Source organism: Ambystoma mexicanum, chromosome 11 (genome assembly GCF_040938575.1).
Source record: "Ambystoma mexicanum isolate Mex_15411 chromosome 11, UKY_AmexF1_1, whole genome shotgun sequence".
NCBI classification, from domain to species: domain Eukaryota; kingdom Metazoa; phylum Chordata; class Amphibia; order Caudata; family Ambystomatidae; genus Ambystoma; species Ambystoma mexicanum.
In genome coordinates this window covers 525,337,525-525,481,703 of record NC_090934.1, presented here as the reverse complement: position 1 = coordinate 525,481,703, position 144,179 = coordinate 525,337,525, and positions in this window count along the sequence as shown.

Sequence of the window (144,179 nt, the reverse complement as noted above, 5' to 3'; positions counted from 1 at the left end):
TCCCCCAGGCCCAACATCGCTAGTCCTGCCGGTAGCATTTTGGAGTGGGAGTGGTTGTGGGAGGGGTTTGGGTCTGCTATATATGTGCTGTCGGCCTGTATGGCCTCCACCTGTGCTGATTGAATGATTCTGTGGCAGATGCTATCCCTTCTGGCCGAGCACGTCCCGCACGTAAGGCTGCATTTGGCCGCATGGCATCTTGGGATTGGAATCATGTATCAAATCCCGATGGCAGTGTGATGTACTTTGACTGATTTTCATGGTATGCTCCCATTGTTACACATGCTATGATTGCAGCCGCTTACATACCTGTGAAGAGTCAGTGGTATGTAGGGCTCGATCGATGGCCGACCCTCATGCAGCACAGTAACGTACTTCACCGACGGGCGTGGCGTCCCATTTGTGATTGCAGCCAGTTAGCATCATGACACACAGCCGCACTACATTGATGTAATTGTGAATGCAAGCGTTCACAGAAGCCTTTTCGACGTAATGTTGCAAGTGAGGAATTCGAAGGCCAGCATTTTTGGTTTTGAAGTAGCGGCGAGGATACGCCCACAGGTCTGGCTGGAAATGTAACGTTCTATTGTAGAATGTCCTTGGGACATGGCCCATAACGAGCAGGCAATGAATGATATGAATTGAATGGGATGCGCAATAGCGTAGTGGACGATAAGGCAGGACGTTCCCAAATCCATCTTGCTTCACAACACTACAGATCCGGCCAGGGGCACAGTGGTTTTTGCGGACTGCATTACGCACAGACGCGATGGAAGTTTCACATATAATGTGAGTGAATATTCATGCGTTTTCATTGCGGGATGAGGGAATGATGAATGGATGCATGGACTGATGATTCCGTTTAGGGTCTGCCATGTACATGGGTTTTTTGAATCACTCCCCTTCCCCTGCGCTATGTGATGCAAGGCTGCCATAGTGGGACATACGTCTATCTGCCCTTGTCGGATCCTCCCTGTCTCGACGCGCCTTCATACACTTGTGTCTAGGCACGTTACTAATCCCATGTCATGGGTTCTATCTTGACGGACGCATGCACAGTAACCGACGTTGCCAATGGTGTATTTAGCTCGATTGATTTCGTTATGATTCGATACTGATTTAGGGGTGTGTATATTCCTTTGGAGTGGGCTAGCATGCATATGGGTGTGGATTTGGTGTGTTGAATGAAGATTGTAATGCATCATGAGTCCCGTAATGCAATCGGTTAATTTGTGTTTCTTTTGGGTGACAGGTATCTCCTGCCCTATTGCAGATGCCATCTCTACGCCACTCCTCCAGATGGTTTTTACTCTCGACTCCTGCAGCTTCGGGTGAATCAGTGGAGCACCATTTCGATCTTATGGGACGATCGCCAATGGGCCACATGCCCTTACGCTGTACTGGTGGCTAGGTGCAACATTTCGGCCTTTCAGCTCGACTAGTGCCTGCCTCATGGGACGGACCTGCGGTTCTTGCCGCTTCCATGTTGCCTTTTGGAACGTTGATGTAGGCCCTGTGTGCCATGATGGTACAGGGCGTCACACAAGTGGAAGCTGGTCAATTATTGCAGATGCAGCCCTCGGTGATGATGGTTGTTTTGGTGTTATTTTGCAAATTGCTGTGGGGCCTTTGTCATTTGGATGTGCATTTAAATTGTATTCCGATATTTGTCGTGTTGCGTTGTTCTTTGCAGGTGATGTGGCGATTTTCGCTTTGTGGCGGTATGTATTGCGAGATGATCTGCATTGTGTTCCGCCTTCTGAGTTGAGTTGTGTGGTACAGTACTGGCCGCGTTTGCCTACGTAGCACAGTATGGTCACGGATAGGGGCTGCCATTGTGACTGTTTACATGATGTGCTGTTCAGGGGCGGGGGATTGGCTTTTGGCCGACTGGTGCCTGTCAGCCAGGTCGATTGGTGGAATGATGGGATGTTCAGAATGTGGCTGGTCACAGGTGACTGTGTTTGCGTGCGTTTGTTGGAGGGGGACTGGGGTCATGTCCATTGGAATAGCTTCTGTATTGATGCCATCTGTGCCCTGCAGCTCCCATCGGCCCCTCTTGGGATGAGCCTGGCTGCTCAGTCACTCTGCCAACTTGTGTGGTACATGCTTCTGCTGATGGTTGGTTTGTTTACTGGCAAGAGTACAGGGCTGGTGCAATCCCCCTCAGGATGCTGTTTTGGATGTTGCCTTGCGCTGGTGGCAAGCGATGGGGGACTACTGTTGTTTTGTGTCATGTGTTCTTGATTTTCATTTTGATGTATTGTACCTTCACATGCCTGTGCTGCGTCAGTACGGCTATGGTGACATGCCGTACATGGATGCCCACTCACGGGGCGCTTTGAGCCCCTGCATGCTTTTCTACGTTGGCATGCATGGGTGAATTGTAGATTTCACTGGTTGCATAGTGTGAGTACATTGCGCCTGCCAGGAGTTGTGCAATGTGGCCAGGGAGTGGAGTACAGGCACTCAGTGGGCCATTTACGGTTGGTTCACGATGCCGTATTTCTCGCCATGGCGGAATGGTACTTTACGACGTGCTTGATGGCGTTCAGTACATGTCCGCTAGGGTCAGAATTCGCGTACCGTTGCGCCATGGCGGTGATTCCGGTTTTGCAAGGCGCGCGTGCGCGTACTTGGTGCAGTTAGCGTTGCCGTTCACTGCGGTGTCGCTAATGGCATCGTACTTTACGGTGACGGGTCATGATCGCAACGAGCGGTGTTCGATGGCGGTATTGCATTTCCGCCATCATTTTTCCATTTCCGCAAGGGTCGTAATGAGGCCCAATGTAATCACTTTCTTGGACAATTCACCCCCCCTTTTTATGCAATGCAAGGAAATGGAAGGAAGGCACACAATTCTCAGAAATGCAATTAAATGTGATTCAGTTAACCCCAGCATCTTAGACTACAGACGTTGAAAACACAGGCAAAATGCTTTGATATGTGCTGGCAATGGAGTGAAAATATGTTAAAATGCTTTTAATTCCCTCTAGAAGTTCAGGGTGAGTGGTATCTAGTTAATATTAGTCCAGGCTCACACTAGCAATGATTCAGGGATGATTAGCAGGTTAAACGAATTTCTGGCAAATGGAAGGCAAGCAGCAGCAGCTTTTTTTACACGTGGAGAAATTTGCAAATCGCGGTAAAATTCGTGAGTGCGTTTTTCACGATTACGGCAAAACTATAGGGGGTAGGAATGCGGTTCTAGGTTCGTAGGAAAGCCACGATTCTCAGCTTTCAGGGGAAAGTTACTGTAAGTCTCTAGCACAAACGGTCGCGGAGATATGAGCGATTGAATAAAGGTCGTTTTTCAGATTGAAATTTTAAAGTTCAAAAAAACAAGTGCAGCTTGCAACTAGCAAATCACAGGTGACAGCTTTACAAATGACAGGTGACAGTTAGGAGACAGTTCTACTTAGATTAAAATAGGATTGAATTATATTATTTTAACTAAGAGATTGGTTCTGCACAGTTTTCTAGGTACTCACACTATATTTTTGAGTGAAATGGGCCTCGCCATGGATCTGGTCAGGTTTTAGACAGGACTCTGGTCTCTGCACTTCACAGTGATCTGGGTCTGCTCTCTCTCTGGATTCTGAAGATTGAGGGATTTAAAGTCTGGATCTTTCTGCACAGCTTTCTCTGGAGATTGATGGAGGTAAAGTATGGATTTTCCCGGCAGAGCTTCCAGCTGCAAATGGATTTGAAGGTCCCTATCTGTCCTGTCTGTCTGCTTTTATGTGTTTTGAGAGTGGGTGTGTATGCAGCATCACTAGCCCCTACCCCTCTCCACTTGCCATTGGTCAAATTTCCATTTCTCACTTGATTGGGGAAGGAACTGTGAGTCAGAGCGATGTCATTTTATGGCTTGCAGAGAGGACACTCCCCTGTCAGATTGCACACATTCTATATTTGATAACAAATACATATTTGCAGAGGTACATATTGTTTTAAAATCATATGCACCCCTCACATATCACAGGAGGTATCTCCTGTTCAAACTCTGCTCTTCCTGGGAGCTTGCATTCAGAAATGGCAATATTTTGCACTTTTTAACTGGTTTGCAATTCCGGACATTACCCCAAATTTACACACATGTGCGCAAGGAGTATGGACATTAGTTGATGAAGTGTCAGATTTTTCACATGCACACATTTTGAGTAATATCCTCTTTTCCGCTAATACCCCCCTGAACATACCACCGGGTCCTACCATGTCTTAAAACGTGGGCAGAAAAATCACAAGAATTATGGCATCAATTAAATTATTTTGACAAGTCCACATTGTGAGTTATTCATCTTTTTCTAAAACCAGATTCTGGCTACAGAGGTGTGTCTTCCCAGGTCACATGGTGGAAATACTGGTTTTCCCACTCCCCCCAAGCCAGCTTCTGTCTCCAGTTTCTCCCCCTCCCAGTTTCTGCCAAGAGTAAGCCACTTTTACGACCCCTGCAATATAAGATTTGCTTGGGTCCTGAAAGGCCCATTGTTCAAGAGGAAGCCATTTATGATCCTCTCAATAAACCCTCTGCCTGGGTGAAGGGAGTTGCATTGTTCAATCTCCTGCAGAGCACAGGTAATTCAATTATCAGATAGATGGTATATCCTTAGTGTGGCCAGCAAAAGGCAGATAGGCCTGGGAACACAGCTGTGACTCAAGTTTCACTCCTGATGGGGGTAGCTGTCAAGCAAAATCAAATTCCTTAAGCCAGACTTTCAGCTAACTGTCATGTTTTTTGTTGCTTTTTAAATTAACTTGCAATTTTACACATGCAGCTAGAATGCTGATTCTAAGTGCAAAACTATGACATTTCAACAGTTACAAAGGCATGTGACACCAAACATAGGTCACTCATTTAATCTAAACATTTTCAATTTTAGTGTCTTTAAATCCAGTGCAACTTAAACTGCTGACTCCATAGCAGTTTTGTTATGAGCATTGTTTTGGGCTCTTCATTTCCCGGATTTTGTAAGCACACAAAACTCCATTCTGCCAAATGTCTGCTGGTGTTCAGTGAATATTTTGCACATGTTGCAATGTTTGAAAATAGGCATTTTGAGCCTGCCTTCAGAGAAACACAGGGTGGTTCTAAAACGCCGGCTTTTGGATAGTGGTGAGTACTGGTACTGCACCCATTTTTGGGATTTAAGAAATGAATTCCCCACAATTCTAGGTTTGCTTTTGGCAATCAGCATTGCCATTCCCAATGGTTTCAGACTACTGTGCGGGTAGTCCAATGGTGGTTTTAGGCAGTGCCCTTCTGTGCCCATAACATCGGCAAAAATGGGTGGCAGCCTATTCTTCATGCATTTCCCTGGGCATTTTCTGGGAAACTCTGGCCATCATGATGTTTTCCATATCAATACTGCACAGTTTTGAGGTAGGGCTCGAATGCATGGGTAAATACATCCCACAAGCCCCCCTCTTGCGATGGCCATTCAGTTTCACTGATGCGACTCGCAAGATCTGGGATGTAGTTCTCATCTTCTTCCGGTAGATGGCACAGTTCAGCATCTTTTCCTCCATCCGGTCGGATCGATCGGTTCTCCTCGCCGGTCCTGATGGGAGTATTGGGCGGTACTCTGGGCCCATTGGATCTTCGTTCCCGGTCCCCGGATCGCCCTCCTTGGCCCGTCTTCAGGTTTTCTTTCTCCTAGGACGACAAAGGAAGAGCGGCAATACCTACTCATAGACGTTTTTCCACCACTGTTGAGATAGTGGGGCAGCATATGCATTTCATCATAATGAAACATTACATTCTTATTTAAAAAAAAAACAGTACAACTAAGAGACAGTTTCATGCAAATCACAGTATTTTAGAGACTAGATGTGGTATGTTTTATGATTGGAACTGAATTAGTCTGAGACAGTACCCGCTAGGATTCCAGAGGATTCCTCCAGTTGTTGCAGAGCATGCCTGGGATGGCAACATTTCAACTGGTTTATGTGGACCCACTTGTCTTCCCCCTCTGCCGAACCGCCTTTGGGGATGTGGATTTTGTAGGCCACAGGGGAGATCTTGTCGATGATCTCAAAGGGTCCCTTCCATGTAGGCAAAAATTTGCGCTGTTTTGCCTGGTTTCTTTGGAAGTTGTATAGATAGACCCGGTCTCCCACCTGATATTCCTTCCTGGAAGTTTTCAGGTCATAATGGGTCTTCATGCTATCAGCTGATCTTTCTAGATTCCGCTGAGCATAAGCAAAAGCATGTTGAAGGTGTTTCCTTAAATTCTCCACATACTCATGAGTTGTGGAGGCATTTATCAGTGTCTGCTCTTGGGTCCTGTAGAGCAAATGCTGCGGAAGCACCATCTTGCGCCCAGTCATCAACTCAAATGGTGACATTTTGGTGGCAGATGAAGGGGTAGATCTGATGGCCATTAGGACCAGAGGTAATCGGATATCCCAACTTGGCCCAGAATCTGCCACAAACTTCTTTAATATGCTCACAATGGTCCGGTTATATCTCTCTACTGCCCCAGAAGAAGCTGGTCTGTAAGCAATGTGTAGCTTTCTCTTGACCCCCAGTATCTCCCACATCTTTGTCATTACTTCACTGGTGAAGTGGCTACCCCTGTCTGACTCAATCCTTTGAGGTAGACCAAAACGGGAAAAGATGTGGTTAATCATCAAGGCAGCTGCAGTTTCTGCCTTGCAATTTGGGGCTGGGAGACATTCCACCCACTTGGTAAACAAGCAAGTCACAGTCAACATGTACTTATTCCCCCTAGCCGAGCGAATCACAGGGCCTACAAAGTCGATTTGTAAATCTGACCATGGCAGTGTCATTCCCCTCTTTTGGAGAGGCGCACGGTGTGTGAGGGATGATGGCTGAAATTGTGCACACACAAGACAACCCTTCAAGTATTGGTCGTGGTCCTGCCCCATGTGTGGCCAGTATGCAACCTCTCTTAAGATTTCCAATGTTGTGTGAAACCCCCTATGACCGGCGGTGGCCGCATCATGGGCGTGACTTAACATCAGGCTTCGGAATGAGGTAGGAACCACCCACTGATCGTGGCCAGCTTTGGATTTCCTTACCAACAAACCGTCGTGGATCCGGAACATTTTTGGACATTTCATCAACACTCTTAGGTCCTCTTTCCCAATGTAATCGGTATCCGTCAGGGGAAAGTTCTCAGGGTCCTCAAGGTGCTGGTAAAATTTACCAATTATTGGATCCCCCTTCTGAGCGGTAATCAAATCAGCATCAGGGGTCTCCTTACTCCATTGTGCAATTGAAAGGTCGTTGTGAGCATTTGTCTGGGACCTAGTGATAGCAGTGACCTGGATTTCCCCCAACAGGGACTCAATCTCAATTAGATCCCCTTGGATGGCCCCGGTTTTGGCCAGCTGATCAGCTAAGTCATTTCCAGTTTTGTCTGGTCCCTCTACTTTGGAATGACCCTTGATCTTTTTCCAATAGATGGTCATCTCATTCGAGGTGACCAGATCATCAATGTTTTGGATCAACTTCCCATGTTTCAAGGGTTTGTTGTTAGCACATAACATGCCTCTGGTTTTCCCATTAACCAGGTGCTCCACGAACCCGTTCCGTACATAATCCGAATCTGTGATTATGACCAGTTCGTGGAGTTGATGCTGGACAGCAGTGAGGATGGCCTGATGCACAGCCATCAATTCTGCCACCTGACTACTTCGGGGACCATTTTTGTATCCAGCGGAGGGTTCTGGGGACTCATTCACCCATGAATTCCCTACGCCAGCCACCAGTTCTTTCTCCCCGTTGTTGTCAACATGGTAAGAGCATCCATCCACATAGACAGTGGGCATTCCCTCACACTTGTCCTCTTCAAAGACTTTGTGTGGGGAATTAAGGTATGCCTCCGTGTTGTCCTTGATTTTTAGACTTTCGTCCTCGAGACAGTTTTCTCTGGCACAATCATGCAAGTCAGCCAGACCTTGCGCGAGGGGACTCTTCTTGTTTTGGCCATATCGGACCTCCACAGGAAAGCCTTGCATTGACAGAATCCAGGAAGTAATTCGGGAATTACTCACATTTCCGGTCCGGATTCTATCACTTTGGAGATATTGCAGAGGCTGGTGTGGAGTCTCCACTATGATGTGTTCCCCCTGGATAAACGGGCGGTAATTCTTCAATGCCCACACCGTTGCCAGGAGTGCCTTCTCACAATCGTTGAATTTTTCCTCCACAGAGGATAAAGTTTTGCTCGCATAGGAGATTACTTTATTGACCTTGTCATGCTTTTGGTATAATACTGCCGTCAAGCACGTATTAGAGAACCCTGTCTCCAGGAAGAACTCCTTGTTTCTGACAGGGTAAGCTAGGCAAGGCGCTTGTGAGAGGCTTCTTTTGAGTTGTCTTACTGCCTCGGCTTGTTCTGGACCCCATTCCCACTTGACCCCCCCCTTCAGGAGATGAATCAGGGGTCTGGTGATCTCTGCGTAGCCCTCAATGAACTTTCTGCTGTAATTAGTCAGTCCAAGGAGGCTCCTTAGTTCTCGCAGAGTTGTGGGGTCTTTCAGTTTCTGAAGTGCTTCCACTTTCTTTTCCTGGGGACAGAGACCCTGAGGAGTAATCTCATGCCCCAAGAAATTAACACGGGTTCTACACCACTGTGCTTTCTGAAAGGAAAGTTTTGCTCCGGCGGCCCTCAACTGTGTCAGAACATAAGGGATCTCCGCTATGTGTTCCTCCACAGATGAACTTTTGATGAGGACATCATCTACATAAGCCAGGTTACCCCTCGCACCCAGGTCGGGCATGGCCTTATGTAGGAAAATATTGAACTCATTACCGGAGTTGAGGTATCCGAAGGGAGTCCGGGTCCATGTGTATTGCTGGCCCCCAAAGGTAAAAGCCAGTTTGTATTGGTCCTCCCTGCTGACAGGCACGGTCCAGTATCCATTGGTCAGGTCTATTGCAGTGAATACCTGTGACCCCTGGATCTGGGCCAGCCCTTGGTCAATGTAGGGCAGAGGCCATCGGGAAGTATGGACCCGTTTGTTGAGCTCCCTAAGGTCAGCACAGAGTCTCCACTGGCCGTTCGGCTTCAATATTCCCAGCACCGGGTTATTGAAGGTGCTGTGGACTGGACGGATTATTCCCCGGGACTCAAGGTTCTTAATTATTTCAGTAAGGGACTCCATTGATGCGAGAGGCAAGCGATATTGCTTCACAAACACAGGAGTCATGCCAGGGTCCGTGGGGATTGTTGTTGTGTGGATGTCAGTGCGACCACAGTCATATGAGTCTACCGCAAAGAGATCTTGGAAATCCAAGAAAACTTGTTTCAACTTTTGCTTTTGTTCCAGAGTCACACAGGCATCAGCTAGGTTGACTCTCTCTTCCACCATCTGCCTGAAGCCTGGAAAGACTTCTGGTTTGGCTATCTCCGCGGCCTCCTCCAGCTGGGTGGAGAAGTCCCTGGTCAGAGTGCTGATTTGGACTGGAGGCTTCAGGTGGGAAAGGCAGCCCTCATGGACCTGGAAAATCACCTCATCCCTCCTGAAGTCACAAGTCACATCTTCCTTACCATAGGGACAGGAAGTGTACACCAGGAAGTTCCCCCCATGCCGGGTAAAAATCCTGTCTGGTGTTGTGTTGTCATCACTGTCACTGTCAAAGCAGTCCTTGGGGATTGGCCCTAACAGTTCATTTCCAAAGTCTATGGAAAAATGTCGGTCATCAACCGCCATTCCAATAATGGTGCCTGCGGCTAGAGTAATACTCTTTAAGTCGCTGTTATCCACCTCTATTGGAATGGTGTCATGTTCTATGTTGACTAATGGAGTTGGGTTTACCCCTAACCCTTGCTGTTGGAGAGAAGCGTTTAGATGTATGTAAGCATCAGGGTTTTTCAAATGTTGTCCTCTTTTAGTTTTCACTTCCAGGGAGAATTGTCGGGTCCTTTCTGGGATGGTGACTTCCTCTTTAACCTGAATTTCAACCGCATAAGGTAGCAATTGAGCTGACCTAAATGCTTTTTCTGGATCATCAAAGCCCATGGGATTATCCGCTAATCGGGACCAAGCTTTGAAGTTTATTAGGTCCAAACTAATGGCAAAGCGATTGAGAATGTCACTGCCTAAGTAAAAGGCGGCAGTGACGTCTCGCACGACCCAACAATTATGGACTATGCTCTTGTTGCCAATGGAGATTTTGAGCATACACCTGCTTGGCAGGAGATGTTTGGAATCAGGTGCTTCCAGGTCCATTTCCCATTTGCCTATCAGTTTGAAGGTGGGAATGGCTGGATCTTTTGGGAGTTGGCGAAACATGGCTTCGCTGATGAAGCTCTTACCGTTGCTCACACACACTCGAGCGAGAACAGAGTCCTTCCCCTCATTTAACTGAACAGGGATGAACAACTGCTCTCCAATTTGCTGAATATCAGCCAGGCTCTGAGCTGATTTCACATCTTTCTGGACTATAGGAGTGGGAGTTTCTGATTGTGGATTAGTAAAGAATTTCAGAGTGTTTCCTTCCAGCGTGGAATACCACTTTAGACTGGAAGGAAGGTTGATTTTCAGAAATAGAGAGGACCCCCCATCACCAGTCTGTTGTCCTACTGCTATTACTGTCACGTCTGGAATTTGGTTGTTCTGGAAGTGAAATTCTACTTGGTCAGATTTTTGTTCAACCATGTGGCAGGTGCCGTTTAAACTAACATGGTTGACACTCTTTTTTAATTTTATTGGTCGGCTAGTCTGGGTCCAGAGGACCTTGTTTACGCAATCTATTAGGGGTGACAACCTTCTCAGGAGGTCATTCCCTAGTAAACAAGGGGTGCCCTCTGGGGTCACAACTATGACCGGGTGTTTCAACTTATGTCGCCCAATTTTAATGTCCAAATCTGCCGTCCCGTCGACGGGAATTTCCTTCCCGTCAAAGTTCTGCAGTTGTCCAGGAAGAGAGGTGAGAGGAATTTGGTAATTCTCTCCCCTTCCTGCATTCAGTTCATCAAAGGCCCTTCTGGACAGAAGGGTAGCTTGAGATCCAGTGTCCACCAGTGCCAAAATTGTACCCTGTCCCTGTACTTGTACCGGGGCATAATATCTTCCCTCCTTCTCCTCAAGGGGGCACAGATAATGTACATTTTTGGACAACTGGTGGGCTAATTTTCTGGTTTTGGACATCGCTAGCGAAGAGATTTGGGCAGAATTCTGTGGAGAGCCTTGGGAATCTGAAAGAAAAATTTGGCAACTGGAGATCAGAGCCATGGTGGGTTCCCCTGGCTCCGGTTCTGGGCCGCCCCTCCCTTTTTGGAGGCAGTCACCAGGATGGGTTTGAACCAGGGGATTTTCTTGCTGTTGGTTCTGGGATGAGATGGTGGGCGGCGGTAGCTCAGTCTCCACATCTCCCCAGTCTGGATTTGCATCCCTAGGGACCCATTTTTCTTTGGGAGGAGTTCCCCCCTCTCTGAAGGAGAAGATCCTTTTCCCAGGATCCTCTGAGAATCCCTCTCCCTCAAATTGGAAGATCTGCACCTCCTCCTCAAACTGAGTCTGTTTGGGTCTTTTGTTTCTCCTACCCCCCCTCTGCTCCTTAGGAGACAGACTTTCAGGGGCAAGAGATTTTGTTTCCGGTTCCTGGGTTTCCAGGGGCTGTTTACAAGTGAGGAAGGAAGCTTCCTCCAAGGCTTTACACCCCCTTCCCTTTGTGCCTCCTCCCTGGGAACCGGTGAGTTATCGGGGTGCTGCCCCCGTCATTGTTCTGGAGCACCAGGTCCAGAGTTGGGTGCGTTCTGCGCCGGCATGCCGATCTGAGGGTTCTGCTGAGCCCTCAGTATGTGACCCAGATCCCGCGCCATGTTTTGAACCTGGCGCTCTAACTGGGAAACCCGCTCAGGCTGATACGGGGCCCTGTTTTCTCCCCTGGGCTGATCCCGGGAAGGGTAGCTGTCCCTCTTTTGGTAATACCCCGGGTTGGGAAGATTTGGGTACCCCTCCACCCTTGGCCTCCCCTCTCCCGGATTCAGTGGTATGGGCTCAGGGAATTGGGGAAAGAAGGATGGATGGTTTTGGGGCTGAAAGTCGGGTGGATATCTGGGGAAAAAGTTCTGCCCAGGGTTTAGTAAATTTCTGCCCTCCTGTGGGAAGTTTGGAGGGAAGTTCCCTGGGTTCGGTGCTCGGTTGGATCCCCCCCCTTGGGCTGGGGGAGTCCACATATAACCCAGGATTGGACTGTTACCTTTGTAGCGAGGACTTACATAGTCAGGAGAGCGAGGGACCCTGCCTGTGACTGGCCCGAAGACCTTCTGGGCCTAGCATTATTAGGTGCAGGTAGGTTTTTAGGCCCCCCCATCTCCAAATCTAAAACGGGGGTGACCTTTACCTCTGCCACCTTGACAGCAGCAGGGGTGCTTCTGGGGCTTTGGCTTTGGGGTTTTTCTGGGCATTACTTTTGCTATCTACCGGTTTCTGCACCTCATAGATCCGGGTAGCCTGTTCAATGACCCAGTCTAAAGATCTTTTCTCGTGAAAATCCCTCACGAGCTGGGTCATTATGTATTTGGGCAAGGCATGAAAAAAAGTATTAATGAACTCTCTACTATCTGTGCGCACCCTTCTGGTGGTTTGCGCAAAAGCACGTTTCAGTTCTTGCACAAATTCTTGTGGGGCCTGATCCTCCCCACATTGCAAATTGTAGGCTGCCTTGCGAGCCTCTTGAGGATTTCTGTGAACAGAAAAATGTTTCAGGATGGCCGCCTTATAGGTGGACCATCTTAAATGATTTTGGTCCTCCAGCCCCGCAAAGAAACTGGAGTATTCCGGGGAGAAGGTCCACTTTACATATTGAATACAGCTTTGGCTGTCCTTCAAATGGAAAGTCTCCATAATTTGCTCAAACAGCTCTAAGTGCTCCCAAACAGAATACTTAGCGTTCTTATGGTAAGGCGTGATGACGCTCCTGATTGCCTTAATCTGTTTTAAGGGGTCCTTAAGCAAGGCCCTTTTTGCCTTATTGGCCTTTTTGGTTCGGGTAACCCTTGTCCATTCGTCCTCGGACTCAGAGGCACTGCTCCCAGAGGTTCCCGTCTGTTCTTCCAGGTTTTCCCGGATTCTGCGAGCCTGGGAATGGCTGGCAGAATGTGGGGACCTGGTCTCCTGTGTCCTGCGCAGTTCAGAGGAGTCTTCAGATTCCTCCTTGCTGCCAGGATTTGATGGGTACCCCCCCCACTGACCTAACTGGGCAGAGGTTTTCAGAATGCCCTTAATGGGCCTACTCTCCTGGGGCTCCCCATTAAATTGCACTGCGCTTGGGTGCCCATGCCCAGATGCCCGCCCATCCATTCCTGGGAGGTACTGGCCTATGAGCCCCATGCTTCTGGCTGGATAGTAATCTGCCATCCCTGTGGCCCTGTGCTCACGTGCGCCAGGGGACATGGGGGTGGCAGAGTCCAGGGACTGAGAGGTATGAGGGCCTCTGGTACTAGGGCTCCTGAGGTTATGCTCCTGAGTTTCCATTTCCCAGCGAACCTCATCTCTATCCGCCCCTGCTCCCTGTTGCAATGCAAGAGCCTGCATTTGTGCCTTCAGTTCCTCAGTTAAGGCCTTACTAGACTCTATCAGTCTCTCCTGCATCGCTACCTGTTGCTGGAGTCTATCATTTCGCTGGCAGAGAGCCTCATTCTCCCTCTGTGCTTCCTGGTTGGTCCTGGAGAACTGGGCCAGTCTTTGCTGCAGGAGGTTTACCTCCTGAGCTGTGTCCCTATTGGCCTGCTCCTTTCTTGCCAGAGCCTCTTCCACCCTCCTGGTGTGCTCTAACAAGTTCTGGTTTTCTTTTTGGAGGTCACCCAGCCCCTGGAGGGCCAGGTGATTTTCTTCCATTTTCCTTTTTAAATGGCAGACTTCCTGGCCTATGGCGTCTCTTTCCTGACTAAGAGCCTGCATTTGTGCCGCCAGGTCGTCCCTCTGCCTTTGGAAGGCACCAGCATTCTGGCGCTCCTGATCAAACTCTGCCTGGGTATCCAGGTCTTTCAGAATTAGTTTGTTGCTCTCTGCCTTCACTCTATCTAGATGACTTTGCAGGGCGGCTACCTGCTCCGTGCATGCCCTGTTAAAGTCTAATTGTTGCTCCAGCTTTTTCTGGCTCTGCAGTAAGGAGTCCAAACTGTCTTGGTGCTCCTTCTGCAGGGCCAGAAATCTAGTATCCTGGTCAGCCTTTTCCTGTTGCAGTATATCCATATCCTCCTTTATTTTAGTGATGTACCGTCTGCTGTCATTTTTTGACTCCTGGCTCCTCTGCAGCCTCTGCTCAGAAGAGTCCAGATCAGATTGGGCCTTCTGTAATGCCATCTGTTGCCTATCTGCCAGATTTTGGCTTTCAGCACATCTATCCTGCATGTCTCCCATGTATAGGTACAGGTATGCTGCTATCCTGGCAATCTTATTGTGTTCCTCTTTGGCTTTAGGAGCCATATATAGTTCACTCAGGGCCACATGTAAGGGACCCTGATCTCTATATATATCTGACCCTGTTTCAGTGACCTGTTGTGTGATGGCCTGCAACCACGCATCCTGGCCCTGTTCGGTCCATTCACCTCTCACAAATAGCTTATGCAAGAGGTGCTCTCTGGCTATTTTCATGTCTACTAAGGTCGTCATTCTAGAGATTGGTCTCTGTCCTGACTTACAGAAGTTTGTATTTTATTTTTGCAGAACAGAACTTTTCTTGGAGTGTCCCTTTTGAGGAGTGCTTTACAGCGTAACACAGCGTGGTGATCCGACCGGATATGTGTATCTGGTCAGCTGGCACGCTGTATTAATCTGCACAAATGGTAAATCTAACCCAAACGTCCGGCCCGAGCCCCCAATTTGTAAGAGGATTCAATTCAACACTACAGCCAAGTCAACGCCTAGTCTATAATACTGAATGAAAACCCTTATTGATATATCTTTATGTCCAGTTCATGCGTTCTGGATGACTACCCCTATATAACACCCCTCTGTTGGAATCCCCCTGACCCCACTGAGCCAAGAAGTAGTTCTGTTTTGCAAGTTAAAAGGTTTATTTGAGACTTTAAACCATATAGATATATATATCACACTTTATAATAAATTAATAATTGAATATCACACTTAATCTGATATGATAAATATTAACAACGGAGAATCTGGCACTAGCACACTTTTTTATAATCACTAAGGAGTTGACATGAAATGGATAAGATAGCAACAATACTTTTATGGTTTCAAATGAATGCAATGTGGAATGAAATGCAGTACAGAAAATAACTTGATAGGATTTCAGCAAAAGACAATGTAATCACTTTCTTGGACAATTCACCCCCCCTTTTTATGCAATGCAAGGAAATGGAAGGAAGGCACACAATTCTCAGAAATGCAATTAAATGTGATTCAGTTAACCCCAGCATCTTAGACTACAGACGTTGAAAACACAGGCAAAATGCTTTGATATGTGCTGGCAATGGAGTGAAAATATGTTAAAATGCTTTTAATTCCCTCTAGAAGTTCAGGGTGAGTGGTATCTAGTTAATATTAGTCCAGGCTCACACTAGCAATGATTCAGGGATGATTAGCAGGTTAAACGAATTTCTGGCAAATGGAAGGCAAGCAGCAGCAGCTTTTTTTACACGTGGAGAAATTTGCAAATCGCGGTAAAATTCGTGAGTGCGTTTTTCACGATTACGGCAGAACTATAGGGGGAATTCGGTTCTAGGTTCGTAGGAAAGCCACGATTCTCAGCTTTCAGGGGAAAGTTACTGCAAGTCTCTAGCTCAAACGGTCGCGGAGATATGAGCGATTGAATAAAGGTCGTTTTTCAGATTGAAATTTTAAAGTTCAAAAAGACAAGTGCAGCTTGCAAATAGCAAATCACAGGTGACAGCTTTACAAATGACAGGTGACAGTTAGGAGACAGTTCTACTTAGATTAAAATAGGATTGAATTATATTATTTTAACTAAGATATTGGTTCTGCACAGTTTTCTAGGTACTCACACTATATTCTTGAGTGTAATGGGCCTCGCCATGGATCTGGTCAGGTTTTAGACGGGACTCTGGTCTCTGCACTTCACAGTGATCTGGGTCTGCTCTCTCTCTGGATTCTGAAGATTGAGGGATTTAAAGTCTGGATCTTTCTGCACAGCTTTCTCTGGAGATTGATGGAGGTAAAGTATGGATTTTCCCGGCAGAGCTTCCAGCTGCAAATGGATTTGAAGGTCCCTATCTGTCCTGTCTGTCTGCTTTTATGTGTTTTGAGAGTGGGTGTGTATGCAGCATCACTAGCCCCTACCCCTCTCCACTTGCCATTGGTCAAATTTCCATTTCTCACTTGATTGGGGAAGGAACTGTGAGTCAGAGCGATGTCATTTTATGGCTTGGAGAGAGGACACTCCCCTGTCAGATTGCACACATTCTATATTTGATAACAAATACATATTTGCAGAGGTACATATTGTTTTAAAATCATATGCACCCCTCACATATCACAGGAGGTATCTCCTGTTCAAACTCTGCTCTTCCTGGGAGCTTGCATTCAGAAATGGCAATATTTTGCACTTTTTAACTGGTTTGCAATTCCGGACATTACCCCAAATTTACACACATGTGCGCAAGGACTATGGACATTAGTTGATGAAGTGTCAGATTTTTCACATGCACACATTTTGAGTAATATCCTCTTTTCCGCTAATACCCCCCTGAACATACCACCGGGTCCTACCATGTCTTAAAACGTGGGCAGAAAAATCACAAGAATTATGGCATCAATTAAATTATTTTGACAAGTCCACATTGTGAGTTATTCATCTTTTTCTAAAACCAGATTCTGGCTACAGAGGTGTGTCTTCCCAGGTCACATGGTGGAAATACTGGTTTTCCCACTCCCCCCAAGCCAGCTTCTGTCTCCAGTTTCTCCCCCTCCCAGTTTCTGCCAAGAGTAAGCCACTTTTATGACCCCTGCAATATAAGATTTGCTTGGGTCCTGAAAGGCCCATTGTTCAAGAGGAAGCCATTTATGATCCTCTCAATAAACCCTCTGCCTGGGTGAAGGGAGTTGCATTGTTCAATCTCCTGCAGAGCACAGGTAATTCAATTATCAGATAGATGGTATATCCTTAGTGTGGCCAGCAAAAGGCAGATAGGCCTGGGAACACAGCTGTGACTCAAGTTTCACTCCTGATGGGGGTAGCTGTCAAGCAAAATCAAGTTCCTTAAGCCAGACTTTCAGCTAACTGTCATGTTTTTTGTTGCTTTTTAAATTAACTTGCAATTTTACACATGCAGCTAGAATGCTGATTCTAAGTGCAAAACTATGACATTTCAACAGTTACAAAGGCATGTGACACCAAACATAGGTCACTCATTTAATCTAAACATTTTCGATTTTAGTGTCTTTAAATCCAGTGCAACTTAAACTGCTGACTCCATAGCAGTTTTGTTATAAGCATTGTTTTGGGCTCTTCATTTCCCAGATTTTGTAAGCACACAAAACTCCATTCTGCCAAATGTCTGCTGGTGTTCAGTGAATATTTTGCACATGTTGCAATGTTTGAAAATAGGCATTTTGAGCCTTCCTTCAGAGAAACACAGGGTGGTTCTAAAACGCCGGCTTTTGGATAGTGGTGAGTACTGGTACTGCACCCATTTTTGGGATTTAAGAAATGAATTCCCCACAATTCTAGGTTTGCTTTTGGCAATCAGCATTGCCATTCCCAATGGTTTCAGACTACTGTGCGGGTAGTCCAATGGTGGTTTTAGGCAGTGCCCTTCTGTGCCCATAACATCGGCAAAAATGGGTGGCAGCCTATTCTTCATGCATTTCCCTGGGCATTTTCTGGGAAACACTGGCCATCATGATGTTTTCCATATCAATACTGTACAGTTTTGAGGTAGGGCTCGAATGCATGGGTAAATACATCCCACAGCCTTGATGTGCAAGGAAGGTAGAGGCCAGAAAGGGTTTCGGCGGTATCCTTTTATATACGTATAAAGATAGACGCAAATCCTTTCCCCTGGTGTGCCTCCTTATTTCTACAGGCCGCACGGTTGCAACACTACCCTGATTGATCCTCGGCTATTTTTTCCAAAAATGCTGCCTAGTCTCTTATTCATGGGGCCAGGCATTACTATTTTTTACTGTTCAGTTTGATGCCAAATGGAACCTTTTTGCGAGATTTTGTGCTAGCATTTGTACATGCTGCCCTTGCTGTGCAAAATACAGCTGCCATTATTCGTTCTTTTTTAGGCCTTCGCCGTGGTTAAACTTTTGTTTGTTTTCAGGGACTGCTGCCAACACCACAACTAGTGTCATAGGTATTTGCCCAAGACACTGGGATGTGGCTCTTAGCTGCTGGTCACATTCATCCAGTAAAACTGTTAGTGCAAGAGAAAGAGGTCAATGTTTCTAGTGTGCAAGAGCATCCTCTCCTTATGACTGTCTAGCAAAGCCCAACATTATCACCCTGAATATGATACATCTGTATCCCTCAGCACAATAATGGCTGCAGGCTTTACGCATTTTGTCAGAATACAAATAGCACTGCAAAAGTGGATACTTTTTGCCCAGCTAAGATTTTTTTGTGAGATTGTTTCTTGAGTGAAATTCAGTGATGCACCCCAGGATTGGATTGTCAAGCTACAATTGAACCTCTCAGGTGGTCTCAGCATCCCAGCCTGCAGCCTCATGTCCCACTGCACAGTTGAGGGGAGTAACGAAGTAAGAACGCGGACACCGCAGAGGGCTTTACAATGCCCTATTCAAAGCCACACAAAAGACCAGTAAAGATTTGGAGCGAAAAGAATGCTCAAAGCTCATGCACATAACTGAAAAGAATAAAACGCCACACGTGTTCATAGAAAGGCGCCAAATGCATCATATAAGCAATGTGCTGTGTGTCCCCAGAAAAAAGTGCTGCATTACCATAATCAATTAAGGAGGCAAACAAGATGGCATGTCATAAACATCTGGTATGGCAAAACACTAAGATACAAGCAGTTTTGTTTTTCATTAAGTTGTATTCCTTGCCTAGACAAATTACCATCTGTCAAGGGTGTGAAAGCCTTGGCTTTTTTGATGTGTATTACATATTAACATGATGCAGGCAATTCCATCTATGAAAGGGAGGAAATGTGCTGATCAGGTTCCTCTTTAATAAGCTCCATGTGAAAAGCCCAGTGTGTACTTTTTCCTGGCTTCATTAGTATACTGATTTGCAGCAATTGCTCTACCATTGGAATATACCAGAATAGAGCAGTTCAGAGGCCACAGGTGCCCTCTTCACAGCTGCAGTGACACCCAAGTCTCTGCACTGCAGGGGTTGCATTTAAAATATGCACCTCTGTGCCAACAGCACCTGAAGATGTTGTTCTGGGGGCACATACAACTGTAAATATAAGGTGTTCCTGAGTTAGGGTATGGTGGTCAGCATCTCTCAGACTTATACCTGACACATTAAATTGATATTGTACATGTGTCAGTCTGATGGGCCCAGTTCAGCTTTGAAAGGGTTATGTGTATTCCCCCAGACAGGCTGGACCCTTCCCTATTGGCAGGAAGGTAGCCTGGTGGGGTGCCTCTCTTTGTTACTTTGTAATGACAGGTAACACCCTTCTCCTTGGCGCAGTCACTCCACAGGGCACTGGCCAGTGAGCAAAAACCAAGAGGCACACTAATTCACAGAGAACTAGGCCACACACCAGGGTGCTGAATTTCTAAAGTGCATTTGATACTATCAGGGTCAGACTGGGACAAGAAATAGGTCCGGACACCAAAAAGAAAGTGGCCCATCCCTCACCTCAAAAAAGTGCCCCTGAAATCATCAAAGGTGAATCATGTCAATTCACAACTTTACACTTTACAGAACATGCTACTTATGGAGGGTTCATGTGTCTGTTGCATGTTATGTTTTATGTAAACACTTGAGAAAGTGATAACATTCCTTGTGTTCTTTTTTAAAAAAAACAATATCATCACATAACTCAAAAAAGCTTTGGAGGAATGATATGGGACACATTTATTGTAAAATTCGGCCCAACTGTTTCCATTAAATGATTGGGTATCATGTTTGCATTTCATGTGTAATGAGCAATACATATAAAGTTTATAATGTAAGGTCCAAACACAATTATTAGAGAAATGCAGTTGTGTGGCCAAATGATGGTTGAAGGCATGAAATTATTTGAGGCTATTGTTCAGATGTATATGTTATATGAAATTGGTATATTATTTGGGGCGGCATGCCTCAGATAGGTTTCCTTGAAAAATAAATATTGTTTAAATGTGTTCTGTGAGTCCAACAGGTACTCTGAATGCGGGCATTCGGAAGCCAGAACAGAAAATCTGAATAAAGGAATTGGCCGGATTGTAAAATCTGAATTTGTTGATCTTTGCTACATATATATAGGCAGTAACATATTATGCTGTGGCGACTTAAGTTAATTCAAATTGCTTAGTTTCAACTTTGCATGGAAGTGCAGCACATTTGTTGTTGTTACTTCCTGCAAAGTTGAAAGCAACTTAAATCAAATGGAGAACTTGTGTGCAGCGTGTGTGCGGTTATTTCCTCCTTCTGGAAACCTAACTCATAATTTTGCAGATTGTAACAATTGGTAGCAATTCTGTTAAAGCAGGAGGTTCATTTATTGCCAAACTCAAATGGGGGTTTAATGTTTTTACACATTTAAACATCATTCTGTCAAATTATACAACAGTACTTACCAAAAATGAACAAAACATGTAAAAGTTGATGAAATAAATAATGACGATGTTGCCTCCACACGTGTTCTCTTTTACTGGTTGATAATCCGATTCCCGATCGCAACGTTTTCCTGGAAGACAGGACAGCATGATATCCTGCCACGCCACCAGTTGCACACCGTAAGGGTCAACAGACCAAAATAAACGAAATACAGAAATTAAGTTTTCCAACCACTACATTTAAAACTACTATACTACGTGAATGATTGAAATATCACATTTCAGTAACCTTTGGGGCAGGCTCAAACTTTCCCATAGGGCAATGTCCGAAACAAAAACAAAAAAAACAAAATATGAGTGTGCGACAGTTTCTTTCTTTTGGTCAAAGTGGGCCACTTTATTTACTTCACCATGCGGCTTCTAATTTTGACCAGTGTTACTGAATACATATTCTTTAAAATGCACAATTTGCATCACGTTATCAAAAACCTCCCCCTACTACTCAAACAGTCTGTCACAAAAGCAATGAATTGCCATTTGCAACTGTGCGCCACGTTTTCATTGGTGCCCGAATTGTATGCCCCAGTCCGACCCTGGGGTGGCCCACTGCCTGGCCCAGGCCTGAAGGCTGCAGCACAGTCGAACCCACCCCGGCAGCAGCCCAGGACTGGAGGTGTTACAATTAGCAGCATTTGGCCAGTCACACCGTTGCCGGATGGTGGATGCACAGGCCACCCGGCTGCGGGCAGCAGGCAGATCGCGAGCACCACATAGCGGCCGGTGTAACGTCACTTTTTGCTATCTGTCAGAAAATCCTATTGGTAGGAAAATCTGACAGGAATTGTAATGTCATTTTTTGCTACCTGTCAGAAAATCCTACCGATAGGAAAAAGTGACGGGGTAGGAAAATCTGACAGCCTAGCCTGTCATTTTTTCCTCCCCTTCAGAATATCCTACCGAGAGCAAGCATTGGGCAACCCACCCAGGGGTAGGAAAAAGTGACGGGGTATGAAAATCTGACAGCCTGGCCTTGAGAAAAAACTCAACATTTTCACCCTTTTTGCTTATTTTCTCTCACCCCCCTACAGCAAACTAGGATTCCTGGGTGGCGTTACGACCGCCTACATGTGGGAAAAAAAGGAGCCAAATGGCCGAGATATTTCATGTAACAAAAAAGTTACAAGGATTTGAATGGCCACATACCGAAATCACCAAAAAAGGCCTTGGCACTGAGGGTAAAAACCCATGGCAGTTAAAGGGTTAAATAATAATATGACAAGTAAAATAAACGGAAATCAAGAATTATGATAGTGAAAGCACAGGAGCACAGGAGCGATGAAAAAAGGGGGCAGAGCAGATAGGAAAAGGGAGAGTTCCAAAGTATGGGAGAAAGTAACAAAAATGAGCAAAACCGGGATGGAGCCCAGGGGATTTGCGGACAGAAATACAGAGAAGAGGTTCAGAGCGAAGAGAACGTGCAGGAAGGTAGAGAGAGTTAAGAGAGCAAGATAGGAAGGAGCAGGGCCATTAAGACCTTGCAGACCGTGCAGAGAAAGTGAAAGAGAAGTCGGTTGTCAAATGAAAGAAGGAAATTGGAGCATCGCTTACTGCTAATGGAATCACAAGCAGGAAGAGAAAACATGAGACGAATAGAGGAGTTGAAGACTGAGAGGAAGGGATGGCGTCACAGGAGACCAGAAGGGACGGGCACGACAACTGTTATAAAGATGATAGCGGCCGCACAAGCAGAACTTGCTCCAACAGTTGCCAGAACATGTGCAGATTTGAAATCCACCGCTGCAGAAAGGAAAGGGACAGAAAAAAGTATTCTCTGTCTATGCCCCAAGACTAAGGAACCTCCTCCTCGTTAGCATCAGTCTCATCCCCACGCTCCTACAATTCAGAAAGGAACTCAAGACCCACCTCTTCAAGGAGTTGCTCATACTCAGCACCTAAGCCATCACATCGCCCCCTGCACCACCTGACTCACTAGATGGCGCCCGCCCCTCTCCTCAACACCACCCAGGACAGCTGTACCCCTCCTCTGTGCTCCCATGTATCCTACACCCTGATGTATATATGTTCTGTTACCTCTGAAAAGCACTCCGTTATGCATCTATACTTTTGTATACCTCTCTAAAGAGCTCCATTATACATCTGTACTGTTGTATACCTCTCTTAAGAGCTCTGTTATGCATCTGTACTGTTGTATACCTCTCTAAATTGCTCTGTTATGCATTGTATACCTCTCTAAAGAGCTCCGTTATGTATCTGTATTGTTGTATACTTTTGTAAAGTGCTCTGTTGCTTCTCAAAGCTAGGTCCGCCTCAATAGATACCATCATATCAATAATAAAAGCAGTAGTAGAGATATGAATAGTGAAAGAGAGTGAAGACTCAAAGATTACACCAAGATTTCTCACTGTACAATAAAGGGGATTAAAGCAGGTGGGAAGGAAATACCAGAAGGGTAGGCAGAGGGAGGCAGAGTGGAGGAGGAGAATAAATAGAAGCTCGGATTTTGACTGGCTTTAAGGTGAAGAAGTTGGGTTTGGATTCCTTTTTAATAGCTGAGAAGCAAGCAGAGACATTGGCCTCAAGGGAGTCAGAAAAATTAGAAACAGAGGAGAAAAAGTTGGGTGTCATCTGCACAGAAATGAGGCAAAGATTAAAGGAAGATATGAGATGGGAGAGCAGGAGTGTATAAGGGGAGACAAAAAGAGGGACAAGCACATAACCCTGCAGGACACCAAATTGGAGAGGATGAGAGTCAGGTGTAGAGCCAGACCAGGATACCAAAAAGAATGATACGAAAGGTAAGAGGTGAACCAACAAAGGACCGCACGAGAGAGTAAGAGAGGCAAGGGAATACAGGAGAGTGGAGTGATCGGCAGAAGAGGGCAGAGCATGGCATCAGCCAAGCAGTGCCCTCACAGGAACATGGCTTCAGCAGGAGCACAGCTGCAGAGCCACCAACAAATCAATGAAGCCGCAGTCGGCTTTCCTTCCCTGTACCCCTTTCTCTATGTCCTTCCCTGAATTCTCTTCTCATCCATATTAGTGTACCCCATTACTGCAACCTCTTGTACGGCTACATACAAGCTATAAAAAAGTGAGTGCACACCTGCATGCAGATATGTACCCTATGTGTGCGGAGGTCGTGGCATTTTTCCAAATGGAACCAGAAGCACCTGGACCAGGATACAGACCCCACTAACACAACCCTCAATTTTCTGCATACTCAACCCACTCACAAAACCATTTCTATCCCAGCAATCCCCACGCACTTTACCACACCGCATCAACAACACATAGAGCGAACCTACAGCACACAAGGCCTCGCCCGATCCGATACTTGCACCAAAGACCAGCACTCGGTGTATACCGAGCTGAAGCTGCCAACAGCACACCACTTCTCCCACTCTTCTACTCCCCTCCTCCTTGACTAAACCTACCCGCCCTCATCCTGTTTACAGATCCGCTAGAGCGCCTGGGGACCAATTCCGTTGGTAATAGTGCGCTATATAAGTACCTTTAAGATAACATAACATTTCCAATGATATGGACATTTCAATATGTAAAGTACTGTTGTGACATGTTGCCAGAAAAGGTGCAGACAAAGCTCAACCTGTTGGCAAATCTCGAAGTCCTATATTGTTTGAGCTTATAGCCGTCAACAATCATGTCCTTGTATTGTGTCTTCGCAATAATAATGATCAAAATAGTGAAGCAGTGGTGGGGCATATAGAGGTTGTGCAAGCTGCCATCCTTAAAAATGCACTTTCAGGCAGTACGGTGACCCAAAAAGTTTTAATCCACCTGGGTATGTCATCAACCTGAAAAAAGAGGAATTGTTTCCATAACCTCTTACTCCACTTACCCCACTTTCCCGGTAAACAGGCAAATGCCTGCTCTCGGTATTTTTGCGGCAATATTGAGCCATGGACCCTGCGGGGGACACCCCCCGCAACCCCAGCATTATTTTTAAATGTATGAGGGACACCCCCGCAACCCCCGCTCCCACAAATGTTCCCCCCAAAAATATTGCCTATGGCAAGACAAACAACCATATATACGGTAATATTTTTGGTGGGGATAATATGTAGGGATACTGAAAAAATGACAAGTCAGGCTGTCAGATTTTCCTACCCCGTGACTTTTTCCTACCCCTGGGTGGGTTGCCCAATGCTAGCTGTCGGTAGGATTTTCTGAAGGGTAGGAAAAAATGACAGGTCAGGCTGTCAGATTTTCCTACCCTGTCACTTTTTCCTACCCCTGGGTGGGTTGCCCAATGCCTGCTCTCGGTAGGATTTTCTGACGGGTAGGAAAAAATGACAGGTCAGGCTGTCAGATTTTCCTACTCCGTCACTTTTTCCTACCCCGGGGTGGGTTGCCCAATGCTAGCTGTCGGTAGGATTTTCGGACGGGTAGGAAAAAATGACAGGTCAGGCTGTCAGATTTTCCTACCCCGTCACTTTTTCCTACCCCTGGGTGGGTTGCCCAATGCTAGCTGTCGGTCGCTTTTTCTAACAGGTAGGAAAAAATGACAGGTCATGCTGTCAGATTTCTCTACCCCGTCACTTTTTCCTACCCCTGGGTGGGTTGCCTAATGCCTGCCCTCGGTACGATTTTCTGACGGTAGGAAAAAATGACAGGTCAGGCTGTCAGATTTTCCTACCCCATCACTTTTCCCTACCCCTGGGTGGGTTGCCCAATGCCTGCTCTCGGTAGGATTTTCTGACAGGTAGGAAAAAATGACAGGTCAGGCTGTCAGATTTTCCAACTCCGTCACTTTTTCCTCCCCCTGGGTGGGTTGCCCAATGCTAGCTGTCGGTAGGATTTTCTGATGGGTAGGAAAAAATGACAGGTCAGGCTGTCAGATTTTCCTACCCCATCACTTTTTCCTACATCTGGGTGGGTTGCCCAATGCTAGCTGTCGGTAGGATTTTCTGACGGGTAGGAAAAAATGACAGGTCAGGCTGTCAGATTTTCCTACCCGTCACTTTTTCCTACCCCATTTTCTGACGGGTAGGAAAAAATGACAGGCCAGGCTGTCAGATTTTCCTACCCTGTCACTTTTTCCTAACCTTTGGTGGGTTGCCCAATGCCTGCTCTCTGTAGGATTTTCTGACGGGTAGGAAAAAATGACAGGCTGTGGGTGCACCTACCGGGGGCGCAAAAGGAAAAGGGTAACCCACTGGGAACCCCAAGCCTTTCGCCACTGCCCATTTTGTTCATGTGGGCAACCTACACATTTGGGCCTAGGGTGTCGAAGCCAGCAAGGGAAACATGGAACCCCATGCATTTCCCAAAAGAGGACACCCCTGGGAATCCACACATGGCCCAATTGGAGGGGCGGCCCATATCATGTAGCCCTCCCAGGGGCAGATAAGGGGGGGCTGTCTTGCACTCCTCCCTGGGCTCAGGCGTCCGTTCCTAGGAGCAGATATCTGGTCCCAGGGAGGGCTGCATGACATGGCACCCACTCCATTGCGGCTGAGGGCGAGGGGGTCAACGCCCCATCCCATTAGAAAATTCACAGACCCCATGGGGTGCCCCACAGCCCCCCCTAAAAAACATTGCACCATTTTCACTTTTTTCCTTTGGTAACCCAACTCCCCTTGGTGCAGAGAGGCACATTGATGTGCCAATCTGGCCCCGGGGTGCCCAAACCTTACAGCCCCACCCACTGGGGGCCTGTCCCACCATTTTCGGGGGCCCTCTCCCCCCTCAAACCAAATGGGTGGCGGGGGCACCTCATGCAGGCCTCCCTGGGCCTCCTACAAACGGCTGCGTGAGGTACACCCCCCTTCCATTTGGGTTGGGAGGGGAGAGGGCCCCCAAAAATGACAGTACAGGCTCCCCAGTGGGTGGGGCAGTAAGGTGTGGGCACCCTGGTGCCAGATTGGCACACCGATGTACCCCTCTGCGCCAAGGCAGGTATAGCAAACAAAACAAAACATTGAAAAGGTACACTACACTTTAGGGCGGGCTGAGGGGCACCCTAAACCGCCAGGTAATTTTCTAATGTACTGTGGGTTGACCCTCTACCCCCCACACTAAATGCAGGGGGGGCATCTCATTCAGCCCTCCCTGGGGGCAGATAAGAGGGGGGCATCTCATGCAGCCCTCCCTGGAGTCAGGTGCCCCTTCCTAGGAGCATATATCTGCCCCCAGGAAGCGCTACCAGGGGTGCCCCGATTTCTCCTTGGGGTGAGGGGGAGAGGGCCACCCCGCATTTCTGTAAAATATATCCCTGGTGGCTAGTTCCCCCATCCCACCCAAAATTCCCTTTCTCGTAGGCAAAGTGGCATTCATCAACAGGAGGCACTAGTGCATACTCTAGAAAGAGGACAGCAAGAGAGCCTTCTCTGGGAAAGATGACCATAAGCAGAAGACTATCCCTGTCTACGGAATCCAGGTGCCTGTGGTCCAGGACTGAACAAACCCACATTCAGTTCTGATAAGGAAGGCGTGAGCATGTCCACGCTGCTCCAGAACATTCAACAGTTTCTAGTCAATAGTGAAGTCTCATTTATTGTGCGAGGAATTACAGCATCCAATGCATCTATCCAATTTCTTCACATTCCACTGAAGTTAGTCTCAGAATTGTCCTCACGGATTAGTACCCCACAATAATGAACTTTGTATCTGTTATTTGGACTGTCAGATGCCTGGAGAATGAAGCGGTCCACAGAGGTGGAGGGTAAACCCATCCTCAATGACAGGTAGAGGCTATTCTTATATATAAATATTCCCAGTGAAATGCCTTCCATCTCACTGAAGTACCAGGATAAAGTCGTGTTTACAACATCTTCAAATCATCTTGACTGTAAAAGGTGGGATTTTCATCTCCATACTTCTATCTAACATGCTCTGTAATTTGGCATTTGGGGAGGTTCTCTGTCTGTGCAGTACCTTTAAGAGTCTGCAGTGAAGTGTAAACATGCACAGCAATCACCTTACAATTGTACTTTGAGGCTCCTTTGACATCAGAATGCTGGCCTACCTTTATCTTTGCACTGCACCACGCAGTGATGGGTGCATATTTTTGGGGTGTTGGCAGAATGACAGAGATGCAAACAGCTTCAAGCAACTCAAGTTTCATCCTGTGGACCAGAGTCTTACCCGTTCATATACAGTCCAGTTTTGGACACTGCCAGTCCCTCAATTTTTTCTGTAGTCTCCCACATAGTAATTTTCATTTATTTTACTAAAATGATAACATTTGTCCAAAATCATCCTACCTCTCAATATACCTGGAGGTGGCATGGCACAGCTGAACTGCCAACACACAGTTCTGTGCCATTCCAAAACCCATGCTCCGTGTACATGGTGGCAGGGGAGCCGACTTATGAATTTCCTTGGGGGGGGCCCAAATACAGGAAGTGACATCACTGGCAGTTATAGAATCACAAATTTGCATGTAGTCGCCAACTTGGTGCAACGGCGCCCTGGGGGGGGTGGAGTCGGGCACATCGCAGAACAGTGGAAACATTGGCTAGCATATACTGCATATACGAATGTCAAGTAACAAGGAGATTTAAGCCTTCGAGTTGCATTCCAGTAGGCCATCACTGCCCCTACTCCACCCCTCTATAATCATCCAGGTTGTAGTAGCCCTCAAAAGGCAGAGCAACACAACTGGGATGGGGGAACGAAATGCTGTCCCATCCTGTGAGTGTGTCAAACGTCAGAGCAAAGACTGTGCGGGTGCCTCCTACCTTGGAGCACAATCTCACTAATTTGGTGCAAATCTCGCAAGTGGGAGCATGGGAATCCCCTGCGTGTGTATGGGCTGCAGACCCCAGATAACATGCTCACTTCTTCAGTGTGAAACTCTGGCCAAAGCTATTTGGGCAAGCATTCAGGATGGGTCTCACACCTATAAACAGTGTGATGTATTGAGTGGGCACCTCACTCCTTGAAGCATAATATCAACCGTTGCTGGTAATCTCATAAATGAATGTACAGTTTCACTCTTGGTCATCTCAGTGACCCCATGTATATTAATGGAGTCAGTCTCCCGTCTGGGAAGACAATTATATTTCTGTTAAAACACTCTGAATTGTCACTCCAGTGTTCTCGATTATAGATCCATACCATATTCTTTCAGTGTGTGCAGGGGTGGTAACTTGTGTCTGAGAGAGCTAATTCTTTCATTCAGGAGAGATAAAGGGGTAACAACCCCCTGTATATGGGATCAGGATCATTTTGCCCCATGGCCCCTCCAGAAGGAGTAAGCAGGTTTTAAGACACTGCTGATTCTGCTATCCGAAAGGCTCGAGCCTTCTATCCCTTGCCCTATAACGGCTCCCAACATCCTGAGCGGCAGCTTATGGACAGCAGGCACCTCCGGACAAAGCCTGTTGCCAACTGAATGTAGACAGATCTACTGTTTAGACACTGGGAGAGAGCCATTAATCCACATTTGTGGTGAAGAAGCACTCAACATATAGAACACAATGGAATAGTGTTGCAGTCCTGCTGAGAAATGACAATTCCGAGCATGTGAGCAGTAGGCTGGATCAGTGCTGCCCCATAAAAGGTGTAGAAGCCTCTGTGAGAAGTGGCAGTACTGGCCCAACGGTGAGAAGTGTAGTATTTTCACATTAACTATGCTTAAGAACTTTGGGTTATTGAATACTGCTGCTACATTCTGAGTAATTCCATCCCTTGAAATATATGAGCTCTTGTATTACCACGACAGTGTTGAGATATTCTGATGATGACAGACTTGCTCAATAGTTCTGGTTCTGTATCATTAAATGTACTTCAGATCTTTACAGTATCAGAAGGCTAGCTCAGGGGCAACGTGCTTGCCTTGGAAGCAAGACAACACAGAGCAACACAGGTTCGATCCCTCGGTCCGCGCAACACAGGTTCACTCCTTCGGTCCGCACAACACAGGTTCGCTCCCTCGGTCCGCACAACACAGGTTCGTTCCCACAGTCCCCGCTTAGAAACCTCTGGGTAGTACACGCATTATAAATAACCAATTCAAATAAAAAGAAATACATCTGTTGAGAAGTGCTGGGGCCTTGTCAATAAGAGTGTAGCAGCTCAACTGAGAGGTGCTGATGTTGTCCCATCAAAAGTATAGCAGCCCCACTAAGATTAACTAGCATTGCCTCAACAAAAGCATAGTATTATCGCTGAGAAGATTCAACAATTATAGAAGCCCTGTTACAGCAATACTATCCCATCAAGAGTATAGCCAGCTAACTGAGGAGCACCAGCATTCCCCCATTTCAAATATGGCAGCTCTACTAGAAAGTGCTGGCTCATACTCCTCCGCTCCCCGCCCATAGCATTCACCCTCACCACGTGCACACTCAGAGACATGCAAACAGTCTCATTTTCCCTCTCCCTGCACCTGCTCCCTGCCCCCTCCCTTGCTTTGCATCTGTACCTCCATTTCTAAAAAGCCTTCTGGGTTGGGTGTGCCTCTACATCTCTTCACCCCTCTTTCCAAGAGGGGTGCACAGATGTACAAATACACCAAACCCAAAACGATTTTTAGAAATTGAGGGACAGACTTGTTTTGCATCTGTTCCTCCATTTCTAAAAATCCTTCTGGGTTGGGTGTACCTCTACATCTGTGCACCCCGGTGCACAGATGTAGAAGTATACCCAACCCAAAACGATTTTTAGAAATTGAGGGACAGATGCAAAGCAAGAGCCTCTTACTTTGCATCTGTCCCACAATTTCAAAACATTGTTTTTCCTCGGCTTTTACCCGGGCCGCCGAGAGAGACACAGTATGGATGGAACAAAGGGCCATCCATACTGCATCTCTTCTCTCCGGCTGGGCAGGAGGGGGGACTCAGCCCCAACTTCATTCTGCCAGGGGGGTGGAGGGGCATGGGCCCCGCAGCCCCCCACATACTCAGCGCCCCTGCATGGTGGGGTTGTAAAATCCACTGTGTCTTTTCCAGGGCTCTCCAGCCCCCAACAGTCCTGCTGCTCGCAATGGCAATGCAGGAGGACAGTCTGGGTAAGTGGGGGCCAGTCAAGGACGGAGCCCAGCCACCCGCCTTATCTGCAGACAAGCAGGAGGGATGGCTTCATCTGTCCAGGACCTGGCTCTCCTTGTCCCTCCACGGCGAATTTAATCAGTGAATTTCATGACTGTTCTTCAGCCTGGGAGAGCACTTAACTCACTGATCCATGCAGTGTCAACACTTCTCACTGTAACAAGGCTTCATTAAGGGGGTGGGGGGGCAATGTGAACAGATGGCTGAGCGCCCCCCTCCCCTGTCCCCACTGATTTCATCTGTAGAAAGATGCCTCTTCTGATCAGCGGCCCTGCCCCCAGTGCTTAACTACAAATCATGACTGAGCATGCGCAGTCAGCCGGATTCATCATGAATATGTACGTGTATGTGAAATAAGTGCATTATTAACGAGATAGTGATACACGTACATATATATTTGTTATGTATACTTTGATATGTTTTGCACATTTAGTGCTTATTAGAATCCTGGGACTTTATGAAACACAGTGTCCGTTGCGTTTATCTTTTGGAGTCCGGTGGATTCGTAATGCTTATGTCCATTTACGAGTAGCTCTTAACAGGGCTTTGCCATATTCTGTTATTGCAGTGAGCCTGGCTCACATCAAGTTACAGAAACGGCACCCCTGGGACCCCATAAACACAATGCACACCACATCCCTACTGTCAAAAAACCTATCCTTTAAGTACTGACTGAGCATGCACACGCATGCTCAGTCAGCAAGATAGGACTTTCTGACAGATAGGAAAAAGTGACGTTACACCGGCGGCCCTCACTGCCAACCTCCTTTCACATAATTTGGGGGAGCTGTGTTTGGAAGGTTGCTTCCTCTCAGTGCCCCCCTGTTACTCCCAGCTGAGACCTTTTCAAATTCACTTCCAAAGTGCAGAGCCGCTTTCCGCCCACCATAACCAGGACACATCTCTGTATACGCAATAGTAAACTCATGACAATGGACAGATCGGCAGGACATAAAGGAGCCCCTCCCTTCGCATCCCAAAAGGGGGCTTTCCCGGCAGGTCGCTCAGCATTTCAAGGGGACAGGCCAGTTTGGATGAGCTCAGAATACACCCCTCCCCCTCTAACTTGTTCAGAATCGACCACCAGACAGTGCAGAAGCCAACATTATACGCACAGACACCACACACACCACCCATATCAATTAAAGCCATCCTCCCCACTGAAGCAACAGATATGCAGAGGCAACTCGAGAACAGAAGCAGACTCTCCCCACCACTTTGAAATGAAAACCCCTTGAGATTCCTGAACTTTAAAAAAAAATAACTTTGCTCATCTTAAAATATATACCTCGCCAAAGTAGTGCGCTCAGTTTCCCCCTTCCCACAACAAGAAGAGATACCCCTTGCATACGTCTCGAGCTACCATTACACACCAGCTCCTTCAGCTACCCTCCCCCCTCTCTTAAATTGTGCCCTATAGTTGCGGGGGGGGGACTGGAGGGGCAATAGCCCGCGGTCTTATGGTTGTAGCTCCGGATAGACTCAGAGGGTCTACAACCAAAAGGCTAGCTAGTACCTAGTCCCGAACAGTCCTGAAATCGGTTAAGTCCCGGATATTTTCAAGACCTAGCAACAGCAACACCCCTGCCCAGAATGCTGCTTTGAGGCCCTTGAGCTCCACTGAAAACACGAGGCAATGATTTGCAACCCGTTGCCTCTTACCTTCCCCAGCGTTCATTTGCAAGCTTTGGGGCTCCTGGGTCGGCTCACCCAGTTGCAAGACACATCCCGTGCCCTAAGGAGAAGTGCCTCTGCTGCTCAGATGTGCTCTTCGTTGCACCCCTCCAGAGCCCTCCCGAGTCCCTGATCCCCTCAGGCTCCGTGCGGACCATGTACCGTCCTGTGTGTTCACAGCAGATGCTCGTTGCAGACAGCAGGGCTCTGTGGCTGATTTATGGCTCAGCGGCCACTGCCTCAGGCGGAGCAGCCAGTGCCAGGGGACCCCCTCACGTGCACGCTCTGACCTCCTGCTACCCTCTCCCATCATTTCATATCTTTCTCATGAGCAAATGAAATTGACTTAGGATGCACTCTGTGTGCTCCGCTCGGCAGGCTGACCAAAGTAACTTTGAATACAAGTGCTCATCTTTATAATGATCCCCACAGGGGCAATATCCCAGTGTTTAAGGTTTTCTTGTCATCAAGAACAAAGGTCCATGCAGTTTAGAACAATCGCGCGCGGTCCCGAGAATGTTTGCACATCGCAGCGAAAAATTACAAAAATGAGTAAATGCTGTCTTGTGCCATGCTGATCATTTATGCCTCCACTTGCACATCACAAGTGTATTAATGCTTTTCCACAAAAACTATAATTGGCACAATCATCACTCGCCTGGCTTTACTTAATGTTCAGCTAAAGACCTCATCTGTCACAGAGATGCCAAACATGGGCCCCCTCTCTCCTCTATGCATAACAATCATCAAAGCAAGGTGACAACAATGTGTGTGTGTGATACCTTGCTTTAAAGAGTGCTGCCTGCCTGCCTAGGGCCAGCCCAGCCCCCCTGCCAGTTCCAAATCACTGCTGCTGCTGCTGCTGCTGTTGCTCGGGATGCAGCTCACAGGCTGCAGGGACAGTCCAAGACAATGACAAAAAAAAATATTTTAAATGGCCCTTGGGTGGCTGAGTGAAAAACCGGCCCCCCAGGGCATTGCAAATTCAATTAAGCAAACCGGACCAGGCGTAGGCTGGAACCGGCTCCCTGGGCCTCGACCGCCAGAAAATGGTTTCAGCCTGGTCACTGGCCGAATGGACAATGGGCCAATCTGACCCTGGATACTATGAGAAGGAGAAGGTGTGAGGCTAGTAGAGAGAGAGAGATATGTACAATTTTGGGAGTGTTCTGCCATCTTGATTCTCTCTGGCTCTCTTGCCTTTCACCTCCATTTGCTTTGGAGCACTTTGAGTGTGACATCATAAAGGCAAAGTCCACACATTTCAAGAGCATTGATTAAACCCCTAAATCAAGCTGGCATTAACCAATCACCTGATGACTTTTGCTTTAAATGAAGGGGTATCCCACCACTTCTCTGAACCATCTGGACACATCTTAAATCATCCTAAAGATTTCATTGTACCCTGCTGGGAGAACAGTCATCTCTAAAGTCCTCCAGTTGTGAGGTGGAGGCAGGTGTTACAAAGGCAGAAACAAACCCGGTCCCCTACCCACCCTTAGGGTTCATTTGAGGTAAACACTGCTGCTGGACCATACGCTTGCCTCTCTGCCAGCCACCCTGTTCTTAGGACCTCCATGTGCTGCAGGTCCCCTGAAGGTGTCTGCCAGCTCCTCCATGTTTGAGAGCCTGAGAAATAGGGTGACATTGGGTTTCGAGACCCTGGAGTGGAACTCAAAGCACCTGGAAGCAAGAGGAGCCGCAATCGGGTATCCAGTGATTCCCTCGAATATAAAGCATCGACTGCAAGAGCCTGAAAAAAATGCATCGAAAAAATGCATTTGTTTTGTAGGTTAAGTTTTTTAAAAATTAAAATGGGGTTTAAGGGGTAAAAAAACAGGGGTTGGGGACCCCGCATTATTATTTTGTTTTAAATGCATTTTTTCAATGCATTTCTTTTCAAAGCTTTTGCATTCGATGCTTTGGATGTCGAAGCTATCACTAGGAACCCCTCAATCGATGTTATCAATGACAACCTGCTCCAAATCATAATATGAGCGAACCTTGTGGAGCAATCCAGCAGGACCTGTCGTCACTGCCGTTTGGCATACATTTTTATCCAAACTACCATCCGCTGATCAACCTCATTACCTTCTGCACTGTGTGAGCAAAAGTGTATCATTGCCTTGGATCAAAATACAAAGTTCCACTGCCTTGCCTTGTACGAGTCACCGTCCAAAATGCCAGCTCCTTCTCCACCGCTCCTATGAGTTGACCAACCAGACCAGGTGTTCCCTGAACCAGAACCTCCAAGCCTTCACATCAGACTGACTCATCAACAAATCTTGGCACCAGCTTGACTGCTGTCGATCCTCGACTGCTGAACCAGACCTCATAACCACCTGATCCACACAAGTAGACACTTTGAGAGCACAGCTCCCCATCCATTCGACCATGTCTCGACGCCAGCTTGCCGCTGGAAAATCGCAATTGTGACCTGAGTCGACACTGCGGTCGACACTGAGATGCCTTGTTCTTTGCTGTCCATCAACCAAGACATTTGCAGAAGGTATCTGACTGATATATGCCACCCTGGTCCATCTTTGGGCCCTAGAAACTGGCTAGGCCATTTGTTTCCCTTTTTCCAACTTGAAGAAATATTCTTTTGAACAATTATTACAGAGGTGGATCCTTACTGTGTTTTCTCGTTAGTTAGTATTGTTTGTGTTGCGTCTAATTAAAGTATATATTTTTATAGAACCTTGATTGAACGTTTATTTTGGACTGTTATACTTCGCTATTTGGGTTGCTACTGAACCACATTCACACCCGGATTTCACTCGGCCCTCATTACCTCAAATGGCAAAGGAGGTATATCTCTTGACTGTGCCTGCTTTACCTTTATGATTTTGTTGGCTCTTAGTTTGTAGAAGTGTGAGTGCTGAGTGGGAGTTTTAGCCTCCACTCATCCTTGTACTCCTGCAGGGCAGAAGTCGAAACCTCACACCTAGCTATGTATTTATATGGTGTAGTACAATTACGAGTATGTACTGTGGTGATGTCAACATGCTTTGGTAATCCGCCATCCCACTGTTTTATTTATTTGAATGAAGCAAACTGGAGTATATTTGTTCTTTTAGCAGTTGTTAGAATTATATGTATTGTAATACTAACTTATGAGTCCTTGAACTCTGGATTAACAAAAAAGCACACTAAAAATGTTTTTCTGAAAGTTGCAGACAGGAAGGTCTCCTGTTTAGGTTTTTCTAGCATTCAGTCTTTATCAATTATTCTGGGGACCACAAAGCTTCTCAGCATCACTCAGGACTTAGGGATTTCCCCATTTGCCAAGGTTCCCAAAAGTCATGCCTGTATATTGGGCTCTCTTTCACTCTGTTTTTATTCCCTTCTTCCGAAGCAAAGGGAATCTCCCCTCTGTTCTTTTACTCAGGGATATGGTGCCCTGCTTACCCTTCCACAGTCAGGGATGTAGTGTCCTGCTCACTAATCCACACCATGGGATGTAGGTCCTGTTAACTTTCCCTGGGATATAGTGCCCTGCTCACTTGTGCTCTCTTGAATACAGGACGTCCTTCTTCTGGATTCCAGGGGCTCTCCTTTTCTGTTACACACCGATTTCTGGTGGGGGGGGCACTCTGTCTCTACCTACTTGTTAGTTTAGAGGTGTGAAGAATTTACTTTCAAAAGGCGAGCAGCATTAGGGGGTGGGTTTGAGCCTCTACACCAGTGTTCTACGTATGTTGTTTTTCTTGTATATTTTTTCACTTGAGCAATGTTGGGAAGGGTATGGTCCTATCCCACCCACCTAAGCTTCACCAAATAGAATACGTGTCTCCTCAGCCATATGGGAAGAAGCACCCAGCTGTACTGTAAGGATAAGAGCCCCATAACAATAACGAAATAGACTAATAACACCACCCATGCCTCGTCATTAGGACTCCATTTTTGTACCAGGCCTAAACGCCATCTTTCTAATATGGCTGAAATCCACCACTGCGCAAGGCTGCGGCATTCACACCCCCAGCTTCTCTTGCAGAGGGACCAAGCCATTCACACACTACATCAGCTCTGCTCCAGCCTTGTTCTCATGGAAGTCCATCTGCTCACTGTCCTTTCAATGTTACAATTCTCTCAGCGAAGAGCGTGGGAGGGGACAGGCTGCAGCACAAATGCCCATCCATCTCCACTAAACTGCCTGTGCCACCTTACCCACCACCCCACCAGGCCACAGCTCACTCGCCCCAACCTCACTATTCCTGTCATGATAGGCATCCAACCCCTTTTTCTCTGACCATTACAGAACACCTACCCTAGGCCCAATCCCAGGTAGCAATATATTCTTCCAAATAACAACATGTCTGTCCGTATCATGAGGCACCAGAAGGATAGGCAGTCAATCGAACCCCCAGGAGAGATACAGAGTGCTTGAGGTGTGGTATCAATGAAGCCTTATCCCCTCTTCTCAAAGGACCCCTTTGCGTGTATCTTTCAGGTATCTGTCATTCTGTATAAATTACCATTAGCTGTTGTTTAGCTTAGATAGTTAGGAATGTCTCTCTCTCTCTCTCTCTCTCTCTCTCTCTCTCTCTCTCTCTCTCTCTCTATCTCTCGAACTGCCCTTCACCGCGGAGATGAGCCCAGCTGACCCACGAGTTACAAGACGACCAATAGGCGTCTGGTATCCCGTATGGAGAAGGTGCACCTATATGTTCCCCACCAACTAGCAACTCTGCAACTACCACTCTCTAAGATAGTCATTGGTGACGCGATTGTCTTTTATAATGTGCTGTCCATGTAATTTTTGGCAGACTGTTCTCGGGCAGCAGAGTTCTTTGTTGGCACTTCCTATATTATATAAACTTTGCTATACTTGCAAAACTATCTCTTGGGCACATTCCCTGATGGGATGCATGCCTATTTTTTATTATTATAGCAATTATTTGGGACGTGCAAATAAGGGGTGTGTCTTCATCTGGTGACCCCTTAGCATGATTTCCTCGACCCCCGTACCTGCGGCGAGATCGAGGGCCTCTCCGGAAAGGTCATGCTCACCTACAGCTGACCAGTACCAAAAAACGAGTACGCTGAAGAAAGCGGTTCTTGTCGGTTCCCGCTTTGCAAATATCCTGCTGTTTGATGAAGCCGGTTGCGGCCCCAGGGAGAGGCCCAGGAGTTGTGGCTTAACCACAAACTGATGCTCTTCGAAGAACACGGGCATGTGAGTATGAATTGCAAGGATAAACAAATAGAGGTGTTTAGGGAATATAGAGCAATGTGATTGAAGGGAACACACAGTGATTGAATGTGAATGAATGGGAGGAATTTAAGTTAAAGCACTTTTTCTTTTTTACATGGCCATTTATTATGATTTTTTTTATTAAGAAAGTGAAGAGTTAATATAGAGGAGATATGGGAACCTAACACTGAAAGAGGCTGGAGGGTGGCGCCACGGTGCACTGTCTTGAATAGTGCAGAGAATAAATACGGAAATAAAAGTAGGAGCCCCATGTAATTAGAGGGCTTGCGAAGAAGTAGTGGTCAATATTTTAACTTGTTATTTTAGCTTATTATTTTCAGTGTGTTTTATATATTTGGGGGAAGGCCAAGGAAGGGCAAAACATGATGTGAGTGACCAGTGAGAGGGTGAGAAAGCGGATATTCCCCTAAGGGGAAAATAGGGGGGGAATTATTTGTATGTTTTTCTTTTGTTTGTTGATTGTTGGTTTATGTGTCTTTGTTTCAATTGGTTATATACTGTTTTATGATTCTATATGTTTGACTATTTCATACATAACAAGATCAAAACATATATGACAATAACTTATTGACTGTTAACCACAAAAAGATTAAAGTATAGAGGGAATGAAAAGGGAAACAGGGCTCACACGATTTGTGGGGGAACGTTACACCTGAGCCTAAATTAACTAACATTGGGGATGGACACACCTCTGTCCCACATTTGCAAACACCTCCCCTTCTATAGCGAACAAATTAAAAAATACCATGGCCAGTGTGTGACCGAAAGGGGAGGGACTATCCCATGCCTGGCCGGAGGACGAGTCTTTTGATAAATTAACATTAGAACACTTATCCACATATCTAAGAGTGAATACAAATGGATGTTAAACCGTAATCATATAGTGCCTCGTTATTATGAATATTGGCCTAAACCCATTCACGTTGCACGGAAAACTGCATTGCAAAGTTTCGATTTTTGGGTAAACTTCACCGCCATTTTAAGACTCATCCGCCATTTTGATTTTAACTCATGTTCCATGTTCTAAAATGGTGAACTGTGTTTTCGTCTTGCAGTCGAGCTGAACAACGTTTGAGTTATGTTAATGTTTAGGTTGACCGAGAGCCGACTGTTCAAAGAAACCTTGTGCTTCATAATGTGATGCTGGAAATACATCAGAGGGACAGGGCCTCTGAATCCTTGTCCTTTACTGCTTTTTATCGTGTGTTCTGTCGTGTTTTCTGCCCAGGAGTCCATGTGGGACTCCTGGCAGTGCAGCTCTCTTTTGGTTTGGTGAACAGACCCATGGGATACCCTTATGGCACCCATGGGTAGGGGTACAACCCTGTGCCCCTAGTGTATGTTTTTGGGCACCTGTGGGTAGCCCACAGAGCAGGGTATGGGCTGGTGGCAGCTCCATGCTGAAATTGACAGGTGCTCTGGGTGTCCTCCATTTTGGGATACCCAGGCCCTGCCATTGGAATCAGTTGATTCCTGATGGAAAACAAGATGGCCCCTGTGGCCTCTTGCTTTCTATTGCCTCTTACCTTGTTTTCCCAAAGTCCTGGGAAGCCCTGACTCTGTCCCTTCCCCCTGACTGGCTGTTGGGTGGAAGTTCCATATATGGTGTTGTTGTGAAGGCCCAGCTAGACTGACTGGAGCCTTCCCATTCACTGTATGTTGTGGGTACCTCCTGTGGGTGGGACCTGGGTGAATGGAGTGGGTGACCAATATACACTCCTTGTTGTGGTTGTCTGGTTTCTGGCATAAGAGACAAAGACTGAGACAGCCCTGCCCGAAACTGGCCTGAATGCAGGGTGTAGTGTTGAATGGCTGGGTACTTGTCCCAATCCACATTCCTTGTTGTGAGTGTCTGAAAGGGAGGAGTGTGGCCTGAATGCACTGTGTGCCTGATTGGCTGACTGACTGCATGAATGCCCTTCTGTGTGATTGGCTGCTGTGTGTGTGCCAGCAGTGTGGATGAGAGACAGAATAGTATATCTGGGGACCTCTCACCACTGGAAATTGTTCAGAGTTCAGAGTTCAGAGTTCAGAGTTCAGAGTTCAGAAGCGTTCAGATGCTGAGTCTCCACTCAAGAGTAACTGGAACTGCTGACCCTCGACGCCCAGCTGGAAGAAGAAGACTTGCTGCTGCATTTGCTTCGACCGATCCGAAGGCTGCCGTGTTCGTCGAGGACTGATCCGAGAGAGGACCTGGCTAGGCGCCCTCTTCCCGTGCTCCGAGGGACCATCGAGCACCGCTGAATCTTCGCCGAAGCGCCCTGGAAGTCAGACCCTCGAAAGGCTGCCGACCCGAGACGGGACCGCCGAGGAGATCGAAGTGAAGCACCCGGACATCGACGCCGTCGAAGTCCATTGCCGTCGACCAGGGTTCGCAGGTTTGTGTAACCGCTGGAGGCCCGTCGAAGTTGTGTTGCCCAGCCGGGGGAACCACTTGACGCCGTGCCGCCGACGACCGGAGCCGTCTGCTCCTTTGCCTAAGAACATTCGAATCGAAGGACTCCCTCGACCGCATCGTCGACCGCTTATCCTGCCGGAGAAAGTCGAGGACGACCAACGCGCCGAGGAGAAACCTGCCGGTGGGTTTCCCGCCACCCAACGACCTCAAAGACTCGGACGACCCGACGCCCTTGCTGGGCTTCCGTCTCTACAATCTTTGCGGTCCAGAACTATTGTCATCGAGGTGCCCCGCACACCTCCGCCTGGCAGGACGCCGACGCCCCGACGCCGACGAGCACCGCTCGGACGAAGCTGCCGCCTCTTCGACATCGTTCTACCTCGTTTGTCGACGGACGTTCGACACCCCGTGTCTCCCGCTTGAAAGGGAAGGCATTCAAGAAGGGCCGTCGATTCCCCGTCGCCGAACCCCGAGGTCTTCGACGTTTCTCGACGCCTGTCGACGATCCGTGACTCCCGCTTGAAAGGGGGTCGCTCAAGAAGGATCTGTCGACGCCTCTTCGAAGAACTCGACTCCACCAGGTACATTGGGGGGGTAAAAACATTGGAGGAGAGAATAAGACTATTGAGCAATATATGGACTGGGCTTGTGTTATATCTCTTTATTTTACAGGTTGCCCAGGTGGGGGGATCTCCACACAGAACTGTGTCCAGTAGCAAGGGCCAGTCTTCTGCCTATTGTTTCAACCCTCTGGTATCTCTCCTCCCTCTATTGCTGGTTCCCTTCTTATTGATCTGCGTGCCATTTCTACAGTATTGTGAATGCACTGTTATGAGGTCTAATATTAGTGGTACCACTTTAGAATTGTAGATATTTATCATTATTGGTTTTCCTGAGCACAAAGTGCGTTGTTGTGATAAGTGTACATAACCCTTGAATATTAATTATATAAAGACTGTGTTTTCAGTAATACAGTGTGTGGACATTCCTTTGTGGGGGCTTGGGGATACACTGTACTTAAGAACCAGCCTGCATCACCTCCTGAGAAGCTAGGCCTTGATTGCTCGTCCATAGCTACCATAATAGAGAATCTGGGCTGGGGTCCTCTGTGCCTCTCCTCTACCATATAGAGAGCGGAAGTACAGAACCCCCCACCGGTCTTTACAAGCTGGTGGCAGCGGTGGGATGCTTATGGTTTTAAGACTCAGTGTATAACCGTGCCACTTACAAAATATCCGCACTTTATTAGATTAAGGTTTGGGTGTGTTCCAAATAACTGCATTACAAGCAATGGAGCCCATTGCGAATGGTAAATTGACTAGGATGAGCTTAGAGGCTCTCCAGAGTGCTTGTGAAGCCAGGGAGTTAGACTTTGTGGATAAGTCTAGGGCTGAGCTGATAGCTGCCCTGGTGGACTACCAGACTGATGGTGAAACACTTGATGAAGGGGGAGATGCAACCAGTGAGGACTCTGCCCCTGGGGTTGTCGCTGAATCTGTTTCTGGGAATGCCACCATTCCTGCTGCCTCTGTTCCAAACCCCAGCAATTCCATGGAACTTGAGTTATTAAGGATGAAATTGGCCTTTGAATATCGCAAGTTGGAAATAGAAGCTGAGCTTAAGAAAGAGGAGCTGGCACAGCAAGTGGAACTCAAGAATAGGGATCTTGCGCTCAAAGACAAGGACACTGAATGTCAGAGAATCCAGCTAGAGAAAGCTAGAGTGGAGACTTCAGCTAAAACCAGTGAGAGTGTCAGGTCCCCAGCCACCAAGTTTATGAAAGACTTGGTTGGTGTGTTTTTGGAGGGTTCAGATATCCTCCAATGGATTGAAGCGTTTGAAATGGCTTGTGCAATTCATGATGTGGATAAAAGAGATTGGGCTAAGTGTTTGTTAAGCAGAGTGCCTCAAACTGGATATGACTGTATTCTGAAGCTGAGTGTGGAAGAAAGGGGTCAGTATGAGTGTATGAAGTCTGCTTTAATTGCCAAGTTTGGCAAGACACCTACCCAATATCTTAAAAGGTTCAGGGATTTTAAGAAAAGAGAGAATATGTCTTGGGTTGACTGGGTGAGTGCTGCACACATGAACATGATGGGGTGGATTGATGGTTACAAGGTGAAAACTTTTGCTGAATTATCCCACCTGTTGTTTTTCGAGCATTTTTCTGAAGCCTGTTCACCAGAGCTGCGTCAGTATGTGGCTGACCAGAACATTTTGGACCCCTTTAAGCTGGCTAGGTTGGCTGACAAGTGGGTCTCCCACCGGGTGTCCCCTAAGGACTCCAGTGGGAAGGACAAGGACAAAGAAAAGGGGACCTCTCAGAAAGCTGAGGAGTCCCAAAAGCAATCACAGTCGGGTAAACCAAAACCTTCCTCTCCTAAGACCCAAAAACCTAGTGGGGATAAGTCATCTGTGGGTGGGAATAAGAGTAGTGGTCCACCTGCTGCAAAGCAGGCTCCCAGTGGTTCCAGTACCGTACCACGCACTCCTGGCACTTGTTGGGACTGTGGGGCTCTGGATCACAAAAGGGGTGACTCCAAGTGTAAAGGTAAGGCACTTGGAGTACAGGCTGTCAGCCTGAGCTACCCTTACCCCATGCCTGAGGTGGAGGCCACTGTCCTCCCCTCCTCTACAGGAATCACCTTTGGTGCTCCTGTAGAGATTTCCTTAGTGTCCCTTGGGGCCTGGGACCAGTACGCATAAGTACTGGCGACTATCCCGCAGAACACCCGTAGGTTTTTGAGAAGTGTCCTCTTGAATGGCCAGCCTTCTACTGGCTTGAGAGACACTGGGGCAAGCATGACAGTGGTGGACAGGACCCTGCTCAAGCCAGAGGACTATGCAAGTGCTCCTCTGAGAACCACCAGGTTAGCTGGTGGGCCTCCCAAATTATCGCCTGTAGCCTTAGTCACACTCATGATTGGAGACAAGACAGCAAAGCTTCCTGTCCTGGTTCAGGACAATGTCCCTGCTAACATTCTGTTAGGAAATGATCTAGTAGAGTTGGGGTTGATCTCGGATGGTCTTCCCATGACTGCGGCTGCGGTCACTAGGTCACAGGTGACACCGGGTCTGGCTGTGAGTCAGGTACCCGAGCCAAAGGCGAGGCCTAAGGCAAGAAGAAGGCGGAAGATCAAGAAGGCCACCTCTGTGGAGGGAGCACCTTCTCTTCCTGCTGCACCCATTGGGATCCATGCTCCGGACGGGCTGGGTCCAGTGGAAAACCCAAACTCAACTCCTTTGGGAGAAGAGGCAGAAGACTCTCCTGTGGGAGAGGTTCTCAACCCGGAGGATCATCCCGACCTTCAATGCTTGTTAGCTGAAGGGGGACCCTCCCGGGCAGACTTCTGTAAGGGACAGAGAGAGTGCCACTCTCTCGAGGGTCTGAGGAAACAGGCCCTGTCCCAGGCACAAGGTGAAGTGCCTAGGACCTTCAAGATTTATTGGGAGGGTGAGCTCCTTGTTAGTGAGCCCACTAAGCCTGAACCTGGTGCCCTCAAGAGGTTGGTGGTACCCCAGGTTTACAGGCCCTTCCTGCTGCAGTTGGCGCATGAGGTGCCCTTGGCTGGTCATCTTGGTACCAAGAAGACTAAGCAGCGGCTCTCTGCCCACTTCTACTGGCCCCGGATGGGAGTAGAAGTGGAGTCCCACTGCAGGACCTGCCCAACTTGTCAGTTGTCTGGCAAGACTGGAGGCCGGGTCATTGCCCCACTGCAGCCATTGCCAGTGGTTGGCACACCGTTCGAGAGGGTGGGCATCGACATTGTCGGTCCCCTGGACCCTCCCACTTCCGGTGGACATCGGTTCATCCTGGTCTTGGTTGATCATGCCACCAGGTACCCTGAGGCTATACCCCTTCGGACTATTACTGCCAAGGTGGTTGCCAGGGCTCTCCTGGGCATTTTTACCCGTGTTGGATTCCCCAAGGAGGTTGTCTCTGACAGAGGATCCAACTTCATGTCTAGTTACATGAAGACCATTTGGAAAGAGTGCGGGGTAACCTACAGGTTCTCCACCTCTTACCACCCCCAGACCAATGGTCTGGTTGAGAGATTTAACAAAACTCTCAAGGGCATGCTAGGTGCTTTGGAAGAGCCCCTAAGGAGGAAATGGGATCTCCTCCTGCCATGCCTGCTGTTTGCTTACAGAGAGGTACCTCAAGAGGGTGTTGGTTTCAGCCCCTTTGAGTTACTCTTTGGACATCCCGTGAGGGGGCCCCTCGCCTTGATCAGAGAAGGCTTGGAAGCCACCCCTCCCGGTCCCGCCAAGCAAGTGGGGGACTATGTGTTAGGCCTCAGGCGGAGGATGACACAAATGATGGGTCAGGCTACAGCAAATCTCAAGGCCAGCCAGGAATTGAATAAGTACTGGCATGACCTTAAAGCTTCGCAAGTGGATTGGATTCCGGGGCAGGAAATCCTTGTGATGGAGCCTACAAAGCCTAGAGCTTTGGCCGATAAATGGACTGGACCCTTCCGGATAATCTCCAAGATGGGCGAAGTCAATTATCTGGTTGACATGGGTGCCTCTGGGGTAGCCCCTCAGGTATTCCATGTCAACAGGCTCAAGCCTTTCCACAGGCGAGCAGAGGTCTCATGTCTCTTGCTAGCTTCAGGGCAAGAAGAGGATGAGAGTGAGCCCCTTCCTGATTTTCTGCATAGCGACCCTCAGGATGGCTCAGTGGAGGGAGTGCGTCTCTCTCCAGATTTGACAACAGAGCAGCAGAGGGCCTGCAGGGCTTTGCTCCAGCAGTATGCCTCTCTGTTTTCACTGACACCGGGCCTTACACCGTGGTGTAAGCACGAAATCGACACTGGTGACAGTGTGCCTGTCAAAAGCAGGTGCTACCGTATGTCAGATACCGTCAAGAACCACATCCAGGCTGAGGTCGCCAAGATGTTGGATCTGGGTGTTATTGAACCCTCAACCAGTCCCTGGTCCAGTCCAGTGGTCCTTGTCCCCAAGGCAAGTTCCCAGGCGGGTACCAAGGATTGGAGGTTCTGTGTGGACTACCGAGGAGTCAATGCCGTCACCAAAACTGACGCGCACCCATTGCCCAGGGCTGATGAGCTCGTGGACACCATAGGTGCTGCCAAATTTGTGAGCACCTTTGACCTTACCTCAGGCTATTGGCAAATAGCTCTGACGGACCATGCCAAGGAAAAGACGGCTTTCTCAACACCTGAGGGACTCTACCAGTTTAGGGTCATGCCTTTTGGGTTGAAGAATGCCCCTGCCACCTTCCAGAGATTGGTCAACCATGCGCTCAGTGGGCTGGAAGCCTTTTGTGTGGCTTACTTAGACGACATTGCCGTCTACAGTTCCACCTGGGAAGAGCATTTGACACATCTGGATAAGGTGTTGCAGGCCTTGAAAAGGGCTAACCTCACTATCAAGGCCACCAAGTGCCAGATAGCTCAGGGGAAAGTTACCTATCTTGGTCATGAGGTAGGAGGGGGTCAAATCCAACCTCTCTCCAGTAGGGTACAGGACATACAGAACTGGGAGACTTCCACTACTCAAACCCAGGTGAGAGCCTTTTTGGGCCTCACTGGGTACTATCGCAATTTCATGGCAGACTATGGAACCATAGCTGCACCCCTGACAGCTCTAACTTTGCCCAAACAGCCTAGGAAGGTTAACTGGACCGAAGACTGTCAGAGGGCCTTTGAGGGCTTGAAAGAAAGTCTGTGTAGGGCACCTGTGTTGTGTGCGCCTGACTACAGCCGACCCTTTATCGTCCAGACGGATGCCTGCGACACCGGAATTGGAGCTGTCTTGTCCCAGTTAGATGACAAAGGGAGAGAACATCCTATCATATTCATCAGTAGACAACTCAAGGGTAGAGAACTTAAGTGGGCTACTGTTGAAAAGGAGTGTTTTAGCATAGTTTGGAGCCTTAGGCGTTTTAGGCCCTACCTTACGGGGTCCACCTTCAAGGTCCAAACAGATCATAAGCCCCTGAAGTGGCTTATGCAGATGAAGGGTGAGAATCCGAAATTGCTCAGGTGGTCCATTAGCCTGCAAGGGCTAGACTTCACCATAGAGCACAGACCAGGGAAGAGTCACGATAATGCAGATGGCCTTTCCAGAAGGTATGTTGACCGTCTGGATGAGGGTGTCTATCCCGTGGGAGATTAGGCACCCTCCACCTCAGTCTGGGGGGGGCGACTGTGATGCTGGAAATACATCAGAGGGACAGGGCCTCTGAATCCTTGTCCTTTACTGCTTTTTATCGTGTGTTCTGTCGTGTTTTCTGCCCAGGAGTCCATGTGGGACTCCTGGCAGTGCAGCTCTCTTTTGGTTTGGTGAACAGACCCATGGGATACCCTTATGGCACCCATGGGTAGGGGTACAACCCTGTGCCCCTAGTGTATGTTTTTGGGCACCTGTGGGTAGCCCACAGAGCAGGGTATGGGCTGGTGGCAGCTCCATGCTGAAATTGACAGGTGCTCTGGGTGTCCTCCATTTTGGGATACCCAGGCCCTGCCATTGGAATCAGTTGATTCCTGATGGAAAACAAGATGGCCCCTGTGGCCTCTTGCTTTCTATTGCCTCTTACCTTGTTTTCCCAAAGTCCTGGGAAGCCCTGACTCTGTCCCTTCCCCCTGACTGGCTGTTGGGTGGAAGTTCCATATATGGTGTTGTTGTGAAGGCCCAGCTAGACTGACTGGAGCCTTCCCATTCACTGTATGTTGTGGGTACCTCCTGTGGGTGGGACCTGGGTGAATGGAGTGGGTGACCAATATACACTCCTTGTTGTGGTTGTCTGGTTTCTGGCATAAGAGACAAAGACTGAGACAGCCCTGCCCGAAACTGGCCTGAATGCAGGGTGTAGTGTTGAATGGCTGGGTACTTGTCCCAATCCACATTCCTTGTTGTGAGTGTCTGAAAGGGAGGAGTGTGGCCTGAATGCACTGTGTGCCTGATTGGCTGACTGACTGCATGAATGCCCTTCTGTGTGATTGGCTGCTGTGTGTGTGCCAGCAGTGTGGATGAGAGACAGAATAGTATATCTGGGGACCTCTCACCACTGGAAATTGTTCAGAGTTCAGAGTTCAGAGTTCAGAGTTCAGAGTTCAGAAGCGTTCAGATGCTGAGTCTCCACTCAAGAGTAACTGGAACTGCTGACCCTCGACGCCCAGCTGGAAGAAGAAGACTTGCTGCTGCATTTGCTTCGACCGATCCGAAGGCTGCCGTGTTCGTCGAGGACTGATCCGAGAGAGGACCTGGCTAGGCGCCCTCTTCCCGTGCTCCGAGGGACCATCGAGCACCGCTGAATCTTCGCCGAAGCGCCCTGGAAGTCAGACCCTCGAAAGGCTGCCGACCCGAGACGGGACCGCCGAGGAGATCGAAGTGAAGCACCCGGACATCGACGCCGTCGAAGTCCATTGCCGTCGACCAGGGTTCGCAGGTTTGTGTAACCGCTGGAGGCCCGTCGAAGTTGTGTTGCCCAGCCGGGGGAACCACTTGACGCCGTGCCGCCGACGACCGGAGCCGTCTGCTCCTTTGCCTAAGAACATTCGAATCGAAGGACTCCCTCGACCGCATCGTCGACCGCTTATCCTGCCGGAGAAAGTCGAGGACGACCAACGCGCCGAGGAGAAACCTGCCGGTGGGTTTCCCGCCACCCAACGACCTCAAAGACTCGGACGACCCGACGCCCTTGCTGGGCTTCCGTCTCTACAATGTTTGCGGTCCAGAACTATTGTCATCGAGGTGCCCCGCACACCTCCCCCTGGCAGGACGCCGACGCCCCGACGCCGACGAGCACCGCTCGGACGAAGCTGCCGCCTCTTCGACATCGTTCTACCTCGTTTGTCGACGGACGTTCGACGCCCTGTGTCTCCCGCTTGAAAGGGAAGGCATTCAAGAAGGGCCGTCGATTCCCCGTCGCCGAACCCCGAGGTCTTCGACGTTTCTCGACGCCTGTCGACGATCCGTGACTCCCGCTTGAAAGGGGGTCGCTCAAGAAGGATCTGTCGACGCCTCTTCGAAGAACTCGACTCCACCAGGTACATTGGGGGGGTAAAAACATTGGAGGAGAGAATAAGACTATTGAGCAATATATGGACTGGGCTTGTGTTATATCTCTTTATTTTACAGGTTGCCCAGGTGGGGGGATCTCCACACAGAACTGTGTCCAGTAGCAAGGGCCAGTCTTCTGCCTATTGTTTCAACCCTCTGGTATCTCTCCTCCCTCTATTGCTGGTTCCCTTCTTATTGATCTGCGTGCCATTTCTACAGTATTGTGAATGCACTGTTATGAGGTCTAATATTAGTGGTACCACTTTAGAATTGTAGATATTTATCATTATTTTTTTTTTTTTTATTTTTTTTTTTTTTATTGTTTTAACCTATTGGTTTTAACAAGAGAAGCTTCACTTATGCTTTGTGTTTTGCTTTAAGTTTTGTACTTGTACTTGGGACACCACTTTCGATGAATCATGCAAGTCCAAACCGGGCTTTGCCCCGGCTGTAGTTTCTCTTGTACTACTTTCAGTGGCCGCTGCCGTCTGGAGGGTTGATTTTCTTTAACACTACCTCCAAGAATTTGGCTGTCGACCTAGCCCATCTTGGAGAATCTCCTGCGATCAGACGGAACCACAAGGTCTCTTCGTCCATTATTGTTAGATCTGATGTGAGTGGTGCCAAGTACATTTTTCTTTCTCCTGCTAAAGCTGGACAAAACATGAGCAGGTGTCGGATTGTTTCTATTTGGGCATGATCGGCGCAGAGCCAGCAATGCGCATTTGTTCCTGGACTTCTGATAGCCGTAATTTCATTTGTGTTCAATAAGTTCAGCCTGGCTCTCATGAAAATTTTTCTCAGGTTCTTCTCTGGAAATTTCTCGCAATAATTCAGAGGGACTGTTAGACGATTTGTAGTGGGTGGCAGATGTTTTAGTGATTTATAGCGAAGAATTTTTTCAGTGGTGCGTATCCAATCTTGATTTTCCAGTTTTTTCTTTACTTTTCCCGGGTTGCTCAGGAGCGTTTCTGTTGAACAGGCCACTTCTTCTAGACTTTCAAGAATCTTTCTTTCCCAATCACATAAGGGTTTGCAAGACTTTTTTGCAATTTCCGCTTCCATGATGCGAAATATCGGCGGTGAGCTAGGTAACAGGATTTTTCTGTACAGTTGGACGGCACCTTGCAATATCACTGAGGCTAGAGAAGGTAGACCCAAGTCTCTCCGTATGGCAGATATGGGGGCAGAATTTGGTAAGGATAACACTGATCTCCATATGTGACCTTCCAACTTCGCCCAAATTTCAGATGGTAGGTGTAAATTTGACGCCATGCCGTAAGTTAAAGCTGGAACTACTTTTGATTTGTAGTACTGCACTGCCGGTATCCAGGAGAATTTTCCGAATTTCTTGTCTACAGCACGGGTTTGGGCTGTGAGTCTTCGAGTTTTTTCCCATAATGTGTGCTGCAAGGCAATGTCTTTAGTTGAGTTGTCCAGCTGCACACCCAGATATTTAAATTCTTTTACTGCCTCAATTTTTGACTTCTCCAGAAACCAGGAGTGAGATTGCTGAGCTCCCCTTGTATGTTTGCAGAATGAAATAATTTTGGTTTTTGTTGTATTTATCTTTAGATTATTGCTCTCCATGTATGCTGACAGATTGGCTAACTGTCTTTGCAGGCCTATTGCAGTCTGGTCCAACAGAATCAAGTCGTCCGCGTACCATAGCCTTGAAATTTTGACTTCTCCCAACTTAGGCGGGAAGGCTCGCACGTGCTCCTCGGTGGTTTGGAAATCGCCAATAAAGGCTATGAATAGAGCTGGAGCCAACGGGCAGCCTTGTTTCACTCCTCTCTTGGTTTCAATCTTGTCTGAGAGTGTTCCTTGTTGGCATAATCGAATTCTTAGAGAAGTCTTCGTGTGGAGGGACATGATAGGATCCAAGATCTCTTTTGGACAATCCCAGTTTGTTAATTTCGACCAAAGTTTTTGACGATCCACCATGTCAAATGCCTGAGATAGGTCGATCATGGCCATATGAACATTGGGGGCGCCTTCCTTCACCTTTGCTTTGATTGTATTAAGGACCAGAAGATTGATTCCTGTTCCCGCTCCTTTTTGGAAGCCTGTCTGAAAAGTGTCAGTAGCCGGCGAGTTCTTAGCCCAGTTCTTAAAGAGGGTGAGTATCAGTGACGCGAAGATTTTTCCAATAATGTCTAATAGAACTATGGGCCTGTAATTGGATGGTATATTTCTTGGTCCCTTTTTATAGATGGGAACAAGTACAGCCTCTGTCCAGTTAGTCGCTATCTGTTTTTGATGTACACACTGTTCGAACAGTTCTTTAATCACCCTCGCCCATGCTTCAGGATGTTGTTTCAGATCTATGTTAGATAGACCGTCTGGTCCGGGGGCCCTGGATTGTTTCAAGCTTCTAATTGCCTTTAGAATCTCTTCTAGACTGGTGATGTTCGCCCAGCCCACGTTTTCCTCCTTTGTGGGTTGGTTTTGCGTAGTGCGGAGGGTGCCTGAGGTCGGGAGTGCGTATAATTTCGCGAAATGGGTGATCCACTGCTGTTCTGTGACGTCACACAGAATCTGATTTGGTTTCTGTCCATTAACGGTTTTAAGTATAGACCAGAAGTCACGATTGTTCTTGGACACACAGACTTTCAGCATTGCTTCTGCATCATTCTAATAGAGATTTTGTCGTTCTTGCTTAAGCCATGCTTTATACTTTGCTTTACCTTCTTGATGTTTAGCCCAGGCTTCTTTGGTGTTGCTTTTTTTTGCCGCTCTTTTCAATTTTGTAAGATCTTTGCGTTTTGCGACCAATGTTGCATTAAACGTGTGTTTGTGTATGGGTTGAGTTCCATTCTTTCCCCCAAAGCTTACTTTGTGGGGTATCAGTAGAGAGACATATTCAGGTTGAGACGCTTCCCTAGCGCTGTTTATCTCCATGTGGTTTTTGCGAAGCTTATTCTCCAATATGTTTATGTTACCGGAGGTCAGCCGAATTCGATTTTGTTGCGTGTTGACACCAATTACAAAGGGATAAAATGATCGCTCTTTGGTTACACCCCTCCACGACAGAAATAAGAGGTTGTGGTCACTTTCTCTGGTTCTTTCCACTTTGAATTCCACAAAGTATGGAATCAAACCTTCAGTAACAAAGATGTAGTCGAGATTTGCCACAGCCGGCGCTCTCTCCCAGGTTGGCGTCTGCACTTCGAGTTCTTGGAGAGAGGCGACGTTGTGAAATTGTCTCGATTTCATCAGGTCCATCCATGCTTGACCTCTTCTGTCCCTTTTCCTCAGTGCTACTGCCATCGTGTTGCCTATTGATTGTGTTCCACATTTTGCATTGAGATCCCCACAAATGATTATATTGGGGGTGTCGAAGTTTACTCTGATTTCGTCTATTGTTGTTGCAACTTGCTCACAAAATGTTTTCGAAGCTGTTTTTTCGGGATTCCAATAAAGGTTTATTATGACCAGATCAGGGCTCATCTGGACATTTTTCCCTTGAACCTGGGGATTCCACTTTGTTAGGGTTGCCAGCATACTATATTTTTCACAGATTTTGTTCTTAGGTGAGATTCCTGAGCCTAATCGAATTGCTGTTAACAAACCTCCAGAGGGTCTTCCTGATACGGGTCTCTGAGCTGGCGAAACTTCGATACTGTCTCCCTCGAGAGTAGGTTTCTCTGTTAGCCATGTTTCTTGCAGGCAAATTAGGTCGAAGCGGTTCAACTTTACATCGCTAGGCTTAGTTAGGTGGCTGAATCCTCTTGTATTCCACGACGCCATCTGAAGTGAGGTCTTTTCCTTAAATTGGTCTGGGACCGTTACCTGGATCTTGTTATTGACGGCGTCGTGGATTGACTGCTAGGCCTTCTTCTTACGGCCGAACGTATCTGCGATCCATTTCCAAGGTTTGGTTGACGTGGAGGGGGATTGAGCTGGTTTGAGCTCTGTCGCCTGATCCCTCTTTATGTAGGCGTTACGCGAGCTTTCCACTCGTCGCCTTGGCGTGGTAAATGGTATGTGATGATTTCTGTCCCGTTTCCGGGGGTAATCTTCCCCTTTACCTCTTTCTTCTCTGTCTCGACCAGCGTCCAACTCCTCCTTTCTATTTTTTTTTGTCACGTTTTCTGATCTTGTATCATTAGCAAATTTCGAGGGGGCATATCTTTGAGAGCCTGTCGTATCTTCATTTTCCTTTAGTTTTTCTAATTTTAAGCCCAGACACTGTAGCTCTTTTGCCATTTCAAGGGGCCATTCTTGCAGGGCTTTCGACCTTATATGTAGGTATGCTTTAGCTTTATGATCTTTGTGGTAGGGTTCCACCAGAACCAGGTCCCTTGTTGATAGATGCCGCAGTTTGTCAATTTTTGCTGTAATTTTTAAGACTGTCCTTCTATTAAGGACCATGTATCTATCTTTGGATGAAATTTGCTCTAATTTAAATAGCGATGTCCCTTCGAGTTTTAGGAGTTTTTTTTCTGCCGGTTTTGATCGGCCGTAGTCTTTTTTATAGGAATTAATCCTATACTTTCTTTGCTCATGATTAGGGATCCGTTCTTCGCGACGGTCTGTCTCTTTTTTAGGGGCTGGCTTCTCTTCCATTTTCTTTAGGGTTTGGATAGCCTCCAAACCAGTAGTGGGGGTGCTCGAGTGAGATCTACCATGGTCGCTTGGAGCCTCCACAAGTGTAATCCTCCTTGCTCCAGACCGCGTCCTAACGCATGCCGGCGGAGTAGCTATTCTTGATTGCTGCGGGCTTAGAATTTCCTCTTCAGCGCAGGCAGAGTCGTCAGAAGAGTTAGATGAATCGAGGGCGTGGATCAGCGTGGGAGACCTTTACGCGATTTCGGGGCGATCTTGCTGTGAGTGATTTCCCACTATGTTCGCCTGTCGCTTTTCTTTGCTGAGAATGGCTCTGTCGGATCTGTCAACAAGGGGGTCCACCGAGGAGGTAAGAGATGTTTTCACTCGAGTGTCTGGGAGACTCTTTGGAGGAACACACAGGAGGGGGCTCTCCATTGCATGTTTCGTCATGATTTTTGACTTAAAGGCTCGTCTCTGATCCGACACACCTCCTGGTAATTTGACACGGGCTTTCGTGAAAATCGAAGCCACTTCTGTGACTCTGGCCATCTCTTCCGTTTGAGTACTTTGAGAGGTCATTGCACGTGTCTGCCTGGTTAGTCGATCCATCTTGAGCAGCTTGTTTTCAAAATTTGTTAGTTTAGTTTCAAGGCTCCTTTGTATGGTATTTGAGTTCCTTTCCACTGCTGTTAGATATCCTTCTATAAAGGTCAATTTATCCTTAAGTGAGGTGATCATGGACGTGTTGTCCTTTAAGGCCTCATGAATCGCCTCATACAGTTTGCTGAAGGGGTTTAGCGCTATTGAAAAGGCTGACATGATTGATAATAAGTCAGCCTTTTTTTTCTTTTCTGAGGGTGTTTCTTTCTCAAACCCTACCGAGATGTCACTTTGTCTCCTGTTTCTGGTTGGCGTGTAAAGTTCTTTTTCGTTATGGAGCTGATTGAATTTTTCAGAGAATCTTTTGTCCCCACCTGCAATCACGCCTTGTAAGCTGGCTGAAGTTTCCGCCCATGATATGTTACTGTTTGCCTGGATATGCGATCTAGTCCACGCCGCTTTTTCTTCGACGTAGGACTGTCTTTCGCTTGGTTTGAGTCTTGTCTGAGTCTCTTGATTAGCCATGGCTGCTGGTGCTTGACATTCAGGTTGGGCTAAAGTGTCTTTTTTGCTCAATAAGCTGTATGGACCTTCACTGACTACATTTGATGGGTCTAACGTTTGATGGTCTATTGCCGTTTTTATTTTTTTTTAATTATTATTGTCTTTTTGTTTTGGATCTCCTAAGTGTGGTGTCTCCCCACTTGGCTCACTAGTGAATTCATCATTTGTCCTTAGGATGTTTAATTGTTCTACATTTTCCTCTGATGTCATAAGGTCCTTCACGCTAATTTCTACTGGGGGCTTTCCTTTCACGACTTCAATATTGTGAGTTCTGTTTGGTGAAATACGAGCGTGCCATTTGACTCTTGGTAGTGGTTTTTCCTGTGTCTGATCAATTTTCTGGGCTTTACACGGTGAGGGAGGATCTCGGATAGCCGCCAGAATTTCAGCGTCTGACATTTCTTGGTCTGTGACTTGTTTTTGCTTTGTTTGTTTTATAAAGTAATCCCTCAAGGAAGCTGAGAGTAACGCTGTTTCTTGTCTTTTCGGAACTTCACCCGTTTTAGGGCCTACTTTCCGGCCTTTCTTTTTAGGTGGAATATCATTCCCTGCCCTGGCTTTGCCTCCCGCCTTCATGGTTTTTTTGAAGATTTTTTTCCTTGTAGTCGTATCTCTAAGTTGTTTATATTCTTCGTCCTGTGATGTAGACTGATCAGATGACACAGTCATCTCGCAATTTACAGTTTGATCACTGGGCCCTTTGTTCTCTGGATTTCTGGCCCTTGACTCTTGTAAAAGATCTTCTTTTTCTTGTTGTACTTTTTCTAGTTGAATTCTTTGGGCTTTTATTTCTTCTGCTGATGAGTCTTGGCTGGATATATTTCCGCCCTCCGACATTGTCTCTATGAAAACGGAGTCATCTGCGTAGTCCCCCGGCCCTGGCTCCTCTCGTTCTTCATTTTCGTGTGTCTTAAGGGAGGGAAGCCTTTCCGACGGCGAAATGGCCTGCTTTTTTCTGTCTTTGTCCTGCATGTTTCTGTCTTTGGCCACCACAGTTGGGGCCCTTTTTCTGACGCTGTTATGTACAATGGCCATTGCCAGGCCTCTCCCCTCTCGGCTCTGGACTAGGTCATCCTTTTCACCTGTACCTACCATGCCTATCCTCCTGTCTTCAGGCGGCATTGGTGTAAGATGCCGTTGGTGCATGGGTTGCCCCATGTCTCCTTCCACCTGGAGAGACCCTTGCCATGCAGACCCCAGCCGAGGCCGTCCTCCGACAGCTTCAGGCCTGGTGTCACTCGCCGAGGCGGTACGCTGGCGGGGAATTTGTGTGGAATCCGTGGAAGGGGCAGGGGGAGGGCCTTTTGTTCTTTCCAGGTTTAGGTTGCCTTTCTGTTTATTTACGGTCGCTTCTTGAGGGGAGGTCTCGGGTGGCACGTTTAGATCTATTTGGTCTCCAGTTTTCAGCCCCCTTACCGTAGCTGCAGGATTCACTGGGGCCATGATGCTTATGTTTTTTTCTCCTGAGGTCAGTGGAAAAGCATCTGGAGGCTGCCCCTCTTGCGAGGCATTTAACATGCTGCTGTTGTGTTCTAGCATAGCACTGTTGGACTGCTTGCTGGCCACCCTGGAGCCATGTTCTAACTGTGTTTTGTCGCTGCGCATCCACCTCCCGGCCTCCACTTCTATCGGTGAGGGCGGCGCCATTCTCTTTTTGATATTTTTGGATAGCCGTTCGCTTGAGAATGAAGCACGAACGGGGGTTGTGGACGCTCAAGTAAGGCAAGTAAGGCAAAAAGTCTATGAGCGAGACTTGCGTAGGATCGAGGTATTTACGGTGTCTTAGTGTCTTGTTCACAAATGTTCACAAATGTCCCCGGAGCAGAGCGGCGGGGGAGACAGCAAAGGAAAGGTACAGGAAGGGGCTAGAGGTAAGGAAAAGGAAAGAGGGAAGAGGAAAGAGGGCAAAGGGAAATGGAGAAGGGATAGGGGAATAGGAGGAAGAGCGAAAGGGAGGGAAAGGGAGGGAAGAGGGGAAGAGGGGAAAGAAGGGAAGGAAAGGAGGGGAAGGGGAAAGGAAAAAGCTTCAATTGCTGCTCACCGCTCTTTGCTTCTGGCTCCGTTTATCTCTCTCCGTTCTCCGACCTTCGACCATAGGCCACTGGACACTAGACACACTGTGCCGCACACCGCGCCGCGCTCCGCGCGTGCGCAGCAATTTTAAAGAGTCTTGTGGCAATAGTAGACAGACTGTCCCAGGAATCACAGGAATCACAGAGCGAAACGCACAGAGGTCTGTCCTCAGTCCTCACTAGACACACTGTGCCGCACACCGCGCCGCGCTCCGCGCGTGCGCAGCAATTTTAAAGAGTCTTGTGGCAATAGTAGACAGACTGTCCCAGGAATCACAGGAATCACAGAGCGAAACGCACAGAGGTCTGTCCTCAGTCCTCACTAGACACACTGTGCCGCACACCGCGCCGCGCTCCGCGTGTGCGCAGCAATTTTAAAGAGTCTTGTGGCAATAGTAGACAGACTGTCCCAGGAATCACAGGAATCACAGAGCGAAACGCACAGAGGTCTGTCCTCAGTCCTCACTAGACACACTGTGCCGCACACCGCGCCGCGCTCCGCGCGTGCGCAGCAATTTTAAAGAGTCTTGTGGCAATAGTAGACAGACTGTCCCAGGAATCACAGGAATCACAGAGCGAAACGCACAGAGGTCTGTCCTCAGTCCTCACTAGACACACTGTGTATCATTATTGGTTTTCCTGAGCACAAAGTGCGTTGTTGTGATAAGTGTACATAACCCTTGAATATTAATTATATAAAGACTGTGTTTTCAGTAATACAGTGTGTGGACATTCCTTTGTGGGGGCTTGGGGATACACTGTACTTAAGAACCAGCCTGCATCACCTCCTGAGAAGCTAGGCCTTGATTGCTCGTCCATAGCTACCATAATAGAGAATCTGGGCTGGGGTCCTCTGTGCCTCTCCTCTACCATATAGAGAGCGGAAGTACAGAACCCCCCACCGGTCTTTACACATAAGAACTGCCATTCAAGTATGGTCTGCGCTCACAAGCCTCATTCTTGTATAAACACTGAAACAATGAAGAGTAAACGTCGATCATATGCCTTAGCTGAACTGCATTGTAGTGACTCTTAAAATAAGTTTTACCGTGGATCTGAGAACATACAACATCATTGTATTTTCATGTACATGCAAAGCTGTATAATCCTTTGCACAATATTGTAACATCTGTCATGTGAACTAGGCACAAACGCTAGCCTGTGAAATATTAACCTGAAGAGAGGCTGGACAATATAGTAGATCTAGTATAAATATGTCTGTGTTTAGATGTCTAGCACTCTCTCTCCTCACTGTGTCAGCTGGTACACACTGCAAGGTGTTGGGATTCAGATAGCCATCTGTTTTGCTTTGTAAACTGTACAGTAATAAAAGATACTTGTATCTTTTCAGCCCGTGATTGGTGTATTTCATTAGTGGTACTCAGCCTCGATATTTCTTTGTTCTTTCAGAACGCGCCCGAATAGGGACCCTCAAGATTGATGCCACCTCATTGAAGAGAAGACGCGCCTATCGGACCGGGATCGGACAGTGAGAAAAAAAGGGGGCCCCTTTGTATGAGACACAACACCTCGACAGTACTGCATGATCCGATCCCTGGACGGTCCGAGAAGGCATCTTGATGAGGCTCCATATATCAAGGCGGGCAGTTTTGCCGAAATCACCAACCACGAGGGCCCTTTGTCCTTTGTAATCCGATCAGACCTCCTTTGTCCTGTAATCAGGTGAGTCGTGCCCCGATTCCTAAGTATCCTGATATTTGGTTGCAGATTTGTACTTGCGAGCACAAATGACGCCAGGTAAAACCAGTGGTATGATATGCCTCGGAAATTGTCTGCCTGTTTCAGGGGATTATTCCGCAGAGACAGAAAATCTTCGGAATTTGGCCAACCAGTGCCACAGGAGGGGTCCGGGCATGTACTATGTACTGTAAGTACAGCATTGGTAGTATAGTATTCAACGATATTTGGTACAGTCAAACTAGACATGCTTCCGAATTTCAGTGGCCAGTCAATGGTAGTTTTGAGATTGCCCGAAAGAGGATTTAGAATCTATATTGTTAAAGAAAAAAGCTAGACCTGCAGCATTTGATGTAATTCAGAAATGGAAAAAAGAAGTGATGCAGCAACTTAAGACTAAAGAGAAGCATGCACGTCGTCATATGTCGAACTCAGAAAAGGCATTATTGTACAATCAACAAAAACAGTCAGAGTCTGTTAAAAACATGGATAGGGCTTTTCAACTTGGTGTACAGAAAATATATCCGTCTCAAGATTTTCATGTCTCAGATGAACTAATTGATAAACTCTTAAATGAACGTAGGCCTTGTGCCACTGCACCACCTCTGTATGTACCTCTTCCTGCTGTCTTAACACTTCCTGCTGTTGCACCTCCTCCCGTAGCAATGCCTGTTCCTCCTGTTGTTCCTCCACCGCCAGCTGTTGCTCCTCTTCCTATTTACGCTTCTTCTTCTGTATCCCCATCTTTACTGACTGTTACTGTTCCTGTGATTCCATCTTTGTTGCCAACAGTAGTGTCTCCACTACCTGTTGTGCAGGATTTGTCTACTCTCTTTTTCCCAAGCGGTTCTGCTCTGCTTGTAGCAGATGAAGGGGCAAGTGCTGAATCAAAAGTAGTGACTCGTAGTACAGTTTCTAAAGATAAGAAGAGAGATTTGAATGCATGGGCAAAGCAATGTATAAGAGAAAGTTGAAAAATTAGCTGTCTTAGCTACACCTCTTGATCTAGAAAGTATTCCTCAACAGAATGTTTTTTATTGAGGGGATGGGAATACATTTGGCTGTAATGTGGAATAATTTGATGGACATGGATGTCCCACAAGGTTTGAGGGATTTGAATGTTTTAGCCTATTCATGGATACTGCAGAGAAAGTAAATGAACATGTCGAGAGGGTTTTTGAGTTAAGAAGGGAGTTATAACGGTTACAGAATGATGAAGTAGATGGTGATAGATTGGACGCTCTGTATGTGCAGAAACGGTTCCTTACTCCTTGTAAGTCAACGAGTGAAGAAACGCAAATTTGCACCAGAGATGCGCTTAGATGGATTTCAGATGTGTCGATATCTCCCATAAAATTATATGATTCGTTTAGTCAGTATACTCCAGAAATGTAGACAAAAGTGTTACAGGTAATGGTAGAATACCTGCAGGATGAGAGTATGAAGAAAAAGATGTGTTGTCCCGCAGAATTGATGATTATTTATAAGAGAGCCTTTGCACCCGATACTTCTTCCACCACTTTAGCGCTCGATCTGGCTTTATTGTTTAACAAACATTCGGAGTTACCTACTTCATAGTTGCCTATGAGAGAGGTTCCTGCGACATTTGTTCCTAAAGTTGAGATTCCAGCTAATGCCGTAGCAGGTACAGCAGCCACTACTATTGAAGCTCAATATGTATCACAATTTGTTCATGTCCCGTTCTCTAGACAGGAAGTGAACACTATCAGACAGTCGATTCCAGAAATTAGGAAAAATCCAACAGGGTTTTTATAAAGAAATAGAATCTGTCATGCATTTGTCAGTTTTCACTATGGGTGATATAGACAGATTGTTTGGGACAAACGCACTGCTTGTACCCAAGGTAAATCTGAAGGTGCTACCGAATTCTTTAATCGGTTCGAACAAGTATATTTAGATTTTAGCAGGCAGGATTTAAGCACTGAGTGAGGGAAAATGTTGTTGTGGATAAATGTGTTCGTGGATTGTTGCCTGATATCCAGTCACAAATCATGACATCCGAAAGTGCTTGGCAGCTAAATCGCAGTCTGACGTATTGCATATGGCTCAATAATACGGAAATAGGGTCAATAATGAAAAATAGAGGATTGAAAAGAAAAAGGGAGACCTGAAAAACAAAGTATTATTGCAACAGATAGTTAGAGAGACTAGTGGTGGGAATACACAGTTTCAAAGTCAGTTTGTTCACAAAGTAATGCACAGTTGGGTCCTGTACACGTGAACCAATTTGCTTATTGCAGACAAGAATCATTGGCGAGTACAATGCCCAATCCTTCAGTAGAGGTCGAATAACACATATGGTGTCATGGGTGGATGATCCAGAGGCCACCCTGGGTAGGGGGTCCTGGTAGAAGCCAGTTTTCTTAAAATCCACAGTCATTTTCGCAAAAAAATCAGCAACCTAGCATAGATAGCAGAAATATTTTCAATAATCATTCAACTGCCTATCGTTATGAATATCTTGTTTTTGATGACATATTGTTTCGTTAGGACTGCCCGAAGCAGGGTCTGGAACGAATGCCTATTCTCATCAATCAGAAAAGACCCTACATTGAGATGAAGGTGGGGAATAAGAAGTATCTATTTTTGATAGATACAGGAGCACAGAAATGATCCATTGATGATTCACGGGTTGCAGACATCCCACTGTCAGGGCAGAATAATGTCTCTGTATGGTTTTCTGCCATGCCAGTGGTTAGTCGGGTTTCTTTCCCGGTACCGATTACATTGGGGCCATTCATGGATTACTGTCCAGTTCTTCTAATGACGAACTGTGGTGAGCATTTGTTGGGGTTGAATCTGTTGAAGGAATTAAATGCAGTAATTCATTGTTCTTTGGATGGAGTATGTTTGACGATTTCACCCCAGCAATCTTCTGTCTCACAGTTTTTGACTAGACATTTACCGCCTGAATTTAGCGAAGTTACGGCGTGTTTATGGGCGGTTGATGACAATGATGTCGGCATTTTGCAAATTGAGCCTGTTAAAATTGTTTTGAAACCAGGAGCTAAATTGCCACGTATTCCACAATATAAGATTTCAGTCGATGGTGAGCAAGCTCTGAAGAGCATAGTTTCTGATTTTGTCCACCGTGGAGTAATTGAGGAAATTGCAGGAAGTTTGTGCAATAGCCCGATTTTACTGGTGTATAAAAAAGGGGATAATGCAATTCCTTTTCGTTTCATCATTGATCTATGCGCTATCAATAAGATTGTTACTCCACAATTTCCAATTATGCCTGATGTAACCACATTATTAGCAATGATCCCAGCTTCTGCAATCTCATTTCAGTGTGGTGGATCAGTGTGGTGTAGTGGATCAGTGTGGTGGATCTTAAGAATGCCTTCTTTAGTATTCCCATACACGTGTATAGTAGATATTTGTTCATGTTCACTCTAGGGGGACACTCGTTTACATTCACTTGTGCACCACAAGGGTACACTGAGAGCCCCGCATTTATAGTAGGGCTTTGAAAGAACAGCTCAATACACTTGAGTTGCCTTCCACTTGCACATTGTTGCAATAAGTTGAACATCTTCATTAGCTGCAGACTCAGAAGTTGCTTGCAAAGAGGGCACTGTGCTGTTGCTTATTCATCTAGCAGAGCATGGCCATGAAGCTTCATTGAAAAAGTTTCAGTATGTCGAGAGGAGGTCAAAAGAGGGAAGAAGATTGACACCTGAATGGATAAAAAGCATCTCTAGCATGTCTGTCCCAAATGCACATAAAGAGGTCAGAGCCTTGATAGGAATGGCTTCTAACTGTAGACAGTGTATCCCTAATATTTCACTAGTGATAAAACCAATGTTGGCATTGGCAAAAAAGGGCATTTATTTGCCATTACCGTGGAACTTGTAACACCAGAAAGCTTTTGATCTGTTCAAGACTGCACTGTGTTCTACACCAGTTTTGGGCACACCAAATTATGACAAGGCCTTTGTTCTGTGTGTGCATGAATGTGATGGATGTGCTTTGGCTGTGTTAACGCAGGAACATGGGGGGAAGAATAGACCGTTCGGTTATTTTTCCTCCACACTTGATCCTATTGCATGCGCTTTGCCGAGATGTTTGAGAGCTGTCGCTGCTGCTGCTGCATCCATAAAACAATGTGAGGGTATGGTTTTAGGTCAGTCTTTAACTGTGATCGTACCCCACTCCGTAGACGTTCTATTAAACAGAACGCAAACACAACACCTTACTTCCACATGATTAACAAGATACAAACTGATCCTATTTGCACTGTACATTCAAATTAAGAGGTGTTGTGTATTGAATCCGGCAAATTATTGCCTCTTCCGCAAGACATTACTTTTAGTGATGAAATGTCACATGACTGCCTCTATACCACAGAGCAAGAAACCAAAGGCAGGATTGATTTAAATGAAACACCTCTGAATGATCCACAAAGGGGGCTGTTTTGCAATGGCTCCTCCTTCAAACTTCCGGATGGTACATCCACTGCTGCTTATGCCATCACCACATTAAGCATGATTGTGGAAACAAAGAGAACCTTGCATAACTCCTCCGCAGGCCGCGCAGATAATCACACTGACTCGAGCTTGTGAACTTTCCGAAGGGCTCAGAGTAAATATATTTACAGATAGCCAGTATGCCTTTAGGTTGGTTCACAACTTCGGTAGACTATGGGCAGAACGAGGTTTGATGACCTCACACGGAACAAAAATCCAACATGGCACCTTGATAGTTCAGCTACTCTCAGCAGTTGCGCTTCCTACTCAAATAGCAATCATGAAGTGTGCCACTGTCATAAATCACCAATGTATCAATTGAAAAGGATACGGTAACCAAAAAAGGATACAATTAGTAGGGCTCTTCCGGATCCTATTTTCACACAACTTGATTGTAGGTAAGTCAAATTAGACCTTCCAAATGATACAACTCTCTGACTGATGAAACAGGCAGAGAGATGTATCACTGGAAATGGTGTGGGTATTGTATCGTAAGTATGCCTAGGATAGATAAAGTATCATAAGAAACTGTCCCAAACTCAAATTACTATGATAGCACAGTATTAGCATTAATTCAGACACTGACCTTATGGCAAAACTGAAGTAATCAATGAAGTCTCTTGAAGAAAACCAAGAGTTGAACCAAAGGTTCAAAGTAGTTCAGAAAACCACATGCAGGATTGCAGGCGACAGCATACACGCAGCCAGGCCAGCTGCGCTTGGAGACAGCGTTTCTGCATGGAGATTTAGCACGCGAACTGGATACACGCAGACCAGGACAGCCGCGCTTGAAAACAGCGTCCGCGTGTGGAGATTTGGCACGCAAACAGGATACACGCAGCTCAGGACAGCCGCGCTTGCAGACAGCGTCCGCGTGGAGATTTAGCAGGCGAACAGAATACACGCAGCTCAGGGCACAGCCGCTCCGCGTGGAGATTTGGCACACGAACAGGATGCACGCAGCTCAGGACAGCCGCGCTTGCAGACAGCGTCCGCGTGGAGATTTGGCACGCGAACAGGATACACGCAGCTCAGGACAGCCGCGCTTGCAGACAGCGTCCGCGTGGAGATTTGGCACGCGAACAGGATACACGCTGCTCAGGACAGCCGCGCTTGCAGACAGCGTCCGCATGGAGATTTGGCACGCGAACAGGATACACGCAATTCAGGAATTAGCGTGTGGAGGAAAAACATGCTCAAAAGGCCAAAGAAGTTGCTGAGGGGAATGCGAGGATGCAGGTCCGGAGTTCAGCAACAAAACGCCAACAATGAATTAATCAGAAGCAGCGATTGGCATTTCCACGCTGCTTAAGTACGTACTGCCGTGATACACGTGACGGAACTAAGTCACGTGAATTTAACGACGTGAAAAATGCAGACGTTGTTTACCGGGCAATGCATCGAACAACCTCCATTTCGAATAGAATGGTCTAGCGGTTCTATGGGCGTAACTCATTTTGTATGGAGAGGTCGTTCCTGGTCCAGAGATATGTCCAGCAGGCATGACAGTGCCACCCCCCAAAGGAGCAGCCTCTCCCCTTTTCGAGTGGAATCACCTTAATAAAACAGGAGCATGAATGTTAGACAGAGTTTCCCAGGATCTATCCTCGGGACCATAACCTTTCCAATCCACCAGATAATATGGCTTCCCAGACCGTAGCCTCATGTCCAGTATGTCCTGTACTTCATATTCGTCTGACCCTTTCACAGAAATAGCAACAGGCCGTATAGGCAATCTAGTAGCATCAGAGCACGGTTTGATGAGTGACACGTGGAATACAGGATGCACTCGCCACCGTTGTGGCAATGCCAGACGGACAGCAGCCGGATTTATAACGTGGAGCACTTCATATGGCCTATGTATTTAGGCAACAATTTCTTTTTTACGGGTATCCTCAAGTTTTTAGTGGACAGTCATACCTTCATACCTGCTTTGTAGACAGGTGCAGGGATTCTATGAGCATCGGCATAGGTCTTATCTCGTTTTTTAGCTTGCTCCAATTGCTGCTTAGCTTTCGTCTGTAGACTCTTTAGATCTCTAATATTACGTCCTGCTGCAGGAGTATCCAAAGACAAACTGGAATCCAAAGGAATGGATCAGGGGTGTTGCCCATACAGAGCATAGAAAGGAGAAGTACCTATGGCACTATGGTAGGAATTATTGTAGGCGAACTCCGCTGCCGGCAGGACATTGAGCCAATCTGACTGAAACTGCAGGCACAAACATCGCAGATATTGTTCCATAGTGCTATTGACTCTCTCAGTCTGTCCATCCGTTTGAGGGTGATAAGCACTAGCCAACCTGTCATCAATTAGTAATGCCGAATTTAGTGCTCTCCGAAAACGTGACGCAAATTGTGAGCCCCTGTCAGTGATTATCACTGAAGGTAGGCCAAAAAACTGGAATATATGCTGGATGAATAGATCAGCCAGACAAGCAGCTGTTGGTAAACCAATACAGGGGATAAAAAGTGCCAATTTTGTAAAGTAGTCCACCACAACCCATATGGTATCGTAGCCTTTATTTCTTGGGAGTTCTACCACAAAATCCATTGATATCATGACCCATGGTTTTGTAGGAACAGGTAGCGACTGGAGTAAACCCACTGGTTTGCCAGGAGTATTCTTGCATTGACTGCATACAGAACATATTGAAACATAATTTATAACATATTGTGTTATAGACGGCCACCAACACCATCTTTTCAGCAACTCCAGGGTCTTCTTCTGTCCAGGATGGGCTGCAATCAAGGAATCATGACTCCAACTGATGGCCTTGTTGCGAGTGGTACAAGTTGGTAGATAGAGTACTCCTTTTTGAAAGGAAACCAATGTATACATCAATATTCAATTCCTGAATCAATTGTGGATTTAGTTTCACCCACTCCTGTAACTTGTTTTTTAGGGAAGGTTGTGCAGAAAAACTACATATCACGTGATCTGCCAACAACTTATTTTGCACTGATGGTTCTTCCTTCACCTCTTCACCGATGCGAGACAAAGCATCCGACTTGACATGTTGTCTGGCAGGGCGATAAGTAATTCGGAAATCGTATTGAGCAAAAAAGACATGCCATTTAGCCTGTCTAGCTGTAAGACATTTCATAGTTTTGAATGCCTGAAGATTTCTATGATCCGAGTACACCAGCACCTGATGTTTGGCCCCAAGAAGATGATGTCGCCATTCTCGGAAAGCATCCTTGATTGCAAGTAATTCACGCTCAGTGACAGTATAGTTTTGTTCATATGAGGCAAGCTTACGTGAGAAGAAAGCGACTGGATGCTCCTCCTTGGTTTCTGCACAAACTTGCGAAAGTACAGCTCCTGTAGCGACACTGGAAGCATCTGCTTCGACGATAAACTGACAATCCGGATCAGGATGTTGAAGTACAGGTGCAGTGGTAAATACTTCCTTTAACATCTCAAAAGATGCTTGGGCATTCTTGTTCCAACAGAATGGAACTTTGGAACTAGTTAAAGCTGTCAATGGGGCCTCTGCTTTGGAGAAAGAATGAATAAATCTGCGATAAAAATTTGCAAACCCTAGGAATGACTGTAATGACTTGACATTGTGTGGAACGGGCCAATTCAATATGGCCTTCACTTTGGAACGATTCATTCGAACACCTTGATTGGTAATGTCGTAACCCAGAAATTCCACTTCATGTGTATGAAAGACACATTTCTCGGCTTTAACAAAAAGCTTGTTCTCTCTCAGTCTTTGTAAGACAGCTAACACGTGTTTAGCATGTTCTGGAAAAGACGATGAATATATCAAAATGTCATCCGAGTAAATCACCACGAATTGGTCCATCATATCTCTGAAGATATCGTTCATGAAGAACTGAAATGTGGCGGGAGCGTTACAAAGACCAAAAGGCATCACTAAATATTCATAAAGGCCGTACCGCGTCTTAAAAGCGGTCTTTCATTCGTCTCCTTCGCGAATGCAAACCAGATTGTAAGCACCGCGCAAGTCCAATTTAGAGAAGTACTTGGAAGTTCCTAATTGATCTAACAGAACATTTATCAGTGGTAAAGGGTACTGATTCTTTATGGTGATGTCGTTAAGAGCTCTGTAATCAATGCAAGGCCTTAAATCTCCTTCTTTCTTTGGAACAAAGAATAAAGGAGAGGCAGCTGGCAATTGTGATGGCTGTATAAATCCCATATCAAGAGCTTTATCAATGTATTCTTTCAAGACAACATCTTCTTTAGGAGTTAACGAATAGACTCGACCAGTAGGGATTTTAGATCCAGGAATTAGTTCAATTGGACAATCATACTGCCTATGTGGAGGCAGCTGTTCTGTCTGGCCTTTGTCAAACACATCAGCAAAATCTGTATATTCACTTGGTATATGTGTACCGCTCTGATGTACCACACTAATAGTGGAAATTCCCTCCATAAAGGCCAAAATATGTGATTTATTTGACACCACCTGACTGGTAAAGCAATGTTCATTGCAAAAAACGGAAGGATATTGGATCAATCCCGTAACCCAGTCAATGGCGGGATTATGAAGGGTCAACCAAGTAAGTCCAAGTATTATTTTGTACTGAGGAGCCGCAATCACATCGAAGACTATTTCCTCCGAATGACCATTTAATAAAGTCATCTGAATAAGTACAGTCTCCTGAGTTACCATACCGGAAATCAAGACCGATCCATCCACAGTATAAACAGTTTCAGGTTTGTTCTTGTTTACAAGGGGTATAGAACATTTCTTGGCATATGTGATATCGATGTAATTATTAGTGGCTCCAGAATCAACCATAGCTTTGGAAACCAATTCTTGATCATCAAAACGTAAAGTCATCTCAACAGCTATAGGTGCGTGCGCTGGAAATGTAATGGAGTCCGATGTAACACTCAACACAGGGAGAGTAAATGCTCAGATGAACCGCAATACATACATAAATTATTTTTCATCGGTTCTCTCTTTCTGCTCTAGACAACCGGCCTCTCACTGCACCAATTTGCATTGGTCCGGGATCATTTGAAGAAGCTGCCGGTGTATTAGAACGAACCGGTGCATGAAGGAAAGGTTTTCTCTCTCCTTTGCGGGCATTTCTTCGAGCATCAATTTGTAAAATCAAATCAAGAAATTCTGAGAAACCTGTAGGAACCACTGGGACCGTGGACAAGGCATATGTGAGTTCTTCTGAAAGACCCTTGTAGAAAACAGCCATCTTCTTGTCTTCCGGCCATTAGGTTTCGGCTGTTAATTGGTTGAATTGGGCGATATAAGCCAACAGAGGTTGAGTGCCTTGTTGTAGATTCAGCAACTCCAGATCTGTGGCTTGAGTAGTGTAGCGCATATCAAAAACTGTGTTCATAGCAGCCAAAAGATCATCGCAATCGTACAACAAGCGGCTATTTGATTCCAATAAAGGATTAGCCCAAACAGCCGCTGTACCCCCCAAATGGGAAAGTACGAATGCTGCTTTAGTAGTTAGATCGGCAAACAAATTAGGCCGGCAAAGGAAATGAAGTCGGCACTGATTAACAAAAGTTCTATAGGTTTTAGGATCACCTGTGAACCTTTCCGGGGGAGCCAAGGGAAACTGTGTTGGCATAACCACTTTAAGAGTTTCCTGTGATAATGATGATGTCGTAGTCCCAGATCCAGATGCAGTGGCTACTGGAACCTGTGCTCCCTGAGGAGTGGCATGCATGGCATCTTGCATAACATCCATGCAATGCCGTAGCATGTCCTGTGCCGTAATCATTTCATTTCTCAAGTCAGTGATTAACTGAGTCAAAACAGTTAAAGTATCCGTACCCTCCATGGCTTCTGATTCTGTCATAAATCACCAATGTATCAATTGAAAAGGATACAGTAACCAAAAAAGGATACAATTAGTAGGGTTCTTCCGGATCCTATTTTCACACGACTTGATTGTTGGTAGGTCAAATTAGACCTTCCAAATGATACAACTCTCTGACTGATGAAACAGGCAGAGAGATGGATCACTGGAAAGGGCGTGGGTATTGTATCGTAAGTATGCCTAGGATAGATAAAGTATCATAAGAAACTGTCCCAAACTCAAATTACTATGATAGCACAGTGTTAGCATTAATTCAGACACTGACCTTATGGCAAAACTGAAGTAATCAACAAAGTCTCTTGAAGAAAACCAGGAGTTGAACCAACGACAAAGGAGGGGAAGATTGGTAAGGGAGACTTATCCCGAACGGCACGAGGCTCACGCTAGATACCGGGTTGGTGCACCACAGGATAGCGTCCAAAGTACTGTGCACAATCACCTTCCAATAGTTCATGAAATACTTCCTTTCCCACGAAGAACAAAAATTAGAATTTCACCTGTTAACTGTCACAGGTACCAAAGGTTCAAAGTAGTTCAGAAAACCACGTGCAGGATTGCACGCGACAGCATACACGCAGCCAGGCCAGCCGTGCTTGGAGACAGCGTTTCCGCATGGAGATTTAGCATGCGAACTGGATACACGCAGACCAGGACAGCCGCGTTTGCAGACAGCGTCCGCGTGGAGATTTGGCATGCAAACAGGATACACGCAGCTCAGGACAGCCGCGCTTGCAGATAGTGTCCGCGTGGAGATTTGGCACGCGAACAGGATACACGCAGCACAGGACAGCCGTGCTTGCAGACAGAGTCCGCGTGGAGATTTGGCACGCTAACAGGATACACGCAGCTCAGGACAGCCGCGCTTGCAGACAGCGTCCGCGTGGAGATTTGGCACGCGAACAGGATACACGCAATTCAGGAATTAGCGTGTGGAGGAAAAACACGCTCCAAAAGGCCAAAGAAGTTGCTGAGGGGAATGCGAGGACGCAGGTCCGGAGTTCAGCAACAAAACGCCAACAATGAATTAATCAGAAGCAGCGATTGGCGTTTCCATGCTGCTTAAGTACGTACTGCCGTGATACACGTGACAGAACTAAGTCACGTTAATTTAACGATGTGAAAAATGCAGACGTCGTTTACCGGGCAATGCATCGAACAACCTCCATTTCGAATAGAATGGTCTAGCGGTTCTATGGGCGTAACTCATTTTGTATGGAGAGGTTGTTCCTGGTGCAGAGATATGTCCAGCAGGCATGACAGCCACACATCAGAAGGTAACAGATGATGTAGGAAGAGGAAACGCTTTTGCTGACAGGATAGATAAACAGACTGCTACTGATTTATGTTCAGAAATGTATGTAACAAAAGAAACTACGAATATTTGTATAATAGATGAAGGAATCAATTCCATAAAACATATTCAAGATGATGCCACTGCAAAAGAACTTAAACACTCGGCTGAGGGTTTAGCAAGTTTGGATGAGGAAGGTTGTTGGGTGGACAACGATAGAAAAAGATGAATGCTACCCGAATGTGAGCGTCCCCCAAAAACGCACCCCCCTTAGTGAGAGGCAATAAAGGACACACCCCAGGAGGGGAATGAGACCAGGACCAAGGGCAGGTGAGATCAAAAGGGCTTTATATAAATCAATATGGGGCATGTAAAGGACTCTGCAAACTCAGAGAGCGCTCTGTCTGACAATAGCAAAGACAGTCCTACTTATTACAGAACTAACGTCACGCATGACACACGCTATAGGGGGCACATAGTCTTAGGGATTGGGTGGTGAAGGCTAGGTGGTATACATTATATACAGTTGCTGTTCCAGGATTGGCAGAGGTCCGTGCAGTGCCACGCGGGGTAGACAGGTCAGCTGGGCTCTTCGGGGTGGAGCTGCTGGCCGGACATAACTTGTATTGATGATTGGTGGCTGCTCTAACACTTGCCCTTGTGGCCACACATTCACAGTCATTTGTCACATTCTACAATGTCAGGTGTCTGGTAAATCCTGTGATACATTGACCTTAGCCCAAGGAGGAGACAGGGACATGGGTATGTGATAGGGGGTATCCCTATGCATGTGTTGTAGTGACATTTGGGTTCAGGTATGGTAGTCCCACAAGTCCATGTGCTGGGCCAGGGGTACAGAGTGGGGTTATTCGATCACCCTGTCCTGGTGGCTATAATGAAGGACTGTATTACGATCTGTTAGTACAAGGGTGGGCGCCCCCTTCGAGGGCCATTAACTTGGGGTGAACGGGGATACCAATGGGCCATGGGGGGCATGTTACCGGTGCCCGGGAGATGGTGAGATTTAGGACTAGGTAGCTCGTAATTCATAGAGTCATGCTGTGGCGGTATTTTGACAAGGGGGAGGCGAATGCTTGAAGCGGTTCCAGCAAGATTGGGAGGGGAGGCGAGGCTGTGCTGTTCGAACACCAGCTATCCCTGGCGGGCCTGGGAGGGGAGGAGAGGGGAGACGACCTTGCAGCTCTGGGCCTGTTTCCCTGCACAGGGAAGCTCCCCGTACTATTGGCAAGGGTGGGTGGCAACACTTGGAGCTTCTGGTATTATACACATATGTTTACATTAATATGGGAACACAGGCTGGAGAGGGTTTTGCCATTTAACACAGTATTTCACATCAGTAGTTGACATACGAACATGAGGTAGCATTAGGTTGGGTTGTGTGTAAGATAGAGAGCACTGCATATTACATCACAGTACCATCTGGTTCCACTGCCTCGGCTGATCATCGTGCATTACAAATGCACTTTGTTACATCATGTACAGGAGTGATCAGTGATATTACTCTTAAATCACATGACTCCAGAATAGCAGCAAACGTTAGTCAACATGAAATATATTACACAAATGCTTATTTCGTTATGCAAGGTGCCTCAGGGGTTGGTGGGGGTGAGAGGCGCCACACAGTCCAACTTAGAGTGCTTGGTACAGGGTCAGGGCATTGAGGATCCGCAGCCCCCCGCCTCCTGGGCCCTTAGGGCGACGGGGAAACCGACGAGTCATGAGTCTCCACCTGGGTCGGAGATGTATGTGAGGGGGGTCCTAATGACCTATCCTCCCCTACATACCCTATGCATATGTCACCGCTATGGTTACAATGGCTCATGGTCCTACTTACATATGTGCTAGAAAAATCTGTAAATTACTAGAACCTGTCTGGGTAAATGTGAACATTTCAAAGACTGCTGAGCGTTTTGTCCAAAACTGTATGGTATTCTTACAGCATAATGTGGGGAAGGGTACGTCAAAACCAAGGGTATTTTTGGTCCCCCCTCTGTGCCCTTTGAAGTGATCAATTTCGACTTCATCGAAATGGAATGCTGCTGTAACTACAAGTATGTTCTGGTAGTCATTTGTGCCTTTAGCAAGTGGGTTGAAGCCTTCCCTGTGAAAGATGCCACAGAAATGACAACGGCGAAAACCATGCTTAAGGAATATTTTCCTAAATTTGGTTTGCCGAGGGTCATCTGGTCGGATAATGGTCCACATTTTATCCTGCAAGTATGAGCGGGATTGCAGATCGATAAATGGTTCCATTCGGCTAGACACACTCAGAGTGCCAGACTTGTAGAGCGCCATAATGGTATCCTAAAGAAGAAGCTAGCAAAAGTCTGCGCTAGCAGTAACCTGAAATGCCAGATGCCTTACCGGTAGTTTTACTGTCCATGCGGATGACGCCACAGACTAGAACTGGATTCTCCCCGTATGAAATTGTAATGGGAAGACCAGCTAATATTTGGAATTTGCCTAAGCGCAAGAAACTGAAAGACGTGGTGCATTTGCTTCTTGCTGAATACTGTGACCAGTTAACTCAAAACTTGTATTTGATTTATCAACAGATGCGAGAAGCCCTCCCAGTTAAATACGAGGGGCCAGGTCATCGACTTCGACCTGGGGCCTGGGTGCTCACAAAAGCCTTCTAAAGAGCATCCAGCCTCGCACCGCATTGGAGAGGACCATTTCAGATTTTGTTGGCCATACAGACCGCTGTACGAGTAGCTGGAAAATGACAGTGGATACACCCAACACACGTCAAGAAAATACCTTTAACTTTGTCACTCGACGAAGAAGAAAACAAGGGGACCATTTTTTCTGCTTTGCAAGATAAACCTGTCTTGAACAACACCAAGGGTGCTTTGGAGATTCTTCCTGAGCCCGTGGGGCTTGGGGAGATGGCTGCTTTGTCTTTGAATTCTTCTTCGGATCTTTCTGCACCCTTGAGTAATCTTGCCTCTGTTTCACCAAAACCATCAGGAAGCAACGACACTCTGTTCGCAGATCACACCGTACCTGGAGTCTTGAGGTATGATCTGAGTCCACAGCACTACACTTACAGCACAGCACGGCCCTTGCCACTCTCTCACTGAAACATAAGTAAGTGGCCGGGACCGGCAAAGTTACTTTCAATCAAGTTAAACCACGTGGTCAGGAGATCACCAACGAACAAACTTAAGGAGTTTTTCGCAGAGACTTTTCGAAGCGTACTTTGAGGAACAATGCCCATCGCTAACTCTACTTGTTCAAAGCAATCGATTGGTCCTGTGGCTAAAAAAGACATTGAACAGCAAAAATCATGGTCTTTGAGGACTTACTGCTTTCTTGTAATTATGTTAACTGCTCTAACAGTTGTGATTGCGCTTGGGTTTTGGTATATTGAGGAGGTGCGTCCACTTGAGACATTGTTACCTACCAAGAGTGTTCCCACTATGTCTTTTCCTTTTGTGCGTCTGCCACTCTACCTTCTAGGGATTCCCAACACAGATGGAGTTATCACAACAATGCACATTTGTTAATCATGAATGCGACTCATGCAATTCTGAACAGAACACATTGCTGGATATGTTCGCATTTGCCACAGCACAGGGAAAAGGATTTGGCTGGTATATTCATCCTCTAACTTTAACTACTGCATGCTACGCCTCTCTAAGGGCACTATTCTTTGGTCGCTGGAATGATAGCATCTCTAAGAACTTTGATGAGACTAATTTGAATGAGTTTGAAAGATGAATCCTGACACCTCTGGGATGTTCCCTTTTTGCAAATAGGAGCAAACTCAATGTTGCTTCTATTAGGCCTTCCGATAGACTTTCTAGACCTTTCCAATCGCTGATTTCTTTCAAGGTGGCAACCCAACTCTTTTTCCTTCTGCATACAAAGGGATGGTTCTCACTCAATGGGTACTTTTGAGGGTTGTACCAATATTGCAAATCTGACTAGTGAGGACAGACCTTTGTATGTAGGTTATCCCGTTTATTTCATCTTTGGCAATGAAGCTTATCCTTGGCTACATAGAGATTGCAGGGTACTTATTTTTTGGGTATCTTGCTACCAGGGGTATTTGTAGCCAGCACCTCTGAGGTCTGTAGAGCTCGTCCAAGGTGGGACAAAAACGGTGACACTCCTTCGCAGGTCATGGGTGATGTAGCAAAATCCTTTGTGCCATTTTGGGGACAGATCATAAATTCCGAGGATATTAGGAGACTGGCAAGAGTACTGGAGAGAACCATCAACAGAACCAAGGATATACTATACAATATGACGTTAGAACAGAAAGCAATTAGATTAGTCGCTCTACAAAACCGGATGGTGTTAGACGTCATCCTAGCTGAGCGTGGTGGAGTATGTAAATTGGTGGGATCTGCTTGCTGTGTTTTTGTGCCTGACTCCTCCCCTATCATATTCAAGGCAATACAAAATCTGCACATCCTAACATCCTAAGTACAGAAGTACATGTTCCCGAGGGAAATTGGGATCTTAGTGCTTGGTTCTGGGACTTTCTACAGTCTTGGGGATGGAAGCTCTTTTCAGTCTTATTGGTAACCCTTGGTATTCTATTGTTCTGTTGTTGTTGCATACAATGTCTTCCTGCCATATGTTCGATGTTAGGGGGATGTTGTGCGCAAACGGTAGGTACATTGGGACCAAAAATACATGCACCTGAGAAAATCAATAATGTTTTTTTAATGAAGGATATCACTGTCAAGGACCTAATGGCAATTGATATATCTGAAGAATGTGATTTAGGATGCACGGACATTGAAACATGGGGTTTTAAGTGAGGCAAATGTTTTAGTAATGCTCTTGGCTTAGGCCAAACAGAGGGTTTGTTAAACCGTAATCATATAGTGCCTCCTTATTATGAATATTGGCCTAAGCCCATTCGTGCTACACAGAAAACCGCGTTGCAAAGTTCCGATTTTTGGGTTAACTTCGCTGCCATTTTAAGACTCATCCACCATTTTAATTTTAACTCATGTTCCATGTTCTAAAATGGTGAACTGTGTTTTTATCTTGCAGTTGAGCTGAACAACCATTGAGTTCTGTTAATGTTTAGGTTGACCGAGAGCCGACTGTTCAAAGAAACCTTGTGCTTCATACAAACTGCCATTCAAGTGTTGTCTGCGCTCACAAGCCTAATCCTTGCATAAACACCGAAACAATGAAGAGTAAACGTCGATCGTATGCCTTAGCTGAACTCCATTGTAGTGACTCTTGAAATAAGGCTTACCGCGGATCCGAGAACCTACAACATCATTGTATTTTCATGGAAATGTAAACCTGTATAATCCTTTGCATAATATTGTAACATCTGTCATGTGAACTAGGCACAAACTCTAGCACATGTAATATTAACCTGAAGAGAGGCTGGACAATATTGTAGAAAAAGTATAAATATGTCTGTGTTTAGATGTCCAGCATTCTCCTCAATGTGTTGGCTGGTACACACTGTGAGGTGTTGGGAGCCAGATAACTATCTGATTTGCTTTGTAACTGTACAGTAATAAAAGATACTTGTTTCTTTTCAGCCCTTGATTGGTGTATTTCATTTGTGGAGCCTCGATATTTCTTTGTTCTTTCAGGGAGATAACTCCAAAATAGAAGGGAGGTATTAGACCCGGGGCAGATGTTTGAAGAGACTCCAGCCACTGTTAAAAGGGAGAAGGGGTCAGAAACAGCAGCCATGGAGGGAGGAAAGGTGGGTGAAAATACGAAGGAGTAGGACAAGCCCAAGAAAATCTATCCATTGCTCACAAGACCAGTCAAAGGGTACTCAAATCCAACATATGTGTCAGGGGGAAGTACGCCAGCCACCCCAGGCACAGCACCACCCCCAACTTATGATCCCTCGAGCACGACACCCACCCACTCTGGAGTAAATAACCAAGATCTCTAGGTGGCCTTAATTTCCACTCACACAGAATTGACTAGATTCGGAGCTGTATGTGAAGCAGCACAGCGGTCAGAGCCCCAAGTGCCACCCCTCCCCTACCAGAAGATGAATGGAAATCAAGGGATTTTCTCTTCAGGATTGAAAGCGCACCCTTATGGGCAGTGAGAGTGTAGCAGGAAGGGGAAACAAACAATTTGGGGTAAGAGAACGTGGGTTCGGTGAGGGACGAGGAGTATTGGAGTGATTTTGATGAAGCGGAAGAGGGTGCAGCAGGAGGTATACAGCAAGTACAATGGGACACCCCTAGAATGGAGCACACATGGGATGGGAGACTGTGAAACAGGATGTGGAGAATGACCCTAGCCAATAAGAAGGGCACAGGTGTAAAGGCAGGAAAGTAAGAACATAACTACAGATGACCCTCATCCACAAAGGAGCTGAGCGGCCCCATTATGTCCCATGGGCACAGATGGATAAAAACAACCTCCTCAACTCCCTCCCCCCACTCACGGTGGGTGCGGAGAAATGAATGTATGCCTTTGAGAAAAATACCACCCGAGTGCCCCTCACCATAGGGGATATTAAAAGTCTCTTGGTGTTGGCAGTAGGTGACCAGGCCCGGATCAGTGTAGGTAAAAGCAGGTTATCTGGGTGTCACTATAAGTAATGACACCCATGACGGGGCATCATTCAATAGTGTACGAGCACATGTCTGGGATGCACTGCGCAGGACCTTCCCTGATACCCCTGATTTACACTGCATAATGCAATGCACAATGGGGGACGAGGAGGATACTGCTCAATTCATTCTTCGGGTCCAGGAGATATGACGAGCAGTAACGGGCACCGCATGGGATCAATCCACCTCCTTGTTGTATTTTATTATAAAGAGAGGGTTGCCAAAAGAAGTACAGAAATCCCCGGACAAGATGGTGGGAATAGAAGCTAGAGGGTGGCCTGAGATTCAAAGAATCATTGTGCACCCTTGAAGGAGTACCAAAGAGAGAGAAAAATGAACTATTCAGAGGAGGTTAGTTGAGGAAGCAAAACCCATTCAAACAAAGTTAGTAAAGGTTGCAGCAGTAACTGCAGCACCACCAATGGAAAAGAGATTGGAGGAGGGGGTGTTTCTGTGGCCACAAAGGGGAGAATTGCCGCGGTGTGGACAGACAACATGCAAGAGCAGCGGGGAGGCCTACTACAGTGCAACCCTTGACTCAGTAATGCAAGGTCATTTAGATAACGAACAGGCTCTTGCTGCAGCCACCTATGCAATATAAAAAAGCTTGAAAATTGTTATGGGGTGCTCTGTCATCCTGTAGGTAGAACAGTCCCTGTTTGCCATATTAGAAAGATCCAAATCCACATACAATATACATGTGGTAAATTGCCAAGCTGTGAACCCTGCCACATTCCTCATGGATCCATGCACTGTACCACATATGCAAGAACATGAATGTGCAACATATGAGGGAGAAGGGGATGACATTCCCAAAGCAAGTGAAAATGCCCTACAGGAAGGGAATGTGTTCTTCTTGATTGGTCAGCATCCATTGACCAAGAAACTGGTGAAAAACATGCATTGGCCGCAGTGGTGAGGCTGGCGGAAGGAGATTATGAGGTATTAATCAAAAAATGTTTGCCCGTATACTACTATGCCCAAGCAGCAGAACTAATAGTGTTAATCGCAACCCTCCACGCAGCAAAAGGGTAGGTAGTGATAATTTATTCTGACTCAGCATACGTGACCACAACATTACATGCTGGACTATCAATATGGAGAAGGAGGGGATTCACAGAGCAGATAGGTCCCCAGTACAACATGCAGAACTATTATACAAAATAATTGAAAACAATGCAGAACCCTCCATAGCAGCCATAGTGTAATGCCAGGCACACAAACACAATGAGGACAAAATATTTTTAGGAAACACAGCCGCAGGTGCGGCAGCCAAGGCAGCAGCATATCTTTCAATAGCCATGGCCACAGAATGTATCCTGAAGAGCAAGGTAGAAGATCGAGGAAAATACCAGCGTGTCGACCGACTGGTTTGCTAAGTATAGTGGTGAGTCATTGATACCTATAATTGACCATCAGCCATAGCAGCATGTATAAATGCAGCAACAGTTACACAATTGTGCAACAAAACACATGGAAAATGAAAGGAGAGAAAAACAAGATGAAATTGCACATGAAGATCACTCATGACATAGAAATAACCAATTTGACATTTAAAAAGACAACTTAAAAGACGCAAGGCGTCCAGCAGATAATTACAGATAATTGCATAATATTAAACAAAACACATCAAATCAAAATCGCAGTTCATGTCCCTTGGGGCTAAGCAGTCCAGCAGATCAATCCAAAAAATGTCTCTTTGTAATAGGCGTCTATGTACATCCCCGCCCCATGGGCCCACCTGTACTTGTTCTAAAATAATGCATCTCAATTGGGCAACTGTGTGCTTTGCTTCTAAGAAGTGCATTGACACAGGAGATCTCAAACTTTTCGTACAAATGTTTGATTTATGTTCCGTCCATCTCAACTTAGCTTTCCTCATGGTGATACCCACATAGTACCAACCACAGGGGCATTTAAGTGCATATACCACATTTGTTGAATCGCACGTGCATGAATGTTTAAGTGTGATGGTTTTGCCAGTGTGTGGATGAGAGATATTGTTGCCCAGGAGGAGATTACTGCAGTGTTGGCAATTGTAACAGGGTTGTGTACCTTTATGTTGTGTACTTGTTGAGGGGTCTACCCCTAATTCGGCTCAAATTAGGCTGTTCCTGAGAGCCTTACTGTTTCTGTATGCGAAAATAGGAGGCTCTTGAAAGAGGGATTGAGTTTCGGGGTCCATTTGTAACATTGGCCAGTTCTTATGGATGATACTCCTGATCAGTCTGCTTTGATTAGAATGCGTTGTCACATATACCACACTGTCCTCTTTATTCTTGGTTTTGGTCGTGAGCAGTGTGTCCCTCTGAACATTTGTCACCTTGTATTCAATCCTAAAGATCGAGGCCTGTTTATATCCTCTTTCCCTGAATTTGCGACGTACCGCTACAGATTGTCTCGTATACTCTGAATCCTCTGAAATATTCCGACGATAACATAGGAAGTGACTCAGCGGCACACTTTCAATTGTCCTCTGCGAGTGGAAGCTGGTAGCTAACAGGAGGCTGTTTCTGTCAGTTGGTTTAGTGAATATCCTGGTTTCAAGGTTGGCATTTTTCACATAGATCCCAACATCCAGAAAATTAATCTTGATTTTACTGGTCTGGGTGGTGAATTGTATACACGGATGCATGTTATTCATCATTTGGAAGAACTCCGCCAGTTCGTCCTCCAGGCCAGACCAAATACCGAACACATCATCGATATATCTTACAAAGATGGTGAGGCTGCGCAGCCACCTTGCTGAGGTCAGTACATGTTCGTTTTCCAAGTAATACATATGTGTATTAGCGTAAGCGGGGGCCATAGCCGCCCCCATGCTGGTACCTGAGAGTTGTAAAAAATACCTGTCTTCAAATCTGAAGAAGTTATTCATCAACACTAACTTCAGTAGTGTCAGGACAAAGACCTTGTCCCCTTTATAGTTATCCGATCTCAAAAGGAGCCATTCAACTGCCTCAAGTCCCGCCTCATGTACAATGTTGGTATACAATGAGGTAACATCCATCGTAAACAAAGTATCTCTTCCATCTACAAAAATTACTTCCTCAAGTTTTTGAAGGAAGTGTGTAGTGTCCTTTATGTACGTCGGGGTTTCTTGTATAAGGGGTTGCAGAATGTTATCAAGATATTTGGCCAATGGTTCCAGTAAACTGTCTGTGGCTGGCTGCTATAATCGGTCGTCCAGGTGGGTTTGATAGTCTCTTGAGTATCTTGGGAAGAATATATATTACAGGTGTGATGGGATGTGTCTTTTCCAGGAATTTGCGGGTTTTTTCAGAAATAAGCTCCCTGTCTTCTGCCTCATAAAGTACTTCCTTAATCAGCTTCATCAATGCCTCCGTTGAATTGTGGTTAATTTTTTTATAAGTGTCTTGGTCTGCAAGTTGCGCTCCACCTCATTGATGTATTTGATTTTGTCCATTAAGACCAAGGCGCCACCCTTGTCAGCCGGTTTGAAGATGATATCCTTATTATCTAAAAGTCTCTTCAGGGTTTGTCGGTCAGTGGCCGTAAAATGACCTTGGTTCTTTGATTTATATGTGATCTTCTTGAATTGGTCAAGGACCGTTCTTTCAAATACAGTCAGAACATGATTATTCAAGGGTGGATTAAATGTACTCTTTGGTGAGAGTTCCAGGAATTCCGAGGGTATATTCATGTTCTCTTCTTCTTCGATGGAGTTGAAGAACACTTTCAGTTTAAGTTTCCGCATAAGTTTAAAGAAATCAATTTTTTCTTTCAGCAAACTGGTATTGTATTGAGGCACGCCCTTACGTAAGACTTGCAATTCAGTATGTGACAATGTGTAGGATGAGATGTTAACCACTAAATCTTCCTCCCCACTGGTTTCCTCCTTTCCGATTATTTTCTTCCTCTGTCCTCATCGGGTTGGTCTTTTTCTAAAAAATCAGAGGTACTTGCTGTGGCCCTTTCTGCTGATGAGGAGGAAGGCGCTGTTGCTGCTGTACTCGGAGTAGTTTCTAGTTCAGCACTAGAAGCTTCCGAAGTGGTGGTATCTGTATTACCAGGTCCCGGTCTTGGAGGACGTGGTTCAAGTGGTCTTGGCACACGTAAGCCGTAGTACTCTTGCCAGCTGTAAACTATGTCTAATTTGTAGTCCTGTGTGTCATTCCGTGAGCTGCACATAGATTACACCGACATGGGTGAAAGATATAATGGTGCCAGATATCTCATTGTGGTGGTGTGCCCTTTCTCTCGTTGGGTGGGAGCAGGGCCATGCGCCCACCCCGATAGGAAGTGTGCATATACGTTCCTTGTCAGTGAAGAATTCCCCCGGTGGGGGATATGTGAATTAATATGATCAGACAATGGCACTCTTTTTTTTAATGACCTGTTCAAAGAAGAGACATCATTGTTAGGAATAAAACACAAAATGTGCTTGATTTACCATCCACAAGCAAATGGGGTGGTGGAGAAAATCAACAGCCTCCTTAAAAGTAGGTTATCAAAACTTTGCCATTCATTAAAGAAACACTGGATCTACTGTCTGCCCCTAGCACTATTTCAGCTGCACACACAGCCTAGCAAGGACCACCACCTGTCACCCCATGAAATAGTAACTGGTAGATGCATGCAAAGACCACTGTCTCCAGTGAGAAGGGCTTCTAATGCACAGAGAAGAATTCAAGGAGTATCTCATGAAACTCAGACAAGCAGTACGGAGTATAGCAAAACAAATCGCTCCCCCATTCATGGCAGAAAATAAAACAGACACAACAACTGCAGCTCAAGATAGCCCAACACAATCTCTTATGCCAGGAGAATTAGTGTACACGGGAAGTTTTGTCAGAAAGTGGAACTCTCAGAGATTTCACAGTCCATATGAGGTAATCTACTGCACCCTGCTAGCTGTAAAAGTGAAAGAGTTGAGGTATTAAATTCACCTCTCAGATGTCCCAAAATCTCATGATAGCGTAGCACCAAAAATGGAAAATAACATGCAACAAAATGCTGCAGGACCTTAAAAGGTTACTATGGTAATAACGAAGAACCCGACGATACATGACAATAAATAATGTAAATAAATGTGAAACATTTAAAGTAATGCATTTCTCTCTCTCGCTCGTCCTCCTTCTCTCTCTCGCTCTCTATCTCTCCCCCTCTCTCATGTTCTGTCTAAAACTTTAATAACAGCCACACCATTTTATCCTGTCTCTATAGGTGCAACAATGATGGAACTAATTTCCGATTAATGAATGTAGCAAGACAGATAGCACTAGGGATAAGGTCAGAGTAACCTGAACCTATAGGAATCATTGCGGGTTTCACTTTACTGCAATATTATTCACTGTTTTGATGTTCGGTTTGGCAATATATTGGGGAGCATCTTTTAACTGGGGCTCCCATATAAAAGAAGAAGGGAGGGGTAGATTGGATGGGGAACAGCAACGTGTCCTTAGACTTAACTACCCTACATAAGAATGTAACAAAAGTAAACTCATGTGTGTTTGCTTGAACATAATGAAACTGATAGTATATTGAATGCACCAAATTATACGCTGATATCCTCCACTATGTTTATAAATCAGCAAACTACTTCACAGCCTAATATGATCTCTACCTCAATGTCTGCTTAAATGCTTTATTTGTCACTCACCTCAGTGCCCTATGCAGATGCAAGTCCCATTTACCCCACCATGGTGTATCAAGAAGTAGTCATAAATAACAATGTTTCGCAATCAGATAGTGAACAATATAGAATGCCTGCAACCACGAATGCCGTGTGAGACAGCTCCAAATCCACACTGTGTAGCAGCATAATGGTCCAGTTATTGCCGGCTAATATACAATGGTCATTATGTCACAATGACAAAGTATGTAGAAGTGCGGCAGGGAAACCACAATCACTTTTACATAATAATAGAAAGAGGAAGCAAATGTGTCAGTATAAATATTATGCATACCATGGTTTAGGGCTGGATAAAGTGGAGGACCTTCGCCATCCTGGGCAGTCTAACTCCTGGTATTACGATATGAGTGCAACAGGAAGGCGAACAACCAATGGGAGCTGCTACGTGTGTTCCTTGATACTGCACACATCAAGAGCATGAAAGGTCTTAATATCCCAGGAAGTACCTCTAATACAATCACACAGTCTCATCCACCTTGCAGGGAACACAAGAAACATCACATCTCTCTCCTCAACAGAAACCAAGATAAAGGTATGGAAAGAAGTGTGAGGGAAAATACATGGGGTAATGCGACCAAAGTCTGAACCAACAACACTCTTGTCACCTCCACTCCAAACTCCAAAACGCCAATCCACTCACTCCATTCCGAAGAACAAGGAGACATGACACATGTCCCACAAACATAGTCCCTTTAACGACCTGCAAGCGGCCAATCCACTATCCAGTACACTAATAATATGTAGCAGGCCTACCACAGACACTCAGACCAGGGAACCAGGCTTAACTCTCAACACACCAGTATTGCCACACAATACCAAAACAACACCATCATTCATCCTGCTGCCAACAACTAAGGTGTACTTAAACACAGCACACCCTTCATCTTCTAGCATAATACCAGAACAATTAATCAAAGCTCAAAATGCACAGAGCACAGGCACCCAATCCGTGCACAGCGGCGGAGAGGACCACCCCCTATGGTATCGGCATCCAACTCCCCAATGCACAGGCAGGAAACCCCCTCAAGTGTGTTGTCTAATACCCCAATATTTGAGGCACAGGTGTCAGAACACCCCTATAAAACTAGTGCCGGATTACAAACCCCAAACTCTGTGGCATGGTGGCAGAACACCCCAATAAAACTAGTGCTGGTTTACAAACCCCAACATTTCTGCCATGGGTGGCAGAACTCCCCTATAAAACTAGGGCTGGGTTCCAAACTCCCAAAATATGTGGCACCGGTGGCAGAACAGCCCTATAAAACTAGTGTTGTGTTCCAAATCCCAAAACATGTGGCACGGGCGGCAGAACACCCCTATAAAATTTGTTCCAAACCCCAGAAATCGTTACCAAGCAAAACGTCCACCATTCTCCCAATTTACATCACCCTCAACCACACACAAGGCGATAAACTGCAATCCAAATCTTGAAACTCTAAACATTTTGTGAAAATAACACCCTAACTTTAAAATCTATAATGTACATGTTCGTCCTGTGGAAGCAAATGTTAGTGCAAGATAAATCCTGTTAATTAATGCACTGTTTTCACAACCATCAATGATCAGAAAATATTGCAACTCTGCTAAACACAGGCCATGTCAACCACACCCAAAACACGTCCCACACCAAAAACACTTCAAACACAACCAAGCCAAAAGAGAACTGGGCCAAATATAACAAAGCAGGACTCAAGACAAATCAAAGCCCTCACATCACACACAATAACCAAGTTAAACCAGGCTCAAGTTCTTCCAAAACCATGAGATATGTGTTCTCAGGATCCTCAAGGGTAGAACCACACCATCTGCAATATCCCCAAGTCTCCCTCCAATGAGCAGATGTTTCCTCTGATGCCGAACAGCATGCAGGGCACAGAACAAAATGATTGCAACAATGCCTTTTCCTTTGATTACTGTGAGCGCTAACTGTCTCACCATTGTCTGTGCCCACCTCCTGAACTGCATACTTGATAAAACCATGGTGCTGTAAGGTAGCCCCTCTGGTGCCTGATCCTCTAACTACTTAATCTCTCCCAGTATGTATCTGTGCCAATGATCAGGTGTGTTGGTTCAGTGGCCAAAAATCATTTCAAGGTGGCCCGCTGGGAAATGCTGCTACAACAGCTGCAACCATATGTTCACTCCAGTGGCCAGAAACTGTAAGGTGGCCCCTCTGGGAAATGCTACTCCAGTGGCCAAATAACAATAAGGTTGTCCCCGCTGGAAATTCTGCTACACTGGCCAAAATCTGTAAGGTGCCACCTTGCTTTGAACCAGTGACCAATTCTTCACCGGTTCCCCCTCTGGGAACTGCTACAAATCTTTGTACCTCCTTTTCTAGTGGCCAAAATACTTAAAGGTGGCCCCATGGATGCTCACAAATATTTCAGTAGCAAAGATGCTTAAAGTGGCCAGAGACTGTAAGTGGCCCCAATGGTACTCCAACTGCTACTACAGTTAACTCCCACCCCAGCTGCCTCCTTCCTGCCATGCAACTGCTGTTGGGCTATGGGACAGGGGTCAGCTCACCTTTGGGGTGCGAGCGGCCGGTGGATGTCCCCTGCCCTGGTCTCACTGCTTGATTTCTTCCTTCAAGCACTGCTTACTCTGGACAGCTGTAGGTTCCTGGCCCTTCCATCAAGCCAGCTCATCTCCAGTGTTGCGGGGTGAAATGAAAGGTCTGATACTCAGGTAAGGGAGGTGAACTTCTTTACTAAGTTCCAGTGACAAGGTAAATACATCATTCAAGGGTAAGTAAGTAGGAAGCTACACAGGAGACATTCACCGGCCTCCTCTCTCACAGGCAGCTTCACTCCAACTGACCTTCATGGAGCTTACAGGGGCACTCACACCAAAACATTCCATAGGCATGACATTCCATCAGGCATTCTCTCGCAGGACCAAAGCAGGGAACACAAGAGCCAGCATGAACTTCTTTTAAAAGGAAAAAAACAACAACACCAAAAAATGCCAATAACATTAGACTTCATCATTATGTACACATATTAATTGTGTGTTTGTGGCTTGGTTATTTCCCCATTTATGTGCACAATGAGCTGAGGCCAAATCCTAAGGAATGCATCTTAACAATATAGAACAAGGTTAATGTCTAAATATGTAGCACCTTTCAAATTTCAAAATTCTCTCTGTCAGTGAAAAAATCCACGTGGCCTAGATATGTCAGTGAACAAAAACAAGTGGCCCAGATATGTGATGTCATTAGTAATGTCATCAATGACATTTGTGATGTCATCTTTGATGTCCTGTGTCTTAGTCTTAGCAGTGCACGGTGGTGGCGCCAGTTATGACTGCTTAGTTTAACAATTTCTGGGGGATTTGGTTTTACTTGTAACCATAATGTCATAACGTCCCTTTAACGTTTTTTACTGAATCTCAAAGGTTTTTATATATCTATATATCTATATCTATATCTATATCTATATCTACATATATATATATATATATATATATTTTTTCAATGAAAAAACTTTGTTAGAGGGACGTTATGGTTAAATTGCACTAATAAAAACCTATGAAATTCAGTATATATATATATAGGGAGGGTGAGGTGGGAGGAGAGTATATATATATATATATATTCAATGAAAAAACTTTGTTAAAGGGACGTTATGGTTACAAGTAGAACCGAAAAACTCCTGAAATTCACCAGTAATGATAAGCTAAGCAACCATAACTCGCGCCACCACTGTTGTAGTGTCCTAGTACACTGTACATAGCTCGTGCATCCGCACGAGGGGACGCACGTGGAAGAAAGCGAGGTGAAGAAGCCTGGAACGTTGGCTCGGATGTCAGTTGGAAGAGGAGAGAAGGAGAGAAGACGTCCATTTCATGTCCCCTTCTTATTTAATAATAATACTTAATAATACTAGTTGTAACTCCATAATATATATATATATATATACACTCCTACCCTGTCTCCCCATACTTCAACTGTGCACTGCTAAGACTAACACTCAGGACATCAAAGATGACATCACAAATGTCATTGATGACATCACATGTTAAATAAATTTGATGAAAAGTCCCTACAAGGAGTTTTGTCATATATATAACACATCAATTTCCTTTCTCCTCCTGCTGTCCCCTCGCCCTTTCCGTGGCTACCTTGCCTCCCCCTTCTGCTTCCATCTTGGCTACCTTCCCTCTCTGCCCCCTTTTGGGCTCCTTCTACACCTCCGAAGGGCATACCTCTGACCTGTACCCCTCCCCGGAAGTCCTTCAAGGATGGCAACCTTTTCCATATTTCCACTCTAAACTTTCACTTTGCTGTCAAACACTCCTCTGATAACTGCCGCCTTCTGGTAGAACTTGACTTTGATGTCCTCGGTCTCACCGAGACATGATTCGCGGCCAGCTCTGTCACTAGCTTTGACATGCTCCTACCCGATGTCTACAAGATCCTCTCCACGCCCAGGTCCAACCGCTCTGGAGGGGGTGTAGCCCTGATAGCCTCTGTCACTCCTACGCAGTCCTACTCCTCTTTTGAATGCCTCATCTGCAGTCTCTCTCTCTCCCCTAGCGATTCCCTTACTGTGGCACTATCTATCGGCCACCTGGTCAAATCTCCTCCTTCCTCTCTGAGTGGGCAGACCTCTCCTCCTCACTCCTGGCCTCAACCACTCAATTGCTCCTTCTTGGAGACTTCAACATCCACGTGGATGCCTCCTGTCCTCCCTCTGGACTCTTTCGCGACCTCTGTGACTCTCTCTCATTCACTATTCTCCCCTCTGGCCCATCTCACTCTGCAGGGCACACTCTGGATGTTCTGATCTCTTCATACCTTCCCCTCTCTGACACTCTCTCCACTCCTCTCTCCTGGAGTGATCACTTTCTCCTCTCCTCCCACCTCACCCTCCCTACCCCTCTGGCCAAGCCACCTCCATCACTGCCACCCTCCTTCTCGGTCATCCGACCCATGAAGCGTGTGTCAGTTGAGGCTTTCATCGCCACTTTGTCTCCCCCACCTCCCCCTTTGGCTGACTCTCACCCTTGCCCCTGTCATGAGAATCCGCCTGAAGCCCAAAGCCATGTGCAACTCCTGGTATGACTCAGACCTCATCACCCTAAAACGCAAGTGCACGGTGGCCGAGAGGAAATGGCTTGCTTCATGTACACCCTCTGACAAACTGGCCTGCCGCCTGCTCCAAAGGCAATACTGGCTCGCTGTCCTAACCAAGAAACGAGCTCATATCCATTAACAATCTAGTACACAGTACATACTTTAGCAAAACTGCTATTGATCTTAAAATGGCATCAGCTAATGCCATCCCTCCTCCCCAAGAGCCACCACCACTGCTGCAATCAAGGAGCATGAGAAACACTGCCCCTTACCTTAGAAATAACACACGCGCAACATTTTCCCTGTCCACCTACCCCTCCATATTAGTGTTTGGTGCCTCTTCCCTCATTTACTCCCCACATTTCATTCTTAGCTCTCCTGCCAAAAAAGAAAATACACCCATAAACAATAAAAGAAATGTTCCTTTAGGAACCACCTTTCACAGTTAAAAAAAAGAACCAAAAAAAGACGTATGGACTCCATCTACTTTATATTTCTCAGTAAAGTACATAGACTCAATAAGATTTTCCAACATTTCATTTGCATTTTACGTTTTGCTAATGGAAATATTGTTGCATTCAACCTCTGTTCTAGGGACTTGAACGGTGGATACCGGCCTGGCAGCCCAAGTTATCAGCCCAACTGAAGCGAGGGTGGATAACAAGTTCTCTGGACCATTATCCCCCCATTCCAGCCCATGTAATGGGGGATGAAGGCCATTAGCACCCTAAGCTCCCAAAGCGGGAACCCAGGGTGCTGAAAAAAAGGATTGTTCTTCCTACACCGGGACGCCTGTGGTGTAGGAAGAAACTTGGCAGACTCATTCGGGATCAAGTCATGAAATGAATGCAAAATTTCATGCATTTTCATTAAATAGTGCCAAAGTTATAAGCCATCCACAAACTGCCCCCAAACATCTGAAGTGTCCCCGAACGTCACAGGACTGTTTGCGAACTTCGGAACTGTTTGCAGACTTTCACGGCAAAAACCACCCATTTTATTGCTTCTTGCGGCCATATTCCATCCCATCCTCATCGCCCCTCACCTCCCCAGAGATTATTTGATAAGTTTGACAAGTGCAATAGTGCATTTTTTCATATGTTCTTACCGCGATGTCCGCAAACACCGGCCGATGTCTGCGAATCCAAGATGGCATGCGTTTCCAAAAATCTGACGCACCTCACGTTTCACTCCAACCAATCAGCGAACACGTTGCGTGTCCGCCGACAGGACACAAGCCGATTAACCTATTGGTGTCCTGTCTGCAGAGCGAACATGGAAGTGTGTCCGCGGAGCGGACATAGATATCATACATTTGTTGGGCTTACATTTTGCTCATTTAAAAAAAAAAACTACTGGATGGATTTTCAGCAAATTACTAAAAGCACGCTTTCGGGACCAAGCCACTGCTCCTACTGCAAATTTGGTCAAAATCCGTTGAGCGGTTTGGGCTGTAGGCGTGAGCAAAGTTTTTTCCCATTATGTCTATGGGAAAAAAAGAAATGTTGGGACCCCCCTATAACTTTGCCCCCCCTTGACGAAACCTCACCAACCTTTGCAAACAAGTTCAGGGTGGGACATATACTTGTTTTGCAAAGTTTGGTGAGGATTCTTCTGGGGGAGCAAAGTTATAAGTCGCCCAAAAAGTGCTCTTCCTATGGGTTTAGCAACCTAACCATAACTACATGGCCGCTACCACAGGCCATGTAATATATACAACACAACTAGTGTTGGGACCCATGAAACATGTTGTGTTGAGGGAATGGTTATGTTGATGAGTTGTACTCTGTGCCAGTAGGTGTTTGGTACCTACTTTGTACACGTAGGTGTGTGGTACCTATTTCTTTACTGCAGGCACAATTCTCTGTTCCTTGATTCAGCAATCATTTGGCAAGTCCTTTTTTTCTTTGCCCCAGACTCTGAAAACCCATTTGTAGAAGTGACACATTTTGTGTGCTATGGGTCTACTCGATTCAGTCCTTTGTGTTTGCTACAGAATTTAATTTTGGATTTTTTGAGGTCCTCTGTATGTCTGCAATGATATGCGAGATGCACTGATTGAGAAGTATTTTGGACAAAGCAGAGAGGTTTTGGGATCAGATAAATCTCCTTCTTGCACGCAGTAGTTTACCTAGAGTGTGTGTGAGAGATAGTGAAAGAGAGATAAAAAGAAAGAGAGAGAGACAGACAGACAGAGAGAGAGAGAGAGAGAGAGAGAGAGAGAGGGGGAGAGTGAGAGAGAGAGAGAGAGAGAGAGAGAGAGAGAGAGAGGTGGGGAGTGTTTGACTGCTCCAAACTTAATGGCCAGAAGCTACAGAATTTAAAAATTTGCTCAAAGTCTTTTTTGTGGACAAATGCTGTCATCTGAAAAGGTCACACAGCGAAGTCAGTCACATCAAAGACATCATTACTGGACTCTGGAAGCTAAGACTCTTGACTTGAGATGTGCCTTGAAGAAAATAAAATAAGAACTCAAAGCTCTAAGCTCTGTCGAACTTCTTGGAACATGTATCAGCCAGTGTCAGTGACAGCACTAGCTGAATTGTCTTAAGGTCCAAAGTAGGAGATTCTGAGAAGGGTGATCCATTGGAATAATTTGGTACTCACATACCCTGTTTTGGACTGCGGAAGTTGCCTTATCCTAACCACTGATTTTTCCATCTAAGGCACAATGCTATTGAATGTTCATTCACGCTAGGTCAGTGTCTTCAATTTGGACCCAACCATATGAGGTTTTTTAAATTTGAGGATTTGGCATGGCTCTGCTAGGGACTTCTTTGCCCCCGTTATAAAGTGTGTCCCTTTGAATTTCATTGCAGCTATTGAACATAATGGCTTTTAGGGGAACTGGTTAATTTATTATCTTATTGCGTTTTTGTATGTATTTATTTATCGTATCTATTTGTATTGAATGCAAGCAAGCCTAGCGTTGCGATTCAATGGAACACTATACAGTTTTCAGTGCAGTGATATCCCATTGAACTTGTATTCTGGAAATACTGAATGGTTTCTATATGAATACATTACATTGTGTTAACGTTTTCTGTCTGCACATTGCATTTCTGAACTGTGAATAGTATTGCTGTTTGTGTTTGAAAAGGGGAAACCCGCATCCCTCAGCACATTTCACAGATTTAAAGCATACGAGTTTATCATGTGATAGATTGCACGGGTGAGCACCCGTGCATCTGTTTGCAAATTCCTGTACATGACTTTCTGACAGTTTGGGCAGCACCCCTGATCCTCTTGCCACTGCCCCCTCCATATATCACAGTATAATATGTTATGTTATGTTATGTAAATCATTTTTTGTAATATATAACGCTCACTATGTACATGGCCTCTAAGCTCTTACAGATCTCACAGAGGAAAGGGGTTGTTTTGCCAGTGGTGGTAGACGGGTAAGCAACTGTGTTGCATCACTGACATTTGAGTGCAAAACGAATGTTTCAGTCTCAAGGGTGGTGCGACCTTGAGGTCTTCCGCGAAGTGCAGGCATCATTAGTGGTGCTGGTGTGTTAATACAATGAACAGGAGAAAGGAGAGTATTCGTCTTCTGAGCACACAAATGGCCAGCTGGGTCATTTTCATAGGGTACGTATGAAATCTAGGTGGAACTAGGGCACCCATTAATAAGAGTGGGCATTGAATTGTGTCTCCTCTGGGAACAGGGCCCCTGCTGTTCTTCCTGCAAGCACTTGAGGCCTACTAGTGATTTCTTTTGATGGCCATAATGGAGTGGGTGGCTGAATCACTCTTGCTGAGGCCGAGCTTTTCTGGGAATTATTTTAAGAACCCAGCAATTTGAAAGATCTGCAGTCACCTTGGCAAGAGGGCAGCAGGGTGAAACCTGGTCCCACAAGGGTGTCACTTTCACACCATAAGGATACAGGGGGAAGAGAGGCCTAAGTATTTGATGAGCCACCAGAGAGCAAGGGGACAGCCATTTTAACTCCATGTTGTCAGGTAGTTGAGGTAGTTGTGGAGTGAACAAGATCATACTGTTGGGTTGGGAGGCAGTTGCAACTATGTGGGGAGGGTGCAAGACTCGAGACGTGTCATGTGTTAAGGTGAGATCGGCCCAGTGAGAATGGTATGTGAATGGAGGAGAGAAACAGTTAAAAAAAACTTACAATCAAGACACATATACAAACTACCCGTTTCCACAAAACGTACAATTGAAAGCTACTTCTCTGCTGTCATGGTTCAGTGTGCTGGGAGAGGATGGCAAAACCTGGGATCTCTGACCCACTCTAGACATCATATTATACCTTCTTACGGCATTATGGACCTCTGAGTGTAAATACCATAATAGGATTGAGAAAGATCAATTTAGTATGTTTTTTTAATTTGTTTTCGATACACAATAGAAAATAACAATTGATAAAATAGCAATTTAGAGGGGGGAAATAGCGCTTTAGGAAAAAAACGATTAAGCAACAGTGATTTTAAAGGAATGTTAGACAGGTTAGAAAAGGAGTTACAAGAAACAATTAAATACGCCTGAAACGCTATGTTACAGCCACTGAGGGAATGAGTAAACACAACGTGCTTGAAAATAAACGTAAAGGTGGGCCCAGACAATATTGGAAACGCAACGTTAAAAAAATACTTTCAAGGACAAGGAGTCACCTAAGTGCTGATTTTTGAGATGGAAGTCAGATGCCAGAACGGAAGAACTGTTGTTTGTTGTGGATTTAATATCTATGAAGAGAGCCAGAGACTCCAACTGTTGGGCAGCTTCCATCAGTGAGACATAGAAAACATTTGCTGCGAATGCGATACGCACAGACAATAGTGGATAATAAAATGAAGATTGTAGACACATGTCCTGTTCAATATAGCACAAGGACAAAAATAATAACCCCGTCCAGAAAAGTGCCGCCAGAAAGCACTGACTTTCCTAATGGTGTGACTCTTACACGGCGGCTGCGTATATCACCACACCTGAGGATTGCTCTTCGTTTTTAACATTACATTGCCCCCTGCAAGCAATTTCTTTTCTGGTCTGCTGACATCGGTTTAGTTCTCTGCTTTAAGTGCCCTTCTTCGACTATGGTGTCCAAACTGATGAACCCCCTAGCAATCAGCATCAGTGGAGGTGGTGGGTGCGGGCTTGACGTTCACCCAGAATGAGATTGGCTGCTTCTGAAAAAGAGCTGAGAGGTGGAAGAAGGGCTATGTTTTAGTACCTTAAAATCAGGATGTGATGAATGTCCCACAATCACCCCTATTCAACAGCGAGAAGTGATCAAAAGCTCTAACAGGGTGACTGCTGTGTTTATATGTTATTTGCCTCTTCCTATCCTTATTTATTGTAAATTCGATCTCACGTTCTCTTTTTTATTTTCAATTCCATTGTTTCTCTTCTATCATTTCTTTTTCCGATTCATTGTGTGTATCAATTACTTCCTTGCCCTACATGTCTACCCTCTCTCATTTTATTTCCACTCATGATACAGCAGAACATGTTCTCAGTAGATTCATGTTCAGTGAGTATTGTGCTGAACTGCGACACGTTGTCTTATGGCTGCCACAGCGCCCTATTGGGATTGAACACCAATAAAGGAGGAAAGACAGGATTCAGTGACTTAACCCGCCTGCACAGAATCGCCTTGACAGTTCAAGAGTGCAGCAATGATGTCTCGGGCTGAAGTGCGTGGTGTGTACACGCACAGGTCGAGGCAACACGTAGATGGACAAGTTCCCTCTACTCTTTTCAAAAGGGTACTCGGAGCCCCTTATGCTAGATAAGGGGGAGGGGACGTGTGGCCCATTTAAGTGTGAAGCTGTGGTATTGAGCATCCCTGCAGGGTCATGCTCGGCTGCAATTACCTATCCTGTTGCGTTACATTTGTTATCTGTAAAACTGTATCTCACAGTGAAAAACCTGCACTGCTCATAATTGGCTACTCAATATTAACCTGTCTTCAAAGAACCCAAAACCAGGGTCATCTTAACAGTTTTGGGGGCCCGGAGCACAGACATCCCTGGGCCCCCCCACCACCCTCCTAAATCCCATGTTGTCCCCTCAAAACCCATGTCGCCCATCATGTCCTACTCCCACCCCCATCCAAACCAATGTCGCCCCCACGACACCCGTGCCCCCTTCCAAAGTGAAAAATGAAGGGATTACAAATCTCGAGTCCAATTCAACAGATACTCCTCTAAGCTTCAAATGGATTATCTAGTTGTTAATAAAATATTAACATTATACATTTGTGATCTGTTTCCTCAAGAAGATGCTATATTAAGGACGTTTCACAGAGGAGGTGGACGTCGACCAAGAGGAAGGAGAGAGTGGCAGATTGCGGAGGAGAGTTTTGGAGCAGGTGAGGTATTATCTTAAGAGTGTTAGTGGTTATGTAATGTGAGTGTGTGTGTTTGTGAGGCGTGTGTGTAGAAAGGGCAGTGTAAGGTGTGAATGTGAAAAAAATTGCAATGAGTGAAAGGAGAGTCTCTCAATGGTAGAGTGGGTGGAGAAGTAGTGGGAAGAGAGGTGGTAGCAGTGGGAAGTGGTGGAGTGGTAGTAATGCGAGAAGGAGGAGTGGCAATAGTAGAGGGAGGAGGTGCAGTACTAGTATGAGGGGAGTGGTAGAGTGAAATAGGTACTAGTAGTTGGAGGATTGGTAGTAGTAGTGGAAGGATGGAGGTGTAGCAAAGAATGTAGGAGAGCTGTAGAAAGGATAAATGGTTAACATCAAATGGTGGAGGCAGGAGGAAGGAGGAGCGAAACATCAGAGTGACAGGAAGTCAGTGTGGAGAAGACAGGGAAGGAGCAGGCAGAGTAGAATGGAGGGGTAACTGTGGACATGAGTGGTGAACAAGGTGAATCATATCAAGCATGTGTAAGGCACAATCCCTAATTTCCCATCAGAACACTAACAAGTGGTGAGAGTAGGGACAGTTAGGAGGTAACTGACCCACTGCTCACCTGTCTTCATTTACTGATTGCAGCTTCATAAAATGATGCCAAAGCTGTATTCCCTGCTCCCTGCCTTATTTCAACCACTACCTTTTACATTAGGTAAAATATTAGGCCCACGCACTGCAATTTAAATGGCCTTTCCAGTTCCCTGGTGGATGGACCCTCAACGAGAAGAGAAGCACATGGGGCCTTGTGCTCCGGTCCAGTGCTGCTTGTGCAGAGCTTGATTCAATGTTCAAAGCCTGACATGAGACGCCCACCCACACATTCAGTTCAACCATTGGCTAGCTGCTGTCTGCCTGCATGATTATGTATGGCCATAGGCTTTCATTGGTTGATGTGTTGTGTAGGTGGGCTTGGCAGTCACAGAGCCAGAGTGAGAAGCACTAATCCATAAACATTTTTTTTTCGTGTCAAGAGATTCAAGTGTTCTGTTGGTGTTGAAGCCATACAAACCGGCACTCACGTGACTTCACTTGTTGTTGAAATCTGTAAGCCGGACCCGGTGGGGGTGGGACACTCAGCGCAATTATGCTGTTGCTTCTTGGCCTTCAGACTTGAGTTGATAGAACTTTAAATTAAAGTCACGTCGGGGAGGGGGAGCAGTGCGCCCATGCCTCCTGCTGCAGACAGCCTGCAGGCTGAGTCATATGTTATTCTCATCTCACACAATACCTGTTATTCTCATCTCACACTCTGACTGTCTCTAGCCCCGGCCTGGACCCTGCCCTTCCAGGATCTGTGGGGGTCCCCTCGAGGGCTACCAGGATGGGGGCCTGGGGCACGTGTCCCGTTTGCCGCCCTATAGAGACATCCCTGCCCAAAACGACTTAAAATGAATGGTAGGGAATCTATTCCATGTCCATGATGCTTGCTCATTTGTCACATTAATAATTTTTGTGATCTGTTAGACTGCAGATTAATCTCATACATATGTGCACACTGAAAGGAATGGCTAGAAGCAGGGGCCTCCTAACAGGCTTTGTTGAGTGCCTTTTTAGACTAGATGTAGTGGATGAGTTTACAGATATACCAAGCTGTACCTTGTCCAGTGTTACCTGTCCAGCCAGTGCTGGCTGTAAAGCTAACATCATTTTGAACAGGGTACTTGCAGTCCTGTATGAATAAGGGGGAAATTTTACAATTAACAAAATCAGTTACGTTTCTGGACTTGTAGGGCAACATCTGTAGGCTCTAAATATTTATTATAAGCAGGTGAGAGTGATCAAATAGCCATTTTAGGAGATAAACACAAAACGGCTCTACTTTGTCAAGAATGTGCCATTTCCTTTGTCAGCATTACTTTCCGTGCACATTACTGCTGTGTGGCAGAAGAGAACACGTCTACTGCCAATTAAGCCAATGAAACTAAAGGGGCCAGGTGCACCTCAATTTACTAAAAGTGCATGCTGTCACTTTTGTCATGATTTACAAAAAAATGTTTAAATTGGGAAAGTCCCATTGAAAACATGTTTGTAAATCAGGCACTTTGTGTCCGCTGCCATGACATCTTGTGGTGTTGTTCATCCTGTATGGTAATTAGGCCGCACATTTTGTTTAATAAGTTGTTTCCTGGTTGTCTATTTGTTCTATTAGTTCTGGCTACCATACTGTTATGTGCCGCATCCACTGCTTTAAGTGCATAAGCATTCTACAGAAGACATCAACCACTCAGGGAACAATATTTCGGGATGGGGCCCAAGAAGTGTATCACATGCCTTAAGAATCACAAGTAGCTTGGAAATTAAGAGACGTGTGTCCTAACCAATGCAGTCGGAACTGAGTACTTGTCAAGAAAGGAGTATCATCTATTTTGGAAGGTGTGTTAAATATAATGAATCAGCAGTAACAATATACACTAAAAGAAAATACAAAAATCAAAACAAAAGGGGTCAATGCAGAGTCCAATCCCTCAGTTCTTTTGACGGAAATCGAATGATTGCTATGTATTCATTCATTTCAATAAATCATTCCAATTTCAACACTTCATTATAATGACATGTTGTGAAAACCAAACAATGCATTCTCAATATTATAAGTTCCCTTTAAAGTAACACAAAATAAATACTCTAATCCAAATGCCAGAAACTGATGATGTGATCCTAAACATGAGCGGATAGTGACATCTGCCGGGTAGGGACAGCAACTTTTCATTGCCTTTTGGCCCAGGCAACTCAGCTCAGGACCCCCAGTTGAATCCTGCAGAGCCCTAGCCCAAGACCAAGGTTTCTTTTCTGCCGTGACTGAGCCCCACCTGGCGCAGACCCACTTAAGACCCTGACAGCATCAATGGCAAAGCTTTGGAATGGGATGATACAAGGTGGCCCACCCTTGCAGGGATTAGGCAGGTATGGAGCCAGTTGCAGGTCACTGGCCAGCAAGGAGAAGCATTGTCTATTAGTTTAGCACAATGAATGGTCTGCAGGCTAGGGATTAATAAAAGGGGGCTCAATAGTGTGTCTGGATAACCGTGGTCTTTTCCAACTTTCCGCCTTATGATTACAATGTGCATGTTCATGCTCTCTACTTGGACCTTCACTCTATTTATTTATTTATTTACTTTAATTTTTGTAACGCGCCACATGCCCGCAGGCCTCACTCTTGAGTGAACTTCCACATTGGGAGGCTGAAGAGAGACAGTGTGGTGTGTTTATGATTAGAAACACTACATGAATTATAATGTAATTTATAGAGAGCACGTACACCCTGAGGATGCTGAACACACGTACTAGGAAGAGGCTGATTAACGTCTGATGCAATTATTAAACGCATCTATTCAAAAATAGATAAACTAGCTGTGTTACGAGTGGGGTTTAGAAGAGACCAGGAAGTGGTTAGTGTGGTTAGGGTGTAAATGAGATTATCCATCGAATATGGCAACATGAGTGAAATGTTATTTTTTTATCATGGTTGTTGTGTACATTTAATCTTTTAATTCTTGTAAAGACCTCATACAAAGTTGAATCCTTTTAGCCAATCCCTACTCATAAGCATATAGTTAATATACAGAAGTAAAACAAAAGTTTAAACATAGCTTAACAAGAAAAAACTCATACAATAAGTCAAATATCACTTCTGCAAAGCGAACAATATAAAACATACATTTAAAATCATTACCCTTTAAACATTGCATCCACAGTAGTTGCCCATCAACAAGTGTAGCATTATTGCATTATTTCCTGAGGTAGCTCCCCCTAATCTTATCTAAATGTATTCAACCTATTATCAGATGTCTTGTTGATTGCAGCTCAGTCTCGCTGTATATTCAGCACATGTATCTCACCTATACCCATTCGGCCACCTTGCAACTCCATTGAGGTCATAAGTAATCTCCAAATATCTCTTACAATGTTTCTGTATGGGTACGCCTTGAGATATGTCACCGGGGTAATATAAATCTCAAAAAGCTGATGCTAATAGATTTGGTTGGGAGCACTGCATTTGTCGGTTTCTATCCTGGGAGTGCAATACGCTGCGTAGGACAGATTTAAAACTCCCCGCTGACAATAATATTGACTCCCTTTCCCACCCCACTGCAGCAGACTTCATATTTTTCAGCACTCCCTGTTGAAGGGGTACATTAAGTGTGTTATGGGAAGAGCATAGGCGATTTAAAAATTAATTGTTTTACGCTGTAACCACCCTCGTATATAGCAATATTAGCTTCTGTATACACACTACCACACAGCTGGGGAGGTTACATTCCAGAGTTACATATTCAACTGGGAGAGTATGACATATATTGGCTAATTTCCTTAGTGTTTTTACTTCTAATTTATCTAGGCAGGACATAAGTTTACTACCCCATATTTCCACCCCGTAGGCCATGATGGAGCAAATTTGTGCTTTGCAAAGGTGACAATTGTTTCCAGACTATGGCCTCCAAGAACCCCTGAGAAAACCATTTTAGCTGATCATCAACTATTACCCCAAGGAAATGTTTATGTGTATTTGTGGAAAATGTAACTATCATCAAATGTCTCAGACTTTCGAAGAGAGAAAAGAAGCTTTATTCCACCAGAACACAATAGCATCAATTGGGTTCGTTTTACAATTAACAAAAAGCCTGGATGATCCCTGACACTTAACCCGTCTGTCCTTAATATGGGTCAAATATGGTTCAAATATGGATGATGAGATTGGTTCATGTGATAGGAAGGATTCAATTATTTTTGGAGTAAAGGAACAGAATGGTGATTGATTCTTGAGAATGAGATAAGGTCAGTGTTATATCCATCCTTAGGGAGTCAGGAATGTATTTATGAAGATTCCCAGGAACCTTATAAAAAGGAAAACACTACTTCCGGTAAAGAGGAAGAATCCAATTACTTAGGCCCCAGCCAAAAATTGGGAAACCACATTTTACCTTAAAATGTTTCTAGTTCCCAAAACCTCAGGAGAATCTACAATTTTGAATACATGGATGCCAACGATTTGTTTTAAGGGGGAAGAAGCACAAAGGATATTCACTCTTTTGAATATTGGCCTTTTCCTAACAGTGATCCATCATTGTTTTAAAAAACATATAACTGGAAATATTTAAGGTCTGATGTATGTTCATCTTTATCAATAACGTTATGTTAGTTTTACCACCATAAAGGTTGTTTGTCAATTAACCATACAAACAATGCAATGTGAATGAAAGAAATAATAATGTATGGATACTAGCATTTTAGAGTGAAACATTACAACAAGCTATTAGAGCAATTTCACACATGCAGCAGCACCAACCAGTGCCCATCACTGCAATTTTCCCATCAGTTCAGAGCAAGATGAGCAAAGCATTGAGGCAATGCAAACAAACACAAATGCAAGGTTTTAAATACAGTAAATTGTGTGTGTCTTACGGGGAAATCATATTATATACATTCATTATTCAACCCAAGCTAAATAGTTCTCAGGGATGCAGGCAGCTACACACCAGTACCACCCTTATTAGGGATCATCAGTGCATAAAAGATTGACATACTTGTAGTAGGAGCATGTGGTCCAGACAACAGCAAAGTTGTGGGTTCAAAGAGGCTTGAGAAAAGACATTCCACCTGAGATGTGGACATACAGTAAGACATTTGAGTCAAGTCACACATGCCAAAGTGCCACCCAGTAGCAATCAATGGAGGTGCACTACCTGCTCAGAGCCATGTGAAGAGCATTGCTGGTATGCATATCATCCCAAAAACAAGCCTTTATCTTTAGAACATTGCCTTTGTCTAACAAGGGACTTCTATGCCTAGCTTCCTTGATTCAAGACAAGCAGCTCTCAAGGCTACAGACAACTGCATGCCGGTTTCACCCTTATTGGGGATCCTCTGTGCCATATTGTCTGACAGTGTTATGGCTTGAGCTTGTGTGCATGTGTAGCAAACACAAGCAAAGTTATGGTGGGTTTAAAAACCTGAGATTTGAAAGGGAAATAAGCCACCAGAATCATGCGACACATGCCACATACAGCACCACGCAGTCGAGGGAAACATTAAAAACAATAACATGTAAAAGTAGTCTTTATGGCTCTAGCATATTACAGTAATTAAAATATTAAAATAAATTCTAGGAAGGCATGAGACATTTAGTTCTTTTGGCAATTGCTTTCCATGTAAAACCATAGGTGACCATTTACTCTGTGGATCAGAGACTTTAAGCACATAGCACAGAGCTGGACATGATTGTATAAAGTTAAGCCTCCTAAGTAGAGGAATTAGACATATCCTACACTCACCCAAACACAATGGGCAAACAAATGAAAATGCACAAGGTTCTTGACTTGATTCGGACAAAAAGGACATTGATTCAACCCAATCTTATGCCCTTCCAACAAGAAGTGACACAATTCGAACCCCCATAGATACACCTTAATGTAGTTATTATCATACTCTATTTAGCATAAGGTGAATATCCACTAAGGATCAGCTCTATCTTTATAATTAGCTTATTAAATGATGAAGTATATAAATAATCTAAACGTTAATTATTCAGAGTCATTTTGAGTAGGTCTCTCTTTACATGCCTAATGCAGAGTGCACAAAGGGTGCAGTCTCTTTGCTACACGTCCTAATGTATAGTCTCTGTGAGACTGCCTTTTGGGTGAACACATACGTGAGACACACGTCTAGGTGGCAAGCAATATGTTCTGCTTGCAGAGATAAAAACTATCATCTTATTTTGAAAACATATTGGGTTACTTGTAGGGTCACTCCAGGGCTCAAGTAGAGGGTACAAGTGGGTGGATGGAGTCCCCACACTTTTTTAAGAGGGCACCTTAATATGCTGATTTCTGGTGACACCACCTTTAATTACTATGTTAATGATTTCCCCCACTTTTCTTATTAGGACGTGACCCCTGACTGCATATTTCAAAATGCAACAGTAAATTTGATGTGTGAATTCAGAAATGCAGATTCTGGAAACATTAATATCTATTTCATGTCAAAGATCTCTGGGTGCACCCATATCTGCATTATTGGTTCATCAATTCATTCTCCGGTTTTGGCAACAAAGGACACACATTGAGCATTCATGGTTCTCCATCAATTGACGTTTCTTGTGAACCTGGAGAAATTACATCTTGCTCCATCTATGAACCTTTAGACAGTGGATATTTTCTGCAGAGATATGTGACGATAGTTTTCTCCCCAAGGAGTTGGCAACCGGAAGATCTAAGATTGAAATGTATCAAGCTTGATAGGATCCCAAAGAAAGAGATTGACAAATACTGATAAATGATATCATTAAAAAAATTATCTCAGCAACTAGCAAATTCCCAAAGGCATTTGAATTCTTATTTTTCCCCAACTTCACTAATGATGACGATAAAGACCTCGCTGAGCAGTGGGAGGAAAATCTTAACAAAAGTTCCAGGAATATGCTTGAGCTCCTCATAGAGCATGCAACAAGAGAGCACAAGAAAGCTACAGCAGAAATTGAAAAAATTATAAAGGAAATTATAGAAATTAAGTCTCTTGAAATTACAAAGGAAAAGAATTATCTTAAACTACATGAAATTTTTAAATATTAGAAAGATGACATCAAAATCAGGAAACTTCGTAAGTTTTTTCTTGATGAACGTGACTACCGCGAAGACCAGGTTTACACCTTTCAAGAGAAATACAACAAATACACTAAACCCCTGTCCAAAGCCAGCACACCAAACACTTCTTCGGGATCCACAGATGGAGAAGAAAGTCCAAGTGCTACCACTAACTCTGATGGACTTACTACGACAAAGGAAAAGTCAGGTTTCATCAACCAACTTCGAAGGTATAGGAAGGCCAATAGAGTCGCCCCAACAAAGCAAGTCCATTTTCAGCTTCCCACCAACTCAGAGAGTGGACAAAGTTTGACTACAGGAGAAGAGGAAGGAGGGGGCAGGGAAAATGTAAGGAATCCCAGTGCCCAGGATGAATTCAAGAGGCTACCAAGGGCAAACACAAGAGAGGCTTCAAGGAACCGCAAGTGAATAATCTGGTATTTAACATATCTAGTAGAGCTCTATCACCGGAAGAAACTGCATTACAAAACAAAGGGTTGTCTTTCACGCCAACTTGCAGACTTGACAATCTTGAACTACAGATCGATTTGTTGAAATACATTTGCAAACTAAAACTCAAATAATTCTTCACAACACAGGTGAAACGGCCTTTGGAATCCCAACCGAGCAGACAGGCAAGTCATCTGAGTATAGAAGAAATTGAAAACATACATCTTTTAAGAACACTGGATGGACCTGAATCTTTCGAGATAACCCAAACATTACATGAGCTAAATGTGGCTCCAAGATCAATGAGAAAAACAGAACTTAAGTCAAAATCCAAATTCATACCCCAACTAGCACCAGATAATGTAATTGACATATTTTACAAATCAGTTACCAATGACATCCATCGATTATCAGAGAGACATTGAGATTCAAAAGGAATCTCCTGGAACTTAAAAAATGAAGAGAAAATAGCACTTGCAAACCTAAGGAAAGAAAAAAACTATCATAATTAAAGAGGCCGATAAAGGTGGGAACATCGTAATAATGAATTGTCAAGACTACCTGCAAATGGCATAACAAAACATCTCAATGCCTAATTGCTATGAGACACTTTCTGCCAACCCCAGGCAAGAAATAATTTCAGAGCTGGAGACGATGATCACCAACTGGCATACACAAGGACTAATAACAAATGATGAAAAGAAGTTTCTATTCATTAAGTACCCCAGGATGCAAAACATATATTTTTTGCCAAAAGTACATAAGACTTTTCAAGAAATCCCAGAAGATAGAGCCATTGTCAGTTGCAAGGGGTGGGCAACCGAAAATATCTCGGAACACATAGTCTACTCAGACCAGAAGTACTGAAATGAAATTAAAGGTTTATATCAAAGATACGACTCATACCATTAAAATGTTACAGAAAATCTTTAGGCAACCTGAATATGTCCTTGCGACCATAGACGTGCGTGCCTTATACACCTCAATCAAACATGAACAAGCAATTCAGACAATTGACTATGTGTTCAAGGATACCAGCGCATCTCACTACCATCAGGTGTACATGCTCACAGAAATGCTGCAAGCAACTCTTGACTACAACGTCTTCATGTTTGATGACAAATATTATCACCAACAACAAAGGGTGGTGATGGGCACTAAATATGCCCCTACACTCACAAATCTTTTCATGGGGATGTTAGAAGATAAATGGAAAATTAATATACCGAGCACGTAATCCTTTGGGCTCGATATATTGATGATGTGATTATTATCTGGTAAGGCAAAATAGAGGAGTTTGAACAATTCACATACCAATTGAACCAGAACAATGTAGGGATAAAATACACTTCGTATATGAGCAAATCCGAAATAGACTTTTTGGACTTAACTATTTATGTGATGCACAACAGATTTTATACTGAGACTTTTCGGAAACCCACAGAGGTCAATTCGACCCTGTTTGCTACAAGCTGTCACCAACAATCAGTCAAAAATAACATCCTGATCAGAGAATTCAGCTGCACTTGTAGAAATTATAAAGATGAAGCTCAATTTGTGTAAGAATGTAATTTACTTTTCTCTCATTTGAAGGCAAGGGAATATCATAATGAATATATCAAAAAAGCCAGAGAGAGAGCTGTAACTGTGTCACAAACAGAAACATTGAGGGACAAACCAACCAACATTGCTCATGTACCAGAAGAAGTGTGCTTCATCGCAACTTACTGCCACGATAATTTTGAGATTAGAAACATTTTAAAACAAAACTGGCATCTACTGCAACCTGATCCCCATATATCACAGTTTGTCCAGCATGGACCACAAATCATTTTCAAAAAAATATAAAATCGACTCAGTCCTTTACTTCTTCCACAAAAAACAAGTAACCAATCTATAACCTGGCTTAGCCAGGACATTTTTGGGTTCAGAAAGTGTGGCACCTGTTCCATGTGCCAGTCTGCGCACGAGAAAAAAAAACCTTTTTTCGGGATAAATTCGGCAATCAGATCAAAATCAAGCAAAATATTAATTGTAAAACAAGATGTGTGATTTACGCCATAATCTCGCATGCAATGCCATTTACATTGGAAGCACGATCCGGGAACTTCGTATTCGGATCCATGAACATTTATCAGGAATTGGCAGCCAAAATACAATGCTACCTTTGACTAGCCATTGGCAACAAGAACACCAGATTGACCAAAAGGAAGACATTAAGGGGTCGATTCATGGAATTAATGTGCGCCGAAAATTCCCGCGCAGAGGTGCCAAAACGTGCGAATCGCAGTAAAAGTGCGAAAATCGCAGTGCAAGTGCGAAAATCGCAGGGAAACCAGCGCACATCGATTCATGGAAGTCTGTGCGCGAGAAAAACATTGGATGTGCGCTGAAAATGTGCGCCGCGCACGCCGGCGCACAGGTCATCCAACAGCGTGCGCCACGGCTACTGCGAAATCGCACATAGCGCGGCTCACATCACAAAAGTAGGCGGAACACGGGGTGTAACACTCGGAATGGGGACAACGCGTGAAAATATGGGCGTCACGGGGGAAGTACAGGAGGCAAGTGCGCGGAACGCCCACACGCTCGCCTACAACCCGTATTCATGGAATCGAATAGGGCAAACCAGCGCACGGTTAAAGACGCGCACAGGGCCAAACAAGTATGCCACAAGAAAGCAGGCGGTAGCGTCCCTGCGTCTGAAAAAAATGTGCGCCAAAATGTACGATAACAAAAAGCACCCATATACAGCCAGGATGAATGGTCCATACAGTGGCCCTCTAGGACAAATGAGGTGCAAAGGGGTACCGACAAACATGGACACCCGCTGTGTGAAAAATAGCGTGTGCGTGTGTACCTGGGTGCGCGGGAAGTCCCACACGCGATTAGCCTGGGTACGTGTACTACGGGGTGCGCGGGAAGTTCCACACGCGATTAGCCTGGGTACGTGTGTTTCGGGGTGCGTGGGAAGTTCCACATGCGATTGGCCTGGGTACGTGTACTTCTGGGTGCGCGGGAAGTTCCACGCGCGATTGGCCTGGGTACGTGTACTTCGGGGTGCGCGAAGTTCCACACGCGACTGGCCTGGGTACGTGTACTTTGGGATGCGCGGGAAGTTCCACACGAGATTGGCCTGGGTACGTGTACTTCGGGGTGTGCGGGAAGTCCCACACGTGATTGGCCTGGGTACGTGTACTTCGGGGTGCGCGGGGAGTCGCACACGCGATTAGCCTGGGTACGTGTACTACGGTGTGCGCGGGAAGTTCCACACACGATTAGCCTGGGTACGTGTGTTTCGGGGTGCGCGGGAAGTTCCACACGCGATTGGCCTGGGTACGTGTGTTTCAGGGTGCGCGGGAAGTTCCACATGCGATTGGCCTGGGTACGTGTACTTCGGGGTGCGTGGGAAGTGCCAAACCCGATTGGCCTGGGTACGTGTACTTCGGGATGCACGGGAAGTTCCACACGCGATTGGCCTGGGTACGTGTACTTCGGGGTGCGCGGGAAGTCCCACACGCAATTAGCCTGGGTACGTGTACTACGGGGTCCGCGGGAAATTCCACACGCGATTAGCCTGGGTACGTGTGTTTCGGGGTGCGCAGGAAATTCCACACGCGATTGGCCTGGGTACGTGTACTTCGGGATGCACGGGAAGTTCCACACGCGATTGGCCTGGATACGTGTACTTCGGGTGCGTGGGAAGTTCCACACGCGATTGGCCTGGGTACGTGTATTCCGGGGTGCGCGGGAAGATTCACACGCGATTTCAGCAGGGTACATGTATTTAGGTGGTGCCGGGGAATGCTACACGTGATTTGGCCATGTGGGTCCTCCCAGGTGTTCCCTCTACACCCTCCACGCCCCCTGCAGGCAGCCCACACCACAGGGGACTACCCTGCACCCCTGCTCATGTCCCACAGGCAACCCATCCACCATGGCCATGCCCCCCAGCCAACCCACATGTCACCTTGCACTACTGATCACCAACACATGTCTCTCAGCACCCCCAGCATCCAGGGGCACCCTCCACCAGGCCCCCACACATGTCCCCCTGCACCCCCACCCCCCAGCAGTGCAGGGGCAGCCTCCACCAGGCCCCCACACATGTCCCCCTGCACCCCGACCCCACAGCAGTGCAGGGGCAGCCTCCACCAGGCCCCCACTCATGTCTACCACCACCCCCAACCCCCAGCAGTGCAGGGGCAGCCTCCACCAGGCCCCCACTCATGTCCCCTATCACCCCCACCCCCCAGCAGTGCAGGGGCAGCCTCCACCAGGCCCCCACTCATGTCTACCACCACCCCCACCCCCAGCCACCAGGGGCACCCTCCACCAGGCCCCCACTCATGTCCCCCTGCACCCCCACCCCCCAGCAGTGCAGGGGCAGCCTCCACCAGGCCCCCACTCATGTCTACCACCACCCCCACCCCCCAGCCACCAGGGGCACCCTCCACCAGGCCCCCACTCATGTCTACCACAACCCCACCCCCCAGCATCCAGGGGCACCCTCCACCAGGCCCCCACTCATGTCCCCCTGTACCCCCACCACCCAGCAGTGCAGGGGCAGCCTCCACCAGGCCCCCACTCATGTCCCCCTGCACCCCCACCCCCCAACAGTGCAGGGGCAGCCTCCACCAGGCCCCCACTCATATCTACCACCACCCCCACCCCCCAGCCACCAGGGGCAGCCTCCACCAGGCCCCCACTCATATCCCCCTGCACCCCCAACCCCAGCAGTGCAGGGGCAGCCTCCACCAGGCCCCCACACATGTCCCCCTGCACCCCCACCCCCTAGCAGTGCAGGGGCAGCCTCCACCAGGCCCCCACTCATGTCTCCCACCACCCCCACCCCCAGCAGTGCAGGGGCAGCCTCCACCAGGCCCCCACTCATGTCTACCACCACCCACACCCCCCAGCCACCAGGGGCACACTCCACCAGGCCCCCACTCATGTCTCCCACCACCCCCACCCCCCAGCAGTGCGGGGGCAGCCTCCACCAGGCCCCCACTCATGTCTCCCACCATCCCCACCCCCCAGCAGTGCAGGGGCAGCCTCCACCAGGCCCCCACTCATGTCTCCCATCACCCCCACCCCCCAGCAGTGCAGGGGCAGCCTCCACCAGGCCCCCACTCATGTCTCCCACCATCCCCACCCCCCAGCAGTGCAGGGGCAGCCTCCACCAGGCCCCCACTCATGTCTCCCTGCACCCCCACCCCCCAGCCACCAGGGGCACCCTCTACCAGGCCCCCACTCATGTCTACCACCACCCCCACCCCCCAGCCACCAGGGGCACCCTCCACCAGGCCCCCACTCATGTCCCCCTGCACCCCCACCCCCCAGCAGTGCAGGGGAAGCCTCCACCAGGCCCCCACACATGTCCCCCTGCACCCCCACCCCCCAGCAGTGCAGGGGCACCCTCCACCAGGCACCCGCTCATGTCCCCCTGCATCCCCACTCCCCAGCAGTGCAGGGGCACCCTCCACCAGGCCCCCACTCATGTCCCCCAGCCAACATGTCACCACAATCTAGATCCCTGGCCCTTATGGTCAGCCTCCAAATGCCAAACACCCACCCTAGTATTGCATCCACCCACTTAGAAATGGCAAAAACATGATAGAACCCCAATTGCAAGTTTGGAAATGAACACATGTCCCTCACATACACCCAACGGGTGTCAGTGAATGTCAAAACCCATATCATGATATGCATGAAACCAATGAGATGATACTACACATTGAACTTTGAAGAAAAAATATGTATTAAAAGCAACATAAATTGAATCAAAATTAAACAAACAATAATGGAAATTAAAAAAACAAAAAACCAGCAGGTACGTGAAATAATGCAAAACCACAAATCATAATGCAAAGGAAAGGTGTCCAAAGTCACAGTCCACAAAAGTAAATCCAATGGAAAATTAAAATCGAAAACCATTGCTCCATGGGGAAATCATTAAAAAAAATGAAAATCCAAAAGTCAACTATATACAGATAAACAATCCAGGGTCCATGACCCCAACCGAAGAAATGAAACCTATCTAATAACACTACCTAAAAAAATAAACTATATGCAAAAATGTGGCCCATTGTCCAAAAGGTCCAAAAAAAATGCTAAACCAAAGGAAACCTAACACTAACTACAGAACTATTTACAAGGGCAGCGGGCTAGTCCGACGGCTCACTTCGGGATGTTCCGGGCCAGGGCATCATCGAACTCCTGCTCAATGTCCTGGAGGCGGTCCTCCTCCATGGCCCTGAGGGTCTGCAGGGCCGTCCACATGTTCACCCCAAACTCCCTGAGGATTGCCTCAAGGCACTCGGCCCGCCTCATGGCCCTCCGCATGGAGTTCTCTGCCCTGATCATCGTGAGCCGTGCCTCTTCCGCCCGCTGCCGCTCCGCATCTATGGCGTGGCCCAACCGCTGCCACACGGAAGACACTTCCCGTCCTGGGTCCTCCTGCCCTCCGGCCGATGCCTGCCCCTACTATGTCGAAGGCCCCTAGCCATCATGGCTCCCACCACGTTGCTGCTGCTGCTGCGCCTCTGCCCGTGCACTGCCTCCTGCTGCCTGCACATCCTCCGCTGGCTGGGGTGCAGTCGTTGATGTGGCCACCCCTGCTGGACGTCCGACGCCCGACTGTGGCAGGGATGCCTCCTCCACCAGCCTGGCCGCACCGTCAGAGGCAGCTCCACAGGGCACCCAGGTGACTGATGGGTGGGAAGATGGCACGGAGGACGACTGGCGCATAGGGGGTTCAGTTGAGGAGGGGGTCGTAGCAAGCCCCATCAAACGGAGGAATCCGGCCTGGGTGACCTGTCCCAGTAGGCCGACGTGGTCAATGAGCCATTCGAGATGACGTGCAGTCTCCTCATGAAAAGACTGCAGGTCACCTCGCATGGCCCGTTGAAGCAACACCACACCAGTCCGGACAGGCTCAACCCGGACCCGGATAGCCACGTCTGCAGGCAGAGGAAGGCCAGTTGTCGTTAGCTCATCCCCTGCCTGAAAACGGGTCTGGACGTAGGCATCCCTGCTGGTGCAAGATGATGCAGTGACAGGATCAGGGACAGGATTGCACACAGGCAACTCCGCAGCAACCTGTGCTGCCTCCTGTCCCTGGTCCTGCACTGCACCACTAGCACCAGTGGAATCCCCACCTCCAGACCCCGTCTCTGTTGCTTGCACGGCCTCCTCCTCCACCAAACCCTCCACCAACCTGGATGACTCCGTGCCATCTTCCCCCGTTGGGCCCTGTGGGGTCCCAGCTGCCCCTTCTGCTGCCGAGGAGTCCAACTCTGACCTCCGCTTCTTGGACCTCCCCCTGGCAGCTGCGGCCTGGGACGCGGCACCGGACTCCTCACTCCCCGACGAGATCACAACCTGAGAGGGGAGCTGGGCCTTGCGTCTCCGGCTGGTGGTTCGATCCCCGCCGCTGTGCTCCACAGCACCTTCTCTGCCCTCTTCATCAGTTGACGCTGCAGACAGGGAGGAATAAAACACAGGCATCAGGGCACTGTACAATGGACACATACACACATGACAGTTGCACATGAGTGGCATTGGCAAACCTCAGACATGGCATCACAATCGGCAACGCACATGTCATTTCAACTTGCACACATGAGCCATACCACAGCCACATCGCAACTGCCCACACCATCCATACACATACAACAGCATGAGCAGGCAAAGGTGAGCCAGACATCACATGCAACACAGGGAGTGCACTACACATGCACCACAGCACCACACTTGCATGCATGTGTACACCTCAACCAACTGTCGCAGTGTTCCGATGGGCATCCATGTCAGATCTGCCAATCAGGCTTCCACATCCCGCTGTCACATGCATCCATGTTGCATCACTGTTGCACCCTTGTCAAATACACACACATGCACATGTACACAGTGCTGATACATGCAGCTGAAAACAACATACATGCGTGACATCACAAACATGCCCACTTACATACACATTCATCCAAACATGTGTGCCCACACAACTGCATTTGGCATGCAAGCCTACACACACAAGCACCATCCATGTCTCACACATGACAGCCCTCACATGTGTTAGCCTCACGGTCCTGTACACCCCCACCCATACTCGGCCCCATACAAACAGATGTGCAACCGGCACACTACTGGCACATCACCACACGCACAGCTTACAATCATGATGCATGTACACTTACCGCTCGACTCCAGACGGGTCTGCCTCTCAAGGACCTGGACGTGGAGCGCTGGGGATATGCGTTCCAGGACCCTCATCTGATCTTCCGACAAGTGGCCCCTTAGCATCCGCTGACTTCAAGAGGCGCCGGGCCTTGCTCAAGGTCCTGGACCTGAAGTCCTCCCAGCGCTTCTTGACATGTGTTACGGAGAATTCTCTGTTTAGGCTGAATTTCCTAACCTAGTGAGTCCCCCAGGAACTTTGCTGGATTTCTGGAGTTTGTTTTTTTCCATCCTGCCAAGAGTGAGACTCTTTTTCTCCCACTCTTGGACATGAATGTGTGTAATTCCTGTGAATGTCAATGTGTTCTATGGGTTATGGGGTCTTTTACTCCATAGGGTCTCATATGTTTTGCTATGTGTGTTACACCGCAACCTACGTGCCGTAACACTGGGGCGTCCTAGCGGACCTCCATCATAGACTCCATACCCGGGGACTGACTACTGTCTCCCCGGGCATGTAAAGTCACCATTGGCTTTACTAGACCTAAATTTACTAACAGAACTAGTACAAACCATCTTATTGTGGACGTGCTGGTAGGGGTATTTCGATTACTCCTGGATCTGTTATTCGAGGGGGCACTGTCCCGTCCCCCCTCGTCGAGTTTTGGCTGGTGGCAGTGGAAACTACTTGTTATGTTCGACCCCAAACATAACCCGATGGGATTCGTCCCATTGTTAGGGATTGATACTTTTTCTCGTTAATCTCTAAGGTACCACCGGTCTACTTATCTTAAATAAGTTTATCGGATGGTATTTTCTGCCAGAACTCGGTTTGTAAAATGGAGTCTGTGTTCGTCTCTGTGACTCCTAAACCAAAGGTCGAGCCCTTTGTTCCACTTTTGGCGGGCTCTGTACAGAGACCCTCCAAAGTGGTGCCATTCTGTCTGGGTTACCACAGGGGTGTGGGAGGGGGTTTAGGCACCGTGGACCGAGTTGCCTTGCCAACTCCGGTCGCACTCTGGTGTGATTGGCCCAAGTGGTGAGCCTCCCCGCTCACCACTTAGCATGTGTTGATTGACAGCTAGGCTAAATGAATGGGGGTTTTCTGCATAAAAGCAGGGCTTTTGGGACTGGATCTTCAGAAGTCGCCACAGGACCTAAGAATCCGACGAGGGTAAAGCTGAGCCGACCTGCACGACGACACCTCCGGTGGAGCCCTGCTGAACCGACTCACCACTTCCCAACGACAGAGGAGATCTCCCTGCCGGAGAGTCTCTTCCCCTGACTGGTGGGAACAACCAGTCCCTTTTGCTTTTTCTTCGCCTCAGGACGCAGTGGTCGAATTGCCGTGCAGAGCACCTCGGCAACCGGATAGCCACTACCCCTGTACCGCGACCAAAAGGTGGTGCCTTGTGACGGAGCACTCCGCGGCTGGTCTCTTCCCTGGTGGTGCACCGGACTTCACTTTTCTTCGACGACGAGATCATCTCTACTCTTGGCAAAGACCCGACGTGCATCCACCACCAGGAACAACTGCCCCCGCCGGAGCAGTCTCTCCACAAACAAGGTACCGTGTCTGCCTGGCTTCCCTTTTGATTGGTTCGAGTGAGGTGTCTTAATCCTCTCCTTTCCGTTGGGTCGCCTCCAAGCTTTCTCACCTATTGTTCTGAACTAGTTCAATCTGCCGATAACAATTTGCTACAAAGACTCGAATGCATCTCCACTAGAGACTTTTTGGGACATATCGCCTTGCCTCTCTCCGAGTGGGCCTGGCCTCTGAACTTTATGATCTATTGTGGTTCTTGCCTTCTTGCCTTGCATTTTTTTTCCCGTGAAGTATTGAACTGTGTTGATTTCTTAACCTACTGATTTTTCTCTCCCGTCCTAACTAATATCAAAGTGCCATCTAGGTTGAGGCATACACCTCTGTCTGTAAATAAGTGGTGCCGGTAGAACCTAGACTTGTCGAAATATTGTTAGGGGGATTGATTGGTTCTTCTTCGTAGAGTAATTGTATTTGATTTGTTTGCCGTGATAGTGCCATAGTGTTTTTGATAGATGTTTTGTTATAAATAAATACCTTAATATCTTTACACTAAGCCTTGTTGCGTGTTTGCTTGTTTTACTGTGAAGAATTGCCCTATCTTGTATACTCCACATACTGCTTAACTCTTCTTGAGGGAAGTCTGACTGCTCAGCCACAGCTACCAAGTGAATCTGTGTGGTACAGACTGCTACCAAGTGGGTTTACTGCCAAACACCTGTAGTCCTAAATCTTTTGCAGTGGTCCCAGAGGGAACTGCACAGGTTTCCGCCTAACACTGGTGTACAGCGGTGGGATTTGTATCGAGCATACAGTTTAGAGTGCTTTCCGACACTTTAGGATAACTAACCACAAAGCTTAGCACTAAAAAGCAACTTTCAGAAACATGTGTGCGATGGAAACTTACAGTCAAGAGTCCTTGTCAGGTGAAAATACTGAGAGTTTGCGAGCTCTCTGTAGGCAAGAGAATCTTCCTGTAAGAGGCAAGAAATTAGAACTAATAGAGAGATTGCTGGCGAACCAAAGTCTGGGTACTGGTTCAGAGGAACCAATTTCTCCAGCAAATGTAGATAACAGTGATGGTGTTGATCTAAATCGTAATTCTGATGATAGCGATGAAGAGGCTGACGAGGACGGAGAGGCTAACGAAACTGTCTCCCCTGCTCATCTACCTGCCTTACCAGCCGTACCTACGGGGCCCATACCAGGTCCCACGAGTAATCCTGCTTATTTTGAACTCGAAAAAATGAAGCTCGAATTAGAATACAAACGGTTTCTTGGCTCAATCTGAATGAAACCAAGAGCTCGAGTTCAGACGGATGAATGCCCAGGCTGAGCAGAAGCAGGCTGAGTTAAGACTCAGGGAAATAGAACTTAATCACGAGTTAGCGATGAAAAAGTTGTCTATGGAAAATGCTTCTCTCTCCTCTGGTTCCTCTAGGAGCTCCAGTCCCAAAAGACCCCGGATGCCGAAGGAATTAGTGGGTATGTATGAACCGAGATTGGATGTGTTGGATTGGTTGAAACTGTTTGAGTACAATCATGGGCTCCAGGACATCACCGGGAATGATTTACTTCCCTGGTTGTTCTCTAGGCTCCCTCCTGTTGCGACTGATGTGGTAATGGAGTTGGGGGAGGCGGATAAGACGGATTACGAAAGTGTGAAACTAGCTTTGATAGCTAGATTCGGGAAGACCCCTTGCCAGTATCTTAAGAGGTTTAGAACCCTCAAAAAGCATGATGGTACCCCTTGGGCTACCTTGGTGAGTGAAGGGTTGAAAAACTTAGAGGGATGGATTAAGGGTTACAAAGTGAACACTTACGAGGGTATGAGGAATCTTTTTATGTTGGAGTCTATTTATGATGCCTGTTCTCCTGAGCTCAGACAGCACTTGGCTGATTCAAAGGAATTGGATTCCCAGAAGCTAGCTAAGGCTGCTGACTTATGGGTTGCCAACAGGGCTACTCATAAGGATTCTGGGGCAACTCAGAAAAAGGATGAGGGAAAACAGCCTAAAAAAGACTCAAAAGAGAATTCGAATAACTCACATTCCAAAGAGGGCCCCAAACAAAACCAGAAGGGTAAGCCACCGGGAAAACCACAGCAGAATAGTGTGTCTTCTGGTGCCAAACCGGAAGGAGGTCAGAACAAGCCATCATTCCAGAAAGCATTCGGTAAATGCTTTGTTTGTGGCTCAACTGACCACGTGAATGGAGATCCCAGATGTAAGGGTAAATCTTCAGGGGTCCAGCTTGTCTCCTTAGCCTTCGCTCCAGAGGAGGAAGTCCAAATGGCAAGTGGAAACTTTCTACTGCTACCTGACAAACCCATTGGAGTCTCAGCCAATGTTTCTTTAGTATCTCTGGGGTTGTGGGAACAACAGAATTTAGATGTCTATAATTCTATCCCCGATAATACTAAAGAGTATTATAAGGACAGTGTCCAGGTGAATGGTCAGGAGACTCATGCCAATAGGGACACTGGGGCCAGCATAACTGTGGTGGATAAATCGTTTTTTCAGGCTGAGGATGTTGCTAAGGCACCCAAACGCCTCACCATGTTAGCTGGAGGGCCTGTGCAGATGCTTCCCCAATTACCAGTTCTCATCCAGTGTAACGACATGACTGTGAAGATACCAGTCAGCATACAGAGTGAGGTACCAGGACGCGTACTGTTGGGTAACAATTTGAAAACTCTCTGAGTTGTATCGCATACTCCCAGACCTCCTAGTAAACGGTTACAGGAGCTAACCAGACCCGCAAGAGAGAGGACCATGCGCGGTACTCTCCAGGAGATGATGAAGAAAGAAATCACTCCTGCTCCACTGGAATTGTCGGCCGCTGTCTCCAAGAAATCAGAAGCGAAAGGGCAACCTAAGACTTCTATCCCGAAACCAGCAGCCAGCATTACAGTGCAGCCAACACGGACTTCTCCGCGGTTGTCCAAAGTTACACCCGTAACTCCACCTCTAGCCGAGGCTGAGAGGGAGATACAACCCTGTGTGGTAGAATTAGACTCAGAGGAAGAGCTAATGGAAGGCCAGGAACTCATTGGAGATCTGGATCCTGTTGACCATCCTGAGCTGCAGTCTTTACTGGCAGAAGGTGGACCCAGCAGGGCAGACTTCAGTAAGGGACAGAGGGAATGTCCAACTCTGGAAGGTCTTCGCCACCAGGCAGAAGCTCAGGCTGAAGGGCAAGAGCCTGGGAAATACAGGTTGCACTGGGAAGATGGCCTCTTCTACAGTGAACCGACCGAGTCTGCACCTGGAGACTACAAACGACTTGTAGTACCCCAAGAGAACAGACCACATTTCTTGCAGTTAGCCCACGAGATTCCTTTGGCTGGTCACTTGAGTTTCAAGAAGACTAAGGAAAGGCTCTCTCTCTACTTCTATTGGCCGAAGATGGGGTCCGAAGTGGAAAAACACTGCAGGAGCTGCCACACCTGCCAGTCCTCTGGTAAGGTTGGCTCCAAGAATGTGGCACCTTCAGTGCCTCTCCCAGTTGTGGGAGTCCCATTTGAGAGAGTAGGGATTGACATTGTTGGTCCCCTTGATCCTCCAACCTCCTCAGGCAACAGGTTTATACTTGTTGTAGTAGACCATGCTACTAGGTATCCTGAGGCAATTCCTATGAGGACTGTTACAGCTCCGGCTGTGGCTAAGGACCTCCTTGGTATTTTTACTAGGGTCGGGTTTCCTAAGGAAGTAATCTCTGACAGGGGGTCACACTTTATGTCCCACTACATGAAAGCCATGTGGAAAACCTGTGGAGTTACTTACAAGTTCTCAACGGCTTACCACCCACAAACCAATGGGTTGGTAGAACGGTTCAACCGAACCATGAAGAGCATGATAGGTGCTTTAGAAGAACCCTTTAAGCGTAAGTGGGACCTTCTACTGCCATGCCTTCTCTTTGCTTATAGAGAAGTCCCTCAGGAGGGAGTAGGTTTTCTCCCTTCGAACTACTCTATGGTCATCCCGTCAGAGGTCCATTGGCCCTGATTAAGGAGGGGTTGGAGAGTGCTCCTTCCCCCAAGCCAGTCAGAGTGACTGACTACGTGATAGGTCTCCGGAGGAGAATGTCGCACATGATGACGGAAGCAAGCGATAACTTGAAAGCTGGACAAGCCTTGGTCAAGCACTGGCACGATCAAAAGGCTAACATGGTTGAGTTCGCTCAAGACCAGCTCATTCTCGTTATGATCCCAACAAGGCAGAGGGCCTTGCAAGACAAGTGGATGGGGCCCTTCAGAGTCGTGGGTAAACTCGGAGAGGTCAACTATCTGGTGGACTTGGGCAATCCCAAGGAGGCTCCGACAGTCTTTCACACCAACTGACTCAAAGCGTATGTCTCAAGACCCGATGTAGGAGCGTTGCTTCTAGCATCATCCGAGGAAGAAGAAGAGAGTGAAGCTCTTCCGGATCTCCTCAGAGGCTTACCTTTAGATGAAAAAATTGAAGGAGTGAATCTGTCCTCCAATCTGACACCCGAGCAACAAGAAGAGTGCAAATCTATGTTGAAGCAGTTTGCCTCTCTGTTCTCGCTTTCACCAGGCTTGACCCCTTGGGGCCAGCACGACATACTCACTGGTGACTGTCTGCCGGTCAAAAGCAGAGGATACAGAATGTCAGAGAACGTACGAACCCACATCAAAGGTGAGGTCAGCAAGATGCTCGATCTCGGGGTAATAGAGCCCTCTACTAGTCCATGGTCTAGCCCAGTTGTGTTAGTGCCAAAGGCCGGATCTAAAGAACTTAGATTCTGCGTGGATTATAGAGCTCTTAATGCAGTCACCAAGACTGATGCCCACCCTTTGCCAAGAACAGATGAGTTGGTGGATAAACTTGGCGCCGCCAAGTTCCTCAGCACATTCGACTTGACGTCAGGCTATTGGCAAATAGCCCTGACAGACCATGCCAAGGAGAAAACTGCATTTTCTACCCCCGTTGGCTTATACCAGTTTAAGGTAATGCCTTTCAGATTGAAGAATGCACCTACTACGTTTCAATGGATGGTAAACCAGGTTCTGAATGGGATGGAGGACTTCTGCATGGCATACTTGGATGACATTGCAGTGTTCAGCAATTCCTGGGAAGAACATGTAACCCACCTGAGAGATGTTTTGCAGGCTCTTGGATGAGCCAATCTGACCATAAAGGCTAGTGAATGCCAAATTGGACAGAGTACGGTAGTCTATCTTGGACATGAGGTAGGAGGTGGAGAAATAAGGCCTTTGCTCAGTAAGATTGAAGCTGTGCAAAATTGGACAACACCTACTACTCAAACCCAAGTGAGAGCCTTCCTAGGCCTCACTGGGTATTACAGGAATTTCATAGAGAACTATGGGACCATAGCTTCTCCACTGAATGTCATCTCCTCGCCCAAATTTCCAAAAAAGGTTAGATGGAACGAGGAGTGCAATCAGGCTTTTGAAAACCTGAAAAAGGCTCTTTGCCAAGCCTCAGTACTCAGAGCTCCTGATTACCGCCATCACTTCATTGTGCAGACAGATGTTTCAAAAGTAGGAATAGGTGCCGTACTCAGTCAATTGGATGGGAAAGGTAGGGAGCACCCCGTTTGCTTCATCAGCCGCAAGCTGAAGGATCCTGAAACAAGGTGGGCAACAATCGAAAGAGAGTGCTTTGCTATCGTCTGGGCTCTGAAGAAGTTTAGGCCGTCCTTGTATGGTTCTACTTTCGTCATTCAGACTGACCACCAACCCTTGAGATACTTAATGCAAATGAAAGGAGAAAACCCAAAACTATTGAGATGTTCAATCTGCCTGCAAGGGTTTGATTTCACCATTGAGCACAGGTCAGGGTGTCACCACCAAAATGCTGATGGTCTCTCTAAGATGTATGTCATCGACTAGAGGTATGAGATTCATCCAGGAGTGGATTAAATCCTCCTGTCCCTTAGTCTGGGGGTGGCGAGTGTTAGAGAGAATTCTCTGTTTAGGCTTAATTTCCTAACCTAGTGAGTCCCCCAGCAGCTTTGCTGGATTTCTGGAGTTTGTTTTTGTTCCATCCTGCCAAGAGTGAAACTCTTTTTCTCCCACTCTTGGACATGAATGTGTGTAATTCCTGTGAATTTCAATGTGTTCTATGAGCTATGGGGTCTTTTACTCCATAGAGTCTCATATGTTTTGCTATGTGTGTTACACCGCACCCTACGTGCCGTAAAACTGGGGCGTGCTAGCGGACCTCCATCATACACTCCATACCCGGGGACTGACTACTGTCTCCCCGGGCATGTAAAGTCACCATTGGCTTTACTAGACCTAAATTTACTAACAGAACTAGTACAAACCATCTTATTGTGGATGTGCTAGTAGGGGTAATTCGATTACTTCTGGATCTGTTATTCGAGGGGGCACTGTCCCGTCCCCCCTCGTCGAGTTTTGGCTGGTGGCAGTGGAAACTACTTGTTATGTTCGACCCCAAACATAACCCGATGGGATTCGTCCCATTGTTAGGGATTGATACTTTTTCTCGTTAATCTCTAACGTACCACCGGTCTACTTATCTTAAATAAGTTTATCGGATGGTATTTTCTGCCAGAACTCGGTTTGTAAAATGGCGTCTGTGTTTGTCTCTTTGACTCCTAAACCAAAGGTCGAGCCCTTAGTTCCACTTTTGGCGGGCTCTGTACAGAGACCCTCCAAAGTGGTGCCATTCTGTCTGGGTTACCACAGGAGTGTGGGAGGGGTTTTAGGCACCCTGGACCGAGTTTCCTTGCCAACTCCGGTCGCACTCTGGTGTGATTGGCCCAAGTGGTGAGCCTCCCCGCTCACCACTTAGCATGTGTTGATTGACAGCTAGGCTGAATGAATGGGGGTTTTGTGCATACAAGCAGGGCTTTTGGGACTGGAACTTCAGAAGTCGCCACAGGACCTAAGAATCCGACGAGGGTAAAGCTGAGCCGACCTGCACGACGACACCTCCGGTGGAGCCCTGCTGAACCGACTCACCACTTCCCGACAACAGAGGAGATTTCCCTGCCGGAGAGTCTCTTCCCCTGACTGGTAGGAACAACCAGTCCCTTTTGCTTTTTCTTCGCCTCAGGACGCAGTGGTCGAATTGCCCGTGCAGAGCACCTCGGCAACCGGATAGCCACTACCCCTGTACCGCGACCAAAGGTGGTGCCTTGTGACAGAGCACTCCGCGGCTGGTCTCTTCCCTGGTGGTGCACCGGACTTCACTTTTCTTCGACGACAAGATCATCTCTACTCTTGGCAAAGACCCGACATGCATCCACCACCAGGAACAACTGCCCCCGCCGGAGCTGTCTCTCCACAAACAAGGTACTGTGTCCGCCTGGCTTCCCTTTCGATTGGTTCGAGTGAGGTGTCTTAATCCTCTCCTTTCCGTTGGGTCGCCTCCAAGCTTTCTCACGTATTGTTCTGAACTAGTTCAATCTGCCGATAACAATTTGCTACAAAGACTCGAACGCATATCCACTAGAGACTTTTTGGGACATATCGCCTTGCCTCTCTCCGAGTGGGCCTGGCCTCTGAACTTTATGATCTATTGTGGTTCTTGCCTTCTTGCCTTGCATTTTTTTTCCTGTGAAGTATTGAACTGTGTTGATTTCTTAACCTACTGATTTTTCTCTCCCGTCCTAACTAATATCAGAGTGCCATCTAGGTTGAGGCATACACCTCTTTCTGTAAATAAGTGGTGCCGGTAGAACCTAGACTTGTCGAAATATTGTTAGGGGGATTGATCGGTTCTTCTTCGTAGAGTAATTGTATTTGATTTGTTTGCCGTGATAGTGCCATAGTGTTTTTGATAGATGTTTCGTTATACATAAATACCTTAATATCTTTAAACTAAGCCTCGTTGCGTGTTTGCTTGTCTTACTGTGAAGAATTGCCCTATCTTTTATACTCCACATACTGCTTAACTCTTCTTGAGGGAAGTCTGACTGCTCAGCCACAGCTACCAAGTGAATCTGTGTGGTACAGACTGCTACCAAGTGGGTTTACTGCCAAACACCTGTAGTCCTAAATCTTTTTCAGTGGTCCCAGAGGGAACTGCACAGGTTTCCGCCTAACAACATGTTGGAAGTCGCGGACTGCCACCCCCTCCGCGTTGATGGCAGTCACGATGTCCGTCCAGATCCGAGTCTGTCCTTCCTTGTCGGCTTTTACACTTCAGACTTCCCCGCCGGCATCCTTGCAGAATACAACTTCTTTACAGGCTCCTCTATGGTCCAGGTACAAGCTACCATGGCGTCTGTACAAACGTCGACGCACTCCAGGTCACCTGACATGCCTTGTACGTGGAAGACGTGCAGCAAGCCACGCCCCTCTTACGACTATAAAACCACCGTCTTCCAAGGGGCTCGTTGCTGCTAATTAGCGTTACCAGCTACACGCGGTTTCATCCGTTTCCTCTTCGTGTCTCCCTACACGAATCCTTATCTGAACTCCTGGTTTTGACCTGTTGCCTGAAATTTGGATTGCTTCGTCTCCTCCCTTATTCTTGTTGTGATCGTCTGGTTGTTGGACTCGGAACGCTACTGGATATGGCTCTCTTCTGTGTCTTGCAGTTCTTCCCTGGTTGCCGCTCTGCACATAAATTTGCTGTCTACATCCGGATCATCTCAACAACTACTCAACTATACTCGTGTACTCAGGTACATATCTATTGTCTTCCATGGACATTGTCTTCTGTTGGATTCTGGGACATAGAGTGACTTTCCTGTGAGATTGCTCTTTAGTGCATATGAACACTTTCCTGAACTGCACCAACCCGGCACTAGTGCGTCCCTCGTGCCGTTCGGGGTTACTTACCTATACTAACTTCCCTGTTTGTTATTTTCTCCTGTCGTTGTCTTCAGAATCCTGGACTCCTCTTACTCAATTTATCTTTACTCAGGTCAGTTGTTATCAATTCTATAGCTAAGTGGGAACCGATACTGATTTAGATCAATTCCACTCATTCATGTTATTCTTTGTAGATTATCCCGGGGAAACGCAACTCCACTCCAATATCCATATAGGTAGTTGTCCTATCATTTCAACTGTTATAATCACTTGTTTAACATCAACACTGTCTAATATCTTGGTATTCTTTTGCAGCATTGGTATTGGCGGTGTGTGTTCTCCCCGCTCTTTTACTCAATTGACACCTCTGTCTGTTCTAACTGAAACATCAGAGAGGTACATTGTGGAAAAGAGCCCCTCTTTGAGGAAGCCTGAGTCTTGTACTCAGGGGAGCTGGGATGGAAGGCTGAATTCGGAATTCTATACTACCAACACCTCCAAGGTCGTGTTCTCCGCATCTTCGGCCTATTCAGAGTGGTGAGTAACAGAATTAGCAGCCTTAAAAAATGTCCACAGAGGCCAGTGATGCTTTGAATCAAATCGTGCAAATGGTCACAGATCTACGTACCGACTTGACCAAAGCACAAGAAGCACTGCGCCAATGCATGGACGCCATTCAGTCTTTGGTTACCACACCAGTGTCACAGATGGCTGGTGCCAGAGCTACAGCATCCGGTTCAGGGTTTCCACCTCCACAGCAGGAATCAAATCCGATCATGCTTACAAGCCAGTTCCCGCTAGCTCCTCCTGAACGCTTCCTAGGCGACCCTAAACAATACAGAACCTTCATCAATCAATGCAAATTGCATTTTCTGTGTCGCCCCGCCTCATTTCCCACATCTACAACCAAAGCGGCTTTTGTTTTGTCTCATTTGGGAGGCACTGCAAACGTTATACTACTCAAGATACTGATCTGGAACTCTTAAAACATCGACAAGGAAACAATTCTTTATTGGTTTATTTGGCACGATTCAATCAGTTGGCAGCAGAGAGTGACTGGCCTGAAGAAAAGAAGACAGCTGTCTTCTATCAAGGCCTCTCAGATGAACTAAAGGACATCCTCTCCACTGTTCCTGTGGTTCCCGCAGCATTCGGGGAACTACTAGATTTAGGCCTTCAGATTGATGCTCGTAAGTCTGAAAGACGCGGTGAAAAGAAAACAGCATTATTCAGCTCGGTTGCAGCAGAGGCCTCATCTTCGTCATCTCCTGCGCCTGAACCTATGCAGATTGGGGTGGTTAGGGGACCGCTTACCCCTGTTCAACGAGAATATCGTCGATCACACAATCTCTGCATGAATTGTGGGGCCTCTGATCACTTGTTACCTGAGTGTACCAAAAAACCTAAAAGAAAGGCGGGAAACGCCAAATCCCGACAGTAGACAGAGTCCCTATGTCGGGAAACTCACCCTTGGACTCTACAGTACAGAATCCGAGTCATTTAGTTCGCCTACCTGTTACATTTTCTTTAGATCATGGTGCTTCATTCCAGACTACAGCTGTGATCGATTCAGGTGCAACAGGTAATTATGTTGATCAATGTTTTGCCACCATGTCAAAAATACCATTAGTTCGCAAAACTATCCCTGAAACAGTGAATGCAGTGGATGGTTCACTTCTTGTCTCAGGAATGGTAACTCACATATCAATGATATCATTAAAGCACCAGCTTACAAAGTCATTCTGGGCATTCCATGGTTGAAACTTCATAATCCTGCCATCGACTGGTCGACATCTCAGATTCAGTTCCCTTCCAATATGTGCAATACTCGATGTACTACATTACTCGGTATTACCCATGATAGTCCAGTCAGGGCGCTAGTTTCACCTACTATGCATATCGGAGCTGTCTCTAAAAACGTATCCTCTGTGATACCTTCACAATATACAGATTATACAGATGTTTTTGACAAAGGGATGGCGGAGACTCTACCCCCACATAGAGCTTATGATTGTCCAATAGACCTAATTCCGGGAGTAAAAATACCATCCGGCAGAGTGTACTCCCTCACTCTCAAAGAAGACGAAGTTCTTAAAGATTACATAGACAAGGCTTTGTCCATGGGATTTATTCGTTCTTCCAAATCACCTATTCCATCACCACTTTTCTTTGTCCCTAAGAAGGAAGGGGATCTACGTTCTTGTATAGATTATCGTGCTTTGAATGCAGCAACCATTAAAAACCAGTATCCTCTTCCTCTGATTTCTGTCCTTCTTGACCAGTTGGGTTCTTCCAAAATATTCACTAAGCTTGATCTTAGAGGAGCTTACAATCTCGTCCGCATGAGAGAGGGGGACGAATGGAAGACCGCATTTAAAACATGTTATGGTCTATTTGAATATCTTGTCATGCCTTTTGGCTTATGTAATGCCCCGGCCACCTTTCAAGCTTTCATGAACGATCTGTTTTACAACATTCTTGATCAATCTGTTGTTGTCTACCTGGATGACATTTTGATTTACTCTCAAAACCAGGAAGACCACGAAAAACATATCAAGATAGTACTCCAACGTCTGAGAGAACATAGATTGTTCGTTAAAGCCGAAAAGTGCATATTTCATGCCTCAGAGGTGGAATTTCTGGGATATGATCTTACTAACAATGGTGTGCGCATGAGTCAATCCAAAATTAGTGCGATCTTGGAATGGCCTGTGCCCAATTCAGTCAAATCATTACAATTATTCCTGGGATTTGCAAACTTTTATAGACGCTTCATCAATGGGTTTTCTGAAATATCTGCACCACTTACCTCTCTGACAAGTGTCAAAGTACCATTTGCATGGTCTTCAGAAGCTCAGGGAGCCTTTGATCAATTAAAATCAGCCTTCATTTCCGCTCCTGTCCTCAAACATCCTGATCCCGAGCTTCCTTTTATTTTGTTGAAGCTGATGCTTCAGGTTATGCCATTGGGGCGGTATTGTCTCAAACCTGTCCGCATTCGGGAGAGATTCATCCTGTTGCCTATTTCTCTCGTAAATTGACAGCTTATGAAAAGAATTATTCCATCACAGAACGCAAACTTTTAGCCATCAGAGATGCATTCTTGGAATGGGGGCATCATCTTTTGGGGGCCAAACACCCTGTAACTGTATACTCTGATCACCGCAGTCTGTTAGCCTTCAAATCTATGAAATGTCTTACGGCTAGACAGGCGCGGTGGTATTTATTCTTTTCACAATACCAATTTGTTATTACATACCGTGATTGGACCAAAGGCCCTTAGCGAGTAAGCGGGTCTTTGACGTGACGCGCGCGGTTGTTTCCCTCATTAAACGTGATGACAGAGCACACGTGGTAAAACTGCAAGTCTGAGTGTCATCGCGTGTAATCGGAGGGAAGTGAGCGTACACGCGATTGGCATGGGTACGTGTATTTCTGGGGTGTGCAGGAAGTTTCACACGCGATTGCTGGAAATCCACGTGTGCTCTGTCATCACGTGTAATGAGGGAAACACCCGCACGCGTCACGTCACAGACGCGCTTACGCGCTAAGAGCCTTTGGTCGAATGAAATCGCATATGCGTGCTGAGTGCATACGCGCTAAGGGCCTTTCCTCGATTTACACGCAGACGTGCAGGATTTTCACGTGCAAAATCACTCTGTATCAAGCTGGCCACGCGTAAGCACACGGACGACCACGTTCCTGCCCACAAGGCTGAATTACTGCCCCCCAGAGCCCGAGCACGCTCCCACCTGCCATCTGCTGCTGCCTGACTGCCTGCTGCCCACGTGCCCTGCCATTTGCTGCCTCCACATCAGCCAGGGGTACTGTTGCTGTGACCACCCCTGCTGGAACCGAAGACTCCCGACTGGGATTCCATCGCTCCACAGCCCAGCCCCAGGACCCAGTTGCCCACCCACTCCTGCCTCTGGGGTTGTCATGTCGGGCACTGCAACATCTGGCACCACTGACAACCCCCGACCAGAGAGGCAGAGGGGCACCAGCTTCAGTGCCAGGGAAGTTGGTGTCCTGGTGGAGCAAGTCCTGGGGCAGTATGATGCCCTCTACGGAAGGGTGCACGCCGACAAGGAAGGACGGACTCGGATCTGGACGGACATCGTGACTGCCATCAACGCGGAGGGGGTGGCAGTCCGCGACTTCCAACATGTCTAGAAGCGCTGGGAGGACTTCAGGTCCAGGACCCTCAGCAAGGCCCGGCGCCTCTTGAAGGCAGCGGATGCTAAGGGGCGCCGGGGCCACTTGTCGGAAGATCAGATGAGGGTCCTGGAACGCATATCCCCAGCGCTCCACGTCCAGGTCCTTGAGAGGCACACCCGTCTGGAGTCGAGCGGTAAGTGTACATGCATCATGATTATAAGCTGTGCGTGTGGTGATGTGCCAGTAGTGTGCCGGTTGCACATCTGTTTGTATGGGGCCGAGTATGGGTGGGGGTGTACAGGACCGTGAGGCTAACACATGCGAGCGCTGTCATGTGTGAGACATGGATGGTGCTTGTGTGTGTAGGCTTGCATGCCAAATGCAGTTGTGTGGGCACACATGTTTGGATGAATGTGTATGTAAGTAGGCATGTTCGTGACGTCACGCATGTATGTTGTTTTCAGCTGCATGTATCAGCACTGTGTACATGTGCATGTGTGTGTATTTGACAAGGGTGCAACAGTGATGCAACATGGATGCATGTGACAGCGGGATGTGGAAGCCTGATTGGCAGATGTGACATGGATGCCCATCGGAACACTGCAACACTTGGCTGAGGTGTACACATGCATGCAAGTGTGGTGGTGTGCGTGCATGTGTAGTGCACTCCCTGTGTTGCATGTGATGTCTGGCTCACCTTTGCCTGCTCATGCTGTTGTATGTGTATGGATGGTGCTGGCAGTTGCGATGTGGCTGTGGTATGGCTCATGTGTGCATGTAGAAATGACATGTGTGTTGCCGATTGTGAAGCCATGTCTGAGGTTTGCCAATGCCACTCATGTGCAACTGTCATGTGTGTATGTGTCCATTGTACAGTGCCCTGATGCCTGTGTTTTATTTCTCCCTGTCTGCAGCGTCAACTGATGAAGAGGGCGCAGAAGGTGCTGTGGAGCACAGCGGCAGGGATCGCACCGCTAGCCGGAGACGCAAGGCCCGGCTCCCCTCCCAGGTTGTGATCTCGTCGGGGAGTGAGGAGTCCAGTGCCGCGTCCCAGGCCGCAGCCGCCGGGGTGAGGTCCAAAAGGCAGAGGTCGGAGTTGGACTCCTCGGCAGCAGAAGGGGCAGCTGGGACCCCACAGGGCCCAACAGGGGAAGATGGCACGGAGTCATCCAGGTTGGTGGGGGGTTTGGTGGAGGAGGAGGCCGTGCAAGCAACAGAGACGGGGTCTGGAGGTGGGGATTCCACTGGTGCTAGTGGTGCAGTGCAGGACCAGGGACAGGAGGCAGCACAGGTCGCTGCGGAGGCGCCTGTGTGCAATCCTGTTCCTGATCCTGTCACTGCATCATCTTACACCAGCAGGGATGCCTACGTCCTGACCCGTTTTCAGGCAGGGGATGAGCTCACAACAACTGGCCTTCCTCTGCCTGCAGACGTGGCTATCCGGCTCGGGGTTGAGCCTGTCCTGACTGGTGCGGTGTTGCGTCAACGGGCCATGCGATGTGACCTGCAGTCTTTTCATGAGGAGACTTACGTCATTTCGAATGGCTCGTTGACCACGTCGGCCTACTGGGACAGGTCACCCAGGCCGGATTCCTCCGTTTGATGGGGCTTGCTACGACCCCCTCCTCAACTGAACCCCCTATGAACCAGTCGTCCTCCGTGCCATCTTCCCACCCATCAGTCACCTGGGTGCCCTGTGGAGCTGCCTCTGATGGTGCGGCCAGGCTGGTGGAGGAGGTATCCCTGCCACAGTCGGGAGTCGGACGTCCAGCAGGGGTGGCCACATCAACGACTGCACCCCAGCCAGTGGAGGATGTGCAGGCAGCAGGAGGCAGTGCACGGGCAGAGGTGCAGCAGCAACGTGATGGGAGCCATGATGGCTCGGGGCCTTCGACATCGGAGGGGCAGGCATCGGCCAGAGGGCAGGAGGACCCAGGACGGGAAGTGTCTTCCCTGTGGCAGCGGTTGGGCCACGCCATAGATGCGGAGCGGCAGCGGGCGGAAGAGGCACGGCTCACAATGGTCAGGGCGGAGAACTCCATGCGGATGGCCCTGAGGCGGGCCGAGTGCCTCGAGGCAATCCGCAGGGAGTTTGGGGGGAACATGTGGACGGCCCTGCAGACCCTCGGGGCCATGGAGGAGGAGCGTCTCCGGGACATTGAGCAGGAGTTCGATGATGCCCTGGCCCGGAACATCCCGAAGTGAGCCGTAGGACTAGCCCGCTGCCCTTGTAAATAGTTCTGTAGTTAGTGTTAGGTTTCCTTTGGTTTAGCATTTTTTTTGGACCTTTTGGATAATGGGCCGCATTTTTGTATATATTTTTTTTTTTAGGTAGTGTTATTAGATAGGTTTCATTTCTTCGGTTGGGATCATGGACCCTGGATTGTTTATCTGTATATAGTTGACTTTTGGATTTTCATTTTAATTTATGATTTCCCCGTGGAGCAATGGTTTTCGATTTTAATTTTCCATTGGATTTACTTTTGTGGACTGTGACTTTGGACACCTTTGGTTTGCATTATGATTTGTGGTTTTGCATTATTTCACGTACCTGCTGGGTTTTTTTTTAGAAATTTTCATTATTGTTTGTTTATTTTTGATTCAATTTATGTTGCGTTTAATACATATTTTTTCTTCAAAGTTCAATGTGTAGTATCATCTCATTGGTTTCATGCATATCATGATATAGGTTTTGACATTCACTGACACCCATTGGGTGTATGTGAGGGACATGTGTTCATTTCCAAACTTGCAATTGGGGTTATATCATGTTTTTGCCATTTCTAAGTGGGTGGATGCAATACTCAGGTTGGTGTTTGCCATTTGGAGGCTGACCATAATGGCCAGGGGTCTAGATTTTGGTGACATGTTGGCTGGGGGACATGAGTGGGGGCCTGGTGGAGGGTGCCCCTGGTGGCTGGGGGGTGGGGGTGGTGGTAGACATGAGTGGGGGCCTGGTGGAGGCTGCCCCTGGTGGCTGGGGGGTGGGGGTGGTGGTAGACATGAGTGGGGGCCTGGTGGAGGGTGCCCCTGGTGGCTGGGGGGTGGGGGTGCAGGGAGACATGAGTTGGACATGAGTGGGGGCCTGGTGGAGGCTGCCCCTGCACTGCTGGGGGTTGGGGGTGATGGGAGACATGAGTGGGGGGCTGGTGGAGGCTGCCCCTGCACTGCTGGGGGGTGGGGGTGATAGGGGACATGAGTGGGGACCTGGTGGAGGCTGCCCCTGCACTGCTGGGGGGTGGGGGTGATGGTAGACATGACTGGGGGCCTGGTGGAGGGTGCCCCTGCACTGCTGGGTGGTGGGGGTGGTGGGAGACATGAGTGGGGGCCTGGTGGAGGGTGCCCCTGGTGGCTGGGGGGTGGGGGTGGTGGGAGACATGAGTGGGGGCCTGGTGGAGGGTGCCCCTGCACTGCTGGGTGGTGGGGGTGGTGGGAGACATGAGTGGGGGCCTGGTGGAGGGTGCCCCTGGTGGCTGGGGGGTAGGGGTGGTGGGAGACATGAGTGGGGGCCTGGTGGAGGGTGCCCCTGGTGGCTGGGGGGTGGGGTTGGTGGTAGACATGAGTGGGGGCCTGGTGGAGGGTGCCCCTGGTGGCTGGGGGTGGGGGTGCAGGGAGACATGAGTTGGACATGAGTGGGGGCCTGGTGGAGGCTGCCCCTGCACTGCTGGTGGGTGGGGGTGATGGGAGACATGAGTGGGGGCCTGGTGGAGGCTGCCCCTGGTGGCTGGCGGGTGGGGGTGGTGGGAGACATGAGTGGGGGCCTGGTGGAGGGTGCCCTGGTGGCTGGGGGGTGGGGGTGATGGGAGACATGAGTGGGGGCCTGGTGGAGGCTGCCCCTGCACTGCTGGGGTGTGGGGGCGATAGGAGACATGAGTGGGGTCCTGGTGGAGGCTGCCCCTGGTGGCTGGGGGGTGGGAGCGGTGGTAGACATGAGTGGGGGCCTGGTGGAGGGTGCCCCTGGTGGCTGGTGTGTGGGGGTGCAGGGAGACATGAGTTGGACATGAGTGGGGGCGTGGTGGAGGCTGCCCCTGCACTGCTGGGGGGTGGGGGTGATGGGAGACATGAGTGGGGGCCTGGTGGAGGCTGCCCCTGCACTGCTGGGGGGTGGGGGTGATAGGGGACATGAGTGGGGACCTGGTGGAGGCTGCCCCTGCACTGCTGGGGGGTGGGGGTGATGGTAGACATGGGTGGGGGCCTGGTGGAGGGTGCCCCTGCACTGCTGGGTGGTGGGGGTGGTGGGAGACATGAGTGGGGGCCTGGTGGAGGGTGCCCCTGGTGGCTGGGGGGTGGGGGTGGTGGGAGACATGAGTGGGGGCCTGGTGGAGGGTGCCCCTGGTGGCTGGGGGGTGGGGTTGGTGGTAGACATGAGTGTGGGCCTGGAGGAGGGTGCCCCTGGTGGCTGGGGGGTGGGGGTGCAGGAAGACATGAGTTGAACATGAGTGGGGGCCTGGTGGAGACTGCCCCTGCACTGCTGGGGGGTGGGGGTGATGGGAGACATGAGTGGGGGCCTGGTGGAGGCTGCCCCTGGTGGCTGGCGGGTGGGGGTGGTGGGAGACATGAGTGGGGGCCTGGTGGAGGCTGCCCCTGCACTGCTGTGGTGTGGGGGCGATAGGAGACATGAGTGGGGGCCTGGTGGAGGCTGCCCCTGCACTGCTGGGGGGTGGGGGTGATGGGAGACATGAGTGGGGGCCTGGTGGAGGCTGCCCCTGCACTGCTGGGGGGTGGGGGTGATAGGGGACATGAGTGGGGACCTGGTGGAGGCTGCCCCTGCACTGCTGGGGGGTGGGGGTGATGGTAGACATGGGTGGGGGCCTGGTGGAGGCTGCCCCTGCACTGCTGGGGGGTGGGGGTGATGGGAGACATGAGTGGGGGCCTGGTGGAGGCTGCCCCTGGTGGCTGGAGGGTGGGGGTGGTGGTAGACATGAGTGGGGGCCTGGTGGAGGGTACCCCTGGTGGCTGGGGGTGGGGGTGCAGGGAGACATGAGTTGGACATGAGTGGGGGACTGGTGGAGGCTGCCCCTGCACTGCTGGGGTGTGGGGGTGATGGGAGACATGAGTGGGGACCTGGTGGAGGCTGCCCCTGCACTGCTGGGGGGTGGGGTTGATAGGGGACATGAGTGGGGGCCTGGTGGAGGGTGCCGCTTGTGGCTGGGGGGTGGGGGTGGTGGTAGACATGAGTGGGGGCCTGGTGGAGGGTGCCCCTGGTGGCTGGGGGGTGGGGGTGGTGGGAGACATGAGTGGGGGCCTGATGGAGGGTGCCCCTGGTGGCTGGGGGGTGGGGGTGCAGGGAGACATGAGTGGGGGCCTGGTGGAGGCTGCCCCTGCACTGCTGGGGGGTGGGGGCGATAGGGGACATGAGTGGGGGCCTGGTGGAGGCTGCCCCTGCACTGCTGGGGGGTGGGGGAGATGGTAGACATGAGTGGGGGCCTGGTGGAGGGTGCCCCTGCACTGCTGGGTAGTGGGGGTGGTGGGAGACATGAGTGGGGGCCTGGTGGAGGGTGCCCCTTGTGGCTGGGGGGTGGGGGTGGTGGTAGACATGAGTGGGGGCCTGGTGGCTGGGGGGTGGGGGTGCAGGGAGACATGAGTTGGACATGAGTGGGGGCCTGGTGGAGGCTGCCCCTGCACTGCTGGGGGGTGGGAGTGATGGGAGACATGAGTGGGGGCCTGGTGAAGGCTGCCCCTGGTGGCTGGCGGGTGGGGGTGGTGGGAGACATGCGTGGGGGCCTGATGGAGGGTGCCCCTGGTGGCTGGGCGGTGGGGGTGCAGGGAGACATGAGTTGGACATGAGTGGGGGCCTGGTGGAGGCTGCCCCTGCACTGCTGGGGGCTGGGGGTGATGGGAGACATGAGTGGGGGCCTGGTGGAGGCTGCCCCTGCACTGCTGGGGGGTGGAGGTGATGGGTGACATGAGTGGGGGCCTGGTGGAGGCAGCCCCTGCACTGCTGGGGGGTGGGGGTGATGGTAGACATGAGTGGGGGCCTGGTGGAGGCTGCCCCTGGTGGCTGGGGGATGGGGGTGGTGGGAGACATGAGTGGGGGCCTGGTGGAGGCTACCCCTGGTGGCTGGGGGGTGGGGTGATGGGAGACATGAGTGGGGGCCTGGTGGAGGGTGCCCCTGGTGGCTGGGGGTGGGGGTGATGGGAGACATGAGTGGGGGCCTGGTGGAGGGGCCCTGCACTGCTGGAAGGTGGGGGTGATGGGAGACATGAGTGGGGGCCTGGTGGAGGCTGCCCCTGCACTGCTGGGGGTGGGGGTGATGGGAGACATGAGTGGGGGCCTGGTGGAGGCTGCCCCTGGTGGCTGGGGGGTGGGGGTGGTGGGAGACATGAGTGGGGGCCTGGTGGAGGCTGCCCCTGGATGCTGGGGGGTGGGGGTTTAGTTTAGTTTATTATTTGATAAATCGCACCAAACCCGTGGGTAGCCAGGCGCAACAGGTACAAGGTTACTTAAGCTTAGATTACATACATAGGATAAAAATCAAACCAATACAATACATACAAGTCAGTACAAGCAGTTGGAGTGAAGAGCTAGCATATTACAGTATTACAAGAATGTACAAGGTAAGAAGGGAGAAAGCAGCATCAGCATTGTCTTAGACTAGGGTACAAGGGTATCATAGTTGTAGGGTGCCGTGTGAGTTAATTGTCGTTGGAATGAGCCAGTTTTTTACCTTCCATCTGAAGTTAGAGTAGGGTAGGCTAGCTCTCAGTGCAGTGGGCAGTGCGTTCCAGGCCTGGGCAGCTCTGACAGGGAAGCTTGCTCCACCCGCTTTAGATCGTCTAAATCTAGGCGTTTCGAGCAAGAAGTGGTTGGTAGCCCTAGTGTGGTGGCTAAAGGTTTTTCTGGTAAGTCTAGCCGAAATATAAGGGGGTGCTGCGTGGTTGAGCCCTTTGTGGGTGAGCGACAGTGTCTTGAGCAGGATTCTGTCGCTGATTTTAAGCCAGTGGTGGTCTTTTCTGATGTTGGAAATGTGTGCTCTACGGGGTTTGTCGAGGGCTGCTCTGAGAGCGTTATTTTGAAGGATTTGCATTTTATTTATAATGGATTTGTTGGCACCTGCATAGAGGGCGTTGCAATAGTCCAGCTTGGACATTACTAATGCGTTGGCTAGCAAGATTCAGTTGGTTTTAGAGAGGTAAGGTCTACAGGTCCTGATTAAATTACAGGTGTACGCTGTGGAGGATGCCAGGGTGTTAACTTGTTTGTTTAGGGATAGGGTAGAATCGAGGTAGAAGCCTAGAGTTTTTACCTCAGTAGCCACCTTAATTGTGTTACCATCTATGTTGAAATTGCGATAGTTGGGACTCCGTTTTTTTAAGTTGGAGTCGGAGCCCAGGATCAATAACTCAGTTTTGTCGTCATTTAGGCAGAGGCCGTCGGAGGCCATCCATGCCTGAATGAGGAGGTAAATTTTGTTTACTAAAGCTGTGTCTTCGACAAAGTTGCCTGATAGTGGTATGAGGATCTGAGTATCGTCCGCATAATTAGTGTAAGTTACCCCTAATCTGTCAAGTTTGTCGAAGAGAGGCTTAGTAAAGATATTATACATTGTCGGGGAGACACATGAGCCTTGTGGGACACCACAAGTGATCTGGATTGGGTCCGCTGCCGCTACAGGGGAGAATACTCTCATCGCCCGGTTAGCTAGGAAGGATTGTACCCATGCTATAGCTTCACTTGGGAAATGGGCGGCCGACGCTAAGTGCTTGCATAATACTGCATGATCCACCAGGTCAAAGGCCGCTGATAGGTCAAGGAGGAGGAGCATAGCTGTACTACCTTTATCCATCAACTCGTCGATTTGTGTCTTGAGGTCGATAAGGGCCGTTTCAGTACCGTGCAGAGGTCTGAAGCCAGATTGCCGTGAGCCTAATAGTTGGTGTGTCTCCAAATAATTTTGGATTTGGAGGTAGGCTACTCTGTCTATAATTTTAAGGAGAAATGGGACTGTAGTGATGGGGGGTGGGGGTGATGGGAGACATGAGTGGGGGCCTGGTGGAGGCTGCCCCTGCACTACTGGGGGGTGGGGGTGATAGGGGACATGAGTGGGGGCCTGGTGGAGGCTGCCCATGCACTGCTGGGGGGTGGGGGTGATGGTAGACATGAGTGGGGGCCTGGTGGAGGCTGCCCCTGCACTGCCTGGGGGCTGGGGGTGATGGTAGACATAAGTGGGGGCCTGGTGGAGGGTGCCCCTGGTGGCTGGGGGGTGGGGGTGGTGGTAGACATGAGTGGGGGCCTGGTGGAGGCTGCCCCTGCACTGCTGGGGGGTGGGGGTGATGGGAGACATGAGTGGGGGCCTGGTGGAGGCTGCCCCTGGTGGCTGGGGGGTGGGGGTGGTGGGAGACATGAGTGGGGGCCTGGCGGAGGCTGCCCCTGGTGGCTGGGGGGTGGGGGTGATGGGAGACATGAGTGGGGGCCTGGTGGAGGGTGCCCCTGCACTGCTGGGGGGTGGGGGTGATGGGAGACATGAGTGGGGGCCTGGTGGAGGCTGCCCCTGCACTGCTGGGGGGTGGGGGTGATGGGAGACATGTGTGGGGGCATGGTGGAGACTGCCCCTGGTGGCTGGGGGTGGGGGTGGTGGGAGACATAAGTGGGGGCCTGGTGGAGGCTGGCCCTGGTGGCTGGGGGTGCAGGGGGACATGCGTTGGTGGGCAGTAGTGCAAGGTGACATGTGGGTTGGCTGGGGGGCATGGCCATGGTGGATGGGGTGCCTGCGGGACATGTTCAGGGTAGGCCCCTGTGGTGTGGGCCACCTGCAGGGGCCGTGGAGGGTGTAGAGGGAACACCTGGCAGGACCCACACATGCAATTCACGTGTGGTGCTCCCCACGCACCCCTGTAATACACGTATCCTGATGGAATCGCGTGTGATACTTCCTGCGCACCCCTGAAATACACGTACCCTGCTGCTTTTGCGTGTGATACTTCCCGCGCACCCCTGGAATACACGTACCCTGATGAAATCGCGTGTGATACTTCCCGCGCACCCCTGAAATACACGTACCCTGCTGATTTTGCGTGTGATACTTCCCGCGCACCCCTGAAATACACGTACCCTGCTGATTTTGCGTGTGATACTTCCCGCGCACCCCTGGAATACACGTACCCTGCTGTTTTTGCGTGTGATACTTCCCACGCACCCCTGGAATACACGTACCCTGATGGAATCGCGTGTGATACTTCCCGCGCACCCCTGAAATACACGTACCCTGCTGCTTTTGCGTGTGATACTTCCTGCGCACCACTGAAATACACATACCCTGCTGTTTTTGTGTGTGATACTTCCCGCGCACCCCTGGAATACATGTGCCCTGATGGAATCGCGTGTGTTACTTCCCACGCACCCCTGATGTACTCGTACCCAGGACAATCGCGTGTGGAACTTCCCGCGAACCACTGAAATACACGTTCCCCGCTTGGAGTTTGCTGTTTGCCAGCCCTGTGAACTGGTACAGGGTTAGCGCAGCCCTTTGCGATGATTTGGGGATTTTGAAGGCTTTTCCTTGCGCGAGGGCGTTCTTGGGGGCGTAACTGGCGCTGCTGCAGGGTAGCTGCGCCACTCTGCGCCACGGCTGGTTTCGGAGGCTAAAATTCATGAATACGCTGTGCGATGAAAATGATTTTTTCGCACGCGGCTGGCGCAGTGTATCGCACGGGGACACTGTGCACCAGCCGCGTGCGCCATTTTTGTGCGAATTTCTATGAATTACCCTGTAAATGTATTGGTCTTAAAAATATCAGCCTCGGGAGAAGAGGCGGCAACCCCAAAATCATTCTACAACAGGCAGAATCTCATCTAATTTGTCATTTCAGAACTTTGAAACAAGGCTTGAACAAAGACAGTGAAATGTTCTGTTTTTTGTAATTAAGAACCCAGTGTTTTGTGTAATTCATAAATTTAATTTTGATGTAACCCTCAGGTGCCACCGATTGGATAATTTTGAAAAACTACATGTTTGATTGTGTAACATGAGCAACGCCATTGTACCTCACATGTTAATAATGGATGAAATGTATGACACAATTGGTATAAATTGGCTATTGAAATGGTTTGTATATTGATCAACTAGAAGAACACATCTTCTATTGTATAATATAGTAGGTCTCCCAAATTATGGCGGCCATTGAAACATGATGATCGCTACTAACGAGGGACTAACAGGTTTCCTTGAAAACCAACGCACCATATGAATAACAGCAGCAGTAAAATGCCTGCATCTTGTTTGTGTGTTCCTTAGCTGACACGCTATCTGGCTGAAAAGTCACAGGTATGTTTTTACAATATATTGCTTTAACACACGCAGAAGTGTCCAGTGACAAGATAATTCGTAACCACGATCGTTAACATATCGTTTCCGCGGCCTGTAGGGTCTGTTTGTTTGTTGAATCATGGATATCGAGCTGGGTGCACAATTGCATGCTATCGGCAAACGTAAACAAATAGTCTCAAGAAATCTACGCAACTAGAGATTCTTGACTATTCAGTACTTTATTGCAGAATTATTGAGATAATCATTCTGCCCACTAATGATTTAGATATGTACATACTCATATTTACACACAGGCAAACAAGTCATTGTGATCATTAACCAGTGCAGAGCCACATACTGACGTGCATGCACAATGCACACGTCTCAAGATTTCCTTGAAAGTTTTGTATTTTTTCAACAAAGGGGATTTAACCCCGTTATTACTTTTGCAACAAACTTTGGCAGAGCTACCAGTTCAACATAATAAGGTAAACAATTAACATAGTACGTCATCATTGCAATTACCAATTGGGATGAAATAGGATGGGTTTGTGTATGTCTTATCTGGTGCCTCTATATAGTCTGTCCCATATTTACCTAACAATTCGTTTTTAGCTTTGATACCACAACAAATGATGTTGCAATTGGACATCAATGGGTACATACGTGTACGAATGACAGTCATAACTATATTATTGCAATGCAGTCCATAAAACTGTCCACCAACCAGACCATATTACCTTAACATTTTCTTGAAGTGCAGACTTGTAAATATGATTTGAACCTAATGTATATATTGGTGTTTTCATTGTTTGTGTCTTTGTGATTTAATCATTTGTTTTTTAACTCTTTTTACCCCCAAAAAATCCTTCCCCATTCCCCAACCTTCGTCTCTCTGTTTCTAATATTACTACATGTGACATTTTCAATGAGCGCAATATATCTAATTGTTCAAATATGTGGCCAACATTGTGATTGATTATGATTTGTTTTTGAAAAGCCCTGATTTGAAAAGGCAATGGGCCTCATTCGAGTATGGCGGTAAGGGATAGCGGCCACCGGTAACGAGACCGGTGGCGGTGATCCCTTACCGCCATACTCCGAGTTCCCTTTGCGCCCTCGCCCTTAACGCCTGCTTTGAGCAGGTGTTAAAGTCGAGGGCGCAAAGGGGCCTCCAAGCCAATAACGGTGACCGTAATGAACGGTCACCGTTATTTGCATCTTCCCCATTCCCATTGAGCCCTATGGGGGCTCATTTGGGAATGGGGAAGAGCCTTGGTGAATGGGGAATTACGCCCCGCCAACCTTGGAATGGGGCGGTAATTCCGCCATCCACCAAGGCGCTGCCGGTCCGGGTACGGCGTCAACCAAGGCGTTAATAGCGCCATTGGTTAGTGCCATACTCGGAATGAGGCCCAATGATTTTTGCCCAAACACGTGTCATCAAAGGGCAAAATGTGATGTGCACTCAAAACTGTTTGTTCAAATAAACAACTGTCTTCTGAATCACATTCCCTTTAAGTGTGGCATAGAATCATTTGGGAGGGCGTGCTTGTGTTTTTTTGTTCTAGCTCATGCCCACACTCTCCAGAGAACATCCACACTTCATATTTGACCTAACAAACATTCTCCAACCCCCCTCCTCGTTGCTCTATTTTCCTCCTAATTCCTTGTATGCTTTCTAAAGCTGATGAAACACTCAGTCATCCTACACTAAGTAGACATTTGGGACATGAACGCTACAAATACATTCCATGCTGTCTTCATTACTTAAACCTTGCTCATGCCAAACTCCACCCATATTTGTGATTCCCCTATTCCACCCAAATACAAGATCAAACATGTCGACTATTTGGGGAAAACAGGGGGAGGATTGGCCACCTCACAGGATTGGTACCTTCCCAGATAACATTATGGACTTCATTTTTACAACTTCAGTCATCTTATTTTCCTTGGGGACTTCAACCTCCACAGCACCCAACAACAACAACAACAACAACAACAAAATACACCAGAGAAGCATTCCTATTTTTGACAGAATCACTGGAGATAACCCCATCTTGTCAAGCCCTCATACACATTAGGCGGAATACACTAGACCTCATCTTAGCCCTCCCCTCTCCTAAACTGTGTGGAACCCAATGCACCTTGCTGTACAGAACATGCAGCTGTCCCATTCCATCTATTGCATTTGCTGACATCACACAAAGGTCTGCATAAATGCCCATGGTGGCACATCGCTACTTCAAAAACATTCCAGTGGAGGCACTGGAAAACATATTTTCCAAGGTCTCCACCACTGTGAATATCACCTCAGTATCTGACGAGTTGGCAGATACTGTGTCTCCTGAAAAACAGAACTATGATATTAAGGGGATTTGGGAATACTAATCAAGAGCCCCAACACCGTATTCACATACCTTATAAAGCATGACATTAGCTGGAACCACCAGGGAGAAACAATTGGTTAGCCTCCATTATTTTTCACAGAGAAGTACGGATAATGAAGGAAGGAATAGGGATTGGAACGAGGACTTGGATATCTGGTTTTCCTAGAGTGGAATCAAGGCAGAAGGAGGAAGTAGGATCAAAGAAGAAAAGACCATGGAAGAACGAATTACCTAGAGGGCTGTTCTGTCTATCAAAGTCATATTTTCCCTTCACATCAAAATGGCACATTTGAAACATGCAAGAAGAGCTACATCAATTAGCAAATATAAAGTTAATTTCCGAAATATTATTTTAAATCGTAATGTTGATTTACTTTGTGTTAATGAGACGTCGTCGCGTGTGTTTTTACTACTGTAATACTGTGGTCATTTGAGCAGTTTCCTTAACAGCTTTTGTGCACCAAAATGCAAGAGAAAACCCCAAGCCTCACCTGTCCTGCACCCTCTTCCCCGTCCCTTATTGCCTCACCCAAACACCCTCCTCTAGCATTATGCAGTGAAAATACGGGAAAAAGCATGCTAAAACATCTTCAGTGACATTTCTGCAGTAGAAAGCCTGCACACAGGTTGCACGATGATACTGCCCATATACGTAACAACATCTTGTCAAATAACTCTAAAGCATTGTTGCAAAAACGCCACAACTGAAATGGCAGTGGAGTTGCCATCATTTTTGAAGTTATTATTGCTTTGAAAATGGTTCCATCGTTGAAGTATACACATGTTTATTTTCTCCATGTTAACTGTCAAATCTCAAGCCACAGCAGCTTCGATTTAATAATACTTTCTAGATAACCGTAGTGTGATGCTGATAGTACCGACATTCTTTTATAAATGGTGCTTCACTGAAATAACATCCAGCTAAAACATCTGCTGTCTGCTGACATTAGCTTCTGGTTAAAGTAAACATGTGCCTCCAGAACGTTGCTATTCTTAAGCTCACTACAAGGTGTGAGTTTTTCTTAGGGCTGCCCAGACACCCACAAAAGTGACCCAAACGGCCGATTGGCCCTTACATTCCCTGGGTGTGTTTTTGTGGTGCCAGCAGCATACTGACTGACACACCGCCCTACACCATCTTTCCAACACCCTACTCCTAAGTACCACAGCAATATTTTAAACCAATTTCCTTTCAGGGCACATCGGATGAAAACCATGTTGCCATGCCATGAATGTGCATGCCAGGCCCCAGAAGGGCAATTGGTCATGTTATAGTGTGCAGTGGGAATGGCAGTACTTCCCCCTACCTGTAAGTCCCAATATGTGACATCGGGTGAACCCAAACACCCCAGACAAAACATCAAAACGAATGTTCGACTTGTACAACCCTACATCAGGTGTTTTGAGTTTTGACCAAACAGTCTCATTCACTTATAGTCAGGTAGTTGAACTTTCTACTCATGTTTTGGGTATTATTTTGGATGGAATTTTCACATCAGTTTTACTTCTGCCCACTTATTCCGGCAAGATTTTTCTCTGGAGAGATCCTTTTTTCTTTCTTTCATCAAAGCAGACATAATCAACATATGTGCTTGACAATGCCTCCTACCTTGAAGACCCACAGTGGGCTGGTCAGAGGGATTGGTAGCCTCCCAGAGGTAGTGGAATCTGGACCCAGAGGAGGTATGTGGGGGATCCCCAGTCCCGGTTTACTGGATTCCCCCATTAAGGAAGAAGGGATTCACAGGAGCATTCCCACACCCACACACATCAATGACAATCGCTTTAGTGGGACGTGTAGAAACTCCCCAAAAATAACTACAATCAAATACTGGTATTTTCACAACATGTCCAACCCTCGGCCAACCCCAAAAATCCAGTGTAGGAATGAATGTCGTTCACCTTAATGGAAAGAAGTTGCAATACCTCAAATCACAGGCAATTCTAGAAATATATGCCTATCATTGGCACCACTGCTGAAAGAAGAATTAAAATGAATGAGTCAGACTAGCAGAGGCCACAGGAGTCCTACACACACACACATTGGCACATAGCAAACATACATGAAATTATCCTTACATGTGTTCCCCTTGTAAATACAAAACAATCAAGCCCTGTTCGTCTTCTCCTTCTAGCAACCTGCAGGTTACAGAGCTGTCATTTCACCATGAGAAAAGCATTTAATACACACCAAATAGCTTCACTTGCTTATCAAAGTTGTATTTTACTTTTGATATTAATGCTGGAAAAACAGGGGTACCCATTTCACAGCAGGTTATATAAGAAGTACTCACAAGGGGAATATACCTCACATATGTCCAGGGCAGATTTTAAATCCAAAATGGTGGCAGATCTTGCTATAAACTCAGTTTAACCCCCTTTGGCCCACAAGCATAGGGCCCAATCACAGACCCAAATTCACTTCAGCCATTTAACATTTAAATGTGGTTCCACAGTCACACTCGTTCTTGCAATGTAACCGATATTCACTGAAGATTTACATATTTTAAAAAAATACAGGTATTTGTGTATTGATTTTGTTATTTAAGGAAGGCTAATTCAGAGAACCAGTGCTTACGTGAATTCTTATTTTATAGGTTTGGAGAGCCAACAAGTCCTTTCCATGTGTTAGGCAGAATTACATGCAGTACCCTTTGGGAACACTATACACAATTAAGACTACAGGTGTAAGCACAATCTCACCTTTGGTATAAGTCTGTACTTCACAGCTTTGTGATAGCAGGGCTGAGCAGCAAGACTTATCTGAAGAGGGATGTGAGGAGTAGAAGGTGTTGCAAGGACTTGCAATCACAGTGGTTCAAGCAAACACTTACTCAAGGTTTCTTGGTAAAACAACATTAATATATTTACACAGTTAGTTAGAAATCATTCCACTAGTAATAAGCAGCTCATTATCACAGTATAATACACTACAGTACTAAACCAATACGTTTCTGAACAAGTTAGGCTCCCCTGAAGTGGGAGCACAATGGCACTTCAGTAACATTCAAAAGGGAGTAAAAAGACAAAGGTTATATGAATCAAACACAATTACTTTCTTAGGCAGGGCAAACAATTTCAGTTCACTACAAGAGGCAGGTCAATTCAATAGGCCTGGGCCAAAGTCAATGGATCAGTGTCTTGGATAGGATAGTACAGTTCCGGTAGTAAACGGTTAAGTCTTTGCCAGTGTTCTTAGAAGTAGTTTGCACGAAAAAGAGTTATAGGTTGGATAAGGAGCGAACAAGACTCCAAAGTTGGGAAAGTTTCACAAACTTTCACCACGGCAGAGAGGATTTCTCAACCGTGTTTGCACAGTACCTTTGTAATGAAGAAAAGCTGTAGCTGAGGCAGTTGTTCCTGGCAGTTCCTGCAGATCTCGCTGTTCTTGGGCCTCAGTCGTGTGGACAAGAGGGAGGATGTCGGGAGGTTCCTGCACTGCATGGGGACGGGTCCATAAGCTTGGTAAAACATTGGTTTAAAGTGTGAGTGCCTTAAAGTCCACAAACTGGTATCCTTCTCACTGGCTATCCGGTTTCCAACAGCAGTCTGAAGAAAATTCAACCAGTATGGAGATGGTTTCCAGGTGGCTTGCGAGTTGGTTTTTCCCACCAGCTCAAGAGAAGAAGTTGTTCTTGAAGGGACTTCTCTGTTGAGGGAGTTTCAGGCTAATCGAACCTGCAGCAGGGCTTCACCGGGCAAACCAACTGTCCAGGAGTTGTAGCAGTCATGTTCCTTCAGCTTGTCTTCGGTTCTTTCGTTCCAGTGTTTGACTCTGCCTTCCAAGTCTCAGAGACCTGCTTTTAAAAAGTTTTCTCCCATTCATTCCAGCCTAGCTGTCACTCACCCAGAAGGGTGGCTGTCCTTGCCAGACAGTCAGCCAGCCAATCACACCAGAGTGAATTCAGGTCTCCTAGGAGACTAAGCACAGGGAGTTTCAAGCACCTCCCTCACATCCTGTCCATCCCAAACACTCAGGCGCCAGAGTGGGCTTCAGTGCAGAAGCCCGCCAAAGGTAAATGAACAAAGGGACCAAACCTGGTTTGGCGCTCAGAGACAAACACTAGAAGGACCTTTCCAAAAAGAAATGGTGAAAAAAGTTGATTGGAATCTGTTTTTACAAAGGGGGCTCAGGCACCATCTTGAAAAACATGGCTCCGGTGAATGTCAGCTACTGGAGCGTTTAAACGGGTCGCGGTCGGGGAAATCATGGTAATACCACTGCCACCAGCCATTCTGAGAGGAAAGGGGAGCTTTCGAGGGATACATGAGTTTTCTAGGCATACAGAATACTTGGTATTCCCTCCAGCACTCTGCTGTAAGGCAGTGTGTGCTGGGTCTAGCAATTTAAAAAGACTAGCAAAGTCAATTTAACTTTACATTCACTGGGAGACAGTAGTCACTCCCATAGAAGGTATTTAAATCTTGGGAAGTCTGAAAGACATCCCTGTGCCACTGCACTGAGCGCACTGTGTGACACACAAGAAAAAGATGATGCCTATGGAGTTGTCTAAAACTCCATATCCAAAGAACACAAAAGTAAAAAACACATCACAATACATGAAAGAATGGGGAAAAAGGCTCACACTCTTTCCAGGTAAAAATTAAAGTCCTAGAAATCCTGCAAAGTTGCTGGGGGTCTCAAAAGTTAAGGGAAATTAGAACATTTATGAGAATTCTCCCTAACACCATGCACACCAAAACATATTCAATTAATAATACTTTTTAAACACAATTGGGTTAGGAATTGCTTTGTGCTCCGTAATTAAAACTTTGTCCAATCACAGACCAGCCCAGCCCAAGATTAAAACATGAAATCCATGCCCTTGGTACAGCCAAAGTTGAGGACATACTTGACTATGTACACCAGCTTGTGTGAGGTGTTCTAGAAGGAGCAATGGGTAGGTGTTTGGGGAGATTGGTGAGCAGGAGATCTACTGAATAAAAAGCTGGGTGGGGATTGTTGTATTTTGGTAGAAGGAAGGCATATTGTATGAATAAGGATACATTGCAACAGTGTATAGGGGGGAACGTTAGCATCTATAGATGGTTATCCTGTGGTGTTGGAGTGAGCAAGTCAATATCTGAGGATAGTTGAACTAAACAGGCTGGAGGGAGAGAGTTAGGCCTCATTACGACCCAGGCGCTAATGGGTTAACGGCGCCGTAAAAGGCTGCGGCGCCGTTAACCTATTAGCGCCTAATTACGAGGTCTCTTTGCAGGACCCGGACCTTAACGGCTGGTGCAGACCAGCCGTTAAAGTAGGGACCCGCAAAGGGACCTTGGTGCTAATTACAGTGCCGCAATTTGCGGCACCGTACTTAGCCCCTTCCCCATTCCCATTGAGCCCTATGGGCCAAATATGGGAATGGGGAAGGGCCATGGAGGAATGGGGATTTACCGCCCACCCAACCTTGTAATGGGGTGGTAATTCCCCCTTTCTCCATGGCGGAGTCGGTAACTTACCGGCATGGACCATGGTGCTAATAGCACCATGGTCTTCCACCAGGGTCGTAATGAGGCCCATTATCTCTAGAGTAGGGATGAAAATGTGTGAGAGGAATAGAACCATTACTATGTAGGGAGAAGCACAGAGAAAGCTATATGAGGAGATAGAGCTGCAAAACCGAAGGAGAACAGATGACCCTACCAGGCAGCAAGATGCGCAATTTGCTAGCTGACCAGGTCCATCCAACGAAGGCTTCAGATGTGGAAGGAGTTGTGAGATGGTGCAACCTCACAGTGATACGGGGGGGCTATGCCATTGTTATCAAATAGAGGACTGTTCCAAGGAGCAGGGAGGTGGTTGGGTGACAGAGCACCTTGCAACAATGTCTTAATTGCTGCGAGAGGGGGCCAGTGCTGACACAAATCCAACCCTGTCTCATTCTCTTGGAAGGGAATATATAACTTTTTATAGACAGCATAGAATTCGGTTTATGAACCCTGAAAATCGGAAACCCTAAGACAAAGACATTTGAAATATACTAGTCCCTGGAGTGAGGCCAGGAAGAGCCCAAGACAAGCAATTAGTAAGAGACCGTTATTTTGATCACTATTGATTATATAAGACCACATCTTCCATTTGTTTGTGTAAATATAACTTAATTTTTGAGAACTACAGTGTGTCAGCATCTTTGTGTTTTCCACCCACGGCTTCCCATGAAAAATTCTATTGGAACATAGTCAGGTGTTACTTCTCTTAATTTAACACCACTGATGTGACACTTGTCAAAATGTCACATAATTCCTAAGAATTTGGAGATAGTTTCATGTTCCATAACAGTTTCCTTGGTGGCTCCAATTAAATTTGTATAAAACATTAATTTAAAGACAACCTTCGCACTCTAGCATTCTGAACAATGAAAAGCTACTTTTGCACTGAGATGGATGAACATGGTCATTACTAAATCTACAGATAGGTTTATTGTTCTCAAACGAAAGACTAAAGTAAAAATATACTTTCAAAGGCCATATTGTTCTGAAGAAAAAACCTTATCAGTATATAAGGTCCTTCACTTCATTACATCCATCGATAAAGATATATACAATTGTCAGCATATTATTATTTGTTTATTTGTTTTGGTTTAGAAAAACCTTTACAAAAATATTCATTTACATTACAGAGAATACAGAATAAGAGCAGAGTTGACAAACAAGAAACATATTCACATTTTCACAGTTAATTTCCTATATCAAACAATGTAACACTATTACCCAGTTCATATCATCTTACCTAACCAAAGTCATCTAATAATGATCCCAAAAAACAAACAAAAAAAAAAAACGAATTCATCCTCATTGCTCTTACATAGTAAGAAATCCAAAGCCAGATTAAATAACACGGTAAATAACGAAAGAAAAGAGGATTTAAAACAGAGCACAGACATTTCCCAGAAAGAAATACCAAATAAATTCTCTATTTACTTCCGCAGTGTTGTGAACATATTGCGCAAAATATAGGAGTCTTTTTTCCCTCAGTGCCGGACATACCAGCAATATGTGTTTCAGGTCCTCTACCATGCCTTCAATACCACAGAACCTACACCACGGCCATATAAGTTGAGCTTTGGATCTAATTGAGAGTATTTGGTTAGTGGGCAATATGTTGAATCTAAAACGCCTAAAATCGCTACGGATTATTTTATTTGGATACTTTGTTAGGTATCTTTCCATCATTGGTAACCATTTATTTATAGCACATACTTGTTGATAGATTTTGGAGCTCAATATTGCATTTTTGGTATGAATCTAATCGAAGCCCAGCACACTTTCCTTCACCCTTACCGGGTTGTTCTTAAGAGAAATCGTGGAAATACCCATTAGCATCAAGTTTTTATTTATTTCTTCGTTTAGTTCCACTATGAAAGGATTGCACATATCCCGACCTGCGTGATAATATAAAGTGTTGGGTTCTGCGAAGTTGAATTTTCTCCATAGCGTCATTCGTTTCCATGTCACTAGGGCCTGAAGGGAATTTAAACCCATTTCATACTTGATGAAGTTATACGGGATACATTTAGGTAAATAATACATAACCGATTTCCAGATATAGCTTTCAATCGAGGCCCACTCACCTTCACATGTTGCGGAGTGAAATTCAGCCCCATATATTAGCCTAGGAATTACTTTTTTCGTATAAAATTCTCTCAGGTGGGACATAGAAAATTTTCCAAATTTTGCGTCTAATGCCCTCATTTGAGAGATAGCAATATCAGCCATGAGTTTCAAATGAGTCCTAAGTAGGGGTCTTGACTGTGCCCCTGCTATATAGAAGCCCAAATATTTAAACTCCGCTTTTGCTTTGAGACTTGTGTTCCCAGATACCCAAGATAACGCCTTTGATTTCTTGGTCTTCCTCCCCAAGTGCACAATTACTGTTTTGTCCAGGTTAACCTTAAGAGCAATTGAGGTAATAAAGCCATCGAAAGCTCTAAGCATGCGTTGGAGTCCCACCTTGGTGGTATCAATTAGGAGGAAATCGCCTGCATATGCCAACCGGGACATACAAGAATTCCCAATTCTTGGTGGTACTAATCCCCTATTTAATAACGC